This window comes from Podarcis bocagei, assembly GCF_964188305.1.
Source record: "Podarcis bocagei genome assembly, chromosome: 7".
NCBI classification, from domain to species: domain Eukaryota; kingdom Metazoa; phylum Chordata; class Lepidosauria; order Squamata; family Lacertidae; genus Podarcis; species Podarcis bocagei.
In genome coordinates this window covers 20,624,709-20,747,193 of record NC_138132.1, presented here as the reverse complement: position 1 = coordinate 20,747,193, position 122,485 = coordinate 20,624,709, and the positions used below count along the sequence as shown (strand labels likewise).

Sequence of the window (122,485 nt, the reverse complement as noted above, 5' to 3'; positions counted from 1 at the left end):
AACACTGTCCAACCATCTCGTCCTCTGTCGTCCCCTTCCCCTTGTGCCCTCCATCTTTCCCAACATCAGGGTCTTTTCCAGGGAGTCTTCTCTTCTCATGAGGTGGCAAAGTATTGGAGCCTCAGCTTCAGGATCTGTCTTTCCAGTGAGCACTCAGGGCTGATTTCCTTCAGAATGGAGAGGTTTGATGATCTTGCAGTCCATGGGACTCTCAAGAGTCTCCTCCAACACCATAATTCAAAAGCATCAATTCTTTGGCGATTAGCCTTCTTTATGGTCCAGCTCTCACTTCCATACATCACTACTGGACCCTTAGACTAGCATCTGTTAATTTGCTTAGTTTGTACTGACTTTGCCATGATGGTCAAGAAGACAGGGCCTTGAAGCTCTAATCTCTGCAGGTGGAGAGAATCTCTTCCTTAGCCCAAGGGCCACATTAACCTTCTGGGGGCCATATTGTCATTCTTTTCTTTAGGGGGACTTTACATGCAGGCCGCCTACAGCCTCCCGGATAAAGCTCCACAGCTTCGTCCCTAGTTTCTGTGTTAATGCTGCAAAGGATGGTATTTATTTTTTTTAACACTGCTAAACTAGAAGCTAATCTTCATGGATGGAAGAGGAAGTGTTGTAGATTTCCCCAAGCAATTCAAGGAGGAAACACAAGACTTCATGCACTTCCCACGACCAAGATATAATTGGTTGGTTCAGCCAGGCTAGCTCTCTGTATATAAGCCAGTAAGTGAGCAAATCTAGATGCAAAGGTGGGCAGAAAAGTGAAAAGAAAAAAAAAACTTTGTATAGAAGGCTAGCTTCTACATCTACACGCATGCTCTCTCGCCCACTTGGCCCTCCCAAGTTTTTTCCAGGGACAGTTCCTGGATTTACAGAAGCTGTCCCGGTTTCTGATTTGATCCCAGAATGTCCCACTTTCCTTGGGACATCCCTATTTTCATCAGAGAAGTGTTCTTCTAGCCAGGCAAGAAGGATGAGAAGCAGGCTAGTTAAGGCATGTAGCTCAAGGAAAGAGGGTGTGACTTCGCAGTGTCCCCTGACCCAGGTACAGAGATTTGGAGGCTTAAAAACAACAGGGCTTTCTTGCCCACTAACAAAGGAGGTGGAGTTGTGGGCTGTGGTTCCACCAAGCAAACATGACAAATCTTTCACACTTGACTTTTTTTCTAGCGCCACTGTGTCGTAAGAAACAGACTTTTTCAGCGAAGGCAGTGACTACAAAATAGCAAATAAAGGGAACAACACTCGAGCAGAGTCAAAAGTACCATTACAGCTAGTTTGGACAGAAAACCCTCTGCACCAGCGTGTAACTCCTAAAGAACGGAATAAAAAGGGACACATTCTTCAAGTTGTCAGTGCTTGCCTGTGTTAAAACTTAATGAGCTTTGGTTCAGAAAGCAAGTTAAAAGAAGAAGAAAAAAGCTGGCAGCCACCCTAATGAAAAACCACAAGTTTCCTCTGCTTTGCCTTTTCCAAAAGCAGAGGTTGCCAATGTGGTGCCCGCAGAGTCTCCCCGCCCCATTGAAATTAGGCTTGAAAGAAGTGCGCTATTGTAGCCAAGAGAAAATAGGTTATGGTGTGTGCTTGGCTGCAGTATCTCTGCTTTGCAAATGTGCCTACTGACCCAGAAAACACTGACAACCCCTGCCCTTATTGCACTGTGATCTGGGGTGATGTTTTGAAGGGGGAGTGGTAGAGCATCTGCTTTGCATGCAGAAGGTCCTGGGTTCAAACACCGGCTTCGTCAGGGAGGGCTGGGAAAGAATCACTGCCTCAAAAACCATGGAGGGTTGCTGCCAGTCAGAGTAGACAGTATTGAACTGGATGGACCAATGACCTGACTCAGAGGCGCTGACTTGTGTTCCAGATTGTGGGTGCCCAGTGGCACACATGCATTTGACGCGACATCATGATAATAGTTGCCCGTGGTCTGCCCTTCTGGAAGCAACTGAACAGAGCTTGGTTCTGAAAGGCTTTCCCCATTGGGTAACTTAGTGACATGTGTCTATTTTGTTTTAATTCAAATGTATATGCTGTTTCCTTTTTATTGTGCATTGCCTTGAACCACAGTGCAGAAGGCGGTTAATAATAATACAATGGTACCTCAGGTTCCATACGCTTCAGGTTCCATACGCTTCAGGTTACAGACTCCGCTAACCCAGAAATAGTGCTTCAGGTTAAGAACTTTGCTTCAGGATGAGAACAGAAATCAGGCTCCAGTGGCGCGGCGGCAGCAGGAGGCCCCATTAGCTAAAGTGATGCTTCAGGTTAAGAACAGTTTCAGGTTAAGAACGGACCTCCGGAATGAATTAAGTATTTAACCTGAGGTACCACTGTAATATGATGATGATGTTGATGCACTAGCTACAAGGCATTGGACTGTCCCCACTGTGTAATCTTGTAACTTAAGTTCTTCCCCTGGTATCCTGGTCACCTTCACTGCTATGACACAGCAGCTCTCGTGACTCTTCTCAGCAAGGCCAAGACAGAAAGATCCACGGTCTCAAGAGTGCGTTGGCTTTGGACATGGGAAAACGCCAGGGGAAATATTTGCCCAGTCATGGAGCCTGTTGGCTGGCAGCCTAACTTCAGAGGTAAACTGAGAACCCCATGTAAGCTATCCCCAGCTGCTTGGAGTAAGGGTAGGATACACAATTGTCTAATAGTCTATATTTATATCTGTGTGTGTGTGTGTGTGTGTGAGGGAGCTGGTTTCAGCTTCGTCACATTCAAGAATAGGGATAAGTCCCCCACCCGCCTGAGGGCTATATTCTAGGGTTGCCATACATCCAGACATTGCGGGATTCGGCTGTCGGAAATAGTGTCCAGGTGGACATTGCTTAAACATCCGGGAAAATCCAGACATACGGCAAACCCATATCGGAAGTGTAGATTTCGGCGAATTTCCTTAAAAATAGCTTTGAAACTTTTTCTTCTTGTTGAGATCTTGCAAAAATAGATCAATGACCTTTGTGTCCGGATTTTCTCTTTTCAAAATATGGCAACCCTATTGTATTTCCTTCTGGGCAACTTCCCATAGGTCACATGACAGCGGTGGGTTGGGCCAGAAGCACATACCCTCCAATTGAAACCCTGGAGAGTTACTGCCAGTCAGGGAGCCACTGAGCTAGAATGGACCACCGATCTCTGTTTAAGGCGGTTTCTCATGTTCCTATGGTATTAATGGACCTAAGTTAGTGATGTCCATTCATGTCTATGAGGCTACACTGCTTAATAGTGGATGCAACCCAGTATGTCTTTTCCCCACATCAGTTAAGCGGATGAAACGAAGACAGCTGTGGGCTTGAGTGCGAAAGGAGTGTGAACTCAGTTCAGTTCTGGAGACAAATTCCTAGGCGAAAGATGTGAGCCTTGTTCTTTAATCCTGACCGTATGTTGTTTGCACCTGGTTCTGGTTGGCAGATCTCGAGGTTCTAGTGAAAAACGAAATTGACCCAACAGTTTGGATAGTTTGCGCATGCCTGATGTGCAGGAGAGCTGCAACCTGCACCCATTTAACTTGTGCACATTCAGCTTTACGCATTTGGCAATAATTTTTTTAAAAAAATTAAGGGTGCAGGCATCTGGGGGGAAAATACATTGTCAATCCCACCTGCCATTGCACCCAAAGTGCTTTGACTATGTGTGATTTTGGCTTTGTGCTCTATCCCTGGAACATAAGTTGAGAGTCAACTGTAGTAGAGAATACCACCTAGCAGAGCAAGGCTTTGGTGTGGTATGAAGTCCTTCCAAAGGAGCTTACCAGGGAAGGAGAGGGGCAACAATAGTTCTGCATAGGAAGCAGCTGTCAGGGACTGTGCTGAGGATCAGGATCCTCAATCTTCCCAGGAGCAGTGGGACAGTATAGATTTGGAACAGTGGTTTGCAGAGGGACATAGTTCAGAAGACAGAAGTTGGGAAGAACTGGGTGGTGAACAGCTAGGAGAACTGGGAGAGAGTTAACAGACTCACTTTCGCTGGAAAGTGTCCATTAGCTCAGCCCAAAGTCAAGGAGAACAGAGTGGGTGGCAACACAGAAAGCACAGTGGTTGCAAGACGAGGAACTGACGTGGGTGACGGGGGGGAAGCAGGTGGAACCCTTAATTGGGAGCACCTTCATTCCTAGGAATGGATTCTTTGTTCTCTCTCTGTGATCATTAATATCTGTAAATGGTAAGAGACTCCTTTTGCTTTGTTCTGCTTATCTACTGCCAAAGGGGGCGGGGAGTAAGCAGAGTCCCTGAAGCCTGACAGCAGCCTTACGTCAAGGCGGACCGCTGCTCAGTCTAGCTCAGCATCGCCTGCACTGACCGGCAGCAGCTCTCTGGTGCTTCAGTGAGGCGTCTTTCCCACTCCTACCTGGAGATGCTGGGGAGGCCATTTGCATACATGTGCTCTTGAGACCTGCTGGTGAAGGGCAGGAAATAATTTTAATAGTAAAACGTGCTCAACCACTGAGCTACACCCCTCTCCACCAAATATCACAGCAACACAGGAAGATGCGGTGAAGGGGAGGGTGCTCCTGCACCCGGATCCTGCTTGCCAGCTTTGGCATCTGGTCGGCTGCTATAAGGAACAGGCTGCTAGGCTGGGTGAGCCCTGAGCCCCATCCAGCAAGGTCCTTCTTATGAGTCAGACCCCTAGCTCTCCACGCTGGCTGGCAGAGGCTGCCCAAGATTTCAGGCAATATTTTCTCCCAGCCCTACAAGGACACGCCAGGAATTGAATCTGGGGCGGTGTAGTGGTTAAGAGTGGTAGACTCATAGTTTGGTGAACCGGGTTCGATTCCCCGCTCCTCCACCTGCAGCTGCTGGGTGACCTTGGGCCAGTCACACTTCTCTGAAGTCTCTCAGCCCCACTCACCTCACAGAGTGTTTGTTGTGGGGGAGGAAGGGAAAGGAGAATGTGAGCCGCTTTGAGACTCCTTCGGGAAGTGATAAAGTGGGATATCAAATCCAAACTCAAAGCAGGTGTTCTTCCACTGCATCACAGTCCTTCACACCAACGGGTGTTCTCCGAATCCAGCCCATAAAAAGCCACTCTGGGGATCTCCGGCTGTGTCACACTCCACTGACTCACCGGGCCCAAATGTTGCTCTGCCTATCAAGCCTCTGGCGACCCGCCGAGCGGATATTTGCTGCCGGCCTGCTATCGCTGAGAAAAAGGGCAGGAGCTGCCAAGTCCCGGCAGGGCAGCTGTGCAGGGCCATTCCTCTCCCCCCACCAGGCCCATGCAATGAAACTCAGGAGGCGATTTAGCTGGACTTTGTTCTCACCATCCTCCTTTTCAGAATTATTAGGTCTCTAGACCACCTTTTAGGGACACGGGTGGCGCTGTGGGTTAAACCACAGAGCCTAGGACTTGCCAATAAGGAGGTCGGTGGTTCGAATCCCAGCGACAGGGTGAGCTCCCGTTGCTTGGTCCCTGCTCCTGCCAACCTAGCAGTTCGAAAGTGTGTCAAAGTGCAAGTAGATAAATAGGTACCGTTCAGGCAGGAAGGTAAACGGCGTTTCTGTGCGCTGCTCTGGTTCGCCAGAAGCGGCTTAGTCATGCTGGCCACATGACTCGGAAGCTGTACACCGGCTCCCTCGGCCAATAAAGTGAGATGAGCGCCGCAACCTCAGAGTCGTCCACGACTGGACCTAACAGTCAGGGGTCCCTTTACCTTTACTTTAGTCCACCTTTTATATGCCAGTTGTCTTTGTCCATGGAGTTTTCAGACCCTGGTGTTGGGAAAGATTGAGGGCACAAGGAGAAGGGGACGACAGAGGACGAGATGGTTGGACAGTGTTCTCGAAGCTACCAGCATGAGTTTGACCAAACTGCGGGAGGCAGTGGAAGACAGGAGTGCCTGGTGTGCTCTGGTCCATGGGGTAATGAAGAGTTGGACATGACTAAACGACTAAACAACAACAAAAAGCTCACCTTTTCTCCAAGAAACTCTTATTTCCCCTCACAACCACGTCTATAGGTGAGCCAGGGGGTATAGGATGAAGCCAGTACTCAGGAAAAGTCAGGAGCAGGGGTCAGCAAACTTTTTCAGCAGGGGGCCAGTCCACTTTCCCTCAAACCTTGTGGGGGGCCAGACTATATTTGGGGGGGGGGAGAACGAATTCCTATGCCCCACAAATAACCCAGAGATGCATTTTAAATAAAAGCACACCTTCTATTCATGTAAAAACACAGATTCCTGGACTGTCCGCAGGCCGGAATGAGAAGGCGATTGGGCTGCATTTGGCCCCCGGGCCTTAGTTTGCCTACCCGTGGCCAAGAGGGTAAGCTCAAAGTGCAAGTCAGAAGAGCAGAGGGTGCAGGTAAGTAGTAGAGCTAAGGAAGATCCTTGCTGAGGCAGTAAACTCTTTATATTATTTTCTGCCTTAAGAGGACTCATTAGGCAGCCTTGGGGTGGGGGAGCCAAGGGGACAAAGGAATCAAGTCTAGGGTCTGAAGAAGCTGCCCAACCTCACACAGATTATCAACACCTCCTGACAATTCATAGCATCCTGGTTTACCTGTGTGGGTCCTCCTCAGCTCCAAGGAACGGATATATACACATATATGTGGACCTATTCCAAATACTGTGTTTATTGTTCCATAAAACTAAAGCCAGTTAATGCCAAGGCAAAGGACTCCAGGGAAGGGGAGATTTAAAAAAGGTTGTTGGCTATACTCAGATGTGTCTCACTGCCGCTCGTACATCTCCTTCAGAATCTTCATGCTCTCCGAATATCGCAGCTGGTTCTTGTGCGATCCCTCTTTCCACCTGTGAATAGCGGAGGCCACAAGTCAGCCACACAGCCCCGTATGTCTCTTTGTACCCATGGCTCTCTCAGATCAGTTGTTTCCCACAATCCCCACAAACAGCAGTTGCTGGTGCCCCTTGAGGCTGGTAGGGTATAAGGCGGGGAGACCAATGGTAGGTGGCGCTAGAGCAGTGTTTCCCAACCGGTGTTCCGCGGCACACTAGTGTGCCGTGAGACACCGGCTGGTGTGCCGTGGGAGGGAGGCGGGCGAGAGGCGGCGGCGAGAGGCGGCAGGGAGGATCCGCGTCGAGCCGGGGCGGCTCCGCGGTGGTCGTGCCGAGCGGCGGGGCAGCGCGCGCAAAAGGGAGGAGCGCGAGACAGCGGAGGAGGAGGAGGCCGGCATGTCCGGGCAGCAGCAGCAACAGCAGCAGCAGCAACTCCCGGCGACGGCTCCTCCTCCGCCCGCTATCGCAGCCGCCGCCGCCTCAGCTGCCGCCGCCGCCTCAGCTGCCCTCGCTCTGCTGCCTCCTCCCACCCCGGCAAGGGGGAGGGAAAAAACTTTCATTTTTGTGCGTCCCTCCCGGCGTGACGCTGCGCGCTGACGTCACGGGGGCGGGGCTTTAATGGTGGTGTGCCGCGAGATTTTTTTCTGGTAAGCAGGTGTGCCGTTGCCCAAAAACGTTTGGGAAACACTGCGCTAGAGACTTTTGGTGGGCGGAGCTACCTAGTTCTAGTTTTGTCTCCGACTTCCTCCCTGCTAAGCTCTATGGCAGAGCTTCCCAAACTTCTCATGTCAGTGACACACTTTTTAGACATGCGTCGTTTCATGACACGGTAATTCAGTTTTACTAGCAAGCCAGAGGTTAAACTAACCCTTTATAAGAGCGTTCACACAAGCACGCCTACACATGGCAACCGAAGCACTAACGTGTCGCGACACAGAGTTTGGAAAGCTCTTCTGCTCTACAGGAATCAAAGGAGAGGAAGCCAGGGCCACTCCCTTGACTGGCCGCAGGTAAGGAGGGAGGCAGGTAAGGGGCTGGGCTGAGGGCAGACTGAAGTTGGTGGCAGTGGCTTTGGTAATATGGTGCCCTGAGGGAGGACAAAATCCCCCCCCCTCTTATTTTAACAATAATTCATTTTGGTACAGTTGATTTTTTTCTATACCCGTATGTAGGTGTTATTATTTGGTGTCCCTTCAGCTTGGTGCCCTGTGTGGGAGACCAGCTTGCACCACCCTAAATTGCCTGGCACCTTCATTATACACCTTTAGGTGCCAGGCAAAAACATTCCTCTTCAACCAGGCCTTTGGCTAACATCCTATATCACTGAAAATGTGTTTGTGGGAGTGCTGGGGAGGGGCAGTTATGGGTTTATTTCATTCCTGTTCTTATTATGTATTTTGAGTTTTTACCTAGTATTTTTATGCTCATGAAGCACCCTGAGATCTACCAAGGAAGGGTGCTAAGCACATTTAATAAAGGACGATGGTCATAAATGAATATGGCACAGTTTGTGGGGCAGTGCAAAAGGTTCTCTGCCTCATGCCCTCCTCCTCCTTGCTTCCAGAGCCAAGCATCCTACCTTTGCCTGATCTTCTTCCACCGCTCCATGTTCTTGTAGATGAGGGAGGACATTGATGGTACAGCATCAGAAGCCTGGAGTTGGGGGGAGAGCGAGAGAGAGAAAGAGAGAAAGAGGATTTCGTCAGCACTCTGCTTGGCCTAAAGCCCTGTAGGGCTGACACAGCGGCCTGGCAAGCAGAATAACCCAATCAACTCAAAAGCTATCCAGAGGCCAAGAAGCAAATGAAATGAAGATGCAGTAACCCCCTTAGTTGGAGAAAATGAAAATGCAGAGATATTTTCTTGCGGAAATCACAGTCAACATGCTGAGAGTCCGTTGACTTTAAATAATTACCGTATTTTTCGCCCTATAGGACGCACCGGCCCATAGGACGCACCTAGATTTTTTTGGGGGGGGAATAAAAGGGGGAAAAATTATATCCCCCCCCGGCGCGGGGCTGGGGAAGCCCGAGCTTCCCTCTCCCCCAGCTCCCAGAACGCGACCCAGAGTGATGCCGAAGCTGCGTGTAGCTTTGGCATCGCTCTGGGAGCTTGCGGGGCTGGGGGAGGGGGAAGCCCTCTGCCAGCCTCCAAACCAGGTCGGGAGACAGCGGGATGGCGCGCTGCGCCTCCCCACTGTCCCCCGAGTTTGCGGGGCTGGCGACGGGGAGGAGCAGGCTTCTCCCCCCTGCCAGTCTTCTAACCAAGTCGGGGGACAGCGCGATGGCGGTGGGGCTCTCCAGGCTTCAGCGAAAGCCTGCATTCGCCCCATAGGACGCACACACATTTCCCCTTCATTTTTGGAGGGGAAAAAGTGCGTCCTATAGGGCGAAAAATACGGTATCTTTACTTGTTAAAAGAAATGAAATGTTTAAAATGGCCTATACATTCAATATTTGCACGTGTAAAATTTGTGTATTTATGCGAGTGCAGCTGCCACCAGTAGAAGACAATACTAAGCTTCAGAGATCAATGTTTTGGTTGGTATAAGGCTTCCTATATGTTTATTGGCTGCTGTCCATTTCAGATAAAATGCCACCCTCAGTTGACAACTCTTATCTACACACATGTAAAAAGGGTGGAGGGGAAGAGAGATAATGTGAACAGCGGGAAATCCCTGGTCTTGACAGAGCCCCTAGTGAACCGAATCATACTTGCCAGAAAATTCTAGTTCAGTAACTATTAGTTGATGGTTGTTCAGCCTTTGTAGTTATTTATACAGTACTCAGCTTTCCCACATAGCTCAAAAGAAGCTTGCAAATTTGAGATGTCATACTAGTGCAACGATAAGGAGAAAGAAGAGTTCAGTCCCCAGTCTCAATAATAAAACCCAACAGTACTCAATATTGCTTAGAGCAAACTGCAAGCTCTTACAAATTTCCCCAGGTATTCCAGAAACTAAGGGAACACTGTCGTGAATTGCAGTACATGGCTGGCTAGCCTGGCCACGGATTTTAACTCTGCAGCAGGTGCAGCTGAGGCTCTCATCTGCACAATTCGTTTAAAGCAGTATCATGCCACTTTAAACAGTCACGGCTGCCCCCCCCCCGAGTCCTGGGAACTGTGATTTAATGCTGGGAGGTGTCAGGAGACCCCCCTCCCAATTTGCCTCCCAGAGCTACAATTCACAGAGTGGTTTCACAGTCAGACCCTCTTCCTGGAAATTGCAGCTCTGTGAGGGGAATGGGGTTTCCTGACAGCTCTCAGCACTACAGTTCACTGGATCCTTCAAATGTTTTTAGAATGTTTTTAAACTGTTTTATTGTGGATGTGTTTGCTGCTCTTGGCTCCTGCAGGAGGAAGAGCAAGATATAAATATGAACAGTGCTTTTCCCCCTAAAAAAATGTTTAGGGGTACTCTCATTTTCCTACTCATATTGAGATACTGCCCCTCAAAGAGGCCAAACTTAGATTCACAAAATGTTTAGGGGTATGTGTACCCTGCGTCCCCCCAGAAAAAAACTGAGTATAAATATAGGTAAAGGGACCCCTGACAATTAGGTCCAGTCGTGGCCAACTCTGGGGTTGCGGCGCTCATCTCACTTTACTGGCCGAGGGAGCCGGCGTACAGCTTCCGGGTCGTGTGGCCAGCATGACTAAGCCGCTTCTGGCAAACCAGAGCAGCACACAGAAAAGCCGTTTACCTTCCCGCCAGAGCGGTACCTATTTATCTGCTTGCACTTTGACGTGCTTTCGAACTGCTAGGTTGGCAGGAGCAGGGACCGAGCAACGGGAGCTCACCCCGTTGCGGGGATTCGAACCACCGACCTTCTGCTCGGCAAGTCCTAGGCTCTGTGGTTTAACCCACAGCGCCACCCGCGTCCCTGAATATAAATATAAATTGCTTCAAATCAGCAGAGCCTCCCCCACTCCTTTTCTCCCTTCTCCCCCACCTCCCTGCTTTAGGGTGCTCTGACCGTGTCAGCAGCTACTTTCGCCTTGTCTTCGGGCTCTAGCGGGGATGGGATACGCAGGTTTACTGGTTCCCCTGTGGCATTTGTGTGGCAGGGAGCAGGAGGCGGCAGCTTGTACACATCCTGGCTCTTCCCATTCAGACCTTCGGTGCCCTAGGATCAAAAACATGGGGAAAGAAGAGAGGCACAGGCTCAGTATCTCTTCGACTGTGGACTCGACAAGCCGAAAAGTCCCCCCCCCCATTCATTTCCTATGTTTATACACCACCCGTTTCCCAACTCGAGGCAGTATACATGAGAATGTTCCCATTTCCTGATCGCAATGTAAGCTGGGAGGTCGGTTAGGCAACGATTGGGCGCTGTGGGGGGCTGAGTAGGAATTTGAGCCTGGGCCTCTGCAGTCCAAGTCCAAACCTTTTTTAAAAAATATTTTTATTAAGTTTTACATAACAAATTTAAATTCAAACACATCGTTCACCTCCTCATTTAGACTCCTCTGAATCCCTTGACTTCCCTCTGCCCTTCCATGGTTACCATTGTCAATCTTTTCCCCACCTTCATGTGCTTATCTTATTTTCTCTAATTTGTTAAAAGAATAATAATCTATTTTCCCATAGTTTCTCGTACATTACAAGCACCACTCAAATCCTGCCAAAGTTTTTAGTTGTTTACAGTGTTCTCTTAAGTACATTATAAATTTCCCCCGTTCCTTCTTAAAATTCTTCTCTTCCTGGTTTCTGATTTTCCCAGTCAGTTTCGCCATTTCGGCATAGCCCATCATCTTCATCAGCCATTCCTCTTTGGCTGGAACTTTATCTTCTTTCCATCTCTGAGCCAGGAGCCAAGACCAAACCTCTAACCACTATGCCACACTGCAGGGCTGGCCTCATCACTGGGCAGAGTGAGGTGGCAGCAAATTATTGGTTATTTAAAACTCAGAAGCAAAGCGGCTGTGAGCTCCTCTCTGGGAGGCCTGCAAATTTGTGTGGTCTTGCTGAGCCAAGGTGTGGCCTAACATGTTGAACCTGGCCAGTACACACAAAAGAGTATTAGTCAAAAAGAGTGGGCATTGTTTTCATGGCAGCCAGGTAGAATTCTGCCCAATGTCAGTGCAAACCGACCTCAGCCAACCCTTCCCCTCTGAAGTTTTGTGGTAAATTTTTTGATGTTGGATTAGGTGGTAGTAGCACAGGCATTCCTAGATCCCTTGAGGTAATAGTAAGCTGTAACAGTTCTCTGGGCCACCTTTGCCAGGCCCTGCCACACTGAACCAAGATGGGCAGCAGCGGATGGGGGGAGGAATACCAGTCTGCTACCTCCCCCTTGTCTGCCACCTGTGGCAAAGGGCTCACTCTGCCCAATGAGAGGACTGGCCCTGCTGCATCCTTTCCTAAGCGAGGGCCTCTTATTTAGTACCTCCTCATCCTCCAGTAGGACAGGCAGATTCGGGCTGGGAGATCGCTCCTGCTCCCGGACCATGGGACTGTTCCGCATCCAGGCCCGACAGATGGGGTACAGCGGGGTGCTCTCGGAGAACTGCGCCAGGTCGACGCTCCGGTCAAACAGCTTGATGACATAGGTGTCTGCGGGGGACAAGGCAGCAAGACACAGCTCTTCAAGGCAGCCCTTTAAAAATGTCATCCGGTTCTTGGGGTTATATGGAAGCCACTAAGGGCTCCATTTATTATCAATCAATCAATCAATCAATCTTTATTACGGTCCAGAGACCCAACAAATCGTTACAAAGCAATGCACAATTCAGACAGCCTACCTTCAGGTTAAACAAGCATTTTGTTCAGACTTAAAGATAGGAATCACTGGTTCTTGCAACCACTGATTAAAAACTTCGCCACTGCTAATATTCTAGCATTTCCAGTCTTCCAATAGGAACCTGACATGGTGAGCCTCTGATTTTCCCGGGAAAGGTACCAGCAAGGGTAATATCAGTTCAGCCCTGGCTTGCTCATATTTCGCACAGTGCAGCAAAATATGTTTTATGGAATCGATGTCTTGAGCACACGAGCAAAGTCTGTCCTGGTAGGGAACTCCTCTCAACCTGCCATCCAACACGGCAGAAGGAAAGACGTTTAGTCTGGCTTTGGTGAAAAACCTTCGATAATTTGGTACTGTCAAGTTTTTAATGTGAGATGTGAAATTAAAGACATGTCTATTATTATTATTATTATTATTATTATTATTATTATTATTATTGCCAGTGTTGGTAACAATAGGTGAAGCCAGAGCCGATGACACATGAAGCCATGACCTTAACAGTTGTAAGGAAGGAAGCAGGGGATGGCTAAGGCCAGAATGAGGTTGATGGGGCAGTGCCCATTTGCTCAGATAAGCTAGCCTGCACTGGCTTCAAGGATTGCCAGCTTCAAGGAGGGGATAGGAGTGGCCTTCTCACAGGCTCCACCCACACCCTGATTCGGCCAACTCTGTGATCAACCACATCTTTCGGGGGAGTCTTGCTGGATCAGCCCCGTTTCTACTCACTCTGTTTCTGCTGCCCACCCTCCGTCAATCCATCGTCCGTCTCTTTCCTCTTCTTGCGGCGGTGGTGAGAGAACCGGCTGGACGGCCTGAGAGCAATGCCACAGTTTAGAAACTGTGCAGCTGGCTGACTCGCTGCACAAGTGTCAGAAAGGCCTGGAGGCATTTTCCAAGCCCTGGGGGCAAGCCACAGCATCACTTGTGCAACTAAAACTGAAAGCCGCTAACACTGGCTGATTATAACTATTATTTATTAAATTTGTATACTGCACAGTTCACAGCATAAAATGACAATATAAAAAACACATAATACAAAATTTGATGGGAATGCTGCGTAGTGCAAGCCTTAAAGCATTGAAAGCTGCACCAACCTTTCCTCAAGTTCCCCCTGCATGTCAGTGGATGGTGTTGGTGGCAAATACAGTGGTACCCCGCAAGACGGAAAACCCGCTAGACGAAAGGGTTTTCCGTTTTGGAGGTGCTTCGCAAAACGAATTTCCTATGGGCTTGCTTCGCAAGATGAAAATGTCTTGCGAGTTCCTGCGGGGTTTTTTTCCTTTCCCCCCCTTTTTCCCAAGCCGCTAAGCCACTTATCAGCTGATCCGCTAAGCCGCTTATCAGCTGATCCGCTAATCCACTAATATGCTAATGGGCTTGCTTCGCAAGATGAAAAAACCGCAAGACGAAGAGACTCGTGGAACGGATTCTTTTCGTCTTGCGAGGCACCACTGTACAAGCAACAGTTGGCCAACAAAGCCAACCAAAATGTGTGAGCCCATGAAGTAACACAGGGCTAACTCAGTTTTACTCAGAGTAGGATCCACTGAACTTAATGGACCTAAGTTAGTCATGTCCATTAATGGCAACGGATCTACTGAGTAGGACTAACGCAGGATACAACCGACAGTGTGATGTTTGCAGCAGCAATAGTTTCAAGCATGAGAGACCTGGGCTGGAGAACCTCCAGGAGGTGTATTTTGAGTGACAGGCTTACTTAACTTGCTCATTTGAAATCCAGTTCAGGAGCATCAACCGGCCAAGCCACACTGCCTAGTTCTAAATGCCATTTTGCGGTGAATGAGTACAGTGGAACAATAGACTCGCAGAATTGTAAGAAGGGACCACGAGGGTCATCTAATCCAACCCCCTGCAACACAGGAATATTTTGCCCAATGTGGGGCTAGAACCCACAACCCTAAGATTAAGAGTCTCGTGTTCTACCAGCTGAGCTAAGAATGGTGAAATCTGAAATCTCCCATGCTATGGTTATCAACAGGTGGGGAAGACGCTGTAAAGAGCCATACCTCTTTCCTGTGGCAGTAGGAGAAGAGTCCCTGAAACCGCAAAGCAAGAGGATTTAGGAATTGCCCAGAATGCAATAGCTTCACCAGCAAGAAGAAAAAAAAGGGGGGGGGAACCCTACTCCCCAGGATAGCTGGTCCCAGGAGAGGGTTAACCATTCTTAGGATTTTGGGGCCCCCAAGAACACTCCTCTCCCATGACTTTCAGTAGAAGTCGGGACCATTTTTAAAGCCCTTATAGAAAAATAAATATCCCATGGCAACTTTACAAATTAAGATCTTTTTTATTAGCCCTCTTTGCAAACACAGACACACAAAACCTAGTAGCTAGGTTTGTTTGTTTTCTGCAAATTGTTATATGCTTAACCTATTAGGATATTTAGGGCAAAGCTGTGGGGCTCATTTTCACAGGTTCCTTCCATTCTCCTAGACCAGGGGTAGGCAACCTAAGGCCCGGGGGCCAGATGCGGCCCAATCGCCTTCTCAATCCGACCCGCGGATGGTCTGGGAATCAGTGTGTTTTTACCTGAGTAGAATGTGTCCTTTTATTTAAAATGCATCTCTGGGTTATTTGTGGGGCATAGGAATTCGTTCATATTTCACCCCCCAAAATATAGTCTGTCCCACCACATGGTCTGAGGGACCAGCCCATAGCTGAAAAAGGTTGCTGACCCCTGTCCTAGACACTTTGGAGAGAAAAGAAAGGAAAGAAACCCAGAGAAGAAGCAGGAAACAAAAGCCAACTGTCTAAACGCATGATTCTCAATAGAAGTGGGCCTCTAAGGGTGGGGGGAGGAGAAATCCTTCCTTTATTCAGTTTCAACATATGCCTGGGCAAGTCTTGCCCACCTGTTCACATTCGGTGTAACACAGGTGGCATGTGCAGTCATACGGGGTTTACTGAATTCAATGGGGCTTACTCCCAGGTAAGTGGGGCTACAATATCAGCCTCATCCACCCAACCCTATTCTGCTGGGAATAAACAATGAGGTATGGTCATTACCATTCTGCACTGCCACAGCAGTTTTTAAAATATATTTTACTTCTGCAAACCTAGAGTTCTCCCAGGTCTAACTTTTGTGCATGGGTGGTACCATTCTGGCAACTCTGGCACCCTCAGCCCAACCATCAGAAATAAAGGGAATGGTGTTGTTTACTGCCCAGCATCCTGGAGACAGGATACTAGACAAAATGGATCTTGGTCTGATCTAGAAGGGCAATTCTTAGTTCCAAAGTGGCAGGACCACAGGATCAAAGAATTTTAGTGTTGCAGGTCATCTACTTCAATACAGGAATCTCCTCCACCCACCCCAGTTTTCCCTGGCTGGCAGGCATAGCTACAATATTATTTTAGCTATCTAGGAGCTGGCCCTTGGCAACAGCCTCCTCCCCACCGAAAAATTTGATGGCATGGGACAGCAGTCAAGGGCAAGTGAAGGCAACTAGGGAATGCTTGAGCGTCTTACTTGCTGAGTACATCTGAGGGAGTCTTCCCAGAGTCCTCTTCCATCTGCTCCCTGTGGAGATGAGTCAGGAAAAGGGGGAACAGGATGTTAGTGTCCGAGGGGGAAAACTGGCATCTCATTTGAGGACCCACTTCTTGGAGCAACTACAGTGGTACCTCGGGTTACATACGCTTCAGGTTACAGACTCCGCTAACCCAGAAATATTACCTCAGGTTAAGAACTTTGCTTCAGGATGAGAACAGAAATCGTGCAGCGGCAGCGCAGCAGCAGCAGGAGGCCCATTAGCTAAAGTGGTGCTTCAGGTTAAGAACAGTTTCAGGTTAAGAACGGACCTCCGGAACAATTTAAGTACTTAACCTGAGGTACCACTGTACTCCTTGCAGGAGAAGGAGCTAGTCGCAAAGCACGCCACAAGGAATCTAAGGCCTCTTCCTTCTAGGCGACGGTAGATAAGAAATTGCAAGCTAATACATTGCCTACTCCTGAACCCAAAAGAACCTGGCAATACTTACCGATCAACCTCAGACTTCTCCAGTAGGCATTGCAGCACAGCATCGAGACGGTTTCGAGCATTGGCCGTCTCTAGATCTGGGGAAGGTCCACAGGGGAGAAAATCATTATTCTGGCAGAAAGCATTTACCCACCCCCTCCACTTTACAGTACAACATAGGATCTCTTTTTTCTCCATAGCGGCTGTCCCCAACCTCGTGCCCAGTGGGTGCTGTGGGGCTGCAATGATGAGGTCACTTCTGCACTGCCCTTTCAGCTGCTGCTGCTTTCCCCTGACTTTCGTGGCAGAGTTTTCAGAGCCCCCCTACCTGGCTTTTCCGTTTTCACCTTCGTGTGTAGCATGTTTACCAGAATCACAGTTCCCTGCAAGAGAAAAAATAAACCTGTGTCTCACTTGATACAGAGGATTCTGGCCATTACGGCCAAGTGATATTGAATGTTCAAAATAGGAAGATATATTGAATGAACTAAGGAGGGAAACAGAAAATACCTTAAAGGCAGGATGGGTACCTTTAACAAGCATGGGATTTTGCAAAGAAGGGCCACAAGACATTTCTGGCCTCCGTGTTTACAGCAGCTTTACCTTTTTTACCTTACAGTAGTTTCCTCTTTCTCTACCGACCCTTCACGGGATCGATGAAGCGGGATCTCTGGGATCTTTTATTTTGCCAAGCTCCTGCCAGGCAGCCAGTCCTGTGCGCTCTTGCCCGGGAACAAGCCCTACTGAACTCGGTGGGGCTTACTCCCGAGTAGACACACGCGCAGCATTGCACTGCCCAGCTCGTCCCGGGCTCCAAGGTGCCGGAAAGGCTTTCGGAGCTGCTTCTCTTGCGCCGGACAGCGTTGACTCCAGGAGAGAGGGCAGAAGCCGGTCCCCGATTCTCCGGACCAAAGGACTTTGCTGCTTGCTTTGCTGCTGGCCTTTCTGCCCTTGCTCCCCGTCGCCCCGCCCTCGCGCAATCCCGGACACCCCCAAGCGAAGAAGCAGCAAAACACCCGCAGTTGCAACAGCAGAAGCCACCTCTCTGCCAATCGCTCCTTCTCTGATGCCAGTTCGCACGAATGCAGAAAAACCGCCTCTGGCCCGCTGCATGCTGGGAGTTGTAGGCGACTTTTTGCCGGGGGCGGGGCGGGGGGCGGCAAGCTTCGGCCAATGGGCTGCCCGCTTCCCTTCTTTGAATTGATCTCTGCGTTCTGTGCGTGTGTATTTTAAGGAGCGGGACACAGTGTAAGATTGGGAGTCATGGGGTTGGTAGAGAAGAGTGTATTTATGAACTTAACAGTGCTTAGTTTTTTGTTTTTTTTTTGGTTGCTCTTTTTGTAGAACAGTCCAGTTGGAAGGGACATTGATGGTCCAACCCCGTGCAGTGCAGGAATCCTGGGTGGGCTCGAGCCACCAAACTTCCGGCCAGCAGTCAGATGTTGCCTAAGCCTCTCTGCAAAGTTTTCGCATTTCGCATTTTTGGTTACTGTGTAGTAGTAGCAGCAGATAATTGACCCGTATGGAGAATCTGATCCCACCGCAGGAAAGATGCCTCTTGATTGCTAGGATGGAAGGGAGGGCAAATAGGGCTGGCTCCAGATCTGGTGGGACGCGGGTGGCGCTGTGGTCTAAACCACAGAGCCCAGGGCTTGCCAATCAGAAGGTCGGTGGTTCGAATCCCCTCGACAGGGTGAGCTCCCGTTGCTCCCGTTGCTCGGTCCCTGCTCCTGCCAACCTAGCAGTTCGAAAGCACTGTCAAAGTGCAAGTAGATAAATAGGTACCGCTCAGGCGGGAAGGTAAACTGCTTTGCCAGAAGTGGCTTAGTCATGACCTGGAAGCTGTATGCCGGCTCCCTCTGCCTATAAAGCAAGATGAGCGCCGCAACCCCAGAGAGTCATCCGCGACTGGACCTAACGGTCAGGGGTCCTTTTACCTTTACCAGGTCTGGTGGGACCCCTGCCTGGGTCCCCTTTTGTATATCCCCACACTGTTCTAGGTCCTTAATGGGGACCCTGCTGCTAATGCTTTCCCTAAAAATCTAAGCATCCTAAACGACAGTAATGAGTATTCTTAGGGTAGTGACTCTCATTGAACTCAGTGGAACTTGTTTCTGCTTAAATAAATTTAGGGTCAGGGTTGCAAATTTTCAGTTCTATTGTCTTGTTTTGCTGTAAATAATTAAGAATAAATTTCACTGGTGTTGTTAATATTGTTTTATAGATTAAAAATGCCGTGTTGATTTGTTAATCATATAATAGGACTTTTGCTTTAATTGTGATGCTTTGCTTTGTTAAGAGTGTTTTATAGGTTGCAATTGTTTCACAATATGATTTATGCTGTATTTGTGATATTCTGTTATGTTCTATTGTGTTATGGTTATTTATTTAGTTAAGTGCAGCTTATGGTGGTGAGCTAAAGTCCAGAGATTTACATTATGCCCATCCTGTGGTTGCTGACAAGTTTCTCCCTTTAGTTTGGGCTCCTGTGTTTTTTTTAACACCTGCTGCCTGGCAGAGAAAACAGTTTTGTTTCTTTGGGACTTTTGGGACTAAGGAAAGATCATCATAGGGGGACTCCCCCCCTGCCACCCATCTGCTTCCCACACTCCACCCTTGGTCGTGCATCCTTGTGAAGAGTGCCACCTTATGCACAAGCTTAACAGCATCTTGGCCCCCAGCAGGAGCACCAGTTCTGGATTGCTACCTTAGTCTGCAGCTTGAATTTTTGCTGATCCAAGAAGTGGTAATTACAGGTGCTCACAGTGCTGTAGGGCAGTGTTTCCCAACCTTTTTTGGGCAAAGGCACACTTGTTTGATGAAAAAAAACTCGAGGCACACCACCATTACAGCCCCGTGACGTCAGCGTGCAGCGTCACGCCGGGAGGGACGCACGAAAGTGTAAGTTTCAATTTTTCCCCTCCCCCTTGCCGGGGAACCTCCAAGCTTTGGGGGTGGGGGGGGGAGGAGGCAGCAAAGCGAGGCAGGAAGGAGAGCGCGGCTTGGCTGGGTGAGCTTTGGCAGGGAATGAGAGCCGCGAGGCGGGCGCTGCGGACGGAGGCGCTGCCCGCCGAGCTCGCAGGCAGCCAGGCAGGCAGACGGCGAGAGCCCCGCGCTGGGCGGCCTCTCCTCGCCGCCGCCGCCCCGCCTCTCGCCGCCCGACTCGCCCGCCTCCCTCCAGGCAACATCTCGCGGCACACCAGGCAACATCTCGCGGCACACTAGTGTGCTGCGGAACAGTGGTTGGGAAACACTGCTGTAGGGGCTCCCATGTAGGTGTGAAAGGAGTATCCTTTGTTCCTGAGCATCATAAAATACACTCAGTGTCACTCATTGCAGCAGGCATTCTTCTCCCACCCTTGCTGGACACCACCCTATGAAACAGCAACTCTGAGATGCATATTTTTTATGCGGAAGGAAACGGTTGGCACTCGGAGAGTCTAACTTGGACATGGCCATCTGTGCTGCATTTAAGCAGGGCTCCCTAGTATGTAGTTTCCTTTGCTGCCGTCAGTCTATATATTTGTTGTCTCAGAGGACTTGTAGGAGCACATTATAATACTGTAGACACTTTTACGAAGAACTTACATCTCTAAGATGCCTGCCCTGCCTTTTGTTAGAAATGCTCACCTGCATTTTCGGTATCATTGCTGGAGGGCTGTATTAGTGCTAGAATAGTGTTTCCTAACATTTAATAATTAAAAGTAATAATATTCAAATCTAATGCTTTGTGTCCTCCTTGCCTCAGTGGGTGGGAAGAATAATTGTTTCCCGATGAATGAATGAACCGATTTATTTCGGTCACTGCCCAGAGTGCACTTGTTTCCCGATATCCCTTTTAAATACTTCTAAAGTGCTTCCAAGTAAACAGGCCACAGGATTACCCTAGCTAGCGTACGTGCTAATTTTCAGAATTGCTCAGCCCTAGTGTTACAAATACATTTCAGGACACTATTGCAGTTTGTCACGTACTTGCAGCGCCTGCTTAAAAATAAGTCGAGCTGAGTGTAATGGGACTTACCATGGGCGTAACCAGGATTTTTGTTGGGGGGGGCAAACAGTTGAGCTTTTTTGGGGAGATCACGGGTAAAAATGCCTCCCCTCCCAAAAAAAGAGACCATTACGGGGGGCAGGCTTCTGCTGTGTGGGGGTGCAGAACCTTAGTTTATTGAGTATTTGAAATGCTTTTCAATACTTTTTGAGGATTTGCCCCCCCCCCTCTCACTTGGCTTCGCCCATGAGACTCACACCCAATCAAGTAGTACCAGAGCATGACGGTATTTGTAGTTTGTGCGCCCGACCGGAACTGAGAAGCCATCTGGCGTATATTCCCCTCCCAGAGGGCTCGGCGCGCAATGCTTTGTGGGAATCGTAGTACTGAAGCCGACAGGTCGAGGAAAAAGCCGCGCACCCGACATCCTCCGCGGGTAGCGACTTCCTCTTTCGGTTGCTAGGCGACGGCCAAGGCGGCAAACTCATCTCGGGTTGAGCGGGAAGAAGGGCTTTAGGCCCCGGGGAAGGGGCGCCAGAGGTCACTGAATTCGGCGCCGATCTCCAGGCGCAACATCCCGAGGGACTGCTGCAGAGGAGTATTCCTTGGGGTTCACTGTCAGGTAAGTGTGTTTTAGCGGTGTAATCCTACGCAGGTTTACGCCCTGGTACAGTGGTACCTCGGGTTAAGTACTTAATTTGTTCCGGAGGTCCGTTCTTAACCTGAAGCACCTCTTTAGCAAATGGGGCCTCCTGCTGCCGCCGCGCTGCCAAAGGACGATTTCTGTTCTCATCCTGAAGCAAAGGTCTTAACCTGAGGTAATATTTCTGTGTTAGCCGTGTGTGTAACCTGAAGCGTATGTAACCTGAGGTACCACTGTAATGGTGTTTAGGGTAGCAGCATCGTAGAGCTGGAAGGGACCCTGAGGAGGGGCTGCTAAAATGCTGAGCTGTGAACAGCTAGAGGCAGAGAAAAACACACCTATATACAGTGTTTCCCCCCCCCCCGGGGGGGCGCATACCCCTAAACCAGCCTTTCTCAACCTGTGGGTCCCCAGATGTTGTTGAACTACAACTCCCATCACCCCTAGCTAGCAAGGCCAGAGCTCAGGGATGATGGGAGTTGTAGTCCAACAACATCTGGGGACCCGGCCTAAACATTTTGTGACTCTTTGTACTTTTGTCCATTTACTGTATTTATTTCCCCCGATTTGAACTATAAAATGGTAGTTTTCTTGAGTCAAAATTACCCTAAATATTTATTTAGAAAAAAAAGCACTGGAGCACTAGTTGGAGAAAGTAACAGGCATGGAGATTTCAGTGGTGGAAGAAGCTTCCTCTGCTAATCTTTGGCTTCTAGTGGTCCTATTAAGGGCACATGAGCTGGGCCTTGCAGGGGGGCGTGAAGGAAAAGGGTGTGTGTGGAACTGGCAACCTAATCTGTTTGTGTTTGTGTAGTAAACGAAGCCAGCTCTATTCCCTTCAGCTGTGGCTGTTAGATTTTCTTGTGTGCAGGGAGTACAGTATTGTTTTCAGAAATGCAGGCCCCGTTGGTGTGAATTCTAGTTTAGGTTGGAGATTATCCCGGAATTAACTCCCGCAGAGCAGAAGAGATTGTGCTGTGCATTGAAAGACGCCATCCCAGAGCTTTATTCATTTCTAGGCTTGCTTGTTTGGGATTTGTTTAGTATGATTCTCAAAACTTAACACGTTTAGGCCATTTCACACGTTACCTGGCAACAGACCTAGGTTTGTCCCTGTGCATGTATTTTCAAGAGGGAGTTCTGATGTGTACCTATTTGCATTTGCAAACAAGCTTACAAGCTTGTTGCATTCAGGTGGTTTTTTTTAAGCATATCCTTAAATATATGACATGTAAAGTGGTCCCACCTAGGTTGTGTTTTCTTGCAGTGCTGTGATAAACACATTGAAAACATTTGGTTATTATCTGAATATTGCTCCAGGCTATAATCTGCAGGACCTCTCTATTTTTAAACCAGTGTTTGGAATGTGTTAACTTTGCTTTGGAGCCTCTCGCTCATCAGAGGCTTTTAGTCTTGTAGCTATGGGTCTGTGACTAGCTGGAAGCTTTCTGCTTTAAGACACCTGTAGCTTCTGGCTTTATGTGACTTTTGTTGATGCTGAACTTTCTGTACCTCAGATTTGCCTTGGGTTGTGGGATCATAAAAAAAATAATCCAGCAATTTACATGAATTGTAAATTGGCTCTGATCAGGTTTTGAGTTGGAAGTGAGCGACTGACATATCTCCAAAACTTTGAAATGACTTATGAGGCTTAGTTAAAATTATGGGAAATCCCTGCTTTCTCTTTAAAAATATCTAGATTTCTGCCTCTCCAGGTTGCAGAAGTGTGAATCTGTGGATGGTGAAACCTGTAATGAAATGAGTTTTGTTTTTCAAGTCCCAAACAAGTTGGTCGCCTTCCGTGGCCTAGATCAAAGCACTTGCTGCATCCTAGGTAATTGCATGGCATTGAGTTGTAAATTGTGATGAACTTTTGGCTAATCATGAAATGCTATACTGAAAAAGAGGGTAGTTGCCAAGTTGCATGTGGTATGTGTAATAATGAAATGTGTTTGAGCACAGTGCACAAGCTATCTTTCTTCTGTGATGTTAGCTGAGCAATTAGTCAGCTCCTGACTCAGCTACACAGCTGCAAATAAAACGCTTTAAATGTGTTGTAAAGTGCAGTATACAAATGTGACACTAGATGGTGACAGTGAGCAATGCAAAATTCAATGTATTTTTCAAAACGTTTTAAAATAAAGTATTTTCACAATGTTTTTTAAATGTATGTAGATTCTACCTAGGAGTGAAAATTCTTATGACAGATGTAGGGGTGGTTGTCTGCTCATTGAAGGTGTTTTCTTTCTTGCACCTTAATAGCTCAACTACCTCTGCCTGTTTCTTTGACAATCTTACAGGTTGACTATATTCATGCTTATCTGAAGTCATGTCACACTGATTTCAATTGGAGTTACCCTCAAGTAAGTGTGTGTTAGATTGCAGTCTTCAAGAATTGAACTTTTCTAATAATAGTTAATGTTGGGAGCAAAGCACCACTACTTATAACCAGTAATCTGAACCTGGGGAGGGCAGGCAATAGACAGAGAAGAAACCTATTATTCCCTTTCATAATCCTTCATAAGTTACCACTGGTTGATATGTAGATTCCCACACCCCCCCTTTCAGAAGTTACTTTCTTTCTTCTCCTCCAGTTAGTTAACTTCATGACTTCATAATGGTCACATGTATGTTTGTACTCATAATGGTTTTGTGTTCCCAGGAGTAATAAACCTTATGTGTATGCCTTTATTTTGTCAGACTATTCTGGTAAGGGGTTATTGGTTTGTTTTTGTTTTATTATGCACTTTGTGTTCTCACTTTGTATTTTTATGTTGTAAATCACTCTGTGATCTTTGGATGAAGGGTGGTATACAAATATTACACACACACACAAACACACAGTGGAACCTCGGTTTTCAAATGCTACGGAAGCCGAACAATTCGGAAGACGAACGCAGACAACCAGAAAGTGAATGCTTCCATTTTTGAACAATTTTCGGAAGCCAAACAGCTTCCGAGGCACATTTTTCATTTTATTCCATTGACTTTGCAGCCAGTGCATTGATTCTCGGTTTCCGAACCTTTCGGAAGTCGAACAGTCTTCCGGAACAGATTAAGTTCGAAAACGGAGGTATATATGTAATAATAGTAGTACTCATTTCTGCAGTCAGCTGTTAAATGTTCTAAACTGAAGTTGCTCATTCGGTGTTGCTTCCAAATAAGTTGCCACTTGGAAATCCAGTCATAGTTCTGAGCATCTGGCATTTTTAGAGCTCATGAAGATGGTGCTGAGGTTTGGAGCAAACATTTCTGTCCTTTCGACCACAATTAATTGGTTGCGGCTAGTTTAGAAATACAGTTGACACTCAATTTACACTGGGGTTACGTTATGGGGATAGCGCATAACCATGTAACTTTTTGGCAAATGGGAAGTATTGTTCCTTTTCAAGCTTATTGGCATGCTGTAAATGACTGCAGTCCTGCAAGCTTTCTTACCTGGAAATAAGCCCCATTGAATTCAACAGAATTTACTTCTAGGCAGACAAGGTTAGGGTTTGTACCATTACAGTTGTATGTGTAGCCCAATGGATTAGCAACCTTTATGGCCTTATTTGCAACATTGGGCCAGGACATACTTGCCAGGTGGAGCAGTCTCCCATTAGTAGCAGGGAGTAATACATATGTACAGTGGTGCCTCGCAAGACGAAATTAATTCGTTCCGCAAGTCTCTTCGTCTTGCGGTTTTTTCGTCTTGCGATGCACGGTTTCCCATAGGAATGCATTGAAAATCAATTAATGCGTTCCTAGGGAAACCGACTTCAGACCAGGTCCGGGGACAGTCTGTCCCCCGACCTCTTCTGAAGGCTGGGGGGGGGGGACACAAGGGCTTTTCTTCCCACCCCCAGCATTTTAAAAAACCCTGGGACAGCGGAGGACTTCTCCGCTGTCCGGGGCGATCTTAAAATGCTGGCGGGCGGCATTTTAAAATCGCCCCGGACAGCGGAGGACTTCTCCGCTGTCCGGGGGGATTTAAAAGCCCCTGGGAAGGCAGGCAGGGGGGACAAAGACTTTCGCCCCCTGCCCGCCTTCAGAAGGTGTTCCCGCCCCCCGCCCCGCTTCGGAACAGCTTTCCGAAGTGGGGCGGCTGGGGCAGGTGTCCCCGCCCCCCTCCCCGCTTCGGAACAGCTTTCCGAAGTGGGGCGGCTGGGGCAGGTGTCCCCGCCCCCCCTCCCCTCTTCGGAACAGCTTTCCGAAGTGGGGCGGCTGGGGCAGGTGTCCCCGCCCCCCCTCCCCACTTCGGAACAGCTTTCCGAAGTGGGGCGGCTGGGGCAGGTGTCCCCGCCCCCCCTCCCCACTTCGGAACAGCTTTCCGAAGTGGGGCGGCTGGGGCCGGTGTCCCCGCCCCCCCTCCCCGCTTCGGAACAACGTTCCGAAGTGGGGCGGCTGGAGCAGGTGTCCCCGCCCCCCCTCCCCGCTTCGGAACAGCTTTCCGAAGTGGGGCGGCTGGGGCAGGTGTCCCCGCCCCCCCTCCCCGCTTCGGAACAGCTTTCCGAAGTGGGGCGGCTGGGGCAGGTGTCCCCGCCCCCCCTCCCCGCTTCGGAACAGCTTTCCGAAGTGGGGCGGCTGGGGCAGGTGTCCCCTCCCCCCCTCCCCGCTTCGGAACAGCTTTCCGAAGTGGGGCGGCTGGGGCAGGTGTCCCCGCCCCCCCTCCCCGCTTCGGAACAGCTTTCCGAAGTGGGGCGGCTGGGGCAGGTGTCCCCGGCCCCCCTCCCCTCTTCGGAACAGCTTTCCGAAGTGGGGCGGCTGGGGCAGGTGTCCCCGCCCCCCGCCCCGCTTCGGAACAGCTTTCCGAAGTGGGGCGGCTGGGGCGGGTGTCCCCGCCCCCCTCCCCGCTTCGGAACAACGTTCCGAAGTGGGGCGGCTGGGGCAGGTGTCCCCGCCCCCCCTCCCCGCTTCGGAACAACGTTCTGAAGTGGGGCGGCTGGGGCAGGAACAGCGTTTTAAAATGCTGGGGGTCGGCAGCGCTTCGCTCCCAACCCCCAGCATTTTGAAACCTTCCCGGGACACGGGGAGATTTTAAAATGCTGGGGGTCGGCAGCGCTTCGCTCCCGACCCCCAGCATTTTAAAACCTTCCCGGGACTCGGGGAGATTTTAAAATGCTGGGGGTCGGCAGCGCTTCGCTCCCGACCCCCAGCATTTTAAAACCTCCTCGGGACACGGGGAGATTTTAAAATGCTGGGGGTCGGCAGCGCTTCGCTCCCGACCCCCAGCATTTTAAAATCTCCCCGGGACAGAGACTTCTCTGCTGTCCCTTGGAGATTTTAAAATGCTGGGGGTCGGCAGCGAACGCTTCGCTCCCGCCCGCCAGCATTTTAAGATCGCCCGGGGCAGGCGGGGGGGAAGGCAGGGGGGGGGAGCAAAGACTTTTGCCCCCCGCCGGCCTTCAGAAGAGGTCCTCTTCTGAAGGCCGGCTGTGGGCGAAAGTCTTTGCTCCCGACCGCCAGCATTTCCCTATGGGCTTTCGTCTTGCGATGCAAGCCCATAGGGAAATTTGTCTTGCGAAGCGCCTCCAAAACAGAAAACCCTTTCGTCTTGCGGGTTTTCCGTCTTGCGAGGCATTCGTCTTGCGGGGTACCACTGTATTAGAAATGTGGAGTGTAAGTCTATAATAATATGCGGCTTGTTTAGCTATTCCTAGGGCTTATGGTTTCTGAGGCTGTAGAGCGTGGCTGTTGTATCTGTTAATGGACTGCTAAGAATGGGATGACCTCTTTGCACTAGTATGCAGAAGTCCCTGGTTTTATTTGGAAATCATAATCCTACCTGCCTTCTCTGAAGCTTTCTGGCAAAGTGAAAGCAATGCAACCTGGCTTGTCAGCAGAGTGAGCCAGCTGTGGCCTCACCTGCAGACGCAGGGAGTGTCCTGGGAGCCAGTGCAAGAGAGAACTGATGGGGTGTGTCCCTGCCCATTCCTGTGTAATAGGATAGGTTGGGCCCTATGGTGAGAGTATGAATTGCACATCCGTATGTTCTCATCTCTTTAGAGGAATGTCCTGATCTCTCGGGAAGGCCCTAGGAGAGGCTGCTATTCGTGCCCCTTAATGTCTCAGTGACCAGGGTGGTGTACTTAGTTATTTCTGAATTTAGCCCTTTTTTTACCTACCCCCCTCCAATGGTTAATATATTTTCTCTTTCCTAGCAGTCCTTCACTATGCTCTGAGTTTGTCCTCTCCTGATCTTCTGCAGGAGACATAGAAAATTAAGTGGCACTTGTTTTATTCCACGCAAGGCAAGGGCCCTTTATGTTTGTGCTCACAGAATTATAATCTTAGGACCTGTAGCTTCTAGAAACCTTAACAACGGAAAGAAATAATATTCAGCTTCCTTGTTCTAATGCCAATGATGTTTCTGATTTGTACTAAAATCTAGTAAGTTAATTAGTAGAGGACTGTAAACCACAGAACCTAGGGCTTGCCAATCAGAAGGTCGGTGGTTTGAATACCCACGATGGGGTGAGCTCCCGTTGTTTGGTTCCTGCTCCTGCCAACATAGCAGTTCAAAAGCACAACAAAGTGCAAATAGTTAGCTAGGTACCGCTCCGGCGGGAAGGTAAACAGCGTTTCCGTGCACTGCTCTGATTCGCCAGAAGCGGCTTAGTCATGCTGGCCACATGACCCAGAAGCTGTATGCCAGCTCCCTTGGCCAGTAAAGCGAGATGAGCGCTGCAGCCCCAGAGTCGTCTGCAACTGGACCTAACGTTCAAGGGTCCCTTTACCTTTACCTATATATGAAACACTTTTCTTTTACCCCCCCCCCCACTAATCTTATTGGGTTAATAGGTTCATTTTAATTTTTAGCCAGAAGGCCATAACACTTTTTTTTTTTTTTTACATAAGAAACAAAATACTTAAATGCACATATTCCAAGAATTGTGTGGTTCAGAAGCTAAGTTGCATAGCCAACATGACCTAACTATAGAAATGATTGGGATAGTAATATACTGTGTCTAAGTTTTTAAAAAAGTATCACTAATCTTTGGTGTAACTGTTGCGAACTACATAACTTTGGATGGTATAAGAATGCATGTAATTTTGGGGATCTGGTAAAGAGGAATATGAAGAATTTTTTTTGTCAAAAAAGCAGAGCTGTCACATACTAATGTGGAGGACTTTCAACCACAAATCGTAGATACTGAATTTGATCCTTTTGAGGAAAGGACTGTGTTTATGATGGTCTCCCTGACCAACTGAAACGTGGACCTTTTTTATTAACTTGAGTGGAGCTTGACTTGCATTAGTAGCCCCTGGTGTATGTAGCAGCTACAGTAATTGCACAAGGGGAAGGGGGAAAAGAAAACAGTAACAGAAAATGCTGGGATTCTTTTCATTCACCGCATAAATGCTGACAACTGGGACTTCTGATGCCAAAAAGCAGGACAAGCCAGAAAACAGGCAAGAACATCTACATTCAGTGAAGACCGATTCAAGCCTGAGCAGGTGCCATAAAGTAAGCCACAAGCAATTTATTTAATCCATCTGGGTTGAAGATTTTCTCTTCCTTTGTGCCACCCTATTAAAATGCAAAGCCAGCCTGCTTTACGTGCCAACCCACAGTGGCATTCTTTAAACCTGCCAACCTAAGGATGCCAGTTTGAAACCAAGCGAAGGAACATTGATGCAGCCTTAACTCTTTTTGCCAGCGCATGACAAGGCTCACAAGCTTGCAGTTTGGAGATGCACTGCTCACAGCACCAGGACCTGTGTGAGAATAATCAATAGCTCCTGCTATATCTGTAGGTAATGTGAAGTAGGATCTTGGTTGAAAAACAGGATGGGTGGTATGCTGGAGAAGGAAGGGAAGTTGACATCTCCAGCTAATGAAGCAACCTCCATACCACTGCAGAGATGGCGAAGTTCTTTGCTAACTCTCAGTGCTAGACAGGTCTCTCGTAGCTGTCTGCTTAAATTATCACTGCTTGGTTAAATTATGAATTATGCACGTCCATGTTTCATCAAGTGCTGTGGTGTCAAATATTCAAGGAAGAATCTCTGTGCTTGCTGGGGGTATTGCAAGAGGAGGATTATCTTTGGGGCCAGGGAAGACTTTTTGAGCAGCAGCATGGATTAAGATATTTAAATCTTTGCTTCTGTTTTAAGGCTTTGCTGCTTCCACTCCAGACCTTATTTGAGATTTGTGGCAGATGAGTGGCCTATTTTGAGGCATACAAAACACTCATCTGATCTGTCTTTTTGGCACCGAAAGACCATGGAAATCCACTCAAGTGCATGTTTACTGTGCTTAGCAGTTTAAAGAGGGGCCTGCTTCTGTTCTTTAATTTTCTTTGCCACACACAAAAAAGTGAATGGAATTGTTGCAAACTGGACCTGGTGATTGCCTAGAAGTGAAGCTGATTATGTCCTTGTGTACTTGCCTAGTTCCCCATTTACCCCTCGAATGCTGCATAAAGGCTCTGCCAATAGCATGGTTTAGCACTAAACTGGAATAGTGGCAGAAATTCTCAGAAAAATAATTGTGGGGGTGTTTTTGCACAGCAATCTCAGAGGAGTCTATAGGTTTTTGTGTGCGTGTGTGCCACTCCTTCTGTTCCCTAGTCTACAGTTTAAAATAGAACAGCAGAATTTCCATTTGATCCTGTTGAATCAACATATCTGGCACCTATCGGGACCATATAACACCGGTCCTGAGAGATCTGCATTGGCTCCCAGTATGTTTCTGAGCACAATTCAAAGTGTTGGTGCTGACCTTTTAAAGCCCTAAATGGCCTCGGTCCTGTATACCTGAAGGAGCATCTCCACCCCCATCGTTCAGCCCGGACACTGAGATCCAGCGCCGAGGGCCTTATGGCGGTTTCCTCATTGTGAGAAGTGAGGTTACAGGGAACCAGACAGAGGGCCTTCTCGGTAGTGGTGTCCGCCCTGTTGAATGCCCTCCCATCAGGTGTCAAGGAAATAAGTAGCTATCTTATTTTTAAAAGAAATCTGAAGGCAGCCCTGTTTAGGGAAGTTTTTAATATTTAATGCTGTATTGTTTTTAACACTCGATTGGTAGCTGCCCAGAGTGGCTGGGGAAACTCAGCCAGATGGGTGGGGTATACATAATAAATTATTATTATTACTGAAAACTCTGCAATGAGAGTTCCCTAAATTGTGTTGTTCTTGTACACTGCAAATGCATTCTAAATCCATTTTGACCTCTTTCCGTTTAGACTGCTGTCTGTCTCTCATTGACTCTTCACAAGTGCCAAACTAAAGAATTGGAGAACTAAATAATGCACCAGTACAGTTTGAAGAATGAATTCTAGCATTTCTGTACTTTCTCAAAGTGCATGGTAGACTGTTGGAAAGCGGTAATGGAAGCGGTCACTGGATCATCCTTTCTGTATGTCATCTGCTGCTAATGCAACGTGAAGTTGTTTTAGGAGATAGTATTCATGCTTGCTAATGGTCTTTGTTCTGCATTTGCAGCATTTGGGCTAGATTGTAGCCAGTAAAAAAAATCATTAATGCTTCCTCAAGCATTATAAAGAAATGGGCCTGGCCAGCTGAATTTCATGTACAAGTGCAGTGTGGGGGAGAAATAAAGAGGACAATCCTTTTGTCCTTTGGCAGGAAGAGATGTCCAGTTAGAATGTTGTTTGGCATGGAAAAAATACTTTCCATTCCTTGCCAGTGTTTAGGTGCCTATGCAGGGCTAAAACTGATATTTCAAATTTTCCACTATATGTTATATGTCCATTGTGACTCAGGTAAGGGGTCTGGCCCTAAAGTGAACCCCTATTTTTCTGGTAACACCATATTTAGTATTGTTAGCTGTAATCACTACAGTCATACCTTGGGTTGCGAACGCTGCGGGTTACGCACTTTCGGGTTACGGACCATGCCGAACATGGAAGTACTGGAACGGGTTTCTTCCAGGTTTCGGAGGTCATACATGCACAGAAGCACTAAATCACGCTTTGTGCATGTGCAGAAGCACCGAATCGCGGCGCTGCGGGTTGCGAATGTGCTTCCCACACAGATCATGTTCGCAACCCGAGGTTCCACTGTATTCTGTTTGATAAGGCATAGAAGCCCGGGGCTGAATTGCTTATGGCAACCCCAGTTGTGGTGTGCGCATTCTCTAACAGTGCAATCCTATACATGTCTACTCAGAAGTAAATCCCTTTGACTTGAGGCTTGATCCCTAAGTGTAGTAATAATAATAATAATAATAATAATAATAATAATAATAATAATAATAATTTATTACCCGTACTTGTGTCCCATCCATCTGACTGGATTGCCCAGTCATCCTGTGCTGCTTCCAACAGAATATATGAAAACACACACAAACCATGGTGCCATTAAAAGCTTCCCGATACAGGGCTGCCTTCAGATGTCTTTATGTAGGAATGCAGCCTAAGTAAGGAATTTCATTTTCACCATGCCTTCAATTCTGCATTTGCTTCTGGGAACAAATGTGTAGACAGGATTATTTCCCCCTAGAGAGGCTGAGCCCTCTCAACACACCAAAGTCCAGAGGTCTTTCAGTCAGCATATACGGTACCTCACAGGTGTACAAGCAGCTTCCCGTTCATCTGCTGACATTAGCATGTCAGAGGCCTTTGTTGTTGTTTTTAAATAAATTTTTATTAAAGATTTCTTGGTTTACAAATGTACGTGCTATGTCTCTCTTTTCAAGTTACGTTTTCTACAGATCAGTTTCATTTGTTGAGACATTAGATTAGAGACTGCAATCTACTCAGAGTTAAAAACTGGCAGTGATATACCCCACTTGGGGTGGTTCAGGTCAAATGGAGGAGGAAGGCCCATTTTTAGAGGGGTGCAGGGCAAGAATGTTGAGGTTTTTTTAGGGGAGCCAGAGTTGTTTGGCTTCTTTGTTGGGAGCCACTGATCTACCAGTGATCTACCGGTAGATCACAATCTACCTGTTGGACGTGCCTGGCCTAGGGTATGGTTGGTTGTCTTTGTTTGGCCATAGTGAAATTTGTTTTCATGTGTCTGCTGGGAAGCCCCATTGTCCTCCTTGTCAGTACAGTGTTGGGGCAAGGTGTGGCTTTAAAGGTACAGGCCAGTGCAAAAAATGAGGATCAGGATTGGCACAGTCAGCACAGTTCTATCCTCCAGGCAGAAGGGCTCAGGGGAATGGACTTTCCCCACCTGCCCCTAGGGCCACAGATTGCCATTGGTGAGATCTGACGTGTTGGCTGCAAGTAGCCGCCTGTTAAGTTGTCACAATAGTTAGCAAAACAGGCTGTCTTGGTAACCATTTCAGTTTGGCTGGCGGTTCTGCTATGAAGGGATTTTCACTGTTCTGTGTTTGAATGATTGTCTCTGAACTATCCTCCCAGCATTTACTGCAGCTGTGCCTGATGTGTGGGCCTAAATAAGTAAGAACTCGCTTTGGCTACAGCGCTTCTTACAGTGTAACTCCATTTTACAGGTGGACAACTGAGACCTGCTTTGCTGGGAGATGCACAGGAAGATGCTCTAAAAGTACAGAGATGCTCTCACAGATTTGTCAATTGATGGGTGCACTTAAAGAGTTGATTTTCTTTCCTCATTATTCTGTCCAATTTTCATAGCTCTGATCTTCCAGTGATAGTCCTAAAGGCTATACTATCCCATACCAACCAATCCAGTTGCTTGCTCTGTTTTGCTATAATAGGAATTACTCCACCTTTTGATCAGATGTTAGTTGGAGTCATAACATTTTATTCCAGAGCAATGGAATTCATGCTGTTCATTGTTTCATAGTATGGGAGGGTCAGTGAATGGGGTACTTTCACCCGGGGGGGGGGGGAGAACAAAAACTGTTGCCTTGGCAACTGCACACTGCGCAAACAAGTGCCATGGAAATTTCCTTCCTAGCGGCAGGAAGGAAAGAATTCATTTATGCAAATAATTCATTGCTCTGAACCACAGCTAAGTTGGAAATTCATAATATCGTGCAGCAGATTAGCTGCTCTAGAACATTTCCCAGGTCTGGATCTTGTCACAATTTGGAATTGTTATGCTTCTGTGTCAATGGATTTATATAAAGTTCCCTGGGCTGGATTAACAGATAGACTACACATACCATAGAGTGAGGCCTTAAGTTTGTATGAAGGATGATTTTATCCCACCTCTGCAGTGCAGGGCTCTCCTTTCTTTTTTTAACGTTCCCACAGTTGAGAACGTTGTGGTTGGTTTCTTTGCCAGGCAAACGGTGGCCAAATTCCTGGCTGTGGAGAAATGTTAAGGTGGTTGGAGCCTGCATAGCCCAAGGAGCAGACTGATGATGTGCAATGAGGCAATTTCAGGTGTTAAAGTAGCAGGACATAATTTTCTGTTAATTTATTGTATTTATATTCTGCCTTTGCTCCATGATGGTACTTGAGATGGCATAGATGGGCAGATGGAAGCAGAGAGTGGCATGAATTAGAAGAGGGTGAGACTTTGAATATGACTCCTTGACTTTATCTTCCCGAGTTACATGTTGACAGAGGCAAGGTACAGGGGGTGAGAAATAGTTTCCAGGTCGACATGCCAACTTTGTATTTGAGAGCCATTGTAATAGTGATGATGAGTATGAGCTAGAGCTTCTCAGTTCAGCCGTGTGTTTGTCGGGAGCCATTTATGAACCACAATCCATGAGCCTCTTGTCCCCTAGTTTACCTGCAATGTGGGAATAATAGTGCTGACCTTTAAATGATTGTTTATAAAGATTACAGTCATACCTCGGGTTACAGACGCTTCGGGTTGTGTGATTTCGGGTTTGCACCGCGCCAAACCTGGAAGTACCGGAACGGGTTACTTTAGGGTTTCGGCAGTTGCGTATGCGCAGAAGCGCTAAATCACACTTTGCACATGCGCAGAAGTGCCGAATCGCGACCCACGTGTGCGCAGAAGCGGCAATGCGGGTTGCGAATGCTGCGCGTTGCGAACATGCTTCCCGCATGGATCACGTTCGCAACCCGAGTGTCCACTGTACTGAGCCAGTGTATATGAAGGGCTTTTGAGCACTTAGAAAAAGCAGTGACCTGAGTTCTCTGAGTGCCCCTCCTTATGTTGGCAAAACTGCATCTTAATATTTTTGCCCCCATTCTTCATGCCTTTTTGCCTCTTTCCCCTCCTTCAGCTAAATCATGATTGCCAGAAATATCCCAATAAAAAACAAAAGGGAAGGATGGAGGAAAAGCCTATGGACATTTGGAAACAAAATAAATTACGTAAAAGAAGTAAAGCCTATCCCAAAATGTATGTATTTATTGTTTCTTCTGTTTACAGCACAAACTTTGGGAAGCCTTTGATCATCCCATGAGGAAAGCGTGTAGAGACCACATCCGTAGCCATCAAAGCTGAACACCTGGGTGTAGAATAATGGATTCCAGGTATGAGAGCTAGCGGAAGAAAAGGGTTTGACCTGATGGGTTTCCTTCTGCTAAGAAGTGCCCAGTCTAGGCAGGGCAGGGCCTCACTAACTGGGATTCCTTGCTTGCCCGCAGTATGGCTGTTTTCTCCACCCTGGGAAGCCCCTTTTTGGAGCAATCTTGTTCGCGGAGCCATTACCACCCTTCCCAGGCACACCCACTGAGGCAGGAGCAGCGATATACGGTGAGATGGGGTGGGGGGAGACAAGGTGGGCAAATAATGCTGCAGAGTCACTAGCGGGGAAATCAAATGGAGCAGAGCTGCTAGCAGGAAGAGTCAAACAGGTCTTTTGGATCTCTATTGAACCAGTCCCTTTCAGGAGCTGGATAAAAATTCCATGGTGTTGGCTATCCAGTGGAACATGAATGCTCCACTTTGAGTATTTCTGTATTCTTGGGGGTTGAGCTAGGCCTGGAAAGAGCCAATAAAGTATATTGATTAGATGCTGGGAGTTCAAATCCCTTCTCAGCCATGACGTAGGCCATTCATAATAATAATAATAATTTATTACCGTATTTTTTGCCCTATAGGACGCACTTTTTCCCCTCCAAAAATGAAGGGGAAATCTGGGTGCGTCCTATGGGGCGAATGCAGGGTTTTGCTGAAGCTTGGAGAGCGAGAGGGGTTGGCTTCAGGAAGACATCCGCAGCCTAGGCAGCCCTGTGGGAGGTCCCGCAGGGCTCTCTAGGCTGCAGATAGCAGCCTGCCGCCCAGCGCGAGGGGCGCCCTGAAGCAGAGCGCCCCCCACGCCCGGCAGACATCCGCAGCGTGGGGAGCCTTGCAGGAGTTCCCCGCAAGGCTCCCCACGCTGCGGATAGCAGCCTGCTGCTCAGTGCGAGGGGCGCCCTGAAGCAGAGCGCCCCCCGCGCCCGGCAGACATCCGCAGCATGGGGACCCTTGCAGGAGTTCCCCGCAAAGCTCCCCACGCTGCGGATAGCAGCCTGCCGCCCGGCGGGCAGGGCGCCCTGAAACAGAGCGCCCCTCGCGCCGGGCAGACATCCGCAGCGTGGGGAACCTTGCAGGAGTTCCCCGCAAGGCTCCCCACGCTGCGGATAGCAGCCTGCTGTCCAGCGCGAGGGGCGCCCTGAAGCAGAGCGTCCCCCGCGCCCGGCAGACATCTGCAGCGTGGGGAGCCTTGGAGGAGTTCCCCGCAAGGCTCCCCACGCTGTGGATAGCAGCCTGCTGCCCAGCGCGAGGGGCGCCCTGAAGCAGAGCACCCCCCGCGCCCGGCAGACATCTGCAGCGTGGGGAGCCTTGCAGGAGTTCCCCGCAAAGCTCCCCACGCTGCACATAGCAGCCTGCCGCCCGGCGGGCAGGGCGCCCTGAAACAGAGCGCCCCTCGCGCCGGGCAGACATCCGCAGCGTGGGGACCCTTGCAGGAGTTCCCCGCAAAGCTCCCCACGCTGCAGATAGCAGCCTGCTGCCCGGCAGGCGGGGCGCCCTGATGCAGAGTGCCCCTCGCGCCGGGCAGACATGGGCCAGCCCCACAAGCTCGGGGGACAGCAGGGAGGCGCAGCGCCGCCATCCCGCTGTTCCTCGACCTGGTTCGGTTTCCCCGACCTGCTTTTTTGGGGGGAAATAAAGGAAATTTTTTTTTCTTTATTCCCCCCCCCCCCAAAACTAGGTGCGTCCTATGGGACGGAGCGTCCTATGGGACGAAAAATACGGTATTTATACCCCGCCCATTTGGCTGGGTTTCCCCAGCCACTCTGGGCAGCTTCCAAAAGAATATTAAAATACTGTGATACATCAAACATTAAAAGCTTCCCTAAACAGGGCTGCCTTCAGATGTCTTCTAAAAGTCTGGTAGTTGTTGTTCTCTTTGACATCTGGTGGGAGGGTGTTCCACAGCGAGGGCGCCACTACCGAGAAGGCCGTCTGCCTGGTTCCCTGTAACTTGGCTTCTCGCAGTGAGGGAACCGCCAGAAGGCCCTCGGTGCTGGACCTCAGTGTCCGGGTAGAACGATGGAGGTGGAGACGCTCCTTCAGGTATACTGGACCGAGGCCGTTTAGGGCTTTAAAGGTCAGCACCAACACTTTGAATTGTGCTCGGAAACGTACTGGGAGCCAATGTAGGTCTTTCAAGACCGGTGTTATATGGTCTCGGCGGCCGTTCGCAGTCACCAGTCTGGCTGCTGCATTCTGGATTAGTTGTAGTTTCTGGGTCACCTTCAAAGGTAGCCCCACGTAGAGCGCATTGCAGTAGTCCAAGCGGGAGATAACCAGAGCATGCACCACTCTGGCGAGGCAGTCCGCGGGCAGATAGGGTCTCAGCCTACGTACCAGATGGAGCTGGTACACAGCTGCCCTGGACACGGATTTAACCTGTGCCTCCATGGACAGCTGTGAGTCCAAAATGACTCCCAGGCTGCGCACCTGGTCCTTCAGGGGCACAGTTACCCCATTCAGGACCAGGGAATCCTCCACACCTGCCCGCCTCCTGTCCCCCAGAAACAGTACTTCTGTCTTGTTTGCCGCCATCCATCCTCCAACCGCCTCCAGACACTCACACAGGACCGTCACCGCCTTCACTGGTTCTGATTTGAAAGAGAGGTAGAGCTGGGTATCATCCACATACTGATGAACACCCAGCCCAAACCCCCTGATGATCTCTCCCAGCGGCTGCATGTAGATGTTGAAAAGCATGGGGGAGAGGACAGAACCCTGAGGCACCCCACAAGTGAGAGCCCAGGGGTCTGAACACTCATCCCCCCCCACCACTTTCTGAACACGGCCCATGCTTTCTTAGCTTAGCCTCCCTCGCAGGATTGTTGTGATGGAAAAGGATGTGGGGGTAGGAAACCACGTTTGATGCCCTCAGTTTTTTGGAGGAAGGGTAGGATAAAAATGTAACAATTAAACAGTTGTCAAGTGGAGCTACAGGAAGAGGGAGTTATTTTACATCTTGGCTTGAACTTTTCTGGAAGGTTTATGCCAGCCCTTTGGGCCCACCGACTCTGAAAACTCACTTTCCCGCTTTCCCTAGGCTCTGAGCCCGTCTCGTTTACGACACAAGAATTGCCCCACCTCTCCCAAGAAGGCAGAAACACAAAGTCCTCCAACCCCAGGTTTGCTTCCTGGGTCCAGTTACCAGGAGGTGAAACCCCCAGAGTCAGACTCCACAAGCCCCTTCAATGAATCATGGCCCTCGACTGAGCGCAGTTCTTCCTCTCTGACTCCCGAGGGAGCAAAGGGCCTTCCCTCAGAGCAGATAACGGGGATCAAAACACTGGCTTCGCCAAAGCCCCCAGAATCTGTTTCAGACAGCGATTCAGTTATTGCCAGGTAAGCCTGCTAGCTAAGGTTTCTTCTCAGGTGGGTGGGCAGAGTAGCAAGAGTTTACTGGACTTGTGTGGGGATGCGTGTCCTGGGTTCAAATACTACCTGGAAGAAGAACACATCTGATACCCTCAGTCAAGTCTGTTTCTCAAACTTAATTTGTTCCGGAAGTCCATTCTAAAACCAAAGCGTTCCAAAACCAAGGGCACTTTCCCATAGAAAGTATTGCAAAACGGATTAATCGATTCCAGACTTATAAAAACAACCCCTAAAACAGCAATTTAATATGAATTTTACTATCTAACGAGACCATTGGTCCATAAAATGAAAGCAATAATCAATGTACTGTTCTATTTAAAACAAATAAGACAGTACTGTAGATGATAATTTTTTTTAAAAAATCTTAACCTGCACTGATGATAGTCATTGTTTGGATGGGGGGCTTTTATCCATTTCCACAGTCACACAATCAATCAGTCAATCAATCAATCAATCAGTAGCTGAACTGGGTTCCACACAGTCACGAAAACAAATTAACCGAAAAGCCTCCGAAACAAAAATGCAAAATAAATAGCAAAAACAAAAGTGCCAAACTTAATTTGTTCCGGAAGTCAGTTTGACTTCTGAAATGTTTGAAAACCAGGGTGCAGCTTCTGATTGGTGCAAGCACCCCAGAAACAATAGCCAACAGCAGCATCGGATGTTTGGCTTCCGAAAAACATTCGAAAACCGGAACACTTACGTACCAAGGCGTTTGAGAACCAAGGTACCACTGTACTGAGTCTCTAGTCTAGCTTGGGAGTGATCACTACATTGAAGTAAAGTTCTTTGTCCATGTCTGTGATGCGGCACCTTTGATCCTTTGGCAGGTATATGGAGCGATTTCGTTACGGGCAGCCCACAAGCCGCAGGGAGCGCTGGGCACCAAATGGTCACTCTGCACAGTTCTGGTGGCTTGGCCACTCGTTTCCCCCTGAATGCAACATCTCCAAGAAGGAGACATCGCCAACTTCAGGTACTTGAGTCCAACAAGAAGGGTGCCGATATGGGGAACACTTTTATCAAGGCAGACCAGGATGAGTGAGCCCTCGGAAAAATTGGATTTGTGTTGGAGCAGTACCTGCCCTAGCCAAAAGAGTGGTTGCTATTGGTAGGAAAAACTTCAGATTTGAAGACTTGCAGATTTAGATATGGACACACACATTGGAGCTGTGTCTTTGTCCAGGACTTACCTGTTAATTCCTATGAAGTATAACTTTTTAGCAGTGGCGGGTAGCACTCACAGGTCGCTCCTGTCCTAGCTTTTCCCATAAGAGAGACATATTAGACCAACTTGGGACCAGGTTATCTGAGAGAATGCCTTCTACACAGACTCACCTGGTCAGTAAGATAATCTCAGTGGCCCTCCTCATTGTGCCATAGTCTGCAGGTGCCCATCTGGCATCAACTGGGAAGAGGGCCTAAAATAAATAATAGGAGTGTGCTAGGATTTTAAAAATCACAATATTTAAATCTGTCCCCTCCTCTGTAGTTATCAGATAACTCTGCATATGCTCTAAGGTATTTTCTTTAAGGTATCAAAGCAATCCAAAGTGAGATGGGGGGGGCCTCTGACGTCCCCCATTATTACTTGGGAGTTCTGTGTAATTTTAGTACCCATTTCTCACAACCAAGCAACCCATCCAAAGGGTGGATTCGTGTTGGCCTTTTTCAGGGTTCTTCACCTATAATTTAGAAGATAACTTAAAGTCAAGCATATAGTTTTTCAGGCCTATGGATGAAAGGGGAAGGGAAGGAGGGAGGGAGCCTAGAGCCACCCAAGATTTAAAGATTAGGCTCTTTGCAAAGATGTCTGAACTGTGTGAGTCAGAAATCTGTAATGAAGGTGTCTCCTTGCAGACAGTAGCCAGAGTGAAGTGAGGCAGTCGCTTTTCAGTCCTGCTCTGGACCAGTCTCCCTCGGTGAGTAAGGAGGTTCTCTCTAGGAATGGGGAGGTATCTACTCTGTCCACCAAAAAAGGACATAATATAGTTATGTTATCTTTGTGGATCACTGTTAATCTCAACCCTCAGGGTTGAGTAATATTGTACAGAATCTGGACGCATGGGTTCTAATCCTTGCTCAGCGATAAAGCTCATTGAATGACCTTCAGCCAGTCATATCTTAGAGCCTAGCCTTTTACGCAGGATTGTTGTGAGGATAATATGGAATAACCACACATGCTGCCCTGGTCTCCTTGAAGAATATAAACATGATAAATGGGGAAATCATATGTGTAAAGTTGATCCTGCTTTGAGGACTGTGCTCTGGGGGGAGAAAATTGTGATGTTCACTATAGCACTTCTCAGCAGGATGATTAGTTTTTGGTTTCCCATTTGGATCTTTTATTAAGAACCAAGCGACCTTAAATTTTCAGAATTTGCAGGCAGGCAGGCAGGAGTCTTGCTTGGTCCTGGTTTGGCTGATTACTTTGACAGATCAGAAGACCATTTTCAATTTCCTCTGTCTCAGTAACTCCCTGCTTATTATTGCTGGTGACTGTTTCACCTTAACTGGTGTTCTTCTGCTTTCTGTCCCTATTTTGCCTGCACCAGAGGATCAAAATACCTTTGTCCCATTGGATTGACCATCTTCTATTTTTTGGTCATGAGCTTGTTAACACTAGGCAATCCATAAGTGCTGCAGCTTCTCCCCTTGCCCTGCTGCCAGAATCCTGACATTCTTTTCCTTATAGAGCAGGGGTGGGGAATGTGTGACCCCCCTGGATTTTGTTGGACTACAACTCCCATTATCCCTGACCATTTGCCCCATGAGCTGGAGCTGATGGGAGTTGTAGTTGAACAACATCTGGTGGGCCACAAGTCCCCCACCCCAGCTATAGAGTCTCCTATCTGACCCATTCCTTTGTATGTTCTTTTGTAGGGGGACTCACAGGATTCTTCCACGCTGGACCCCGAGACTGTTAAATTGCAGGAGAGAGCAGCCAGGCTGCTACATAGAAGGTACTAACCTCCCTTGTATTTCACTCATCATCTAGGCTGCCCTTCCTCAATGTCTAATGGGCCTTCCAGCTTCTCTTCCTGTTCTCTCCCCAGCTCCCCCTCATTCCTAATAACCTGCCTGTCCTCATATGTTTCTCTCCATGCAGCACATCCCCGTTGAGCAGCTCCAGGCATGCAAACTCTACCCCCACGTCCACCATCACAAATGCTGACACAGACATGACTGGTCGTGCTCCACATCACCTTGGCCCTGGCGAGCTGCAAGGTAGGACATGAGATCCAGGACCTTGCCTCTTAAGGCAGTGTTTTTCAACCTGGGGTCTCCACATGTTGCTGGACTCCAATCTCAACATCCCCAGCCAGCTTAGCCACTGGTAAGGGGTGATTGGAGTTGTAGTCCCAGCATCTGATGCCCAAGGTTGAAGAACTCTGTCTTGAAGGAATGCCAGTGTTGTGGTCCCAGGACAATGACAGAAAGTGAGTGTTGTTGGGGGCAGGGGGAGTGCGGAAAAGCAAGTTGGCTGGACTAGTAGCTGGCTGAGTGCAAGTCTCTCTGCCTCCTAAACAGTGTGGATGTTCTTATTTGGCGATTTATGAAGAATGATGACTGCTTTAGTACAAATCTTTAGACTGCCCTATCTTTCAGTGCATCACTCAAAGGCAGAATTTGGTAAGGGGCATCCCAGTAATCTCCCCTTTCATTTACAAACAAACAAATTGCTAGCCCTTCAGGCAATCCTTGGTAATTTTCAAAAGGCCAGAGGGGTTGCTGAGCAGGATCTTGCATGGACAGGGTAACAGCAGCTGAATAAACTGGGCAAAACAGCAACTGCAAATTTGTATTGCTAAATTTCTAGAGGTCACAGAATTACTGGTATAGAATTCATGTTGTCTTGACACTAAATTTATTCTTGTTCAAAAGCACACATGCTTTATCATATGCTGGTTGAGTTGAATGGGCTCTTTTGGACTCCAGGTTCCGACATCCCTAGCTAGCATAGCCAGTGGTGAGGTATGATGGGAACTGTAGTCTAACAACATCTGTGGAGCCATTGGTTCCTCCACCCTGCTGTAAAAGATCCAGTGACTGATACAAGCTATCACCAAAGGAGACAAATCAATATACACTTTTTCAAAGATGATGATCCCAAAATGAAAACAGTGATGGACAATGCCTGTATCTTGCAGATCTTTTTCAGAAGTTCACTACAGACACTCCATTCATGTGCATCTCTCTCTCTCTCTCTCTCTCTCTCTCTCTCTCTCTCTCTCTCTCTGCCTCCCTAGGTAGTCTGAATGCTTTCCCTTACTATATCACTCAAAGATCTCAGCCATGTTCTTCTTCAAAACCAGAGGATGATATCCTTTTCCAGTGGCGCCTGCGGCGAAAGATGGAGGAAGCGAGCCAGGCTGTTGCTGTGATGTCCCCTCTAGCTTGGAGGAGTCCACATATCGAGCCAACCCGTGCTTCTAGCCTGGTAAGAGTTTGAGGTGAATAAGTTTGCCATTGTTCCGTGTTGTGTAGCTGCAAGGCAAAAGCCTTGGAAGCAGGGGATGGGGCCATGCTTTCAGTGCACAACAGGATGGAGAAGCACAAGCAATAGGCAGGGTGTAGATGCAGTCTGAGTCATGTATATTTTTCAATCGTTGTTCCCTGCAGGTAGAAAGAACGGCCCAGAAGCCATCAGAACCTGCAAGTTGGAAGAGTGAAGGTGGAAGAGTGCAGCCAACATCAGAAACCCAGCTGCATGTGAAATCCACCCTCCATGATTATCATCCCTGCTGCCCCACAGACTCTGTGAAAAATGGACCATGCTCCACACACCTCATAGAAGCCTCTCCCTTCAGCAGTGGGATTGTACTGGTTGGAAGTTCAGAACCAAAGGGAGAGCAAGGAGTGAAGGAAGTAACTCTGCAAGAGGATCCTATCCCTGCATACCAAGACTCTCCTCCCCTACCAAGGCCTGCAGGAACCAGCAAGCTTTTGGGCCAGAGCACTTTGCATCAGGATCAACAGGCAGCCCGCCCTGTAGAGAGAGTGCACACTGAGCCCAGAGGGAACCAGAAGGCATTCAGAACTGAGCAGGGCCAAGCCAAACCAGTCAGAGACTTCCGGGGGCCACCAGTCAGTCGCACAAAAGATTCTATTCAACACGTCTTGGGAGAGGTATAAGCATATGATCTGGCAATCCTTGTGGCTGTCATCACAGTGTGATGTAGAGGCCTATCGTGCAGAATAGTGAGCACTTCAGTCCGGATGATTTTTCTAGTCCTCATGGTTGCAGAGACAAATGGGAATGCTTTTATTGGCAGCTACTGCTAAAGATTTAGGAATAAGGACTAGGCTGAGGTTTCCATTAATCTCAGACAGGACTCCTTGACTCAGTGCAGGCCCCTCCCCAGTTCTACCTAGACACTGTCTATCCTTAACACTTTTCTTGCCCTCTGATTCCACCCCCCCCATGTGTTCCAATTGCCCCCACTTCCTTTATGGCTAACAAAAATTTAATGCTAAATTGTGAAGTATCCCCACATTATATTTCACAGGAACAGTGGTTTTCAAACTGTGTTCCAGGGAGGTTTATGTGAGGCCCTTCATGTGGGAGGCAGTGACGATCAGTTCTGGCAGACAGAAAATTCATTTGAAAGACGGCTTATTCATCATTATTGACCTTCTGCAAAGCCGCTGGAGAGAAAACAAATTCACAGGCTGCGCTGTGAATTCAGACAGGAGTGAATGGGAAACTTTAATGCCTCCAGTTATCAAACTTGGTTTAGTAGCCTGCTCCCCAACTGCTTCCCTTCAGGCTAACCAGACTGACTTGTGGCCTGCTGTGACATTATCTCAAAGCACTGGAGGCTGCAGCCAGGTTGGTTCAGACAGCAGGCAAGCATCAGGCCTTCTCTGCATGGACATCTTGGCAGATGTTAAGGAGTTTCTCAGTAGGTAATGTGATGTTGACCCCTTAAAGACCACTGTGCCAGAAAAAAAAGCACTTTCAGAAAGTTTATGTAGATAAACAAAATGTAATCAAGTAGCACACTTGCAGATTTCCCAGTGGGTTGTGGGGATGACTTTACTATAGAAATGGAAGATGAACCATCATCCAGCAGCTCCATTTAGCTGCTTGGGGGTATCTGAAATGGGCTCTTCCACTTCTGCTTTCCTTCCCAGGAGGAGATTTAACTAGCATTCTCTCTCATCCAGGTGATTGCCGAAAGACTTTTCTCCCCACCTGATTCTCCAGGTCCTCATAGGGACAAACCAAAGAGGAATTCAAAGAGTCGAAGCCTGGACGAAGCTCGGCCAAGAGCTGTTTCTGTTCCCTCACATCCCCAGCTCCTGAACATGGCCGCTCAGCTGCTGGAGCAGGCTGAAGGTGGGATAGTTGTGGGAATGGCAGATATGTGGATTTCATGGAGGGCTTTAAACATTCATGGTGTGGTCCATTTCGTCCCACCCATGCAAGCTTGTTCATTTAGTTCCTGCCTGGCTTCACATTTCATGAACTCTGGACAGGAAACCTAGACCTGGGCTCTGGACCACTGGGTGGCTGTCACTGGCAATGGGCAATGATGATGCTCTGTTCAGTTTCCACTGGGCAAGCATGAGCTTAATTCCAATTTTGCAACTATTCTAAACACACTGACCAAATCAGTAATGGGTAGAATGGAAATGGAGATGTGGCTAGAGAAGGAACAGAGTAAGCAAGAGACAGGGTGTCTAAAGGTATCTACACCAGCAAGGGTTTTTTTTGCACAGACCTAGAACTACAGATGTTGTGTGTCATAGTGTTGGTGCTGTAACAGGAGCTATTTGCAGCATGCCTCTAGTCAAAGTACAAGCATAGCCAGAGGCACAATACAGGCACAGCCCAGAAGGAGAGAAAAGTGTGTGGGCTCTGTGGGAGGGGGTAGAAGATGAAGAAGGCTGGAGCAAGAGCAGGGGAATATGTGGAAGCGGGAATTGAGCAGGAGGAATTGGTAAGCGCCTGGGTAGTGGGTTACAGTGGTACCTTGGGTTATATACGCTTCAGGTTACAGAATCCACTAACCCAGAAAAATTACCTCGGGTTAAGAACTTTGCTTCAGGATGAGAACAGAAATCATGCAGCGGTGGCTCAGCGGCAGCGGGAGGCCCCATTAGCTAAAGTGGTGCTTCAGGTTAAGAACAGTTTCAGGTTAAGAACAGACCTCCAGAACAAATTAAATTCTTAACCCGAAGTACCACTGTATTTTACAGGTTTGCACTGATTGTTTGGTTCTAAGCAAATAAACAACAGACAGCTTGGAACATCCCTGCAGATATTTATTGGAGAGCTCCATAGCCTTGACTGGTAGGAAAAGGAGAGAGCACTTAAAGTGGAGTTAATTTTTCTGTTTTGCAGACTCGGATGGCACAGAGTTTGAGGACGACCCCCTGTTACAGGTGCTAAGGGGCCAGAGGGAGTTGCTGCGCAGCCAGCTGAGGTGGGTCGCTGCTCATTGCAAACTGTCTAGAGGCATTCTCTCTTGGGATTGCTGCTGTTTCAAAGTCTTTGCTAGCTGCTGAGAATGGTTGCCTTACGTTGCCTGATGTCCTGCCAGGCTTTCTGTGCCCCTCTCCCTTTGGCTTTGAAGCATAATGGGTACCTGAGAGCAGATTGTTAGAAGTGTTGTCCCCTTTGTCATCATCCCTGGTGCCTTTGCAGTGTCAACACATTCTCCGTATGTGTCTTCTTTCCACCCACCCTCGGGTTAAGTACTTGATTCACAATCCTGTGAGTTAGGCTGAGAAATGATGGCTGGCCTAAAGTCATTTGGTGAGTTTTGTGGCTGGGTAGGAATTTGAGCTGGAGTCTCTCTGGTCTTAGGGCAGTGTTGCAACCATCACACCACACTGTCTCTCCATAAGGATCTGTAAGAGGTTGCTTATGTTTTAGCATCAGGCAAGAACTCAAGGGTTTATAGTTCTTATTTCATCCAGATTTAATCCTTCCCTAAAGTACAATTCTTTGTATGGACAGGATAGTGGATATTCAGTGATTCTAAGCAATCACTTAAATAATAATAATAATAGAGAGCACAGAATTCAGCTTTTTTTGATGGCCTGTATTCATTTTTGCAATGTTTCTAGTCTTTACAGCTGTGACAACTGAAAGCATGTAGGAAATATCTAGTAATCTCAAAAGTCAGAAGTGTGGCTTATGTTTATTTATTTATTTAGTGGATTTAGGCATCGCACATGCCATTTTGACACTTTTCATATGTGAGAGAAGCAGAATAAAGTATGCAGGAAATAGAATTTGCTTAATTTATGCACATCTTAGAATTTATGATAAGTTGGCACTTTTTAGTGCAAAGGGCATTTTGCTTTCAGCTATGAGCGGTTGCTGAGTGCTGCCCCACTGCTTCAAACAAATTGCAGCTGCCTGGTCTGATGGGCAATTTATTCTGTGACAGTATGGCTGTGTTGCTTTGGTCTCCTCCAGCCCTTAAAGGTGGTATGCATTTCTACTCTGTTCCCTTGCAGAGCTGTGGATGTCCGGGTAGCTCAGCTTGAAGGCTACCATTCTGATCAAGACTTATCCCGTCGATGACAGATTCCTGCACGATCTTCTCTGCACCTTGAGTGTGGTTGAAGGCTCTCCAATTCATAATTTGGGATTACGGCAGTGGACTGGGTCCTGTGCTCCTTCCTCAGACACCTCTGGATGACTTCGGCTTTGGGAGAGGTTCTTATTTATGCTAGCACCCTTCTGGTTTTGGCTGCCTGTACCCAACAAGCTGGTGTGTTCATCAAAGTCAACTGGGAGTGCAAAATGACCAGGCACTGGTGTGTAGGGATGTGCCTAAAGCATAAACAGTGCCTTGTTTCCATGGTTTCATTGTGTATTTTTGTGGTGAGATTAAAATAAAAAGTGTATTTTTGGATCAAAATGAACTGTGATGGTTTGCAGTAAGATGACATAACCTTATCCAGTACCTCCTGTCCAATTAAATGATGATTAATGAAGTCTAAAACCATTTGACTTGGAGAGGAGGCACTAGGCAAACATTTTTAATTTATTTAAGCCACCTTTGGAATGGAGAAGACGCATGAACTTACATCAAATTGTGTTTTATTGGATTTTAAACAATGTAATCCCCCAAAACAGTAACAAAAACCAACAGTAACACCAAAACACTAGGAGAGTTAAAACTGGCAATAGAACTCTATTGGGGAAGGCACAGGAAAACAAAAAGGTGTTTACTTGGGCCTTAGGTGTGCCTCTTTGGGGAGGGTTTTTCACAGGACCTTTTCAGTTGTGGCACCTCATTTCCAGTAGTCACCTGCCTAACCTTCAAGAGCAGGGATACTCGAAGGAGTGCTGATGACTGCAACAAACTGCAAGGTTTGTGCAGGACAAGGCAGTGTGGATCATAGAATCATAGAATAGAATCATAGAGTTGGAAGAGACCACAAGGGCCATCGAGTCCAACCCCCTGCCAAGCAGGAAACACCATCAGAGCACTCCTGACATATGGTTGTCAAGCCTCTGCTTAAAGACCTCCAAAGTAGGAGACTCCACCACACTCCTTGGCAGCAAATTCCACTGTCGAACAGCTCTTACTGTCAGGAAGTTCTTCCTAATGTTTAGGTGGAATCTTCTTTCTTGTAGTTTGGATCCATTGCTCCGTGTCCGCTTCTCTGGAGCAGCAGAAAACAACCTTTCTCCCTCCTCTATGTGACATCCTTTTATATATTTGAACATGGCTATCATATCACCCCTTAACCTCCTCTTCTCCAGGCTAAACATGCCCAGCTCCCTTAGCCGTTCCTCATAAGGCATCGATGCTATCCTGTAGACCAGCTTTGTAAGTTTAGTCCCTTCTGCAGTAACCTGCTGCATTTCTGTGCTTAGTGCAGAGGATTGGAAGTGAGGGGCCTCTGTCTCACCCCCACCAACTCACTGCCATGCAGTTCCTTGTCACATATGCCATTCCCAGGCCAGTGATTAAATACGCTACAGCTGAACGTGTTGCCCCTGCTCAGCCAAAGAAGACGGATAGGGAGATGCGAGGTGGGACATAGATATAAAAGCATCCATTTAAAGTGTCATAAACTGTTTCCTCCAAAGTCCTGGAAATCATATATGTGTGATCCCAGAGCCTCCAGCAGCAAATCTGTCCTGTCCAGAGAGATATTTGGTGCCCTTTTATGCAGCAGCAATGTTAAGATTGCCAGTGCTTAATATAGGAGCCTAGTAACAATATGAGGGAAGATCAAAAGACTCTATAAGGAGCTCCTCTAAATGACCAGGGAAAGAGGAAATAGATGCTGGCGGGCCAGCATAGAATAATCCCAAGAAAACACAACTTTCCCCATGGCTAGTTTCTTATAGCGCCCTCCCTGTCCCTGTTGTCTATTAACAGGGAGCATTATGGGTGAGACTGAAAGCTCATTTAGTGCAGTATTACGTTGCCAACCATGATGGCCTGTTCCCCCTTTGATCCCAGCATCTGGTATTCAGTACACAACAGCTTCCATTTAGCTATTGTGGCTAATATCCATTGGCAGTGTTCTCCTTGTCTAAGCCTTTAAAAAAGTGATCTAAGCTTGTGGTCATGACCACATTTTGGAGGTAAGGAATTCCATAAGTGAATTACGAGTTTTGCACTAAGTACTTCTTTTTGTCAGTCCTGAAACTGCTGCCAATTGGTTTAAATATTGGTGTAAACGCCCCCCCCCCTTCCAGCATGAGAGAATGGAAAAGGTTTTTTGATTTGCAACCCTTGGGCTCTTTAGGTTGTGATGTCTGGCTATGGGCGGAGAAAGGGAACTGAACACAGGAGTATCCCTGCAGAAGATTATTTATTTTCTAAGTTGGGCTTCAAACGAGAGAGAATAAATGGAATACTCTTGAGTGGGGCAAATGGGCAAGCTAGGAATGTGGCACTCTACTACATTTTTGTTCTGTATGAAATACACACACACACACACACACACACACACACACACAGACAGGAGTGTGCCCCATTGTCTTGCAAAGCAACTGGGCCAAACAAAGGTAGCTGGATGTCACAGACAGATTGGCTGTAGAGGAATATGTTGGAGTTACCCCCAATGGAAGAAGGCTCAGAGCCAGGGAATTAGGGGTGGGATGACGATGAGTGGTTAGATGGAGAAGAGGGAGAAGACTGGGAGGAGGTGGTGTTGGAAGTTGAAGAGGTAACACAGCTTAGTGAGCGGGGAAAGTCTATGGCACAGCGAAGTCCAGAATTACAGGCAGAAGCTGATGTAGGAGAGAAGGGAGGCCCAGAGGCAGAGATGAGTCTGGCTGGTGAAGAGGCACGGGTGTCTCCCCTTCCTGCTGTGACAAACTGCCCTCTCCCCAGTCTCCCAGAACCAGGAGAGGCATGAAAAGTGCAGAGAAGTTAACTTCACACAGGCACAGTCTCAGATTGCTTGGGGAAAACTGGAGAGGAGGGGACTTAGGCAGCTGTGGGGAGGCAGGGACCTTCAGTCTTCGCAACCGCTTCATGGGGACAAGACCTGCCAGAGATTAATTGCTGGGCTCATTAGGCCTGGCACACCTGTGCAGATCCTGTTTTTGCTAATAAAAGAGTTAACTCCAACGTGTTCTGTGTGATTTACTGCTGGCTCGCTCCTGTCACTGCCTTCTATTGAGTTAGACCATTCATTCATATTCCTCAGTGTTTGCTACACTTGACTGTCTCTCCAGGGTTTCAGGCAGGGTTCTTTCCCAGCCTTACTTGCAGATGCTGGAAGTTGAACCTGGGGCTTTCTGTTTGGAAAGCAGATGCTGTACCTCTGTGCTACGACTTCCTCATCATCTCGAACATACAGACATTTGAAAATTCTGTCTTTATTTGGTCACTTCTTTCCCCCTTCCTGAGTCCACTTACATGATCTATTTATGGGCGTGTCCATCTGTCCCCTTGAGGGACACTTACCTATACACACACACTCTTGAACTGATGCTGGCATCTCATCCCATTTTATAATATTTTAAATATTTTGTTGGAAGCCTCCCAGAGTGGCTGGGGAAACCCAGCCAAATGGGCGGGGTATAAATTATTATTATTATTATTATATCCCTATTCTCACGGCAGCTAAGTGCCAATATGTGGCCACAATCAGCAAATCAAGAAACCTGAATGCTCCCTTATCCTTTGATTTCTTTTTTTTTATATATAAAATTTTTTATTGGTTTTACAAAAATTTTTAAGACAATACAAACATATAAAAAGACATACAAACACGTATAATTTCATAACCTTTTTTTCATAAACCGTGTTTCTCAGACTTCCCCATACCTCCCCTTTCTGCATCCCAATGTCCAAAAGTTTTTAGCAACTCTAAATATATCTGTCAATCCTCTGTCCTCTCAATCCTTATCCTTTGATTTCTGACCTTCACCCATGTTCTGCATGAAGCCATCGCAGGTTGACTTGTGAGTTAACTTGAACTGTGACTGACTGGATGTCCATCTGGAGAGGCCACATGAATTATAGCAGTGCAGGACAGTGTGGGAGCTAGCTGGGATGGGTGGGTGTTGAATGGGCACAGCTGTGATAGCCTAGGTAGTGCCAGGCATCGAGATGGCTGTGTCTGGCAAAGAACAAGGTACTTTTTGTTGTTTCGAACCACTTTGTCACATTGCTCCCTCAGTCGTCCTGTCCTCATCTCTTGTATTTTAATATTCTGTTGGAAGCCGCCCAGAGTGGCTGGGGAAACCCAGCCAGATGGGTAGGGTATAAATAATAAATTATTATTAGTATTATTAGCTGAATATTGGCCCATTTTTAGGGCAACAACTTCGTCACTGAACTTCTAAAGTTCTATTGGTTTTTCTGAATTTTTGTTCAGTGAGTGGGATTTGGACGGTGACCTTTGGAGACCTAGGCTTCCTGTCTGTAGCTGGCAGGAGCAGAGATGGCAACTCATTCTTGCCTGCAAATGCCTTGACCGTAAGATATTACTCATGTAGCTAATGGTCTGTGTTTGCATCAAAACGACTCTTGCGCAATCTTCCCACGTGAAATTCCTTTAGGTTTCTGGCACATTCTGAAGGATGTAGATGTGACAGGGATGTTGCGAGGGTCAAATGTAATGTGGGTTAAACTGGCATTTATAATGCAGATCCAGTTTTTAATTTGGGACTGCGTCCTTCAAGATTAATGTGACATGTTTTACAGGTATTCTGTATCTCTATTCCGGAGCAATATGAGTTTTTCAGCAATATGGCCCTTGACATAGGGCTTCTATCTAGTAAAGCAGGATGTCTGTATGGTAGACTGAATTAGGTGGCTTTACAGGGGGACTGGACAAATTCATAAAGGACGATGCTATCAGTGGCAACTCGTCATGATGACTTTATGGTACCAGATTCAGAGGAGATAAGCTGCTGAATTACTGGTTGCTGAGGAACTATGGGAGAGGCTATTACACTTATCTCTTGTCTTGTCTTTCCAGAGTCGTCTTTTTACTGGCCACCATGTGACTCAGGATGCTGGCTGGATCAGTCTGATCCAGCAGAGCTCTCCTTTATGTTCTCAACCTTATGAGTTCTCCAAAACCTATCCAGCTTGTGATGCGTCATGGAGCCAATTTACTAACCCACCAGATGACCTTGCATGGAAGCATGAGGTCTTTATGCGAGCAGGTTCTGAGGGGTTGGGATTATCTCTGTGTGTGTCTTGTACCCATACATCTGAGCCATCCGCCGGGGTGGACTGATGAATGCAGCTCCCCCAGGGCACCCTGTCTGGACTTGTTGCGATGTCAGCAATCGCCTGGTCTGACCTCCATGTTGTCTACCTGGGAGGGCTGGTGAGAGATGAGGCAGCGGTGACAGTGTCTATTAATAAGAATGTCACTTGTCGTTATGTAACGGAGTCCCACTGTGCCATACCTTCCTTTGTCGCATTTGTGAGGTAGGATCACACCTCCCCCCTATTTTTTTGTACCACCCAATTACATAAAGGCATAAGCCATTCAGTCGGTGCATATTAAACAAGGCTTTTAAGTACTGGCAGCGGTGGTTCTCCTTTGGACTCTGGTGATGATATTTCGCGGAGATATATCACAAGGGGAGCTCATGAGGCCTAGTTCCCAGTTCCTCCTTCAAAATCCACACAAAGCGGCAAGGAACGCCTGAATCACCAGGTATCTCTGTCCGTCACAGCCCAACTCCATCAGCCTGTCCCTGTAAAGGGTGGGGAGGGGGCAAGAGCAGAATACAAGGATCCCCAGTCTATGCCTGCATTCCTACAGAGCAAGCTTTCACATGCACATACTACTTTGTAGTAGCAATCCAGCAAATTTGAAGGGTGCGTGTAAATGCATGCGTGTGTGTGAGAGAGAGAGAGAGAGAGAGAGAGAGAGAGAGAGAGCAGGAGGACATAATTCAGAGAAAGGCCTACCTCCAGAAAGGTGATTTCCTTGCGGGGAACAACAGCACGAGGCCCTTTTTATAACTTGGCTCCAAGCGGTTAGAAAGGGAGGTGTCTCATTTGCATGGGTTTTTATTTATTTATTTAACAAATGGGAAAAGAGCGAGGGAGAGAGGGAACTCCTAGGACGCCTGGGTCCTATTTACCATTCCCGAGGGGCAGATCTGAATTAGGGCGAGGCAGAACTGTGCCCCGTCCCCCCTCCCCCCCGCCAACCTCAGCTATATATACAGTATATGTATTCTCTCCTTTTGAAAGAAAGATGGGGACTGCCTATATAATAAATGGCTGAGGTGGGGAAAACGTTGGGGCGCCTCCCATCTATGCTCAGCTCTTTTGAGGGGGGGTTGGAGAGCGGCCGGCCAGGCTAACAGAAGCCCCTTTGTGCCGTCCCTTCCAGCTGCCCCTTTTGTTTCAGGGTTGTTGTTTTTTAACCCCCTTCGGTGCGATCGCACGGCGAAAAAAAATAAATAAGAGCGGGTGGGTGGCGGGGTTCAAAACGAGGAAGGGCAACGTGTGTGTGGGGGGGTCGCCTGTCGGATCCCGCGCCTGCACCCCCTACCTCGTTTCCTTGCGCCCCTTTTGTTGCAAGCCGTCGATCGCCCCCCCTTCCCTGCCGCCCCCTCCTCCTCCTCCCCGTCTTTCTCCGAGCCTGATCCCGCCCCCGCCCGCCTGCGCTCCCCGCCCCGCCGCTGCTCTGCTCTGCTCGCCCGCCCGATCGCCTCGCTAGCTGGCTGGCGCTCCCCAGCCGGAGACGGGCAGGAGGACGGACGCGCATCCGAGGGGCCGGGCCGGAGAGGATCGGCTGGCGGCGTCGGGCGGCCGCGCTGCTCCCTCCCCTATTGTCTCGGCTCGGCCCGGGACTGGCCCGGGCTGCCGCCGCCGGGGCACATCAGGATCGCGGCGCCATGGTGGTAAGTGAAGGCGCCTTTCTCTCTCTCTGGCTGGGGTGGTAGGTGGGGGGGGGGGAGAGGAGATGTAGGGCGGGCTTAGGGGGCGCCTTCTCTGCCTCTCGCGCGGCATGCACCTGTTACCATCGAAACCCACATCGGGCGCCCCTAGGAACACACCACCGCGCCCCGTCACTCTCCTCGCCGGGGCGGGGTGGAAAGAGAGGTGAAATTCCCCCCCCCCCGCCCCATCAGATTTCAGCAAAATGCAGAACGGGGAAAAGTCAGATGAAAACCCCTTATTTTTCTTCCGATAACTTCCTCTCCGCCTCACCCCCCCTCCCGTGGCATTTTTTTTTTTTGGGGGGGAGTGGGAACCCGTCCCTCCCTCAAGTCCTGAAACTCGGGGAGATCTAGGTCAAGGGAGCGCTTTGGATGCCCCCTGCCAACCCATCAGCGCCGTGGCGCAAGGGGGAAGATTCCTCTGCCCTAGAGAGCAACCGCAATAATTCACCAAGACAGCCGACCCACTCTCCCCCCCCCCACGCGTCGCCACCACTTTCTCCCCATCATTAGGAGTTGTGCCTCATCCATTGTAATTAGAACATCACACACACACACAGATGCACTCCACAACTTCCCCCAAATAATTAGGAGGCTGTTCTCTGCTTCACTCAACATCAACTGTTGGGAGTGCAGCAGCAGTAGCGTTGCTAGGCCCCGGCAGCTGAATTTGCAGCAAAACCCCAGAAACAAAAGGTGAAAAGCCAATGTCAGGAAGCAGGCAATTAAGACTAGAATTAGGTGATTAGGAGCACTGGCTACTGTAGCCTGGAGAGGGATCTATGATGCTGTCCACAATTTACAGTGTGTTGGAGCAGCTACTTTCTGCCATTGTCTTTCTGGACAGTGGGAAAGAATTCCCTGTGATAAAGGTTGACCAGAAGCACCATTAACAGACTGGCTCATTGGTAGGCACAGTGGGGGACGGACGGACACTGATATACAGAGTCTTGATCCGCTCAATTCTGAAAGAAATCCCGAAAAACAAAAATCACCTCTGTTCCACTTACCAGTGTCTTTGTGGTGTCTGTCTGTTACAGCTCCAAGCAGTTTTGCACCAGACTAACAGAGGCATTCAGTGGAGATGGATGGTGCTTTCCTGTGCTTAAAAGGAATTGGAACTGTCTACAGAGAGGCTTGGCTTCCCATGCTGTCTCTCTGTGGTCAAACAGGTCTTGCAGGGTTTTGAAATGATGCAGAACCCTGCAGAACCTGTTTTGCTGGAGGCGAAAGTAGGGTTGAGTGTACATGCACCCGTGAGCGACAGTCTTTTTCTCCCAGATTGCCTTCAAATGCTCTGAGCCAGATTCCTTTAAGTTGGGCATGGGGAACCTGTAAGCTTTCAGGTGCTGTTGGATTACAACTCCCGCCATTCCTGGACATCAGCTGGGGCTGATGGGAGCTGGAGTTCAATAGCGACCGCAGGGCCACAAGTTCCCCATCTCTGCTTCGAGTTGAGGAATAGCCAGTGTTTTTATGCAAGGCTTGACATTACCATTCCCTCCAGGTTCTGCCAGCTTACCTCCCCCCCCCCCACTCCCTTGGCTTCACTTTCCCCTTAATCCCTTTAGTAAGACGTAGGATTTTTATTGATGGATTGATAAATAGGAAGTTGTAAAAACAAAATGAAAACAAATCATGTTTCCACATTTGCTCCATGAACAGCCGCAACGAAACAAACCCATGTTGCATATGTGCAAAGAGAAAAATGCAAATGTGTGTACACCTTGGTGTCTTTTCTGCTAGGTGGGGTAGACAAAGGCAGCAAGAGGGAAAGTGGGTGCAGGGTGGCCAGGAGAGGGAAGGAAGGTTTGCTTGAGTTGTATGTGGTAGCTAGTATAGCTATGTGTTGAATGCAATTGTTTGCATTTATTTTGAGCTATACGATCAGTAGAACAGATGCTTTTGGTGGCCCTGCCACTGCCACCGGCTCCTGGCCAGTTGGCATTGACTCATGAGAGGGCCTTCTTGGTGGTGTGCCCCATCTATGGATGCCTTCTCTGGTGCGGTGGGTCTGTCTCCCTCATTCAGGAGGAATTTAAAGACATTCCTGTTCACCCAAGCATCGGATAGCTGAAATATGCTGTTCCTGGCAACCTTGAAAGGCTTAGCTGTGGGGATATGTAACTGTTTTTAGAGGTTTTAAATATTTCATAAGTTTTTTATTTATTTTACTTTTAATTGCTTGGCTGTTTGTTGCCCTGGGCTCCCTTGGGAGGAAGGGCGGGTTAGAAATTAAATAAATAACAACAAGTGTGCTTTGCAATTATATATTGCCTGCCCTTCATTACACAATTCCGGGTGCGGATTGCGACGTAATTAAGAACGATCATTCAAAAACAATTAAGGGCAGATGAAAAGACATGGTTTAAAATTCACATCACAGTTCAGTCCAAATGTAGCTAACATCCCATTAATGAAGTGGAGGTCATCTCTGGGTTGGCGCCACAGAGGTGGGTGCTCACATTTTACTTCCCTGCTTCTCTTGTTTCTGGACCGCCAGGGGCCACAGATTCATACCATACATTTAAGAAACATTTAAAGCTCATGACTTTCCCCAAAGAATCCCAGGAACTGTCTGCTAAGGATCCTGAGTATTGTAGCTCTGTGAGGATGAAACTATAGCTCCCAGGATTCTGGGTGGGGGATAAGTGAAGTGTTTTAAATGTGCACCAAATGTGCTTTAAATATATGGTGTTGATCTGCTCTGTGTGGTCCACAAGCTGGAGATGCTGAGAAGAGGTCAGTGCTGACTTGCTAGCTTGGCCGCTGGAACATATAGCTTGAATTCTGCAAGCTTTCCAAAGTCAAGACTGATGGGAAAGTGTGAAAGAAAAGCAGAACCTCACACTGTGTGTGGTTTTGCTCCTATCTTCGGGCCTCTGTTAAGGGCCTCTGTTAACGCAATTCTACGTCAGGAGTCTTGAGTGTCAAAGTTTATCTCTGCTTTTGCAGAAATCGGTGTCTTTGGTTGCAATGTGTACCAGAGTCAGGCTTTCCAGTAATGTGAAAGGGACTGCTGATTGTTTTCTTTCTCTTGTCCCCTGTTTTGCAAGAGAAATGCGCAAATAATAAACTATTCCCCACTTTTCTAGAGATCAGGATGCCTTGGGCCATCTGCATGAAAAATTCCAGCTTTGTAGCTAGTGTGGACTTGCTGTAACCATTTCAGGGCAGGCATTATGTCACCCATTTTGAAAGAAAGATGCACAAATTCCTCCCTTCTCAGTCCTATTGTTTGATTGTCCCCTAATGATTTATATGTCATCTAGTAGTTTCTGGCATTTTCTAGTTATCAGGGGACCTTGGGTTACATCTGTGCCAAATCTCTTGTTTCTTAGTAGCATTGATGTATCTTAACAGTGGTCTTCTTCTTCTTCGGTGATCACTCGTAGCTGAGTAAGATTGTCTTTCATAAACATGGTTTTAGCAATGAGTCCGTAAGTGACTCTGGAGGCCAGTTCACGAATGGCACTACAAGAGGCACCAGCAACAAAATGTTGCAGTGGGGAGTGCTCCGTTTTTGTTCCAGCAAGCCAGCTAGGCCCCACCTACTCCTCTTATGATATTTATTGTTAAACAAAATCCATATACCACTTGATTGTAAGAAAACCTCTAAGCAGCTTGCGAAAGCATGAAATAAAACATTAAAATTGTTGATTAAAGTGGTTAGAAACAGGTATTTAAAAATATCCAAAAGATAGTTAAACAGCCTTGGCCCAGTATACCTGAAGGAGCATCTCCAGCCCTATCTTTCAGCCCGGACACTGAGGTCCAGCTCTGAGGGCCTTTTGGCGGTTCCCTCACTGTGAGAAGCTAAGTTACAGGGAACCGGGCAGAGGGCCTTCTCGGTAGTGGCACCCGCCCTGTGGAACGCCCTCCCTTCAGATGTCAAGGAGATAAAGAACTACACAACTTTTAGAAGACATCTGAAGGCAGCCCTGTTTAGGGAGGTTTGTAATGTTTGATGTTTCATTATGTTTTATAAAAACTGTAAGCCGCCAAATGCGTGGGGTATAAATATCATCATCATCACCACCACCATCATCAAGAGAAATAAAAGCAGATATAACTTCTACCTGTCTGGATAGGCTTGCCTAAACAAAAACGTTTTAAGCAGGTGCCAAAAAGAGAACACTGAAGGTTCCTGCCTGCTATTAATAGGTGTAATAAAAAAGCGATATAGATGCAATAATTAAACAAAATTTGCCAGCCTGCGTTCCCTTTTAACTGGAGAAACCAGCTTGCGTAGGGTCAGCCCCTTGGCTTGTCACTGAGGCAAAAAAAAAAACCTGCTTGTGAGTTTGAGATACAGAAAGATTTTTGAAAACTGCTGAATAGGCCAGTTTTGGTATTAAGTGCAGAGCAAAGTCAGAGGTACTTCCCCTGAAACGCACGCCAGAGGGGGAAAATAGCTTGGGAGGAGGTTTCTGCTTGATTTCCTGGAGACAGCGGTAGCTTTTCTTGATCTGTTGCTGTTAATGCAGGGCTGTGGGAGGAAGGCAGATGAGGGTCAAGGGAAGTCACCATGTCTCAGGCAAGTGTGGGATTTCAGTGGGGGAGCCTCCCAGAAACAACTCCTTTTCCATGTCAGGCATTGGGACTTCTTGTTCCTAGCTTCCAGATAACACTGAAATCTGACCGGGAACACAAGCCTTTCCTACAAATTGGAATGAACACTTTTTGAAGTGTGCAGGAGGCGCTCCAGATACAGACATCTGTACAAAAATGCACTAAAATTCTACAAACAGGGAATCCTCAATTCTTTCTTTGTATTGATTAAAAAATGTAAGCCCACCTTGCCCCCCCCATCAAACAAATTCAAAGCATCTTACAACACACCCAACCATCACATTAAAGGTAAAGGGACCCCTGACTATTAGGTCGAGTCGTGACCGACTCTGGGGTTGCAGCGTTCATCTCGCTTTATTGGCCGAGGGAGCCGGCATACAGCTTCCGGGTCATGTGGCCAGCATGACTAAGCCGCTTCTGGAGAACCAGAGCAGTGCACGGAAACAACGTTTACCTTCCCGCCGGAGCAGTACCTATTTATCTACTTGCACTTTGACGTGCTTTCGAACTGCGAGGTTGGCAGGAGCAGGGACCGAGTAACGGGAGCTCACCCCGTCACGGGCATTCGAACTGCCAACCTTCTGATCGGCAAGTCCTAGGCTCTGTGGTTTAACCCACAGCACCACCCGCGTCCCAACCATCGCATTACAATATGAATAATTATCCTTGTGTTTTATCTATATGACCCAAAGCCCCCATTTGGAAGCATCCTAGGTGCCAATGAAAGGATTCTAGATTATCCTTTCCCCTGAACCTGTAGCCTACCAGGTGTCAGACTACAACTCCCATCTTCCCTGACCACTCCTCATGGTGGCTGGTGCTAGTGGGAATTGTAGTTTAAGGTTACCCACCTTGTCTTAAATGATAGTTTTCTATTTGTAGGCATCATATAAGGCCCCTTCCCTCCACTGCAGACTAAAGTGGTATAACTGAGACACAGGTTTATAGCCTTATTGACATTAAGCCAAAGTATGGAAGAGTATTTGAAAGTTATTTAATGACTGCCTGTACTAATATGAAGCTTCATGGGTCTTGAGAACCATGCATCATGGTATGTTAGACTGGCAGATGAGAAAATGAGACTTTTTTGGTGTGGTGGCCCCATATTTGTCTAACTCCCTTACTTGGGAGACCGGGGATGGGAATAAGATTGATTCACTGGCAAAATATACCGATAATAATATGCAAACCAAACACAGCCGCCCTCCAAAACCAACATGCCTCTGAATTTTACAAAGCAGCTTGTCAACCAAAAAAATTACAGAAATGTGAACATTAGGGTAAAGTGTGCATATACATGCTTATATTAGTAAAAATAGCATACAAAGTGCATTATTTTAGGGAAATTCCTTTGCAAAATGTGTGCATTAGGCAGAATTACATGATTTTCTTTATGTTGATCTTGTTCCGTGAACTGCCCTGAGACCCCTATAGGGTGGTTTATAAATTCAATCAATAGTAGTAGTAGTAGAAGAGGAAGAATAAGAAGAATAAATCCTTACTAAAATGCTGATGAATTTTCATGAGAATTAAAAAACAACAACCCTGCAAACTGATGTGGAAATATGAGAAGCGAACTTAAGGCTGGAAAAATGAGAATTTAAGAGAAACCCCAAACAGATCAACCTAGCCCTAACTGATACTTCTTCTGCTTTCAGAAAACCTTTTTTTATTTCAAGCTGCTTTAAAATAGGTAGTGCTCTGCATTATTTCAACTACTTCTGTCTCTTAATTTATTTATTTTTGTGATTTTGTTTTTTAATGATTTGTGTTTTGTTGTGCTGATGTCTGCCTTGTGGACCCAGAAAGTGGCATCAAAATCTTTGAAATGGTGAACTGAGTGAGATGGGCTGGAAAGGTGCATTCTTACCCATATTGTGCAGAGCTAATGATGATTGTCTACATGGGGGTGTGCATTCTACCAGCCATGTGCTAGACTCTCTACTATGATCAGCTGTTGCAAGCCATCCACGCAGCCCTTCTGCCATGGGAATCTGTGAACGTGCCCTCCTGTTGCGTGTGAGCGTTTCAATCTGGCAAGAGATTCTTTCCACACAAAGCTCAATCCTTAATGGCGTTATATGAACCTATTCAGGACAGATAAAAGAAAGCGCTTCTTCCCATAGTTCATAGTAAAACTATGGAATTTGCTCATACCAGGGGCAGTCGTGACCACCAAGTCAGATAGCTTTAAAGGAGGAGTAGACAAATTCATGCCCTGGGTAAGATAACTCAGTTGGTTAGAGCATGGTTCTGATAACAACAAGGTTGCCGGTTCAGTCCCTGTGTGGGACAGCTGCATAGTCTAGTGCAGGGGTCTGCAACCTTTAAGACAAAAAGAGCCACTTGGATCCGTTTCCGAAGAAAAAACAACAACTGGGAGCCGCAAAACCATTGCGACATTTAAAACAAATATATCTCCGGAGCCACGATCTGACAGCGGGCGGGAAGGTGACGTCAGGACGGTGCATGACTAACGCACGCACCGCCCCCATGCGATGTCACAGCCAGTACAGCGCCCGCCACAGTAAGGAGTGTCGGGGCGCACAATGCGCCTCCTCCCCTCGCTAGTATCCGCCCCAGAGCCGCAGCAAAGATGTAAAAGAGCCACATGCGGCTCCGGAGCCGCGGGTTGCAGACCCCTGGTCTAGTGGATTGGATTTGATGGGGATTATTATTATTTATTGAATTTATATACAGTGATACCTCGGGTTACATACGCTTCAGGTTACATACACTTCAGGTTACAGACTCCGCTAACCCAGAAATAGTACCTTGGGTTAAGAACTTTGCTTCAGGGTGAGAACAGAAATAGTGCTCCAGCGGTGCGACGGCAGCAGGAGGCCCCATTAGCTAAAGTGGTGCTTCCGGTTAAGAACAGTTTCAGGTTAAGAACGGACCTCTGGAACGAATTAAGTACTTAACCTGAGGTACCACTGTACTGCCCTATACCCGGAGGTCTCAGGGCGGTTCACAGACAAAGATCAACTTAAAAACCACAATTATATAGTCAAAATAAAAACAGCAACCCAATAACACGCCCCCTCTAAAAAAGAACAACCTTTTAAAATGGCATAGGATGTAAATCAGATCAATCAAAGGCCTGGTTAAAAAGGAACGTTTTTGCCTGGCGCCTAAAGGTGTATAATGAAGGTGCCAGGTGAACTTCCCTGGGGAGAGCATTCTGCATATGGGGAGCCACTGCAGAGAAGGACCATTCTCATGTTGCCACCCTCCAGACCTCTCGAAGAGGAGGCACACGAAGAAGGGCCTCAGAAGATGATCTCAGAGTCTGGGTAGGTTCATATGGAAAGAGGCGGTCCTTGAGGTATTGCAGTCCTGATCCTCAGGGTCCCTTCCAACTCTACAGTTCTATGATTCTATGAAGGATTATAAGGCTACCCGGAAGCAGTTTGCTTCTGAATGCGAGTTGCTGGAAATCACAGGAGAGGAGAATGCTGTTGTTCTCAGGTCCTGCCTGTGGACTTTCCAAAGGCATCTGGTTGGCCATTGTGAAGATGCTGAACTAGATGGACCACTGGCCTGAGCAGGATGCTGAAGTAGCTGAGCCACTGCAGGCCTGTTCCTGCAGGCTGTTCTTATATTCTTAAGTCCTTGCTATTCAGGGGAAAGGGTCAAGCATTGCACCACCAGTGCACATCATGGGTCATATGCCTTTACAAAATGTCTGGATCAACTAGGGATGCAGGTGGTGCTGTGGTCTAAACCAGTGAGCCTCTTGGGCTTGCCGATCAGAAGGTCGGCTGTTCAAATCCCCGCGACTGGGTGAGCTCCGGTTGCTCAGTCCGAGGTCCTGCCAACCAAGCAATTTGAAAACACACCAGTGCAAGTAGATAAATAGGTACCGTTGCAGTGGGAAGGTAAACTGCGTTTTCATGCGCTCTGGTTTCCGTCACGGTGTTCCGTTGTGCCAGAAGCGGTTTAGTCATGCTGACCACATGACCCGGAAAGCTGTCTGTGGACAAACGCTGGCTCCCTCGGCCTGAAAGCGAGATGAGTGCCACAACCCCATAGTCGCCTTGACTGGACTTAACCATCCAGGGGTCCTTTACCTTTTTTACCTTACCTAGATCAACTGATGGATTCTGCTTCACGTATGGCAGAGGGAAGGCATTCAAGATTTCTGGAGCAATGGCAGATAATGCCTGCATTTGGATGGCCCACCCTGTGGTTTTCTGTAAGGGCTGATGGCGGTCTACTCATAAGTATTCCTGGGAGGGAGAGTTTTTCGAGAAGAGGGCATGGCTCAGTGGCAGAGCATCCACTTTGCATGAAGAAGGTCTTGGGTCCAATCCCTGGCATCTCCAGGTAGGGCTTGGAAAGGCATCCTGCCCAAAATCCTGGACAGCAGCTGGTGCTACCGGTCAGCATAGACAGTATTGAGCCAGATGAGTGCATGGTCTGGCTTGATACAAGGCAACTTCCCATGTTCCAGCTGAGGGTTAATCAGAGAGGGAGTTTCCCAGCAGATCTTTGTAGGGTAGAGGAAATAGAGAAGTAGAGGGGGTCCTGGGGCAAGGAGTATGAGTGGAGGAAAGGGAAAAAGCGTCTCAGCTGATCATGCATCCCAGCGCACAACAGTCTTCCTCCTGTTGTAGCATGCGTCAGCCAAAAGCATCCTCCACAGTGCACACTCGGGTATTTCCTCACCACAAGTCACAAGGGCAGCTCAGATGCCTGTTGGATTCCTGGTGGTGACAAAATAGCTGTAGATCTCAGCCTCCCAGCTGCCGGTCAACTGCTTGCGCAATCCTGCTGCGGTGTGCGGTTGAGCTTTGTGCCTGCTACCAACCTGTGTCTTTGGGTTGCTCGGGAGCTGCAGTCTGGTCCAGAACAATGGGATGCTTTTGGGAGCTGTCATTGTATAGCTCAGTGGTAGAGCATCTGCTGTGCTTTCGGAAGGTCCCAGATGCGATCCCTGCTGGCATCTCCAGCTAAAAGGGTCAGGTAGCAGACTCTGCCCCAGACCCTGGAGAGCCACTGCCTATAAGGGCAGGCACAACTAGACTAGATGGGCAAAGAACCTGCCCTGGTTGAATTCACCTTCCTATGTTTCCTCTGAGTAGCTGCAAAGTTTCTCAGGAAGGTGCGTGATACCTAGTTAGCTGTGTTGATTGTCAGTCTATCTATAGGGACCGGAAGTGAGCTTTGGATCTCTGCGATGAAAGTATTTAGGTAGAATTCTCAAGCAATGCCAGGGCTAAGGCTGCTAGTCCGTCCATCTGTCTAATATAACAAAGAAACAAGAAAATGTCGGGGCAGTTTTGAAAGGTTCAGTCCGCCATCTTGATTCAAAATTGCATTCTCACTAGTTCCCAAGGGGGGACACTATAGTTTTCCAGTTCTGACAAAATGGAAAACTGCTGTGATTGGAATGCATTTTCTGGGTTGTTAGCTCGCTGAAGTTAGGGAAGAGCTAATGGACCGCAGGTACGATTCACAGTCTTATTAATATCTTATTTACCTGATATGTGATTGTCCTAATGTGGTCCCTGTACCAGCCTTTCCCAACGTGGTGCCTTCCAGTTGTTCTTGGACTACAACCCGCCCCATACTTGACTGCCAGCCATGGTTGCTGGGGCTGATGGTAGATGTAGTGTAACAATATCAGGAGGGTGCTAGGTTGGAGAAGGCTGCAACAGCCCATAGAGAATTGAGAGAAAAACTGTCTGACTTTGTATCAGGCAACTTCCTGTGTTCTTATTTACAGCCAAGAAACAGCACAAACAAAACAGAGCTACAGTGAAATTAGCAGAAAATTGTAGTATCAATTCATTCAGGTAAATTCCTGTAAAAATACAAGTCTTTTTATACCTAAACTAGAGTTTCCATATGTCCAGAATTTCCCAGACATAGCTGGTATTCAGTCCGGGGAAATCTGGAGATATGGCAGCCCATGTCGGCAGTGTGGATTTTGGTGAATTTCATAAAAAAGCTGAAAAACTTGTGGTTTTTTTAAAAAAAAGATTTTGTAAAGGAAGCTCAACAACTTTGCCAAAAAACCCTCAACAACCCTAACTAAAGGATTAAAGTGAAATGATTTATTCCATGATAGTCATAACTCAAAATAGAATCAATGAAATTAATGGACATGGTTAACGTTGAGCCATCAGTTTTAATGAGTCTCCTCTGAGTAAATCTTAGTTGGATACAGCCCTCGGTAAGAGGTAACTGACATCTCTGAGGAGGGTGTTCCAGAGGTGAGGTATTTTCACCAAGAAAGCCCTATTCTTGGTTGTCATCTGCTTGACCTACCAAGGTGGGGCAAGTCAGCTGAGGATCTGAGTAAACAGGCAGTGCTGCTGAAGGAAGGTGGTCCTTGAGCTATGCTTGTCCCAGGCCATTGAAAGCATGATAGGGCAAAATGAGTTCTTTGAATTGCTCCTGGCACTGAGTAAATGGAGGATGACTCAATTTGCTCCTGCAGAGGAGTGTTATTCCATTGACTGCCGTGCTTTTCATCGCTGTGAGCAGGGCACCTGGGCTGAATCACAACAGGCTTTGTGCAAAACTGGAACTTTTCCATGTGGCCGTCTCCAAAACCACCAGCCTCGCATCTTCTCTCCCCTAGAAATGTGTCGTAATTAAACAAAACATCATCATTTTCAGTTCCCCCATCTCCGCTAGCTGAGGAGGCTGACCAAATGGAGCAGGGGAACACCGGACACAACGGCAACACCCCATAACTTTTTGTCTCACAGCGCATGACTGGGGGAGAGAGGAAGAGATGTGGATTTGTTGCTCTGAGCTGTTCTAGACTGCATTGGCAGAAATATTGTGTCCAGATCATGGGAAGCAGGGAGACCATTGTCCTCTAACCTTCCTTGGAGCACTGTGTTCTGGGCGCTGCAGTTGAAGAAGAAAATCAACAAAGTCGAAAGTGCCCAGAGGAGGGCAAGGGAGATGGTGAGGAGCCTGGAGACCAAGCCCTAAAATGAAAGGTTGGAGGAGTTGGGTGTGTTGTTTAGCCTGGAGAAGATGAAAGGGTGATGTGATAGTCATCTACGTGGCAGATAAGACTGTCAGTGGCTACCAGCCATGAAAGCTATGCTCTCCCTGAATGGTCAGAGGCAGTAAAGGTTCTGAATACCAATGGATGGAAACCACAGGAAGGAAAAGTGTTATTGTGCCCAGATCCTGCTTAAGGATTTCACTCAGGGCGGTTGCTGTGAGAACAGGATGCCTGGACTAAATGGGTCACTAGCCCGATCCAGTGGTTTGTATTATGTTCAAATATTTGAAGGGCTGTCACATAAAGGAAACAAAATTTATTTTCAGCAGGGGTAGGGAGCCTCTGTCTTATGGGCCAACTTTGGCCCACCAGGCCATTCCCGGAAGATCACTCCCCCCGTCTGATGTCTGACGTCTGACGCAGCATCAGGAGTGAGGCCAGTACTGGCATTGCTCCAAAGGATCATTTCATGGAATCGTAGAGTTGGAAGGGACCGGCCACAAGAGTTATCTAGTCCAGTCCCCCTGTAATACAGGAATCCTTTGCCCAACGTGGGACTCGAACCCACAACCCTGAGATTCAGAGTCTCATGCTCCACTGACTGAGCTATTCTGGATCACAGAGGGGTTCGCATTGAACCCCCTCCATTTTAGACTCTTTAGCAAGACTCCTCGATGGCACGCCTAGCGTGCCTCCAAAGACGCTTGTTGCCTGATGTCATTGTGATGTCATGTGATTGGCAGGCGGGTGGCCTCCACTCACTTTTTATATCTAGACCATGCCTGCCAGGGAAAAAGGGTTCCCTACCCCTGCTCTAGAAGGCAGGATTCTAACACGTGGGTTCAAATGACAAGAAACGGGATTTTGAGTAAACACTAACTTCTTGATGGAAGGACCTGTTTCACAGTGTCCAGGCATAGGCAAACTCGGCCCTCCAGATGTTTTGGGACTACAACTCCCATCATCCCTGACCACTGGTCCTGTTAGCTAGGGATGAAGGGAGTTGTAGTCCCAAAACATCTGGAGGGCCGAGTTTGCCTATGCCTGGTGGAAGACTCTCCTTTGCTAGAAGTTCTTATGCAGAAGCTGTCCCGGTTTCTGATTTTATCCCGGAATATCCCACTTTTCCTTAGTATTTCCCTATTTTCACTGGAGAAATGCTGGAGGCTATGCCACCAATCTTAGCACGCAAGAGGGTCTGTAGGAAAGGAGGTGGTCTTTCAGATATTTGGGGCCTGAGTTGTCCCACCAAGGCTGACGAGCAGACTTTGACTAGCTAAGCTCACCTTATTTATATACGAGAACAATCAAAGACTGGGGGAGATTTGTGGATTATATGAAATGTTATTGTACACAAATAAACTCATTAGTAGGATTAATTTAAACCAAACAGTTAAAATTAATGCGAAAGAATAGCCAGGGAGTAATTAATAATTGGAGTAATGAAGTCCCAAAACCACTGAAAGATAATTGGAGTAATGAAGGAGAAGCACCATTACAATTTTTTAAATAAATATAAGAAACCGCAAAAGGAGTGATGAAAAGTAAAAATATACCGTACATATTTGTTATAAAATATTAGATTGTATTTTTGTCAAAATATTTTTGAAAAACTGAAATATACATATATATTTATATATTTATATGAAAAGAACAGTCAGGGAGGTTTGCTTCAGCACTGCACCTATATATAGACCTGTGGGTTTTTACAGGTTTGGCTACGGTGTTTTGAAGTGCGTAATCCCGTTCTGGATTATTTTATTTTATTTTGGGTTTTTCGGCATCTGAAATGCGTAATGTCACGTGATCGCAGGTCTCTCAGTCTTCCAAGTGGTGTCCTATGATATCTTTTGAGCTATCCAACGAGGGGGCTAATGTTATGTCTAACGACGTTACTTTTCCTTCCTTCTTTAAATCAGTTATCTGGACGGTGGTGGTGAAATGACAAGCATTGCTAGCAAACCGAGCAGCAATTTTTTTTAAAAAAAGGGAGGGGGGATTGCAGACACTCCTTGAAGAGAGGTTGAAAAAATAAAATGTGTCTCGGGAAGCTGAGCTAGATAATGTGGCAGCCGATGTAGGGAGAGAGCTGGATGGCATCTATTAAAGATGCTGTTGGTATAGAATGTCAGGGACCGGCATTGTACTGGGAGATCAGCCATTGTATCCTTTTGTAACTCGGGAGGTTCCTGCGATTATCTGCGGAACATACTGTGAAATCTGTCTGCCAACCGATCCCTGACTTAGCTGCAGGGTGGAATTGTAGCAGGCCAGCCTGAAGAGTGATCCCCGGAGAACTTGTTTCTTTTTTTTTGGCGTTGCTTTGGCTGTGGGAAGAAGTGTCGGAAGTGTCAATATTTATCCATACCTTCCTTATTTTGACTGCACAGGCCCGGAGCACGGACAACATTGATACAACGGGAGAGGGTCAAGTCCGCTCGCTGGGGAATGCAAGCAGTAACATCAAGGGGAAGCCAACCAAGAGGTAAAATCGAGAGAGAGAGAGAAAGAGAAAGAGAGAGATGAAAACAGGCCCATGGCTGTGTCGCATTGCAGGACTGTACGTTCAACCCCCAGGACTGAGAGGCAGCGTACGGTCGCCAACTTTCTGAACTCGCCCCTGCAGCCTCTAAAACAGGCTTCCTCAAACTCGGCCCTCCAGATGTTTTGAGACTACAGTTCCCATCATCCCTGACCACTGGTCCTGCTAGCTAGGGATCATGGGAGTTGTAGGCCAAAAACATCTGGGGTGCCGAGTTTGCCTATGCCTGGTGGAAGACTCTCTCTTGTTAGAAGTTCTTATGCAGAAGCTGTCCCAGTTTCTGATTTTATCCCGGAATATCCCACTTTTCCTTAGTATTTCCCTATTTTTACTGGAGAAATCATGGGAGTTGTAGGCCGAAACATCTGAAGGGCCGAGTTTGAGGAAGCCTGCTCTAAAAGGTGTGGCCGTTTGATCTGCAGGCGCCATTTTTTTATTTCTCTGCTGTGAAAAGCTTCGCCTGCTCTTACCCCCATCCTGCAGATATAACATAGGGCAAAGAGACTACGGTCTTGTTTTGAGTGAATGCCCACCCACAATTTAATTTGAGAGGGGATGTATGGTTGGTTGCTGGCTTCAGCCACCCCTGCTGCAAGTTTCTTCCCCTCTCGAGCCACGTTCAGCATCGCTGCTAGAAAGCAATGCTAGTAGCAGCGATGCTGGACATGGCTTGAGAGGAAGAAGTATGAGGATGCAGGCCGAACGGCTCTAAGGGCAGACCCACAGCGTAGATTTAATGCCCAAAAGAATCCTGGGAACTGTAGTTTGTGAAGGGAACGGCAGGCCCGTGAGAGGGAAATGATAGTTCCCCAAGAGTTGTTGGGAGGAGTCTACATGTACAGTGGTACCTCGGGTTACATACGCTTCAGGTTACAGACTCCGCTAACCCAGAAATAGTGCTTCAGGTTAAGAACTTTGCTTCAGGATGAGAACAGAAATTGTGCTCCGGCGGCATGGGAGCAGCAGGAGGCCCCATTAGCTAAAGTGGTGCTTCAGGTTAAGAACAGTTTCAGGTTAAGTACAGACCTCCAGAACGAATTAAGTACTTAACCCGAGGTACCACTATACTGTAAGTGTGCATGGCGCAGATCTGGGCTGAGAGTGCCTGACGTAAGCAAGCTAAAGGAATTAGGATGACAGGGAAAAGGCCTGCAGAGAGAGGGCTTGAGGCAAGGCAGGGAACAAGTGTAGGATTTGGGGAGAGGAAGATGCATGGGCTTCCATAGGAATGTTTAGCAGACTTCCTCAAACTCGGCCCTACAGATGTTTTTGGCCTACAACTCCCATGATCCCTAGCTAGCAGGACTAGTGGTCAGGGATGACAGAAATTGTAGTCTCAAAACATCTGAAGGGCCGAGTTTGAGGAAGCCTGGTTTATGGGGTGGGGTGGCGGCAAAGCAAAACACCAAAAGTGGGGAGCAGGCTAGTTTCTGTCATACAAAAATGAGAAGAATTGCGTGTGTACATTTTATCTGAGATTCTACAAATGCTAGGAACTTAGGCTGCGTATGCACGATACTCTTTAAAACACATTAGAAGTGCCTTCTTTCCTGCAAAGGCCCAGAATTCTTTGGGGGCGGGCGGGAATGTGCTTTGAGCGTGCTTTAAAGGTACAGTGTGTATGCAGCCTTATGCATTTTTTAAAAAAGCAAGCAAGCTGGGAATTTTAGGATTCTGGTTCATCTAGGGCAGGGTGGGGAGGAAAATCCCTCTCCCCACCCCCTGCGATGGACACCCATGGGAGGGAGGTTGGGCTCAGAATGTCCCAATGGCTTCATTGCATATGGCAGGAGGGTGCTTTTTAGTATTTTACCTAAGGCTTGGAACTCAAGAGTTAGCACACATAGGAACATAACTCATTCCCTTACGTAGACCTACTGTATTTTTCGCTCTATAAGACGCACTTTCCCCTCCTAAAAAGTAAGGGGAAATGTGTGTGCGTCTTAGGGAGCGAATGCAGGCTGCACGGCTATCCCTGAAGCCGTGGAGAGGTGCTGCGCAGAGAGGGAGAGAATATATTAAACTAGGTGCGTCTTGTGGTCAGGGGCGTCTTAGAGAGTCAGTGGTCTTAGAGAGCCAGTGTGGTGTAGTGGTTCAGAGTGGTGGACTCGTAATCTGGTGAACCGGGTTCGCTTCCCCGCTCCTCCACATGCAGCTGCTGGGTGACCTTGGGCCAGTCACACTTCTCTGAAGTCTCTCAGCCTCACTCACCTCACAGAGTGTTTGTTGTGAGGGAGGAAAGGAAAGGAGAATGTTAGCCGCTTTGAGACTCCTTAAGGTAGTGATAAAGCGGGATATCAAATCCAAACTCTTCTTATGGAGCGAAAAATACGGTATCTCTCTTTCCCTGCAGACTTTCCATCACACGAGGCCACTTCCCCAAGCTGACCGAATGTGCTCATTTCCACTACGAAGCTCTTGACTTTGGACATATTGAGGTACGTTTGCCACCCTGCTTTCTTTGCAGGGCTTGGGAGAATGAGGAAATGTTACCTTGGGCACCTGAGTCCCTATGGCAGGCTGGGAAGGGAGGTGGCAGGACAGGTGGATATTTCTGCCTCCCCACTGCTGCAGGGGGCACTTAAATTTTCTCTCTCCCCACAGCTGCAGCTTGCACCCGAGCAGAATGAGAATCTCAGTCACTTGGAGGAGGGAGAGGTGCTGTTTGATGTGCAGGTCACTTGCCAGGTAAGGGGCGGGGAAGGGGAGTCAACTGGCAAAACCTGTTGGATGTGGTTGGATTTGCTTCTTATATTCTTGAGTCGAGTTGTCAGCTGACTAGGTAACTGGCAGCTGTTCACCCATCAGTACATTATTTTATACTGCGCACATTATTTTATACTGTAGTAAAATTGGAAATAATTTAAAGCTTAAAAAATAGTTCAGATAAAAAAATTAACAATTTAACTTGACAGTTTGAATTATTTCAAAGCCAATTACTTTTTAAAAGATTCCAAATTGTTTCTAATCTAACCAAGGTTTATACCTGCCCTAGCACACTTGCAGCCAGATCCAGTGCAGAGGGAGATACTGTTTTGTGCAATGGGTTTAAGCATGCTAAACTGGATGGGATTGGCTTGTTAAGTAGGCATAATGCTCATTCCCAGGGAATTCTGGGAATTGTAGCTCTTTGAGGAGGGGGTGTTAGGGGTTTCTGATAAATTCTTCATTCCCTACTGTACTACGATTACCAGGAATCATTGTTAATTGACTGCTAAATTGGTATAAAACAGGTTTAGGTTTGTAGGGGAGACAGCGTTCTGTGTGTCTTGTTTGATGATACTGAGGGAAAGGCCTAGTTTCCTTTAAATGTTAGATAATCTGGCCACCCATTCTGCAATCTGAAGTTGTGCTGTGCTTCCACTTTAATTATGTGCTGCGTGTTTTGTTTCATTTGAATTATGTAATTGTATGTAATTGTCGTTTCTTAATTGTGAACCACCCTGGGATATATTCGTATGAAGGCTTGTATGAGTTCCGCCAACCTGGAATATTCCCGTTCTGTAGTCCTGCTCAGCCAACCAAATCTGCTGGACCAGGTGAAATGCCTGGCTAGTCCAGCATCCTCTTCTCACAGATGCCTGTGAAAAGCTCTCAAGCAGGACCTCAGTGCGATCTCACTCTTCCCACCCTCGATTCCCTGCAGCTGGGACTCATGCATAATCCCTCTGATGCTGGAAGGAGAACATAGCCATCGTGCATATTAGCTGTAGACAACGATACGATAATCTTTATTGTCACTGTCCCATACAGAACAACGAAATTGAAAAAAATCTACATCGGACATTCAAAAACCAACAAGCCTGCTATTCCAGCTATCCCAGCCTGGTTAACCCCCTAAAAACTCTGATACCCCATAACTGAATACAATATACTCACAAAGAGACTACCTTACACTGTGTTTAAAACCAAAATCGCATTTGGATAGAAAGTGTTTCTTAGGCGGCTAGTCCCAGTCTTTATAACCCTGTACCTTCTTCGAGAAGGCAGAAGCTGAAAGAGATCATTGCCGGGGTGCACACTATCCTGCACTATCTCTGCAGCTTTCTTATGGCACCCAATTATTGTCTTCCTTGCATTTGTCTAATCCTCTTTTACAACCATCCTCGTTTTTGGCCACCATTGCCTCCCATGGGAGCAAATTTCAGCCTTTAACTGCAAGCTATGTGAGGAAGGGCTTTTGATGCCTGTCCTGAACCTTCCAACTTTCAGCTTCATTGGATGCCCTCGAGTCTCTAGTGTTATGAGAGAGGGAGAAGAACTTTTCTCTATGTACTTTCTCCATGCCATTCATGCACTTCTCTCATGCCACCTTTTTGTTTGTTTGTTAAGTTTTTATTTATTTATTTATTAAAAACGGTTTATTGAATTGCAGTAACAAAAACCAAACAATATCACAAGAAAAAAAGGAAAAATAACAAATTACACAAAAGAAAAATAAATAAAAAGAACACACCAAAAAATACATAAAACATAGTCTTCCCTCCACCCATGTTTGACCTCCTTCCCTTCATCTTCTTTTATTTGTATCACTTTGTCTTTGTTCCACTTCCATCTATTTCCTCAATATTTCTACCCTGTAAACTTTATTCATTGCATATCGAAATATTTATCCCAGAACAATGTTTCTTTATGTACTCCTTTACACAGTCTCATTCTTCAATTAATTTTTGATCTGTTTGTCCTCTTATCGCTGTCGTATTGCCTTTTCTCTACGCCAAAAAAATCCGAAACTCTGCAACCTTTCCTCACAAGGGACTTGCTCCAATTCCCTTGACCATTTTGACTGTCCTTCTCCCAAAAGTTTTTCCAACTCTAGAATATCCTTTTTGAGGCCAGGCAACCAGAAGTGTACACAGTACAGTGGTACCTCAGGTTAAGTACTTAATTCGTTCTGGAGGTCCGTTCTTAACCTGAAACTGTTGTTAACTTGAAGCACCACTTTAGCTAATGGGGCTGCCGCACGATTTCTGTTCTCATCCTGAAGCAAAGTTCTTAGCCCGAGGTACTATTTCTGGGTTAGTGTCTGAAGCGTCTGTAACCTGAAGCGTCTGTAACCCGAGGTTCCACTGTATTCCAAATGCAGCCATGCCATAGAACTGTATAATGGTGTTATGATATTGGCAATTTTGTTCTCAGTTCCTTTCCTAATCCCTAGCATGGACTTTGCCTTTTTTTTTTTTTTACAACTGCCACATGCTGCATCAGCATCCTGACGCATGTCTGGGATGTTGTCTGTGTGTTTGGATTGTGCCCATGGGCCTTAGTTTCTGCTGTGTTCATTGAACTTTTGGTACAGAGAATGGGCAGTTCCAGGTTTGAGGGGCCCCTCAGCAAACAAAGTTTGGGAGACCCATCCTTGTCAGGCTTACTTGCTGTGGTTGGCACTACAGGAAGTTGCAGCAACTGTGCTCCAATCATCACTGGCAACTGAGTCTGGGAGCCAGCATTTAAATTTCCCACAATGCCTCCTTCCTCTGTGGGTTTACTTGGTGGCAGGGGCAGCAGCAGCAGCAGCCACAGCAATGCTCCCTTCAGAGATGGAACAGCTGGGTCTGAGAACCACCATTAAAATTTCCCACACTGCCCCTGATGTAGCAGCGCTGTGAGGCATTGTGGGGAATTTTAAATGAGTGTCTCTAGCCGTCTGGCACTGATAAAAGCACTGGGGATGGGTGGTAATGGTTTATAAAGGCCCAGGACAAGTGTTAATGATGATCCCTTCCTGGCATTGACCAAACAGCTGCTCAAGGGATGCTTTGTGGTAATGCTGGGCTTGGATGGGCCTTGCAAATGCAATTCAAACATTCTCTCTCTCTCTCTCTCTCTCTCTCTCTCTCTCTCTCTCTCACTCTCTCTCACACACACACACACACACACACACACACACACACAAATATTGACCCTGGGTTTGCTCAACAGCTGTCTACCTCCCTCTTGGTTCTGAATTCATAGTAGGTTAAATATATTTATTAAGCCAGTTAAAGGTATTGGCCTTATATGGATTTCTGAACGTTTCTCAGGGGCCAACCTTTTGCCTTTTTGTTTCTCGGTTTTTGCCTTTCTCCCTGCAGGGAAAGAGCTGGCAGGTGCACCGCAGTTACGAGGAATTCCGCACCCTGGATGCCCACCTCCACTGCTGCATCTTCGACAGGCGCTTCTCTCAGCTCCCCGAATTGCCGCCCCTCAGCCACATGCGGGCCCACCCTGAGGTGATTGTCTGGGAGACATTTTGAGGGGTGTGTGGGGAGTGTTTTGAGGAGGGTGTGACTATCTGCGGCTTGGCTTCTGGCCTGCATAGGCAAGGATTATGCCAAACACAGGAATCTTGCATGTCCCCTTCCCCACACCACATCTGGAAACAAAAGAATTCCAAGTACTGACTAGTATATAAGTTGTCCAGGGAATTTGCACTGCCTCTGGAGACTGGACGTCTTTCTCAATCTTAGTCTACCCTGACTTACAGGCCTGGCCCAAGACATTTTGCTGCCTGAGGCGAAGAGCAAGGTGGTCACTCTCCCTGATAGCACAGTTGGTAGAGCATGTGACTCTTAATCTCAGGGTTGTGGGTTTGAGCCCCACGTTGGGCAAAAGATTCCTGCATTGCAGGTGGTTGGATCAGATGATCCTTGCGGCCCCTTCCAAGTGGTTAGAGTGTTGCACAGGGCCTGGGAGACCAGGGTTCAAATCCCCACTCAGCCATGAAACTCATTGGGTGACCTTGAACCAGCTACTGCCTCTTGGGCTAACCTTCCCTGCAAGGTTGTTGTGAGGATAAAATTGTGAAGTGCATTCCACCTTGCTATGGAAATACAGTGGAACCTTGGTTCACGAATGGCTTACTTGCCAAACAAATCGGCTCCCGAACGCCGCAAAACCTGAAGTAAGTGTTGCAGTTTGTGAAGGTTTTCAGAAGCCGAATGCCCAACTCGGCTTCCGCTTGAGTGCAGGAAGCTCCTACAGCCAATCAGAAGCCTTGGTTTTCAAACGGTTTCGGGAGTCGAAAGGACTCCTGGAACGGATTAAGTTTGAGAACCAAGGTACCACTGTAAATGTAATAACAAATAATGAAATTTAATGCTATCCGATACCGAGGGCTACCAGTCTTTTAATTCCAAGAAACTACCCCCACCATACCTAATAGGTGGGGGACCTGCTGCAAGTTACTGTGTCATAAGCACTCTGCATATGCTCAGAGACAGCATTGCCAAAGACTTCCAGACTTTGGTGCTTCCTAAGTGCCCATCACCATACCATCTCTTCTCAAGTAGTTGTCGGCTTCCGTTGACACTGAATCAGGGAGCTGATATGCCAGTGACACCTTATGTTTTCTCTCTCCTTTGCCAGCTGCTGGTGCCCATGCTTTCACAGTACCTGGAGAAGCTGTCAGCCATTGTGGACAGCAATATCAACTGTGGACCGGTCCTCACCTGGATGGAGGTGAGGAACAGTGAGGGTAGCTGTGGTGGTGGATGATGCAGCTATATCATTTGCAAGCTGAAATATGCTTTGTGTATTTCTTTTAATTTCTCATATAGGATCTGATGAAGCACTGTGCAATATAATTGTGTGTGTGTTTTAAGCAGATAAATACAAGTCTTAAACAATATATGTGAAATGCCTGAGACATTTGGAATGTTCTGCAGAAAAGTTAAGTAGGTAATATTACTACACAGAGTAAACCACTGACGCTGCCAGGGTGCTAGAAATGTTAATCTTGCTTTCAAGGGCTCCACAGATACCCATTTCTGCCTGTTGTGGAAATCTAGCAGAAAATGAGATGGAAGCCCCATGTGAATGGTGTGACCTGGTTACTGCATGCTGGGATTAGGGATGTAAGGAGGTAACGATTTTCATCCAGTCCTGGGTCCGTCACAATCAGTGCTGTTTCTGTTCCGCTACAGTTGGACTTCCGCTAAAACCTACGCTATTCATCTTGCTATCCGCTGCGGCTGAAACGTGCGTAATTAAATAAAGCAATTGATTTCAGTGGAAGGGAAATGACAAAAGCATTTCAGCGAACAGTATAGCGATTTACATAACATTTGCAGACTAGAAGTACAACAGTACAGTACTGAATGCTGCTTGCATTAGCTCGTGTGATTTCTGTTCCTGACCTCTGAGGAACATGCAAAGTGTGGGAATTTTTGCTCTTATTTCAGTTTCTGATGGAATTCTCTAACACCTGTATCTCCGGATGACACCCACAGAACATTCCAAGGCTTCATCCACTTCACTTGTATTCTCCCCCTCCCCTTTATTTCAGATTGATAACCATGGCAACCGACTGCTGGTCAATGAGGAAGCTTCTATCAATGTTCCTGCCATTGCAGCTGCCCATGTGGTAAAACGCTACACGGCGCAGGCATCTGATGAGCTCTCCTTTGAGGTGAGCCCTACTTTGTAGTGCATGTTACTTCTGGGTGGCTTTTATCTTGTGGGTAGACCTGCAATGCAATACCTTTTCAATCTCTCTTCTCAGCTAGGGTGCTGCTTGGGAGCACAGAGAGTTGCTCTCCTCCAGGGAAGCTTTATTAAAACTGATTTTTTTTTTTGGGGGGGGGGGTAAAACCATGACAGCTTCCAGGTATACAACAGTCACAGACAAACTAGCATGGGTTGTGTTCAGCTGACTCAGAATAGACTCACTGAAATCAATGGGATTGCATTCATTATCTCCATTAATTTCAGTGGGCCTACCCTGACTAACGTTCCATGCCATGAATTTAAAACCAGAAAGAAACAATAATCAACAAAACAGCTGTCTTTTTATTTCCTAAAAATATTTACAGCCCCCCCCCCCACTGTGGTTTCCAAATCTTTGAAGAACTCTTTTCACATTGACTTGTCTGCCAAGGAACACTCCGTATCTGCGGTGGAGTCTCTTGCACACCGCAAAGGATTCTGGGGCAAAACCTTGGGTGCCATCTTGTTTCCTCTACCTTACTAGGGCCTCACTGCCATCTTGTGTGAACCAAGTGCACCTCAGGGCATGCCTAGGACCCATCTGTGTCAGCACATTCCAAGGAATGTCCTGTTGTGGTGGGGGATAACTTTTTCTCACCAATCTTCTGAGGAACTTCAGGGATTCCCTGGGGACAAACATCAGCTGCTGTTTGTCAGCATAGATCAATTCTGCATGTTTTCTCTTTGTTTCACAAATGGGATTCAGTGGGACTTTCTTCTGGGTAGACATGTATAAAAGATTGATAAAATGTGATAATATATATGAGGTACTTCAGAAAAAGCACAATTTAAAACGTAACTACTAAAGGTTGTGTCCAGTGTGAGTCCTACTCAGCTCATTGAAATTAATGGACATGGTGAACTTAGGTCCATTAATTCCAGTGGGTCTATTCTAAGTGGAACTTAGTTGGAGGCAACCCTACATATATTAATCACCTTCATATGAAGTACACACCTTTGTAACCCAGACTCTGGCAGACAAGTCCTGTAGAGGCTCTGTCAGAGTAGACCTACCAAAATCATTGAGTCTACTCTGAGGTACTTAAATCTAGTAGATTCAGTGGATCTGCTTTTAAGCACGGTTAACATTGGAGATTGCCCACCATGGTCCATGCACTAACAAAGGATTGTTGTTGTTTTGTTAATTTGTTTGGCACAGGTTGGAGACATCATCTCTGTGATTGATATGCCCCCCAAGGAGGACAGGAGCTGGTGGCGGGGAAAGCATGGATTCCAGGTTGGGATTCAGGAAGGAAGACACATTGCCTTAGGAGAGATATGTTGAAGCATAGGATCAGCACTATGTCTTAGATGGCCACATTGTATTAAAGAGAAATTTGGATGGGTGGGAGTGAATGAAAGTGTGTGTGTGTGTGTGTGTGTGTGTGTGTGTGTGACTGGACAGGGGTATGAGTGTGTGCCTGTGTGTGGTGGCTTAGGCCCCACCCATTTTTTTCTTGGTTTGCACCCCGACTGGGGTGGAGATGTCCCCCACCTTGATTTAAACAAGTGAGCTGAAATAGTGGCAGGCTTTCAGAGAATTGGACTCCAGCTCCCATCAGCCCTAGCCAGCATGGCCAGCGATCGGGGATGATGGGAGCTGTAGTCCACCAACATCTGGTGTATCATAGTGCCACTCTCCTGTCTTTCTGAAGAGACGTCATTTGGGTATATGTAGGCTGCAATGTATCAGCTGACGAGCTTTTTCTGGCACCGGTTTCACTGTTAATTTTCTGCTCAGCTCCATTTTATCAGCATGCCCATTTTTTTTTAAAAAAACTTATATTTTAGTTTGCTTCAAAATGCCCTTTCACGAATTTTCTTAAAATATCTGCACAATTCTGCTTTTTTTTTAAAAAAAAAATAATAATCAGATATTCCTTTCCAAACAAATACAAATGCCTTTTCGGTCAGTATCATTTTAGCACCCTGTTAATTCGGCAGAGAGGCCTCTTGCAATTTGGCTTGAGAGAAACCTGACTCTCAGTACCTTGCTTCAGTCAGCCCCACTCCCTCCATCACAATTCCAGGCACCTAGTGTGGCAAGTGCATGAATTTAGCCATCGTCACCTGTCTTGACAGTTTTATGCCTATACTGGTTAATCCATAACCAGTATAGATGAATTGATTGCATCAGAATTTTTGTTAATGGCCTGTTTGCCGCATTCACTTGTGGTGGGCATAAATAACTGAGGTAGGGTTTAACAAGTTCCTAAGCCAGGGGAGGGACGCGGGTGGCGCTGTGGGTAAAACCTCAGCACCTAGGGCTTGCTGATCGCATGGTTGGCGGTTCGAATCCCCGCGGCGGGGTGAGCTCCCGTCTTTCGGTCCCAGCTCCTGCCCACCTAGCAGTTCGAAAGCACCCCTAAAGTGCAAGTAGATAAATAGGTACCGCTTTCTAGCGGGAAGGTAAACAGCGTTTCCGTGTGCTGCGCTGGTGCCGGCTCGCCAGAACAGCTTCATCACGCTGGCCATGTGACCCGGAAGTGTCTCCGGACAGCGCTGGCCCCCGGCCTCTTAAGTGAGATGGGCGCACAACCCTAGAGTCGGACACGACTGGCCCGTACGGCCAGGGGTACCTTTACCTTTAAGCCAGGGGAAGGCCTGGTTGTTTTTCTTAAGGAGGCATATTTTGCTTTGTCAGTACGTTGAACTCTTCCTTGCCTGCCTCTTTCCAGGTGGGGTTCTTCCCCAGCGAGTGTGTGGAGCTGTTCTCAGAGCGCCCCAGCCCAGGACTCAAAACAGGTGAGCACATCCTCCTTGACTTGCTGTGTTCTACCACATATGCTGATTCTCCTAGATTCCGCTTACTGCAGAAACATAATGACCCCTATTTCCAGCAAATACATTTTCAGTCACTTCAGATATTTATTGGTATTACTGGAGACAACCCTGGAACACTTGTGTCTTTCTGTGTGCAGGAGGGTAACGCTGTGGTCTTTCAGATGCCTAGCTCTTTCACGACACCTAAAATTAGCCGCCTGAGGTGACTGCCTCACTGTGCCTAATGTTAGGACCGGCTCTGCACAAATGTTCCAGAAGCTGTGCACGTGTTCTGATTCTCCAGTCTAGCTCTCCTTTTTATTGTACCAGAGCTAAGGGGGTTGTATAATTTTTCCTGTCATGGAAATGCTGTGACATGTTAGGCTAAGCAAAAGCAACTGGCCCAGGGCCACCTAGGCAGCTGCATGGCCTGGGGATTTGAACCTGGGTCTCCACAGTCTAAGACCAAAATCCATCACACTGACTATCCAAATCAATCAAACTATGCAAGTGCAAAAATGGGCATAAATTATGCAAAACAAATGCAAATTTGTTTAATTTGCATAATGTATCTGGGTTACAGTCGTAAGTTGTTTGGAACACTTGGCTGACAAGAGCTGGGCAGTGTGTGTCTATAGCAGCCTTTATTAATTTGGTGCCCTGAAGGTGTTTTGGACTACAACTCCCATCATCCTCAGCCAACTGATCACCCCATATGTTGATTCACTTTTTTTTTTTGCATGTTATCTTTTAATATCCACAATTTGGTAAACAGTTTTACTTTGTATATACATTTTTGCAAGCAATTTCCCCTTAACACAGTGGTTCTCAAAGGGTGTGGCAAATGTGGCAGGAAGATTTGAGGTCCATCAAAGAAACATTGAAGCATTTCAGTTTAGTATAGTATAGTATATTTTTTTTATTTTTAGAATATGGATAGATACCTTTTCAAAATGAGAGCAAGAACATCAAGTGGCAAAAGAGAACAATCCTAATTGTGATCTATTTGTTTTCCAATGTATTTCCTATCAATAAAAAAAACTGGTGTGCTGCAAGCAAAGTTTTAGGTGTGGCCTAGAGAAAAAGAGTTTGAGAACCTTTAGCAGAATGCCGTTTGTATACTGTTTTCACAAATGTATGCACTTCTGGACATTGTTTGGTTGGAAAACGGCATCGCAAAATTTGGAGAAGTGTGGATTTCGACGGATGTTTCGGTTCATGTATTAGTTTGGGGAGCGTGAATGCAGACCAAACAAATTTATCCCCCATTCCTAGTCTGGTGTTACTGTTTGTGTCCTTCTGTTTCTTATTATTTCTTATTTCCATTCATGGACGGTTTACTATCCAAAGATCTCAAAGCAGTTTATAGTAGATAAAATTACATAAATAGTAAGAACAATAAAAAACCATGTCAAATGATTTACATAAAAATAAAACATACACATAAACAATATCAATAAGTCAGAGAATAATATGAGGCAGTATAATGTAAACTTTCGACCAACATAACACATATTATTCATAAACACTCACCCAATTTCACCTGCCATCTATTTCACACAGCCACTACAACCATTGACTTCCTCAACCATGATCTCTACCAACCATCATTTCTCAGCAATTATACTCCCCTCACCTTCATCTCCTGTGTTAGCTTTTCCCATTAGGATGTGAGTTGGGTTACTGTGTGAAGCTTTCAAAAATAAGAGGCAATTCATTTTATTTTGTACCGAGTTTTTTTGGTGGGCAGCCTAGAAATCTATCAGGGCAGCTCTCAAAAGTAGGCCACAGCCAAGAAATGGCACAGCAGACGATGGCGAGTAGCCCTGGCGAAGACATTGACTCACAAGTTAAGAGTGCTAAAGGGATGGGAAATGCCCCAGCCAACTAAATGACAAGGACTGGAAGTGGGGGAGAGGGGAGGTTTATGGCAGCCATTTTGTGTGTCCAAAAAAATTACTGCATCTTCCCCTCATGCCCTTGTGCTGTTCTGATTTGATGTGTTTGCTTCAGGCATTGTGGTGGTTTGAAAAGAGATGGCATTTATGTAAGATTGTCACCAGCCCTAGAAAATAACTCTGTTTGAATGAGGTGAAGTGTGGGACAGCAACTTATGCCAGTAGCTTTGAGCTACTGAATTCTTAATCTTTCCTGGCCTTTCATGCTCTGTGTGTCTTCCTGTGCAGATGCAGAAGGGATGAGCTGTGGCATCCCCGGGCCCCCAGGCCTCCTCTCTCCAACCTCAGGTGAGACACGGCCCAATGTGGCCTGCTCAGCACCCCCTAAGCTAGCCTTCTTGCCCCTGGTGTCCTTCTGCCAATGTCCAGTGTCCAGTCTGTTAAATTCTGGATGTGGAATCAGAAGAAGGCACCATCTTGTCCTTCATCTCAGGCAGCTGAACATCTTGGACCAAACCAGACTTAAGTATAAAGTAAAGGTAAAGGGACCCCTGACCATTAGATCCAGTCGTGGCCGACTCTGGGGTTGTGGCGCTCATCTTGCTTTATTGGCCAAGGGAGCCGGCGTACAGCTTCCGGGTCATGTGGCCCCCATAACTAAGCCGCTTCTGGTGAACCAGAGCAGCGCATGGAAACGCTGTTTACCTTCCCGCCGGAGCGGTACCTATTTATCTACTTGCACTTTGACATGCTTTCGAACTGCTAGGTGGGCAGGAGCTGGGACCAAACAACGGGAGCTCACCCCGTCGCGGGGATTCGAACCGCCGATCTTCTGATCGGCAAGTCCTAGGCTCTGTGGTTTAACCCACAGCGCCACCCGCGTCCCTTAGACTTAAGCATACATTACATTAAATCCATTCTTGAATCTGCACGCATGAATGTGTTTTAAATAGCAACTTTAGGAGACCCCAGTCTGGGCTGAGATCATGGCATAAGTGGCTGTGTGCTTCAGCTTCCCCCCCTGTGTTCTGTGTTCTTGACGAAAGTCCTTGCCAAGATTGCCCTCTCTCCTGGAAGAAAAAGTATTGTGGCAAATGGGGGGTGGCTGTGGTTCTCTAGATGGTGTTTTGCCGCAGCTCCCAGCATCCCTGACTATTGGCCATGCTGGCTGGGGGCTGATGGGAGCCCATAGTCCAGCAGCACCCGGTGGGCTCTCTGGCAGTATATTGGCTGCAATACCATCTTCCTGCAGCAAGCAGCAGCTCGGGGAGGGTGATTTTCTTTGGAATTGTCACACATTTTCCATCCCTACATGGAAGTAGCATCTTTGCTGTTTTCTTGGGCGTTATGATGCAGCCCGCATGCAGTGGCTGTCCTGCAGTGGCTTGGAGAAGGGCCTCAACCCTCTCTCTTTCATTCTGTTCCAGTGTCCAAGAAGCATGGCAAGCTCATTGGGTTCCTTCGCACCTTTATGAAGTCCAGGCCCAGCAAGCAGCGCCTGAAGCAGCGTGGGATCCTCCGAGAGAGGGTCTTTGGCTGCGATTTGGGCGAACACCTCAAGAACTCAGGCAATGATGGTAATTTTGCCCACAGATCCTTCCTGCTACCGATAGTGCAGCCTCATCTGCTACTAGGAAAACAACACACAGTCCATTTTATCTCAGCAACAACAACCCTGTCAGGTTGGTTAGGCTAAGAGAGAGTGAATGGTCCAAGATCACCCAGTGAGCTTCATGGCTAAGTGGTCTGCCAGGCCTTAGTCCAACACTCTAACTGCCACACCACACTTGGCTCTCCTCTGCAGCGTTGGAAGGGGTGGAAGTGGCCTGTATGGCTGAGGGTTCTCCTCAAACTGCCTCAGGACTCCTGGTTTGATTTCTGTCCCTAGTATGTCCACCAACTGAAGAGCATTCTGTGGGATGGGTTTAACAGGCAGGAGAGGATATATAAATTGCTTTACTCTTCCAGGTGCCCACATGTGTGGGCTGAACAGAGCTAAGAGGAGGGGAAGTGACATCACACAGAGCCCTCTCTAGCTATTGTATTTTTATGGTCTGAGTATCTGCCCACCCATACAGTTCTGTGGACTTAGCCCCTTCTCATGCTAACTAGCAAAAATATGCATCTGTTAGGTTTGGCTGCTAATCTTCCACTCCTTCTTCACTAGAGATGTGCTCAGATCAATCATGCTGCCAACATTAAAAGATTTTTTGCAGCTTTGTGGCTTACCACTTTCATTTCCCTGGTCCTTTATGAGTGCTTGTGGCCAGAGCTCAACCTCTATGAGAAAAAATAAAATAAACCAATTTAACATGTTGACCCACGGGGACAACTAGCCATCGCACTGGCCCTACCTTATGTGATTGTTTTAAAGATGATTGTTATATTATATTGTTATTAGATATGCTCTTTGTTATGCCAGTCCCCCAGGTACTACGGTCCTGTTCTGATTTCATCGAGAAGCATGGCATTGTGGATGGCATCTACCGTCTCTCTGGAGTCTCCTCCAACATCCAACGGTTGCGGTGAGCCCTGGTCAGGAGGAGCAGGGGTTGTGGGCCGGGTCCTCATTTAGCACAGAAAGTCCTATAGGCAAAGGTGGGGTTTAACAACCAAATTAGACGGGATATGATGGCCACTTCTATCTTACTCCCAAATGAAGGAGGGTCTATCCTGTACATGAAAAGGAGCATATGGTGGAGGAGAAGGAGGAGGAAGGAAGTGAACCCTGTGCCTTGTGGCACAGGAGCCTAGACTGTTAGTTCGGGCAAAGTTCCGCCCCAAACAGGAAGTGGTTCATCACATGGGACAGCTGCATACAAGAGGGACAGGGAAATATTTTTCAGCCTGGTGTCTGTAGTGCCTCATAGGCAACTTTCCATGGACTTTAGGTCAGTGGTGGTCAGGGCAAGTTGCGAAAGTGGGCGGAGCAAACCTTTGCAGATTAGGCTGCATTCCAGCCATGCAAAAGTCTGCTTCCTATGCACACACACCTTTCTCCATCCAGGAAAGCAATTGTTACCACAGCTCAAGGATACATTCCAACCATAAAGAGACCCAGAGGCCCTGAGTCTCTCATCGCTGGCATTTAGGCAAGGGTTCCCAGTTCTAGCCTTGCTCAGCCTTGCCACAGTGACCCATCAATTTATGACGTTTACTCCTAGCGCTTTATGTGCTGCTTGTAATATTTCATTCATATATATATGTGTGTGTGTGTGTGTAATTACCATTCTCAGAATTTGACGTTTTCCATATGATTTCTTTTTGAGGTTCCTAGTTGTTTTACTCACGCATTCTGTACAGAGATACTTATTTAATCCCACTACTTAATATATGGAATTCTTATTGATCAGTAGCAGCAGTAGTAGCATCGTTAGGTGTTTTGAGTGTGGGATTTTAATTGTCTTGCATTGATTCCTTTCTGTTGGGATTTCTGAACGGCTGGAAGATTTCGGTTGAAATAGAAATTAAATAAATCAGTGCCACGATCTGGGTTTTGGAACTGGGAGAAAAGTTTAAAGCAACAGAGAGCATTGTGATAAGGCAAGGAACAAAGGTTTCAGTCCTCTCCCCTACCCACTTCTTTTCATGTATAGAATAGAGTCACCCCTTTGGGCAGACATGCAGAAAGCTGCCTCGTCACATCATGTTTGGCCCTAAGTAGGCCAAGCGAAAGGTTGCCTGGCTGTGGGTCACTGTGCAATTTGTACTGCTTTGTGTAATTTCTCTCTTCCCGCGGCTTCCTATCTCCTCCAGGCACGAGTTTGACAGTGAGCGAGTGCCCGAGCTCTCCAGGGACGTCTACTTACAAGACATCCACTCTGTCAGCTCTCTTTGCAAGCTGTACTTCCGGGAGTTGCCAAACCCGCTGCTCACCTACCAACTCTACAACAAGTTTGCTGTGAGTCTTGCAGACCGCCGGGAGAAGTCTCCCACCCACTCAGCTTTCGGTCACTGCTGCCCCCTCTACCATTCCTCAGCTACCCCTTTAAGAAATCATAGAGTTGGAGTGGTTTATGTAGACCGTCTAATCTAACCCCTGCTCAATGCTGGAAATCCAGAGAGCTAGAAATTCAGAACTAGAGTGTCCACAACAGACGGCTGCACAGCCACTGTTCTGAATATATTTGAGATTGCTAGCACCCATTCTCATTACAAGGTAGCAGAATGAAATCCAAGGTGGGTGCAGGCAGGCTTTGGACCACATCTGAAATGACCTTGCCTCTCATATGCATCCGCCACACCACAGTTGGGAGGGGAGTCCAGAGCAGGACTCTGAGCTGCCTGTGTACATCATTCTGTTTGTAAGTTGCTTTGAGTGATGTAGTCCTCATGGCAATGCATGAACATACAGTGGTACCTCGGGTTACAGACGCTTCAGGTTACAGACACTTCAGGTTACAGACTCCGCTAACCCAGAAATAGTACCTTGGGCTAAGAACTTTGCTTCAGGATAAGAACAGAAATCGTGGGGTGGCGGCGCAGCGGCAGCAGGAGGCCCCATTAGCTAAAGTGGTGCTTCAGGTGAAGAACAGTTTCAGGTTAAGAACAGACCTCTGGAATGAATTAAGTACTTAACCAGAGGAACCACTGTACAGCGGAACCTCAGTTTTCGAATGCAATCTGTTCCAGAAGACGGTTCAACTTCTGAAATATTTGAAAACTGAAGCCTGCATTTCCAGAAGCATTTATGTCCGGAAAACTCAATAGGGAAGCTGCGTGGCACATTCAGCTTCCGAAAAGTGTTCAAAAACGGAAGCATTTACTTCCAGGTTTTCAGCGTTCAAAAGCCAAAACCTTCGACTTCTGAGACGCTTGAAAACTGAGGTTCCACTGTACTAGAAACAGTAAAGTGAGCACAACCTGTGCCAATGACCCCTCCCCTTTCCCCTGCCAGATCCATCACCTGCCCTGTGTGCCAGGTGAGTTTCTGTGGGCGTCCCAGTGTCTCAGAAATGCCAGCTGTTGTGTGCTCAAACTGTCAAGTGAGAGTTGGCCGTGCCGACTCTGTGTGCGTGTTCCCAGGGCTAAACAATAAAAATTGGAGTCGCAGAACAAAAGAAGAAGAAGAGGGGGTGGAGCAGTGGAGTACAATTACATCGCCCGCCAACGTTGCTGCCTACATAATAATATGTGCAGCAATTTCTCCTGACTTCCTTATTCTTTTGAATCACCTGCTCTTCGTGCTGGGCTGTTTCAGGCTTGGTTAAGCCTGCCTCCCCCTTCCTCTCCCCCCCCTTCCTTTTAAATTCCTTTTGGCTTGTATTTGTGATACTTTGAGGGGCAATATCCAGGCATGGCTAACAATAAAAATAAGCTGGGGTCTTCAGAGGCATGACTACACCTTCTCAGTCAATTGAAAGCTGGAGCAGAAGGGATTGGTGGTGTCGCTAAGCCTACCCCAGGGATGTTTCAGCCCCCTTTCCTGAATTCTCAGCTTTCATTTTAATAACGACAAGCAAGGCTTTCCCCTGTTACTTGGGGAAAATATAAGGAAAAACATGCATGCAGTAATTTGCTCAGTTGCCCGCTAAGAAGTAAAGTTGTTCCCATCATCCAGTGTTCTGGCCAAAGAGTGCAGAAGCATTTGAATCATGGACAACTGCTAGGTCCTTCTTTTTAAAGGTTGTTTCTGTAGATCTCGAAGCAATTTACAGCAGATAAACATATATAAATATACACACACTGAGAGAATAAGTGCAATAAAAACATTGCAAAATTATTACCATTAAAATAGGCTAACTACATAAACAGTATCCATGTTCATAGTAACAATGAAATGAGAATGGAAGGTTTTGTTCCCCGCACTCCAAAATCTGCTTTGTAATTTATTTATTTTTCCTTATCACCTTGCTTTGTTTTGCTCCTGTTCATTGCCTTTCAACAGCCTCCACACTTTCCCCTCCCTCTCCAAAAAAGATTGTTCTGTTTACTCTTCAAATACCCAAGGGCTGTCACATTGAAAAGGGCAAAGATTTCTTCTATGTTGCCCCGGAGGGCAGGTCTTAACCGCACATGCTTAAGTCATAGCTGACAACGTTTCCCTTTTTTAAAGGGAAATTCCCTTATTCCGAATAGGATTTCTTGCGAGAAAAGGGAAAAGTTGACAGCTATGGCTTAAGTGGCAGGAGGGTCGATTTTGGTCAAATGCTAGAGGAAACATTTTGATCTGGGTTGGGAAAGCTTTTCAACTTGCTGGACCAGGGTCCTTCTCAGGACCTGTCAATCACCTGTCACCATAACAGTGTTAGTTGTAAGACAAGTAAAAGCATTCCAAATGGAAGAGAAAATTAGGAATTTAGTAAAGGAGGTGGCTTCCTCAAAACAAAAGACCTTAATTGTCAAAGGCCAGAGTAAAGAGGTGCATTTTTAAGGTTGTAAATTCCCCTGTGATCCCGCGTGATCTTTGGATGGAGGACAGCATGCAAATTTAATAAATAATGATGTTCAGAAGATGGCAGAGGCTGTGCAATGAAGCTGCCAGGTGCGCCTCTTTGGGGAGGGAGTTCCACAATTCAGGGCTTGCCGCAGAAAATGCTCTCTTCTAGACCACCATTCCCCACATTTCCCAAGGTGGTGGAACCACCCAGAGGGTCCCCTCTGCTGATCTTAACACTCGAGTGGGTCAGTAGGGATAGAGGTGGTATTTCAGAGATTTGGGGATTTTGTCATTTAGGGTTTCAAACACTAATGTGCACATCTTGAATCGGGCCTGGAAGCAAACTCTCCCAGTCCTTCTCCACAGGGCTGTGCACTGGATCCGGTTGGACCCCAAACCGATATAGGTCAGCCCTGGATGGGATCAGGGCTGGTCCAAATCACCAGCTTAGGGTGCACAGTCCTAGTGTTCCACAAGAGGCCTGGCTAGCACGCTGACTCCTTCCCTCTGCTTTCCCCCTGCCCTGTCGTCGCAGGAGGCCGTGTCTGTTTCTGGGAACGAGGATCGCTTGGTGCGAGTGCACGACGTCATCCAGCAGCTGCCCCCACCTCACTATAGGTAGGCACTGCTTGAGGCGTGAACACGGTGCCCGAGGTGGCTCTCCCAGCGAGGGGCGGGAGGGTGAATGCAAGCGCCCTTGCAAGGGGGGGGGCGCGGAATGGTGTTGAGGGCGGGGTTTGCGAGGGGGCCGGCGGTCCGTCGAAGCGGACTGTCTAGCTGTAGCAGCTTCTGCTCTGTCCCAACAGGACCCTGGAATTCCTGCTGCGGCACCTGGCCCGCATGGCTATGCACAGTCAAAACACCAGCATGCATATCCGCAACTTAGCCATCGTTTGGGCACCCAACCTGCTGCGGTGAGACGCCCAGATCAATGGCCCTGCACCAGCACCCCCCACCCCAACCTGCCCCGTGCCTTCCCTGTGTTGCCACGATGCTCCTCTGACTTGCACCTTCTCCAGCTCTTGCCTGCAGCGCTCTTTCAATCCTCTCTCCATTGTTCCCGCAGCATTTCCCCTGTACTAACACCAGCCCTTACCCATAACTCTCTGGGGCATGAAGTCGACCCTTCCTGCACTCAGCCCTGAGGGATAAGAATCTATAGCTCTTAAGCACCTCTCGACTTCCCCCATTTCGTCCCCAGCATATTCTGGCACTCTGGCTCAGGCCTCAGACTGTGTGAGATTGGTGGGGTGTGTGTGTGTGTGTGTGTGTGTGTGTGTGTGAATCTTAGAATTAAAGAGCTGGAAGGGACCTGGGGAGCCCTCTAGTCTCCCTCCCTGCAGTGCAGGAATCTTTTGCCCAATGTGGGGATCGAACCCACAGCCTTGAGAGGAAGAGTCTCATGTTCTACCTACGGAGCTATGACTCAGGGCTAAGGGGTGTGTGTGTAAGAAGGAGGTATGTTTTGGCCTTGCCCACCACCTGACTGGGCTCCCCAACCCTTTCCCCCCAGGGAATGTGATTGTCAGGTTCCCCACCCCTACCTTCAAGGGATTGTTGTGGGGCCCTACCCAGGCATTCCTGTTTAGGGCCTCTAGCTCAAAGATGGCTAGCGGGCAGGTTGCATCAGTCCCCCCATGACTCTCCTCCCTTGCAAAAACAATGAAATGTTGTCATCCTTTTCACTGTTCCTGTGGGTCCCTGCTATGATGCCATCATGCCCAAAGGGCTTTTTTTGATGGTGCCTCAAGGCCTACCTACTTCCCACCATACTTGGGTACGATGGCACCCTGTGCAAGGCCAACATTTGGCGCCCTCCCCCCCAGCCCCAGTCCTCACGCTGTCTTCCCAAAGGCAGGTAAGGAGGCCCCTGGCCTTGGGAAGGAGACGTGAGGGCTCTGGCAGGGTCCTAGAGCTTTCCACGTCTTTCCGAAAGCTGGGAAAGAGCTAAGTAGGCTTTGGGAAGGAGATGTCAGAGCCTCATGCCTCCTTCCCAAAGCCCAGCGCCTTACTTAGCGGGCTTTGAGACAGCATCCTCCTCGGCTCAGCACTTAGTGAGTGTGCACTGTTAATCCATCCCTGCACCCCCTCTGGCCTTCAGCGAGTTGACCAATGCAGGCCTCGGCCTGGAAATGATTAACCATCCTTGCTTGAGAGCTTCATCCAATACTCCACCTGAGCTTTTACTAGCATTTATTCTACCTTCCCCTCTAGCTCCTGATCTTGACACCTCCCCATCACTTACCCATGGTTCCCTGGGGTTTCCCTCCAACACCAGCCTCCTCCTCCTCATGGGGCCCTTTCCACATTCCACATGCGCTTCTCTCATGCTGCTTTGTGGGCCTGGCCCTTCTCAGTCATGTTACTGAGGGACTGTGCCCTCTGGGTTTTCAGCGATTATATTCTGGGTCTGTGAGCACGTGCTTGTCCCCTCCCCAGGCCCATCTTGCAGGAAAACGCGGCTCTCTAGTAATCCCTCCTCCTCGCTGCTTTTTACGGCAGGTCGATGGCTCTGGAGGTTGTCGCACAGTGCGGTGCCGATGCCTTCCAGGAAGTCCGAGTCCAGTCCCTCGTGGTCGAATTCCTCCTCAACAACGTTCAGGTGCTCTTCAGCGACACTTTCACCTCCGTCGGCAAGGACAGCGCAGGTAGCTCGTGCCAAAGGGGACTTTTTCTGAGGCTGCTATGAAATCTGTTAAGAAATCCCTCTGCCTCATTGTCACAGAATTGCTTGCTTGCTCCAGAATTCTTGAAGGAAACCAGGACAGTTCAGGTTGCTTGAATTTGCACGGTCGATGGAGCCCTATTCACCTCGCCACTGTTCTCCAATGTACTCCCAGGCAAGGAGCTGGCCCCGTCCGCACCAGACATTTAAAGCACTTTCATACCACTTTAAACAGTCATGGCTTCCCCCAAAGAATCCTGGGAGCTATAGTTCATTAGGGCTTAGGAGACCCCTTGCAGAACCACAATTTCCAGAGCTTCCCAGGAAGAGGGATTGATGGTTAAACAACCCTGGGAATTCAATCCCTAGGGCTGGGAGAGACTCCTGCCTAGAACGTTGAAGAGTGGCTGCCAGTCTGTGTAGACAAAACTGAGCTAGATGGACCAGTGGTGTGTCTTATAGGGCAAGGTCCTATGTTCTTTCTTATGGGGCCTCCCTAGTTTGCAGGGTATAATTCATCTGATTGTTGGCAGAAGTGAAATTAAGTAGAAATGAACGGATACAGAGGGCATCCTGGGAAGTTCTGGGTTGAAAACTGCTTCTGCTTTCACCACTGAGCTTAGAGTTATGGGATGATATGGGATGTTACTGGGATTCTTGAAAGCATTTCGTTCTTGTTCACCTTGAGGTCTGGCATAACATTGTGGGAGGTCCAATTTGAGCATTTCATTATATTCAAGGGTGCAAAAATTGAGGATTTGAATATATATATGGGCTGGCAGCTGGCACCAGGGTTACTAAAGAGGGCCAGCTCCTTAGGAACTGGCTCCTAAAATTATCTCTCTGGCTCCTAGATTTTTCCAACAATAAAATGCTCCCCCACTCTGGGATGGGCAGCAGTGGCGGGGGAATCATTCATGCGCAGAACAGAGGCTGAAGGCAAACATTAACTGTTCTGGGGTTTTTTTTTATTGCTGCCTTTTTAATTGTTGACTCTAGTTTCATTTGTTAGCTCCTTGGGGGCCTTCAGACAGAAAGGCAGCCTATAAATTTTTAAGCAAACAAATATTTAAAGAGCCCTGCCAGGAGGTTTATCACCTACCAAATGAGCCTGGTTTTGCAATTTGCATGGCAGGGGTAGGTGTCAGCAAGTCAAATACTGATTCAGCTGCCAGTTTCGCTCCTCTAATGATTCAAGAAAGGTTTCTTTTCAGGCAGAATGTACACGTTTTATATGTAGTATGTATGCATCTCTTTTTAAAGTACCAAATGTTTTAAAAATAGTTGCAAAATGCAGCCGGCCCTTTCATTGTACAAGATGGACCTCTTGTCTTAGGTGGTAGACTGGGAAAAGTAGCAAACTGATGCTCATCTAAGAGCACTGTGTCATCTTTCTTGCTTGGCATTGTGTTAAAACACACCTGAATGCTCCAGACCAGCAAACTGCCAAAACTGCCAAGCTTTTGTAGAGGTGGACACACTAGCTGATGATCAATTAAGCAAGGACATTTGTTTAGCAGCCCCTGCCTGCTACTTAGCCTCTTAATTTGTATGGAAGCAGTAAGGGTGTACTTAGTTTTTCACACATGATTTCTCCATCTTGGCTTTATTTCTGTAAAATAAATCATGGCACGGAGTCATATGTCATGTGTTGTTGTTCATCTGAGGTTGCAATTACCTAATGTTAAGGAACAAATGATTTCTATGATGTCCTGATATGCAAAACCACATAATGCAGAGGGGGTGCACTTTCTTTTCCCTATGACTGCATGCACTCCTCATGCTGGGCAAGTGTGGGCCTGGCTGCCTATCCAGACGGTGGGCCATGAGGCCATATCCCTCTTTGCACTCATGCAACCTGTCTCCTCCAACAGGGCGCTGCTTCCTTCCCCGACCCAAATCCCAGGTGGTCAGCTGCCCCTCCACCCGATTGCTGTCTCTGGAAGAAGCACAGGCACGGACCCAGGCCTTATGCAAGGCTACCAAGCCAGAGGCTAAGCAGGGATCCAACGATCTGCAGGGCCAAGGGAAACTTTCTTCTGTGTTGAGCTCACCTGACACCAGGTAATTGGGCTTCCATGTACAGGTGCAGTATACCTCTAAACATCAGGTGCTGGGAGCGAACAACAAGGGGGTTCACATCACTTCAATGCCCTGCTTTCCAGTTGATGGTGGAGTAAATAGACCTCACCCTGATCCGGGGAAGCAGTTCTTATGCTACTGTGAAGACCATTGTCAGATTGCTACGTGCAATGACCCTTCGAGAGCTGATGTTTCAGAGGGAAGTGGGTTGTAGGTTGTTTTTTTATTTTGTAACTGCAGTGACAGCAGGCAACTGGGACGGCTCTCTGCAATCTGGCACAGGCTCGGACTGCTTAGCTGCCGGAGCTGGTGGCCTTGGGCTGACCTGTCTCTCCCACCTGCAGGCAAAAGGCAGAAAGTAATGGGAGGCTACGGAAGACGTCAGGTCCTAGCTGGAAGGCCTTCTTCGCCATTGGCAAAACGCCGGTCACGTTTCGCAAGAAATCGCACCGCCTCGGAGACCTTTTTGGGCTTGGAGAATCTCTGCCAGGTGAGAGACCTGGTCAACACCCGATCGTGGGTTGCTTTCTTCATCCATGGATATTTGGGACAGTGTGCAAATCAGGAGAGGTTCCTCCAATCTGGGAGGGGCAAGGTGGCGGTGAGGCCAGAGTTGTAGCAGCACTGGGTTTGCTCCACTAGCGTGTTCACACAGCCCAGACCTTGCCACTTCTTCACTCTTCCTGGTAAGTTGCAGTGGTTCCACTGCTGTGAGGCTGTTGCACCACCCTGCTAGGCAAGTGGCGAAAACATATTACAGAGCAACAGGGAAGTGTGGATAAGCCCCCGGTCAGCAGCACTCTTAAGGGCTAGAAGCTTGCTTTGTTTTAAAAAGAAGCTGAGATACACAGATGCTCAGTTCTGCACCAGATAATAAATTCCACAGGTGTGGTGTGGTGTGCTTGCCCGGTGTACAATATATACTGCCTGGGAACCTGAAACGAAGTCTTCCAACTAGCATTCCTCTATGGCTTTATATTTATTCCAGAGTGGATAAAGTTTGTTTCATGGGTGAGGACTGGAAGAGAGATTGAGACCTTGAGTTAAGGCCCTTTTCAGTTAATAACCTACTTCCTTGTCCTGTCTTGCTTCAGGGGGCCAGCCTGAGACTGTCACCTTGCGATCAGCCAAGAGTGAGGAGTCCCTGACATCGCAGGCCAGTATTGCAGGTAAGAGGAAACCTCATAGGCTGGGACATATGGGGAGGTGGGGGCACCAGGGGCTGCCACCAGGGCTCCTTAGGAAAGGGAGTGCAGGATATAAATTCAGTAAATAAGGCAGAATAATAGCTGCATAGACTGCCAACCTTCCAGGTGACTTTTGCCTTTGAAACAGGTGTGGGCAAGTGGTGGCCCTCCAGATGTTGTTGGAACCTAACTCCCAGCAGCCCCTGCTCTCACTGGTCAAAGATGATGGGAGTTGTAGTTCATTAACAGCTAGAGTTCCCCATCCCTGCTACAAAAACAGGTTGCACAAACCTACCTTTAGACTTGCAGCTGGGAGCTGCATCTGTTCCCTCTGCTGGACAAACAAGCAAACTGAGCACAGGTCTGCATGGTAGGTTTCTGTGGTTTTAGTTCATGGCTTTAAACCTGATGGGTAGGGAGCCAGCAGCTGGCGGTGCTTTGCCTGTGAGGGTCCTGCCACCACAATCACTGGCCAAAAACAAAATAAAAAAATTCCTTCCAGTAGCACCTTAAAGACCAACTAAGTTAGTTCTTGGTATGAGCTTTCGTGTGCATGCACACTTCTTCAGATACACTGAAACAGAAGTTGCCAGATCCTTCTATATAGTGAGAAGGTGGGGAGGGGTATTACTCAGAAGGGTGGTGGGAATGGGAGATTGGCAGATAGCTGAGATGAGCCTGTTGACGACTCTTAACGACTGTAATAGGTCTTACAGGAAAAGGCAAGGGGTGAGAAGGTGAGAAATGGCTAAGTCACGGCTACCTATCTGTAACTGGCCAAAAAGATCATAGCAACATAAGGAAACTGCCTTGTGCCAGCCATTTGCCAGACTTCTTGGCCATCGTCGAATATTGTCTGTTTCAGGGCTGGAGGACTTGTTGTTGGACTCCAAATCCCATCAGCCCCAGCTAGCATAGCCAATAGTCAGGGATTATGTAGTCCAGCCACACCTGGAGAACAGGTTCCCCACCCCTGGCCTACTCAGGTGGCACCTGCTTCCTAGCCATGCCAGGTATTGAAACCAGGACTTTCTGAATGCAAAGTATATGCTCTGCCATTGAGCTGTGGCCCTTGCAAAGGGGCAGCCATGTATGCTGAAGCTCTGCAGGATGTGGAAAGTAGGGCTGGGCGATATCTGGTTTCCACCAGCTCAACGTTGCGATATACCGCTATATTACAAGGTCTGAAATAAGGATGGAGCTATGTAGAGGCACTGGCTAGCTTCAAGGTTTTCCCCGCGTTGTGATTTTTGCTGGCGCCTGCTGTTGTGATTTGCTGCCCCGCTGCAAGAGGCAGGGAAGAGCTGAGCTGGCAGAGTTAACAGGGGCTGCAGGAAACATTGGCTAGCTTCACAATTTCCCCCGCATTGTGATTTTTTGCATTGCACACATACACACGCATATCGATACATTGCCAGGTCAGAAATTATGAAACCGATAACACAATATTGACCCAGTTTCAGGCTTGCACCCATTGCCTTTCAGGGGGGATCTCTAACTGCGCACCTGTATGCAAGCAGCCAGTCCCCCAGAGGCAGAAGTATAGACCAAAGACCTACACTGACTCCCAGTACATTTCCGAACACAATTTAAAGCCCTAAACAGCCTTGGCCCAGTATACCTGAAGGAGCGTCTCCACCCCCATTGTTCTGCCGCTGAGGTCCAGCGCCGAGGGCCTTCTGGCAGTTCCCTCATTGCAAGGAGCAAAGCTACAGGGAACCAGGCAAAGGGCCTTCTCAGTAGTGGCGCCCTCCCTGTGGAATGCCCTCCCATCAGATGTCAAAGAGATAAACAACTACCTAACATTTAGAAGACATCTGAAGGCAACCCTGTTCAGTGAAGTTTTTAATGTGTGACATTTTAATGTATTTTTAATCTTTGTTGGAAGCTGCCCAGAGTGGCTGGGGAAACCCAGCCAGATGGGCGGGGTACAAATAACAAATTATTATTATTATTATTATTATTATTATTATTATTATTATTATTATTATTATTGCCCTGTGTGGTGCTGAGCCTTGCCCCTTTCCTCTCGGATGTGCATCTGGTGGGTGACAGTGAGCCAGGGAGTTGCATGTCCTTTACCTGTGTGGGTTTTCTCCTTTCTCGGTTTGTGTCCTAGGCCTCCCCAAGCTGCCCTGCCTGCGACGTCCACACTCCAGCAGCGATGCCTTCCCTGCCCTCAAACCGTGCCGCTCATGCTCCTCTCTGGGCTCCTCTGTTTCCGGCCGTGGTGAGGGTGTGGCGGCTGGGGCGGCAGATGTGGCTGTCCGGCGCCGCTCCTCCTGGCTGGAAGGCGACTCGGAGCTGGACTCGGAGCTGGAGCTCAGCCCCCCCGGCCTCCGCGGCCTGGACTTCGACCCGCTGACCTTCCAGTGCAGCCCCCCGGCTCGGCGGCCCTCGGTCTCGGACGACTCCGGGCCTCCAAGCCCTGGGCGGGCGCTCTCTCCCTGCTCGCCCCCCACGATCGGCAAGGATACGTCGGAGCCGCTGCCCGTCTCCCTCCCTGAAGAGATGCTGGAGATGTTTGCCGGGGGCGAGGCCAGGGGCCCCGGTGGGCATGCCTCTCCGCCGCACATGATCTCAATGCTGCTGTGTGCTGCTGGCGGGCAGCTGAGCGACAGCTGCGAGCGTGAAGTCCGCTGCAAGATCACGCAAGCCAAAGGCCGCATGTCGCCACTCAGTAAGTGTTGGTGCCTTGTGGGTGTCGGTTGGTAATTCTCCTCAGCCAGGGTGATGTATCAACAGAGCACATGGAACCCCTGGAGAGCCTTCAGAGATTTCCTGCTCCCAGCAGAACATCTTCCAGAGTCCCACACCATTCAAAGTAACAAAGTGTGTATTGTCTCCAGACACGAGAGAAAGCTAAACTATAGATAAACTGCTATGTACAGTTATTCTGGTCTTGTGCTATATACCTGAAGGAGCATCTCCACCCATATCCTTCAGTCCGGACACTGAGCTCTAGCTCTGAGGGCCTTCTGATGGTTGCCTCACTGCAGGAAGTGAAGTTACAGGGAACCAGGCAGAGGGCCTTCTTGGTGGTGGCGCCCGCCCTGTGGAACACCCTCCCATCAGATGTCAAGGAGATAAATAACTTCACAACTTTTAGAAGACATCTGAAGGCAGTCCTGTATGAGGAAGCTTTTAATGTTTGGTGTTTTATTATGCTTTTGTTTTTGTTGGAAGAGTGGCTGGTGCCACCCAGTACAATTAATATTCTTATTCTTATTCTTATCTAACACTACTGCATGAAACCCACAGCCTCTTCCGCTGACTTTCCACAGATTCAGAGTCAGATCCTGACATGCAAACAGTACATCATCAAGACAAAACACGCACACAGAGGACATAATGAAAGCAATGCCCTAGAGACAACTATACAAATCTCTACACATAGGCATATTTCCTGAACCAATGGGAAGGTGAATGACTCAGCAAATCATACACCCGGCGTTGCTGGTGTTGCTATGGTAACCCAGTGCACCTGGTACCCTTATCTCAGAACCTCCAGGCGTGGGGAGGGTGTACTTCCCAAGGCATGAGCCCAAGCATTGTGTAATTTAACCCATTGTTCAAATTATACCAACAGTAAGGACCGTTTGCTTACTGCTGTTATTGCTTTGAAGTAGTAGCGGGGCAGCCTTTGCCCACCTGGTGCCCTCCAGACTTTTAGGACTACGACTCCCACCGGTCCAGGCAGCACAGCTGACGGACAGGGATGATGGGAGTCGTGATCCATCAACATTTGGAGAGCCGCAGGTACCACATCCTGCATTCATCAGGAACCTCCTTGTGCTCCATCCTGGAAGAGGAGCAACAACCAGTTATAAGTCTTTCTGTTGTGCTCCTAGTCCTGGAAAGCTCCTTCACCACCCCAATGGGAGGACCGGCTCTAATCTCTCTCCCTTTCCCTTTTTTCCTATTCAGGTCCGAAGGCCGTAGCAGCTCCCAACTCCCCCGGCGTGCTGTCTGTGCTGCGGCACATCCCGCCTCCGCCTCCCCCCAAGAACCCAGCTCGGCTGATGGCGCTGGTGCTGGCCGAGAGCGCCCACCAGGCGGCGTTGCAGCAGAAGCGCCAGAAGCAGGCTGGTCGCGGGCAGCGAGAACCCCGGACGCATTTCCGACGCTCCCTGTCCCTGGAGTGCAAGGCGGGAGAGATGACGAGTGGAGCGCGGGCGCTCTACTCCATGGTGCGCCCCAGTCCCAAGGCCCCCGGTCCTCCGGCCCTGCAAGGCCAGGCCAGGGGCAGGAGCATCGGCAGCCAGTTCCGCAGCCGCCAGGGGGAAAACCAGGTGAGGGCCTTGTGGGTTCCGGAAGCGCTGGGCTGGGGTGTGAACTTACAAGGGCTCCTGAAAGGTGGAACACTTCTCAGACATTTAAGAGCAGTGTATTATTTAATAAGGACGCGAGAGGTGCTGTGGGTTAAACCACAGAGCCTAGGACTTGCCGATCAGAAGATTGGCAGTTCAAATCCCCATGATGGGGTGAGCTCCTGTTGCTCGGTCCCTGCTCCTGCCAACCTAGCAGTTCGAAAGCACGTCAAAGTGCAAGTAGATAAATAGGTACCGCTCCGGCGGGAAGGTAAACGGCGTTTCCGTGCACTGCTCTGGTTCGCCAGAAGCGGCTTAGTCATGCTGGCCACATGACCCAGAAGCTGTACGCCGGCTCCCTTGGCCACTAAAGCAAGATGAGCACCGTAACCCCAGAGTGGGTCACGGCTGGACCTAATGGTCAGGGATCCCTTTATCTTTACCTATTATTTAATAGACTTGATATTTCCATCCCAGTCCTTAATCGTGGCCCCACCTCCCTTGCTTTTCTCTCTCTCCAGGTGCCTCTCAGCCAGGCGTCCCCCCCGAGCAGCTCGGATTCCTTTTCCCCCTACCGGAGGGTCCTTGCTGACCTCGCCCAGAGAGACCACCCGTCGCAGTCCTTCTCGGACCCCTACCACCTGTCCTCCCCGTCTCCTGCCTCACCAGGTGCCTACAGCTTCCGCCACCAGCCGCCTCCCCTGTCTGTGCCCTGCCCTGCCCCCCGCCAGCCTCTAGACACCTACCCCTTGCCCAGCCAGCCTCTTGCCCCTCCAAAGCCCCCGCCTCCTCCGCACTTCCCCTTACCCGCCGGCCATTTGCCCCTCAAGAGCAGGCCCCCTGCTTTCCAGGCCTACCTCCCGGACCACCAGCTCCGGCACCACGGCCGTTTCCAGGCCTCCTCCCGGGTGGGGGTCAACGGGACCCCCCCTCCTCCCCAGCTGGAGCACGAGAATCTCTACTATGAGATTGTGGGGGAGCCTCCTGCCTACCCAGGCCTGGCCCGGCCCTGGCCTTCCTGCCCTCCCCCGGAGTATTTGGCCACCTTCAACGCTTCTTACGGGGTTTTCGAGCGGCCGTGGCGCCAGCCCCTCCTCCCCCCAGTGCCCTCCTCCCTCCAGCCCATATTAAAGAACCCCCGGGCGCACGCCCAGCCCACGCCTCCCGTGACGGCCCGCCAAGAGCCCATCTACGTCAACATACCCTTCCCTGAGCCCCCGTCCACCACCCCTCCGCCCTCCCCGCCACCTGAAGCGGCACACCCCCGGAGCCACTCCGACCCCGGAGCCCCTCAGCCTCTCTCACACCACAGCAGACCTCCGTTGCCTCAGAAGCAGAGGCTCGGCTGGGGGTATCCCGCCACGGGGCAGTACCGCCACCTCATGGATGCTTTGCCCTGCAGCCGTACGTTGTTGCAGCTCTACCGCCCGCCTCCGGCCTGCTGGGGCCGCTCCCCCTACGGCCCGGAGCCCATCATCACCTACGACGGACCCCCTGCCCGCCCAGGAAGCCAGGCCTCGGCACCCGCCTCGTCTCTACGGAAGCTGGATGAGTCTCCGCCGCAGTATGGCAACGTGGAGAGGAGGGAGGGGTCTCCGTCCGGGTGCTACCTGGGGCCCAGCTGGACAGTGTACACAGAGGGCCAGACGCACAGCTACTGCTGAGAAGGCCGCCAGCCTTGGATTCTCGGGGCTGGGCTCCGGGTCCTTGCCCCCTCCTCTCCCCCACCGGTGTTTATGGAATTATATTGTGGTACTGTTTGCTGTGGGGAGGGCGCGGGGGGAGGGGATGTGGGTGTTGGAAGGAAGGATGTGTCTCTATCGGTCCCAGGAACGTCGTGCCCAGGCCCCTCGCTGGCTGCTGCGCCTGCCTGTTTCGAGGACTGGCCTGTGGTTTTGTTTTGAGAGCACACAGATCTCCAAAGGCAGCTGCGGAACCCTGCATGATGTCCCCCACACTTCGACCGGCATGACATCATGGCAGAGCCTTTGATCGCATCGTTTTAAGCCTCTTTTTCGCCGTAATGGCTGTTTATGTTACGCTCCATGCTACATCTCTTGTCGTTGTCGTCCCCAAAATCTCCACTGCCAACAGTGGATTCCTAGCACCTCCAGAGGAGGTCCTTCATCTCCAGTGCAAAGGGGCACAGTGATGTGTCTGAACCCCACCCTTGGGTGACGTCACCTGGTTTGCTTCGGTAACACTGCCCCTAAGACATCACCGGCAGATGATGTCTAGGGGAGCCGAATGATGAGGCTGGTGGTGCTCCTGGAGGTGCAGTTCCCTGAGCTGGCACAGTGGGGCGCTGTTCACTTACTTATGCTATTGCGTGACATCGCTGGGTGATATCGCAGGCTCTTTGAAAGCTGGGGATGGACGGCACACTGATCACTCCCCTTAAAAAAAAAATCGTCGAGTATTTCCATCCAGGATGAGTTCTAACTTTTTAACCGTTGTTTTAACCCCATTAAAACATTAACAGCACCCACCCACTCCCCTTTCTCCTGCTTTCCCAGTTCCTGGTGAGACAGCAAGGCACAAGACTCTTGGTTTCTTGCATATGTGCCAGGGGGTACAAGGGATGCTTTCGTTAGAGTAATGTGACTGGGCAACCTCCTGCTTCCTGTTCCCAGACCATGTGTTTGTGGCTTTCAAACCAGGCAGACTTTGGCGTCTCCAGAAACTTCAGGGACGGCAGGCAGGCAAGGGGAAGGTCAGCCACGCATTTGTGAGTTTACTTAGGATTGGAGGGTCTTTGTATATCGGTTCGCGTGTGTGGGTTTGTTTCTTTTAGTGGAAGGTAAGATGCATGTGTGCTTGGCATGGGATGCTTATGTAAATTTGTGTGTGTGTGCGTGTGTGTTTGGGAACTGGGTTTGTGTGTGCCTGGGAGGACATAGAGTTGGGTATCCATGTCTATATGGTATGTGTGTTGTGTTGTCTGGAATTGGTGGGTGTGCGTGTGTATGCGTCTGTGATGTTTGTATATATTTCACGGGACAGTATTTTAGGTATGTGGGGTGGGAGGAAAGAGGGAGGGGAATCTATGCCTTATTCCCCTTTTGACCAATCACACCTTGACGCAAGGGCACAGGTGACAAGCCCCATGCGATTCCCACTCCACAAAAGCACTTTTGTACGGCCTGTAGGCTTCTTTGGAATCCTCATAATGTCAGATTCCTTTTTTTAATTTTAAGGAAGAAAAACAATTACTGATGGCGATTCCTGCCCCCACATCACTGGGGGGAGGGGGGAATGAGAACACTGCCTGAGCGCAATGCAGACAAATTGCACACGCATTTGGGTCCTATTGATTTCAATCAGAGTAAAGCTGAGCATGCCGTTAACACTCCCCCACTGAACTCCATGTGACCTCAAAGTCATGCCCTGCTTTCAACTGCCTGATCCTACTGCATGTTTACTTGGAAGTCAAGTTGTACTTGGCTCGATGGGACGTGCACATAGGATTGCAGCCTTAACCTCGTCTTTTCAAAGCCACTTTTCGAAGGTTCTGGATTCCCTCGTGAGGTTTGGGATCAGCCATATCTGGATCTTGGCCACCCCAGCTGGCTGGCATTCTCTTGTGGTGAGATCCAGGTCTTCCCTCTACATTACCAGGCACCGGCCATCTTAAAGCAGATGATACTCGTGTATGTATAAAATGATATGCAAATGACTTGGAAATAATTCTCCACCTCCAATATGGTTTTCAGTGTGAAACGTGTGCCCTGATTTAAGAGTTTCGGATCCAGGACTGATGGACAGTTGAACCTTTTGTTTTAACTGCAGAAACTGCACTAATCTTGCCCTTTCTTTCTTTCTTTCTTTCTTTCGGTACTACTGCTGTGGCAATGACTTCCAGACTGCCCCCTTACCCTCTTCTATTTCCTAGCTTTACATAGGAGCAGTTCATTGCAGGCTGCTTCTTGTGTTGCATTGCAAACACGTGTGAGCACATTCCGAAAAAACTGGTGTCTAAAAACCCACGTAAAGCATGGTGCTGGAACTGAAACCAGTGGCCCTGGTCTGTGTTGGGGTGGAAAGTCTTTGGGAGTTTTCGCTGCATATTTATTTGCTACATGGGCAGAGCAGTCCTGTGGCCCCTTGGGAAGGGCATCTCAGAGGCCATGGGAATCATCTGGTTTCCATTTCCAAGGATGGAGAGATTGAGAGAGAGTTCTGAACTGGGGAGGGTGTGAACCAAAGGAAGTCACCAGAATACCCCACAAAGAAGAAAATAAATTACACCAGCTCCGTAGGGATGGGGGAGAAATTTGATTCAGTTTGCGTTTAGAGCCAAATCTATCAGATATGCTCTTTCCAAAACAATAAGAAAACTGAAACATAAAAATGAATACATTTGTGAAAGAGACATACAAAAATGCATTGAATTAGGAGAAATTGTTTGCAGAATTGTGTGTATTAGGGCTTGTCCACACATGCACTTTTCCCGTGCCTAGAAAGCACAAGCCCAAGAGGTTTTCCACTTGCCCTGCCATTTCTCCTGGGGAAAACCCGCTCTTTAAGCGTTGATCTGAGCTTCCACGGAAATCCCAATTGATGTTTGCTCTGATTCGACCCTAAAGAGTGGGTTTTCCTGGAGGAAAGTGGTGGGACAAGTGGAAATCGCATACAATGATTATTCTTAGAAGAAATCAGCACTAACATGCTGGTGAATTTTCACACGGATTACTTTTTAACTTGAAAATTGCTGAACAATTGTGGAGAACCGAATTTAAGATGGGAGAAAAGGAGAAATGGAGAGAACCAAAATGGACAGATCTTTCAATCTCTTGCCAGTTCAGGAGCTGGTGTGTTTTATTGCTTTTTTATTTAATCTCCCTGGAGTAATGGGATGGAATTAGTTAAAAACAAACAAACCAAAAAGCAGAAAAGGACGAAGGAGCACAGCAGAACCTCTCCAATCTCATTTCTGTTGGATGTTGGATCAGGCAGAAGAACTGCCTTTAGTCCTGTCCCCCACAACACAGAGCCTTAGGATTGCAGCTCAAATGTCTAAAATTTGGGGGATGCTCATATTCACAAGTAAATGCTAATAACCCAAGATGACTTTTGAGAATGCCCATTTGAAATGAAATACACATTTCAGACACAGACAACTGCTGATAGCTCTATTTAGATGTGTTCTAGCCATGCGCAGCTTTTGCCTGGGTCTGCCGATGTGCCTATGTAAATGTGACAAAATTTTGGGCATTCACAGCAGGATCATCATAAAAATATATACAGTGGTACCTCGCAAGACGAATGCCTCGCAAGACGGAAAACTCGCAAAACGAAAGGGTTTTTTGTTTTTTGAGCTGCTTCGCAAGACGATTTTCCCTATGGGCTTGCTTCACAAGACAGAAACGTCTTGCAAGTTTGTTTCCTTTTTCTTAACACCATTAATACAGTTGCGACTTGACTTCGAGGAGCAACTCATAGCATGCGGTGTGGTAGCCTTTTTTGAGGTTTTTTTAAGACTTCGGTGATTTTTGAAGCTTTTCCAAAACTTTTCCGACACCGTGCTTCGCAAGATGAAAAAAATTGCAAGACGACAAAACTTGCGGAACGAATTAATTTCATCTTGCGAGGCACCACTGTACCTTCCATGGGAGATCAAGGTGCATATTGCTGTTCTGAACTTCTGGGCAATTAGATTGTAGATGTAGGTGCAGTTTCGGGGCAACCACTGTGCCTTTCAAATATAATGTTCTGTACAACCCTGAAAATGATTCCTGACCTGGGAGACCGACTATTCAATTGTACATTTGGCAGGAAAATGGGTGAGACCTGCTTTGGCCTGGGCCCGGCCTGCAGCAGAGCGAAGTGGCATTTATTTATCAAATAGGCTATCCGGATGGTTCGCAACCCATTTCTGAGATGGTAGAGCGGACTGTACCACCACAGATTGCAGGTGGGATGTGTCTGGGGTGTCCCATTTTTGTAACAGTCCCCTATGTGAAAAATCAGAGTGGCCAAATGCAAAAGAGGAAGAGGGCTCCTGCGCCCTTAAGAGTTGTGTAGCCGATTTCAGCATGTGTCGCTTGCCACACGCACAACTCTCTTGCATTACATCTGGGCACTCTAATGGAAAAAATTGTAAGTAGAAAGTAGCACAATGGAAAACAGGCTGTGCAAGAAATTGCCTCCCTGATGCGCTGGTTTTCTTCCTGCATTTCATGGGTAAGCATTTAACAATGGTATTCCCCACTCATGGCTTGAAGTGGTGCAGTTATCTCACTCCCCTTGGCATTCTACCACCTCGTTTTGCTGCCTGCCTGCAAACAAACAAAACACCAAGGGATTGCTTCCTATTGTTTCCTCTGTGTGATGTCTCCCAGGGTCTGGCATCAAAGGGTTCTGGGGAAGGGAAGGGGCAGTCCCACAATCTCTGATGCTGTGAAGCTGTCACTGCCACTTGTGTCTGTGCCTGTGTTTCTAAAGGCCAGCATTTACTCACTACCCTGATGTGCTGCATCCTTCTTTTCGGATATGAATCGACCTCCCTTTCTTCCTGGACTCTTGTACTAATTGGCTTAAAACAAAACCAATTAACAAATAAAGGCAAACTGGCAGCTTGGGCATGTGGTTTCTCTGCTCGCAAGGAGACGGATGGGACGAAACAGGGTTTGTGTCGCTTGGGGTCGTGTTCATCTTCTTCTTCATCATCATCATCATCATCATCTTATTACTGAAATTTATACCCTGCACTTCAACAATACAATACAATTTAAACTTCTAAAAACAACCTTTTAAAAACCAGTCAAAAGCCTCCAAAAACAACCACGTACTCTTGCAGTTTATAATTTCAGGGTTGCCAGATCTTTCAGCCACCAAATGCATGGGTAAACAGGAATGTTTTTAGATTCTTCCTAAAGGTTAAGAATGTGGGAGACATGAACCTCTCTAATGAGGCTGTTCCACAAACACGGAACCACCACCAAAAAAGGCCCTGTCATGGGTCACCACCAACCAGGTCACTAGGCCTCAAGCCTGCCTAGGGGTTGCCTCTGGGCCCACGTCAACCAAAGTTATCTGCTCAGAGGACATACCAATCCAGAAGCTAGACACGAACATCCCTTTCTCTTTAGAAATAGCCAAACAGGCACAAGAAACTCCTGTCTCCACCCAAATGCACCCAGGTCCAATACAATCTGGTGACTAAACCATATGACACCATCCACACATTTGCACCAATAGACCAGGGATGTCAGTGGCACTTGGCCGCAGTTCAATTTTGCTGTTGGTTTCCTTTTATCAATTCCGGATGTTGAGGGTGAAATAGGAGGTTGGTCATAGTTGTTTCCTACACACCACCACCAAACAAGTGAGGCTAAGTGGTGGGTTCCTCAGCTCAACATCTATTTCACTATATATGGTGAGAGGAGTAGGCCCAATGATGACCAGAAGTCAAGGCCATTTCCAAGGGGAAGAAGAAGGAAGCCATACCATCTCCATTCCTCTTCTTTCTTGTGGATGACTTCCAGGATTTGCTGTCTATGTGCCCTTGGTAGTTGGTGGTTTTCGTTTTGTAATGTTCAACACATGCTGCTTCATGCGCTGTCTTACGAACACCTGTTATTTTTAGAGCGCACCCAGATGTTTCCTCTCTGGGCAGTTTCCCAGGTCAACGGGGATGAATTTTCATGTTGTTTAAAGTTTTGTAAAGTCTGCTGGCTAGTTTCATATCCAGAGAGAGCTTTTTATAGTATCTTTTAGCCTTTTCACCCATTGCAGTCATTTATTATTATTATTATTATTATTTTAATGATGAATGTGTGTTTAGAACATAGGCTGCATGTACGCAACACATCTAAAGTGCGTGATTTGCCCCAAAGAACCCAGGGAACTGTAGATTGTTAATGGTGCTGGGAATTGTAGCTCCACGAGGGATAAACCACACTTCCCATGATTCTATGGGGGAAGCCATGGGCTTACATACCTTAAATGCCCTTCCCTACTTTAACCATCTATTTGGCACAAAATGAGCTCTGATGACACAGTGTTGTACTTCTTTTCTTACTCGCCTAGCCTTGCTGCAAGCTGTGAAGTGGCTACCAAAGAGTGACATTAGAAAAACAGTTTCTAAAACTGGAGGACTGATTCACACATGATCTAGACAGCCCTTGTTGTAGGAAGCAACCTGGAAGTTCTAGCACCGGTCTTTACAACCTGTGATAGCAGGTTCACACATGCCCATTAACGCTAGCTGCTGCAGTCACCAAATGCAGAATACACGAGGTGAAACCCAGTTTAAAGAAGCCTAGGGTGGCATTCTCTGATCGCCCTCCCTCCATTTTACCCTATCAGCCACCAGGATAAAAGATGGTGATTTGCCCAGGGTCACACTGTGAACTTTGTAGCTGGCTCAGAGGGGCTGAGGCTGTGGTGTATGCAGGTTTGGTGGTGCTTGGGCCCCCAGCCAGCACAGTTCCTTGGCAAAGACATGTCACAGCATCTATCCTGGGAAAGTAAGAGAGGAGAAGGAATTTGGAAAGAGGTAATCGAGTGAGTCATGCCTCTTCCCTCAGAGGGATGTAGTTTTCTGCTCAGGGCAGGGAAGGGAGAAACAAAAGTGAAGGGAAGAAATAATATAACCGTAAGACCAGTTGTATAATAAAGTTGGACATTCATTTTGCTAACTTCAATTTCAAACTGGGAGTAGGTGGGACCCGGCTGGCTCCAGTTTGGTACATCATCCCCACCCACTTAGGTTTTCTATTTTTTTAAAAAAATATTTTTTTAATTGAGTGCCAGGTTCCGGTTTAGCTGAAGGTGGATAAATAGGGCTGTTAAATCGGTGTGCTGTGGTGACGAGGGATATGAAAAAGGCATTGTTTTCTGTGCCATCCTATGTCACATGCACCTGTGCTTTCATTCTGCTGCAGTTCTGCTTCTGACAAAAGCTACTGATATTCATCTTGCTGTCTACTGTGGCGGAATTTTACCGTTCAGTACAAATGAAACACAATGCAGATGTGTGTGTGCGCGCGCACACACACAAGCAATTAAGTCTCATTTGCAGATTGAAAGCAACAATGGTGAGTACCAATCCTATTCCTTGGATTGCTTTCCAATCTGGACGTGCCACAAATAAGCAAACCTTGGCAATTTTTGCTACCATTGCCACTGGAATTCTCTGACATCCCTAGGGGTGATCTGCCTATACAATTAAGGGGTGGGAGATCTATTGCTGTCGCTATTGTTAGAGCAACTGGAAATGGAAAGCCCTTGCTGATCTACTGCAGTGATCTGTTAGTGGATCCCCGCCTACCTTTTGCTGCCTGTTTCCTCAATCACCTTCCAGTAAGTGAACAAGCCAGATTAAATGCCATAGTTCTCAAAAAGAAAATATACACATACGGACAGAGTACCTTTTCTGGATTTCAAATATTTATTGTACATTTTTTTTTAATAAAAAAAAAAGTTTCACAAAAGAAGGTTAGGAAGATTCCTCCAAAGGACACTTGAGTGACAGGATGGCAGAGTTAAAGGTGTCCGGCAGTGACACCAGCCAGCCACAGTCAAGTTTGTGGGGAGCAAGTCAGCCTTACAGAACATGCTATGGTGCAGTGTGACTATAGAAGGAAACCCCACGGAGGTTCCTCGCAAGGATGAATCAGGATGCTGTGCCCTGCCTTGAGGTGTAGGAAGATGGCTCCACCCTTCCCCATCATAGGGCAAATTCAGCTGGAGCAGCTGGGCTTCCTCACATTGTAGTGTAGTGGTATATAGCCAGGAGAACAACAGGGCACTGTGGAAGAGAGGACAACGTATGGCAAAATTGACCACAACTCACCCTCCCTTAACCATGTCATTACAATTTCTTTTGCACCATGCTTACTCGGCACACCTTTGGCCCTCCAGAACTACAACTCTCTTCCCTGACCATTGGCCATGCTGACGGGGGATGACCGGGTTGTTCAGCAACATCTGGAGGGCCAAAGGTTGGCCACCCATGTTTGAAGTCTTCTTCTGAGGAGTTCAAGGTGGCTTGCACAGGGCTGTGTACACAACATACTTAAATATAGGATCCTGTAACCCATCACATCATTTCTTTTACACATAAACTGTCAAACATGCACGCAATATTTTAATCCTGACTGTGAACCACAGACAACAAGGAAGTCATTACACAAGATAAAAAAATTCCTTCCAGTAGCACCTTAAAGACCAACTAAGTTAGTTCTTGGTATGAGCTTTCGTGTGCATGCACACTTCTTCAGATACACTGAAACAGAAGTTGCCAGATCCTTCTATATAGTGAGAAGGTGGGGAGGGGTATTACTCAGAAGGGTGGTGGGAATGGGAGATTGGCAGATAGCTGAGATGAGCCTGTTGATGAGCCGATTCCCACCACCCTTCTGAGTAATACCCCTCCCCACCTTCTCACTATATAGAAGGATCTGGCAACTTCTGTTTCAGTGTATCTGAAGAAGTGTGCATGCACACGAAAGCTCATACCAAGAACTAACTTAGTTGGTCTTTAAGGTGCTACTGGAAGGAATTTTTTATTTTGACTATGGCAGACCAACACGGCTACCTATCTGTAACTCATTACACAAGGATGTGCTTCTCTTTTTCAAATAACAAGAGAAATAACAGGAATTGAAACATAATGAAAATAAATCCAACTGAGTTTAGGAGTTATTAAGTGTTCCGCATTACAGCATAATGTAAAGGAGATCTTTGTGCAAGCAAATCAGGTTGAGTGGTGAATAAGTTGTGTAGAGAAGCCCACTGACTCTCTTCATGAACATAAATGCTTTGATGGATCAGGCCAAAGGCCCTTCTAGTCTAGCATTGTGTTGTCACATTGGCCATTCAAACTGCCACTGCGAAGATTGCAAGCCAGACATGACTACATCAGCACTCTCCCTGCTTGCAGCCCCCAAGAACTGGCAATCGGAGGCATATCATGACTAGGTGTGAACATTGGCAGCCCCATCCTCCATGGTCTAGTCATCTTTTTAAAACCACCCAAGCTGGTGGCCATCCCCACATCTGGTGGCAGCAAATTCCTTCCACCTCCTCCCCAAACAAGCCCTTCAAGTTAGGACTCACCGTGAGCATGAGGATAGCAAAGCCGAACCAAGAGACTCCCCAGGCGTAGCTCTGTACTGCGTGCTTGATGTGCTCAAAGCAGCCCTAAGGGAGGAAGGGAGGAGAGCCAGTGAGATCTTCCCTGACATGCTGAGAGTGCCACAATTGCCCCCGGGGGCCAAAAAGGAGGGCTGTCTTGACCTTGAGAGGGAGACTTCGCTCCAGGGCAGACAGTTCTGTACTTCTCATGAAGATGCCCAGGAATGGGAGGCAACTTCGGGAAGGGTGTTGAGGACCACAGTACCTGGGTATGGATGTAGTCGACGTGACCCAGTCTGCAGCCCTCTTCGTTGAGCATGACAAAGTTGCGATCACGCTTGCAGCAGTAGAAGGGCCAAGGGGCCACCACCTCAGGGTACCTGCTTCTGAAGACCGAGGTGTAGTTCACCCAATCCATGGGATTATTGGCGCCACAGCACTTTTGCTGGAGGTGGAAAAAGCATCCCAGTTAGTGTTAACACCTCGTACTGCAGCAGCTATTTGGGCAGAGGACCCCTTGCTTGTTTGCTATGCCTTCCCTGGCTATTATTATTTATTGAATCTGTTAGTCACTTTATCTTTCCCAAGGCAACTCAAAGTGACTTCCAACCAAACAGACAAAAAAACTCCACACAGATACATTTCTTCTTGGTTTTAACGAAATACATTAAAAATATCCCTTCTACTTCTGAAAGGCCACAGTCAGTTAAAGGCCAAAGGCCTAGTTAAAGAGGAAAGTTTTCGCCTGGTGCCTAAGGATATACCGTATTTTTTGCTCTATAAGACTCACTTTTTCCCTCCTAAAAAGTAAGGGGAAATGTGTGTGCGTCTTATGGAGCGAATGCAGGCTGTGCAGCTATCCCAGAAGCCAGAACAGCAAGAGGGATTGCTGCTTTCACTGTGCAGCGATCTCTCTTGATGTTCTGGCTTCTGAGATTCAGAATCCCCCCCCCTTGTTTTCCTCCTCCAAAAACTAGATGTGTCTTGTGGTCTGGTGCGTCTTATAGAGCGAAAAATACGGTATAATGATGGTGTCAGGTGAGCCTCCCTGGAGAGAGCATTCCACAACCGGGGATCCACTGCTCATTCTCATGTTGCCACCCTCTGGACTTCTCTGGGAAGGGGCACACGAAGAAGGGGCTCACATGATGATTGCAGGGTCTGGGTTGGTTCATATGGGGAGAGGCTATTCTGTTCAGGCTTCCTAGAAATATCTGGGAAGGGCTGCAGTTCAGAAGAAGATCAAATGTCAGTCTTCTCCAATCTGGTGTTCTCCAGGTTGTTGGACTACAACGCCCATCAGCCCCTGGCTGCATGGCCCAATGGTCAAGGATGATGGGAGTTGTAGTCCAAAATGTATGGAGGGCAGTCGATTGCAGAAGAGCTGACACACATCGTGTATGCAGATGGCCCAGAAGCAATCCCGGAAGTTTTCAGTGGAAATGATCAGGGGATGAGAAGGCAAATACTTCTGTCTAAAGCCTAGGAGAGCCAAGAGTCTGACCCAAAGGCATAAAGCAGCTTCTCAAGTTCCTATTCAAGAGGGCCTTGTACAAACATGAAATCAGTTTCCTAGCAGATCTAGACTTTGCATGTACATAGAGAACCACTGCCTTCAGAAACATGGATGTGCTATGCCCCGATGCTCCCATCGCTTATGGTAGGTTCCTATATGAGGAGGTAGGCAGGAAGAAGATTATGTGGACATACCTATAACCCTCCAGATATTGATATCCAACTCACATCAGCCTCAACCAGTATGAGGAAACTGGTAGCCTAGGAGGGTGACAGGCTCCTTGAGGGATAGCATGAGACTCTTGGGTTGTGGGTTCTAGCCCCACATTGGGTGAAATATTCTTGCATTGCAGGGGTTTGGACAATGACCCTCATGGTCCCTTCCAACGCTACAAGACTGTGATTCCCCAGCCTCAGCATGCCAAGGCAACATCTCTTGTGCTGCTTGATGAAGCATTAGCAAATTATTGTCAACAACAACAATAAGCTGGTCAGCTCTTGGCAGTTCTGCTCCACCCAGAGGTGGTAGTTTGGGAAGGGGCAGGTTACCTCCATCATGAAACGATCCCACATGCGGGTGAGTTCCCGGCCTTGGTCAGTGTCCGCCGAGTAGAAGGCCAACATCTGTCTTGTTATTAGCTTGGAATTCGAAACCACCTTGGGTGGGGAAGGGAGAGAGAATGCTGGTCATCCACATTCCCCAGCACCCACGTCCTTTACAAGACCCATATGTTCTGAACATTCTGCTTGTAAAGAACGTGGATTGTGTAAATGCATGGCACAATGGTTTCTGGCAGAGAAGAAAAATGACAGGCCTTCGTTCCATAAAATGAGCTTGGGGTTAGGAAAAAACTATCATGGGGGATCATGGGATTAGGCAAAAACAAATCATAGGCTTCCCCCAAAGAATCATGGGAACTGTAGTTTGTTGAGGATGCCAGGAATTTAAGCTCTGTGAGGAGTAAACTTAATTTTCCTAGGATTCTTTGAAGGAAGCCATGACTGTTAAAGTGCTATAAATGTGCTTTAATGGGTGGTATGGATGTGACTCTAGGTTTTGTTGGTTCTCTACAATGAGAGAAATGGGATCACTTAAGGTGTTTAGTTTATTAGGCCAAATAGACTTTTTAAAAAACGTAACAGCCCACTTACTTCTGATATTTTTCAAGAATATACACACCTGGCTCCCATGGTTGCAGCCTAACTGGGACACGTAAAAAGTAACTCCAACTAATTTAGCTTTACTTGTAAAACCTCTTTGTAAAGGCTTCAGCGCTTGAAATGCTAACTACCTGGACCATGGGCGTAGCCAGGATTTACGTTGAAGGGAGGGGGCAGAACTGAGCTGTTAGTTAAGTATTTCTATTTATTTACTTTATTTAGGGGGCAGCTGCCCCCCCCCCTTGGCAAAGCCTAGGCTCATAAGAGACAGTGGGCTGGTTCAGAGGATGCTTCAAGAGGACCAGTCCAGTGCATCAGTCTCATCTGCGCCATCCATGTGGCAATGGTCCATCCAAATGGGGGCTTTGCACTGATGCACAAAGGGCATAGGCCAAAAACTGGGCGGCTGGTTCTCAGATTAAAAGTGCGACAAGTGCAATTCAGTTTGCAGAATGAAACCAGCACTACTGACAGTATCTGTGGCTCCTCTGGGCTTTTCCAAGAAGGAGCACAAGGCCAGGAGGACAAACAGAGTCTTGGAACTTGAAGGGAGGAAAACAAAACAAAAACAAAGGAAAAGTCCCCCAATGATATATCAAAGGTCACATGGTGGTTGTGTCTTGGGTGCTCGCTACAAACACACACAGAAGACACACTGTTGATTAGCTAAGGGAAGGTTATTCCCCCCTCCCCAATCATTAGATTGATCATCTGATGAGCAGGGACTGGGTGATTTTTTCCTCCTGATCATAGTGCTGGGCAGAGCAGAGAGACTAACATTTCTCTGCTTAGCCCAGTGCTGTGATAAGAATTAAAACTGCTCTGCCCTTGCTGGTGTTCAGCCCAGTCACCTCTCTGTGGTGATGCAGCCACTACCTGAAAATTATGTTGGGGGTTAGTGGGCTGGAGATTTACCACCCTGGGCTAAAATATGGCACAGGCCCACCCTTTCTCTCAAACTGGACAGAGCCAAGTTCCGGCCAGCGGCAGGCACAGTTGGGCAACTCTCCCTGGTCTGCTTGTACTTACATAGTCACGGTGCGTGTAGGACGTGATGCAGGAAGCACACTCAAATAAGTAGACAACCAGGATCAGCACCAGATACTGAAGACAAGGAGAAAGAACCAGGTAAGCGGATGGGGAGACTGCTGACCGCTAGGGCCTTAGCAAGCCAACCTTCGTTTCCCAAGGCAGAACATGAAGGCTGGAGACAAAGAGGCTTCTGGGGAGACCAAACTGAAGTTTTGAGAGTTTGTTTTGAAAGCCCTGCTTGAAAATACTGATGCCAGCCCCACTTCTCTCTGAGTTTTACATAGGGAAAGGTGGAACACACATCACGAACCACAGCTCTCTCTTTCAAGGTGCCTTCAGTTTTCCATATTGTCACCCACAGCAATCTTGCACTCTTCCCACCAGAAGGGGAAGCGTGTCAAAGCTGACTCCATCGCTTGTCCCCCCCCCCAAACACTGCTAAGGAATGGCAGGAGATTCCAGCTGGGATGGGGAGTGGGGAAGATAGGCATTCGGTAAAGTCCCTTCCTCCTCCCTGCTTTACTCACCAGCAACACCATCAGGCGGTTGCCATTCACAAGGCTGATAATGCCAAAGACGCACACGCAGAAGAAGCAAAAGCCAGTGAAGATGGAGATCCAGGCACCTGCGTAGACATCGTCTTTGCCTGTAACTCCCATGATGGGGTACACCTTGTAGGGATCAGCTGTTACCCAGACAGACTCCGCGTAAAGTGCCAGTCCTGCAAGCTGCGTAAATATGAGAAAGCTGTGATATAGCAAGCTGCCTTGTGGGAGGTTCAAAATAGGAGCTGTAGCCAGCAGGGTATGGCTCAGAGTAGACCCAATGAAATAATGGGCCTGCCTCATTAAATTCAATGGGTCTCCCCTGAGCAGGACTGGCATTGGATACAACCCTATTTGTCCATTGAGCCCAAACCTCCCTAACCTTGAATCCTCAGACTTGTCCAACTCCTATCACCTTCAGCCATCATGATCAAAGGTGAAGGCTTAGGGCCAAAGTAGAGAGCATTTGGGCTGTGGGCTTTTTCCAACTGTGGGTGCCCAGATGTTGCAACATCTGGGGACCTGCAGATGGAATGGCCCACAGCCCAAATGCTCTCCACTTTGATTGGCAGTAGCTCTCCAGCAGGTGTTTTGCCCATTATCTGTTCCTTCAACCTTTTAACTGGAGATGCAGATGAATGAACTGGGGACCTCTGATCAGCAAAGGAGGTGCTCCACCACTGAACTATACCAGTTCCCCTTTGACACAAATTATGCTAGCAGGGCTGTGGTGCCCCAGGTTAAGACACCAGATTCTAAGCCAAAAAACCCAGGGGTTCCCCTTCTACCTACAAACATGGTAGCTTCAGCACTCTCACCATGATGATCACATTGCCCATCACCAACAGCCCCACGACAAAAGATGAGTTCTTCTCCTCCATGTTTCCCAGGAAAGGTTCCTTGCAACAGCTGCTGAGGTTCTGCAGAAGATGGAAAAGCACAAAAGAAATAAGAAGGTGATTCTGAAAAGCCAGTGGGAACAACTTGGGATTATGGCTTGCTTCCACCACTCCTGTCTCAGTTTGCATAGAGGAGAAACGCTTAAGCCAGCTTGGTCAGTGCTCCTTCCAAAACATCCATACCCAACAGCGTGCAGAGATGGAGAAGGTCGAATGGCAAGATTGATCTAAGGACCATATTTACCAGGTTAGACCACACAGCATTTGAGATGAGAGTCTTTTCAACCTTGGCCATGATTATGGCATTTCTGACTTCTTGGGTTGACGTGAGCTTTTTGGCTGAAATGTTGAGTTTTACTACAAGTTTTATTTTGTACTCCATTCTTAGAAATCGATTTTAATGTTTCACTGTTTTAACAGTTTGTATACAATAAGAAGAGAAGTAACTGTTTTCTATTTTAAGTGTGTCTGGAGGCAGGTAACTGAGCCAATAGGTATGGACTCAAATACGTAGGTTTTAGGGTACTCCACAACATTCCTGGGAGTCAGAAGAGCTCAGGCCAAACTTCCTTTGCAATGAAGACACACCACTATGTTTTTACTCCAATGAATCAACTCAGTGGCCTTTTATCAAGGAACTCAAGACTCAGTTGACCTAAACAGGAACAGTTGCTACCTGTCTCAGGTGGGAGGGAGGGGAGGGTACCTTTGACAGCTTGAGGGCCATAAGCCCTTCTGGAAATCTTCCAAGGGCCACATACATGCTATTGTTGGTTGGGGCCAGAGGCAAAAATAAGCAGACCAATAAATGTAAACTTTACCTTTCTACAGTAGGCCAGTTTCTACACACACTCACACATTCCTCTTTATCTTTCACCCAGGTGAGAAAGAAGCATTCAAGAACTCATCCTAACCAGCAAAAACAGTTGAGGAGAAGTTGGAGCAAGGCCAGTGGGAGGTGCCCCAAGGGTCAGATAGAAAGGTCTAGAGCAGGGTTTCCCAAACTTGGGTCTCCAACCCTTTGGGGACTACAATTCCCATCATCCCTGACCACTGGTCCTACTAGGTAGGGATGGTGGGAGTTGTAGTACAGCTGGAGTTTGGGAAACCTTGGTCTGGAGGATCAGATTTGGTGCTCAGGAGTGAACTTACCACTCCTGATCCATCTTGCACAGGAAAAGCGCTTCATGATAGGGAGCAAATCACAGTTCTCTTCAGCAGGGATGGGGAACCTCCAGCACAGGCTTCAATTTTGGGCAAGCTTCGAAGGACCCATCAGGAGCTTAAAGGGAGTTCCTGATGGTTCCTTTACTGGAGGAAAGCACACTCAATTGGCCATTAGTTGGTGGTGAAGGAATGCACATTGCTCCAGGAAGAGGAAGCAGCTTCCATTGAAACAGCTGTTGAAATGGAGGTAGTGGTGGGGAATTTTTTTTAGCAGTAGTTTCAGTTGAAAATTATTTCTCCCTCCCAGCATTGATCCTCAAACCCCTGAAAATCAGAGCTTCAAAGAACAATATCAGGCTGTTTGAAAGACCTTTTGCAAACAGTCCTGTGCTGCCTCCTGGACTCATGGTGTCTCCTGAGATATTTCAGAACCATTTAACCCTGCATTTTCTAGAATGTGGGAAAATCAGGTTTCTAAAATAGTACCAGAGGCCTGTGTGCAATGCTCAAGAGTGACCAATTGTGAAAAACTAGGACAAATTTTAATTCAGTTGCCTGGAACTGCTTAGAATACTGAAACCTTTTTTTTTTTAAAGGGAACTCATGCCAGGCATCAGCCCTGGACCTTCTGCAAGGGTGCTGAAGCTGAGGTGGGTATGCAAGGATGCCAGGTGATGGCACCCATCTCAGAACCAGAAAAGAAAAAAAATTGGTGGCCAAACAGAAATTCAGATTAATTTAAAATGCAAACTTGTGTATCTTAAGACCTAACAGACCAGGGATTTGTATGATGGGACAGTCTTTAGAAAAAGAAAAGAAACTGCCCCAAATTTATGGATAAAGTCAGGGTATATATGGAGCCAAACAACCTAAGTCCTTAAGAGATTTGAAGGGAAGAGGAAGTTCCTGGCTGGGTCTGGTGTTTGTATGTTTTTTCCAGTGTGGGAGCGCCTGTCCCCAGGCACCAGTTCCTGCCTAGCTGGCTCCACAAAGGGCAGGTCTAACTGGTGGAGTTAGCTATACCCTCAGGACAGCATTGCAGGGATTCCTGGCGATCCACATTGCCTCCTCCAGAGTTGTTTTGCAGGGAGAGGAAGGTGAACAGGCCAGTGCTCTGCGACTCAAACCTGTTATGCAGAGCACACATTGCCACACCCTCCCCCTCCAAGAGGGAAACACCAGTTTTGGTATTGCATGGCACCAGGGAGATGGCCACTACAAGACCCCTCTTGATCTCCCTTCTTGTGGACTTGGCTTGGAGAGCTATCCTTGGACAGAGGTTTGTCCTCTGATGGCTCTTCAGTTGGGAGGCTGTTCTCGGCGCAGTAGAAGACAAGGACACCTTACCTGGGTGAAATCTTGTAGGGTTCTTCCTACATCCTTCTGTTTAATGGGAGGGGATGAAGATCAGAGGCCAAATATCATCTAATCCAGGAGTGGAGAAACTTCTTTATCCCAAGGGCCACGTTCACTTCTGGGCAACCTTCCAAGGGCCATATGCCAGCAGTGGGCAGGGCCAGAGACAAGCGTGGGTGGAGCAACCAATGCAAATTTTACTTTTGTACAACTGGCAACCTTCAGCTCTCTGTCCTCCATTCAGACGAGCAAGATCAGAGTTCAAGGGCACCTTCCAGCCAAGTCAAAGCACTCAAGGTGGGAAGGAGAAGCAGTTAGGTTCTCCACCAAACCAAGCCAAACAACTTCCAAGCATTACCAAGGACCCAAGACATTTTGGCACCTGAGGTGAACTACAAAATGATCTATGCTAAGAACAAGGGGTGGTGGAATCAAATCAACCTGACCCAATGGTTGAAAAGGAAATCAAAGGTCATTGCATGGAGGGGACAAGGCCTGCTCAAGAACATGCCAGAAAATAATAATAATAATAATAATAATAATAATAGTAGTAGTAGTAGTAGTAGTAGTAGTAGTAGTAGTAGTAGTTATTCTTATTCTTCATACCCGTCTATCTGGCTGGGTTTCCCCAGCCACTCTGGGCAGCTCCCAACAGAATATTAAATACACGATAAAACATCAAACATTAAAAACATCCCTAAACGGCTGCCTTCAGATGTCTTCTAAAAGTCAGATAGTTGTTTATTTCCTTGACATCTGATGGGAGGGCGTTCCACAGGGCAGGCGCCACTACTGAGAAGGCCCTCTGCCTGGTTCCCTGTAACCTAACTTCTCACAGTGAGGGAACTGCCAGAAGGCCCTCAGAGCTGGACCTCAGTGTTCGGGCTGAACGATGGGGGTGGAGACGCTCCTTCAGGTATACTGGGCCAAGGCCATTTAGGGCTTTAAAGGTCAGCACCAACACTTTGAATTGTGCAGATGGGTGCAGACTCCAGGAGACCCCAGAGGGCAGTCCCCACCACCTTCTCCCTAGGGGTGGGAGGAGATCAGCAGTGCCTCCTAGTCGCTAAGAGGTCACTGTCGAGGTGGCATGGGCTGCCAAGGAGGCGACAGGTCCATCCTCCCAGGAGCATGCTGAAACCTTCGCTGTAGCAGCAGCAAGCGATGCATTCCTTGGAGACAAGATCTGCTGCCCCTGTGAACCATGCCGCCCAAGGTGGTCAGTTCACCTTGCCTTATGGCCCTACCAAGAACTAATAGCCCCAAATCAGTACTGGGTTGCAAATGGATTTAAGAATTCTGAAGGTACTTGCGTTCTGGCTAGAAGCATTTAGTCAAAGAGTTGCCTAATTAGCTGGAATCAATTATCTGAAACCCAGACTGCCCTCCTTCTTAAGAGAGAGTTTGAGGCTGTTTGCCTTTATTATTGTTCTTGTTGTTTATTAAAATTGTGTACTACCCTTCATCCGAAGATCCCAGTGTGGTTCACAACGGAAAAATACAAAATGAGAATACAAAATACATAACAAAGCAAAAACAAACAAGCAACTCTTTCCCACAAGCATGTTTCAAAAGCCATAGAATGTTAATCAGCCAAATGCCCGGTTGAAGAGAAATGTTTTTGCCTGGCACCTAAAGATATTAAGTGTTTCTCTTCAAAGAATACAGTGCTGCCAAATGAAATTATGCACTCAAGGCGTGACCATCTTTGTATCTCCTAAACAGGAACCAATTGACACATTTTATTGTCATTTTAATGTTCAGCACCTGGAAATTAGTAAATATTGGCTATTTTCATTTCAGAGGCGCTTTGTGCATTGTAGTCAGTTTGTGAATTTTAGCTGGTTTTGCGGGCCATTTTCTGTCTTAAAAGCAAACACCCTTCCTGTGTGTTTACTCTGAAGTAAAACAAATTGTGCTCTATGGTGTCTACTCCCAGGCAGTAATTGCCTCTAGGTTCTCTTGACTGGTTTCATGTTCCAGACAGCTTCTCAAAAATACGCTACATCACCAAATACCATCATTTCAATGGAAATTTTGGGGTATATTCTATCAACATGATAAGCACTGAACCAGATATAGAACATTTAAAGGTGCATTTATGCTTCTTCAAACCAATATGTGAACTGCAGGCATCCTTTAAAATTTACACTTCTCATTTTTCCAAACTTAAGTTCACTTCTCCACATCAGTTTGTGATTTGATTTTTTACAGTCTTCATGAAAATTCATTGGCAATTTCCCCCTCTAATATACCAATTTTTGCATGCAGTTTTGCAAAGCAATCTCCCCAGATATAATGCATTTCTAAATGTTATATTCACTAACAGATGCAATTTCCGTGCACATCTTAGCCTGGTATATAAATTCATTGAATGAGAATTGAATATTCTCCATTGCCATCCTGAAGTTTAGCCTCTGTTGTTTTTCTTCAATCCTCTGTATCACAGACCTAGTAATTTGCCACCAGCCTCACACTTTGGCTGCATATAAACCATGCATTTAAAGCATATTGCTTCTCCCAAAGAAGCCTGGGAATGGTAGTTTGTTAAGGGTGTTGGGAATTGTAGTTCTGTGAGGGGCAGCCTACTGTTCCCAATATTCTTTGAGGAAAGCAACATACTTTAAATGTATGGTTTGTACAGAACCATACTCCTCTCAGCCACCTGGATGGAAACTGATGGTGAATCTGAGGCACAAAAACAGGACTAGGGAGAGATTTTGCAAATATATGTTCACATCTTCTTTGTGTGAGACTGAGAAGGTTAGCTGGATTGCAATAAAGCCTTGTTGACCATTTCTGGAAGGATCCATTTCATCGCACAAATGAAATGGCCCCACTTGAGGTAACTCAGCTAAAGAGATCAGATGCATCTTGCCCACAAAAACTTAGTCTTGAGGTGCCACAAGACTCCACGCTTTCCCCTGCAATGGCTACCACTCTGGAAGGACATTGCTATCAGAAGACAGTCACCACTGATAAGAACTCTACACACATACCCTCTAAGTGTCCCTATTTTCCAGGGACAGTCCCCGATTTACAGAAGCCGTCCGAGTTTCAGATTTGATCCTGGAATGTCCCACTTCTCCTTACGACGTCCCTATTTGCATTGGATAAACATTGGGATGTCCCCAATGTTGGAGGGTACATACTTGGAGTCTTGAGAGTCCCATGGACTGCAAGAAGACCAAACCTATCCATTCTGAAGGGAATCAGCCCTGAGTGCTCACTGGAAGGACAGATCCTGGAGCTGAGGCTCCAATACTTTGGCCACCTCATGAGAAGAGAAGACTCCCTGGAGAAGACCCTGATGTTGGGAAAGATTGAGCGCACAAGGAGAAGGGGACAACCGAGGACGAGATGGTTGGACAGTGTTCTCGAAGCTACCAGCATGAGTTTGACCAAGCTGCGGGAGGCAGTGGAAGACAGGAGTGCCTTGCGTGCTCTGGTCCATGGGGTCACAAAGAGTCGGACACGACTAAAAGACTAAACAACAATAACACATACATGGAAACAATCACAGCTCTTCAGTTTGGGACTGCAGTTTTGAAAGGCAGCAATGGGCCCCTTTCCATCCTCAAAACCTCCCAGCTTACAACCTCCACTCACCTGTTAGCTGCAGACAAGCCAGCTGTATCCTGTTCTGCAAGGTGCAACAATCTTAAGGCTGCCCTTTATATATTTGCCCAGGCAAAGTGGGTAAAGAATGGGGGGGGGGGTCAGAAAACTGGACTGGATTTTCTGGATTGGAGGCAGGAAGGACCGGGGGGGGGGGGAGAGAGAGATTTTACCACCTGTTTTCTGCCACTCGGTTGGTTGATGCCCCACCCAGGAAAAGGCTGACTGACCAGAGCTATCACATAGTTGGATCCTCCGGGTGGCTGGCTGGGGACGGGAATTTCCCTTGTAAGGAGCCTTCAAAAGCTTGCAAGACACCCTGGCAGACAAGCAGAGTGGAAATGAAATTGTGAGGTTCATTTTTTAAAGGGGTTGAGGTTGATCGCTTTTAGTAATAATGTTCTTTTATTATTTGGATACAGCCCTGGCTTTTATTTATTTTTTCTCTTGAGTTTTTAAGCAGGGGAGATGTGTTTTTGTGTGTGTGTGTTCGTTGCAAGCTGCCTTGAGCATTTTACTTTTTTAATGGAAAAACGGGGCAGGCAATTCTATCAATAAATAAATGTACATACCTATTTGCAGCCACAATCCAATTTAGGGATAAGTGCAACTCAATCAGCAGTTTTGAAAACCGCATTTATTTTTAATGGCCGTCAGCTGATTTGAGCATTGATTTGAAACAGCAGATTATGGGTCTAATCCTAAAAATACTTGTTAGAAGACCCCTATCCCCCCCACCTCACAAAGCTATAATTCCCAGAGTTCCCCAGGAAGAGAGATTGATTGCTGACAGTGCCTCTTGTCCTTTACAACTGTTTGCCCCTGTTGTTCACCACCTCTGTACTCTGTACACATTTGAAGAGCTTTGAGTAGACTGGGATGTTGTCCCAGTTCTCTTGGGGTGGTGCTAAAATCACCTCATTTATTTTCAGCAGATGTAAGTGAGTCTGGTCAAATTTGAAGCAAAACCACCCCACTTTATAACCTGCCAAACAGAGGATTATACTTGAGGAACGTGATGCAAATATTTGATGACGTCTGTTCATGTCCATAGCATAGTTTACAGACCCTTAAAGTGTCCTTATTTGCAGGGACAGTCTTGGATTTACAGAAGCCATCCTAGTTTCTGATTTGATCCCGGAATGTCCCACTTTCCCTTAGGACACCCATATTTACATCAGAAATGTTTTGGGGGGTATGAAGTTATGTGACCCCCTGAGCCAAGGAGATAAGTAACAGTTAGAAGACATCTGAAAACAGTTCTGAATAGGGAGGTTTTTTATTGTTTAATATTTTATTATGTTTTTATATATGTTGGAAGCTGCTCAGAGTGGCAGGGGCAACCCAGTCAGATGGGTGAGGTATAAATATTAAAATTATTATTATCATGATTAGGGAATAGGAAGTCCTTGTTTTCATCGGAGAAATGCTGAAGGGTATGAGTTTATACTGTAATAAATAGACCAGTCCAGAGGTTCTCACACAGTGGTCCTTGTGGCATGGAAGCAGAATGAATAAAAGCACCTGTACTTAGCCCTGGATTTTATTATCTCCTCACCTTGACGAAAGAAACAGATGCCATTTTGACCAGATCAGATTATTTGACCAGCCCAAGATAATTTGCTACCAGAGGTGAAGGGCGTGCCAACTGGACTGGCAGCTGACAGCACTGTTGAAATCCTCCACTGAGGCAGCCAGTTAGTTTAGGCAGTGCTGGCTGGTGCCCATTGGAACTGGTAGGGAAGAAGGCAGGGAGGTCAACAGCAGGTGGCACTAGAGCCAATGAGAGGCAGAGCGAACGTACTCTTGTTTAGTCCCCATCCTCCACCCTGCTGAGTCCTACAAGGGTCAATACTTGAGACTAAGGAGAACAGGTCTGTGTAGAGGCAGTGTGAAGCAACCGCCTCAGGTGGCCAGTTCCACAGGGGCAGCAGATCCCACTGTAGCTCTTTATTACCCCCTTGTTCCTGATGTAGCTTTCTGTTAAGTTGTGGGTGAACATATCAGACGACACAGAGATTCTTCAGACAGCTCTTGTTTATTCACAGGCCAGAACAGAACTGAACTGAAGGGTTCAGCCAACCTTCTTATATAGAGCTCAACTACAAAGCAACAGTAACAACTTTCTGTAACTATCCAATCACTGAACGTCACTTTCAATTCCTTATTTGCATATGCGGACCTGAGTGAAAACTATCTACAGTATCCCCCTGCTGGCCCATGGTGAGAACTGCAGTACATAACACTTTCACTCACCCCTTCTTCCCTGGCGGGGTGGGAGATGGTATTTTGTAATTTGGTTCAGGTGCCAAAATGCCTTGGGCAAGCCCTGCTGTGCAGCATAACACAGTCCTGTCTTTCAATGGATGGGAATGTTCAGAGGGCTTAGGAGGAATGGCTGGGGCAATGCCAAAGCAGCCCCCAAAATCTGCCACCTGAGGCAGTCCCCTCACTTTGCCTGATAGGGTCAGCCCTGTGATCTGCCAAAACACCCAGCAATTTTCAAGTGACCCATCCTAGGAGAATAAGGTGGAACCTACACTCATATAAAAACCGTTCTGAAAATGCTTTTTAAAAAAGCATTTTTAAAAATACAGTGGTACCTTGGGTTACATATGCTTCAGGTTACAGACTCCGCTAACCCAGAAATAGTGCTTCAGGTTAAGAACTTTGCTTCAGGATGAGAACAGAAATTGTGCTGACTGATGGGGGAGGGGGGAAAAACTTTCTTTCCTTAAGTGATTAAACATGAATCCCCTCCCCTCACTAGTCAGAAATGTCATTTTAAGGACTTAAGCTGTGGATTTAAGGCTGTGTGGAGATAAACTTTCGAACCAAAGCATGTTTTAAGAAGAGCGTGGAATGTATAAGGGCTTTGGAATGACGCAGTTAAAATTGCCGTCGCCATATTGGGAAGTTCTGTCGGAGGTCTTGAGTCTGGGAGGAGAAATAGAGAAATAGAGCTGCTTTTATATTGTGGGTGAAACTCCTCAGAGGGACTTAAGAGCGACAGTTTTGCGAGATTAATGATGGAAAGAGCGATGTTATCTATGAAGGTGATGATATATGGAAACCATCTCGATTTGAGGATTGGAAGAACGG

The 122,485-nt window shown here is 47.6% G+C and overlaps 4 protein-coding genes across 13 annotated transcripts; 2 read left to right on the top strand and 2 right to left on the bottom strand.

Annotated features, from left to right (window-relative positions):
* Window positions 1-6,571: 6,571 nt before the first annotated feature.
* Window positions 6,572-17,637, bottom strand: LIN37 (lin-37 DREAM MuvB core complex component). 6 transcript variants are annotated; one of them, XM_081202042.1, is made up of 10 exons: window positions 17,529-17,637; window positions 16,816-16,870; window positions 16,510-16,585; window positions 15,998-16,048; window positions 14,535-14,564; window positions 13,234-13,319; window positions 12,151-12,317; window positions 10,738-10,887; window positions 8,340-8,413; window positions 6,572-6,775 (listed from the first exon to the last, which is right to left on the bottom strand). In XM_081202042.1, the coding sequence occupies exons 1-10, from the start codon at window positions 17,598-17,600 to the stop codon at window positions 6,694-6,696; spliced, it is 843 nt and encodes a 280-aa protein (XP_081058168.1). In that variant the 5' UTR covers window positions 17,601-17,637; the 3' UTR covers window positions 6,572-6,693. The 6 variants fall into 6 exon arrangements, with proteins under 6 accessions (XP_081058168.1, XP_081058171.1, XP_081058172.1 ...); XM_081202045.1 differs by having other exon boundaries at window positions 17,100-17,582; XM_081202046.1 differs by having other exon boundaries at window positions 16,816-16,872; window positions 17,320-17,582.
* A 3,220-nt stretch (window positions 17,638-20,857) lies between these two features.
* PROSER3 (proline and serine rich 3) lies at window positions 20,858-46,698 on the top strand. 3 transcript variants are annotated; one of them, XM_081203542.1, is made up of 14 exons: window positions 20,858-21,100; window positions 33,287-33,387; window positions 34,355-34,458; window positions 34,573-34,681; window positions 37,485-37,783; window positions 38,647-38,792; window positions 39,677-39,738; window positions 40,700-40,779; window positions 40,926-41,044; window positions 42,067-42,257; window positions 42,440-42,946; window positions 43,988-44,159; window positions 45,168-45,249; window positions 46,292-46,698. In XM_081203542.1, exons 3-14 carry the CDS (start codon window positions 34,448-34,450, stop codon window positions 46,356-46,358), a joined length of 1,845 nt encoding a protein of 614 aa, XP_081059668.1. In that variant the 5' UTR covers window positions 20,858-21,100; window positions 33,287-33,387; window positions 34,355-34,447; the 3' UTR covers window positions 46,359-46,698. The 3 variants fall into 3 exon arrangements, with proteins under 3 accessions (XP_081059668.1, XP_081059667.1, XP_081059666.1); XM_081203541.1 differs by lacking the exon at window positions 33,287-33,387 and adding an exon at window positions 30,292-30,464; XM_081203540.1 differs by lacking the exon at window positions 33,287-33,387 and having other exon boundaries at window positions 20,859-21,100.
* Window positions 46,699-52,932: 6,234 nt separating this feature from the next.
* On the top strand, window positions 52,933-101,514 carry ARHGAP33 (Rho GTPase activating protein 33). Of its 2 annotated transcripts, XM_081203508.1 has the most exons (22): window positions 52,933-53,132; window positions 67,107-67,201; window positions 69,612-69,696; window positions 69,863-69,946; window positions 73,333-73,470; window positions 74,606-74,698; window positions 75,525-75,647; window positions 76,884-76,961; window positions 78,403-78,469; window positions 80,674-80,733; window positions 81,813-81,962; window positions 82,808-82,910; window positions 84,142-84,286; window positions 87,300-87,382; window positions 87,571-87,678; window positions 89,267-89,412; window positions 91,304-91,493; window positions 91,856-92,001; window positions 92,606-92,680; window positions 94,818-95,378; window positions 96,626-96,990; window positions 97,530-101,514. In XM_081203508.1, the coding sequence occupies exons 1-22, from the start codon at window positions 53,127-53,129 to the stop codon at window positions 98,670-98,672; spliced, it is 4,044 nt and encodes a 1,347-aa protein (XP_081059634.1). In that variant the 5' UTR covers window positions 52,933-53,126; the 3' UTR covers window positions 98,673-101,514. The 2 variants fall into 2 exon arrangements, with proteins under 2 accessions (XP_081059634.1, XP_081059635.1); XM_081203509.1 differs by lacking the exon at window positions 87,571-87,678.
* A 4,865-nt stretch (window positions 101,515-106,379) lies between these two features.
* On the bottom strand, window positions 106,380-119,510 carry UPK1A (uroplakin 1A). Of its 2 annotated transcripts, none has more exons than XM_081203782.1 (8): window positions 119,375-119,510; window positions 113,162-113,263; window positions 112,326-112,526; window positions 111,796-111,870; window positions 110,155-110,262; window positions 108,356-108,535; window positions 108,073-108,156; window positions 106,380-106,762 (listed from the first exon to the last, which is right to left on the bottom strand). In XM_081203782.1, exons 2-8 carry the CDS (start codon window positions 113,222-113,224, stop codon window positions 106,718-106,720), a joined length of 756 nt encoding a protein of 251 aa, XP_081059908.1. In that variant the 5' UTR covers window positions 113,225-113,263; window positions 119,375-119,510; the 3' UTR covers window positions 106,380-106,717. The 2 variants fall into 2 exon arrangements, with proteins under 2 accessions (XP_081059908.1, XP_081059909.1); XM_081203783.1 differs by lacking the exon at window positions 119,375-119,510 and adding an exon at window positions 114,064-114,954.
* Between the last annotated feature and the right edge of the window lie 2,975 nt (window positions 119,511-122,485).

Excerpts from the sequence above, each read along its gene's own strand:
- UPK1A (XM_081203782.1), bottom strand. The coding sequence starts at position 113,224 with ATGGAGGAGAAGAACTCATCTTTTGTCGTGGGGCTGTTGGTGATGGGC. Across the intron at positions 112,527-113,161 it reads TGGGCAATGTGATCATCATG|CTTGCAGGACTGGCACTTTA; the intron begins GTGAGAGTGCTG and ends ATATTTACGCAG. Across the intron at positions 110,263-111,795 it reads CCTACACGCACCGTGACTAT|GTGGTTTCGAATTCCAAGCT; the intron begins GTAAGTACAAGC and ends TCCCCACCCAAG.
- LIN37 (XM_081202042.1), bottom strand. The coding sequence starts at position 17,600 with ATGCAGCGGGCCAGAGGCGGTTTTTCTGCATTCGTGCGAACTGGCATC. Across the intron at positions 16,871-17,528 it reads AAGGAGCGATTGGCAGAGAG|GGAACTGTGATTCTGGTAAA; the intron begins GTGGCTTCTGCT and ends TTTCTCTTGCAG. Across the intron at positions 10,888-12,150 it reads TCCTACTGGAGGATGAGGAG|GGCACCGAAGGTCTGAATGG; the intron begins GTACTAAATAAG and ends TTTTGATCCTAG.
- ARHGAP33 (XM_081203508.1), top strand. Across the intron at positions 84,287-87,299 it reads AACTCTACAACAAGTTTGCT|GAGGCCGTGTCTGTTTCTGG; the intron begins GTGAGTCTTGCA and ends CTGTCGTCGCAG. Across the intron at positions 92,681-94,817 it reads ATCGCAGGCCAGTATTGCAG|GCCTCCCCAAGCTGCCCTGC; the intron begins GTAAGAGGAAAC and ends TTTGTGTCCTAG.
- PROSER3 (XM_081203542.1), top strand. Across the intron at positions 42,947-43,987 it reads TTCAACACGTCTTGGGAGAG|GTGATTGCCGAAAGACTTTT; the intron begins GTATAAGCATAT and ends TCTCTCATCCAG. Across the intron at positions 45,250-46,291 it reads TTGCTGCGCAGCCAGCTGAG|AGCTGTGGATGTCCGGGTAG; the intron begins GTGGGTCGCTGC and ends GTTCCCTTGCAG.